Source organism: Xyrauchen texanus, chromosome 32 (assembly GCF_025860055.1).
Source record: "Xyrauchen texanus isolate HMW12.3.18 chromosome 32, RBS_HiC_50CHRs, whole genome shotgun sequence".
Taxonomy (NCBI): Eukaryota; Metazoa; Chordata; class Actinopteri; order Cypriniformes; family Catostomidae; genus Xyrauchen; species Xyrauchen texanus.
The window spans coordinates 16990742-17134920 of NC_068307.1; the positions used below are offsets into that span (position 1 = coordinate 16990742).

Below are 144179 nucleotides of genomic sequence, written 5' to 3' on the forward strand. Positions count from 1 at the left end.
GGTTCTCATTAGTAGAGGTACAGACAGTGGAGCCAAATAAATTTAGATAGGGACAAAAAACGAACTGTATTTTATCTGTTGCTTACTGAAGCCTAACCAAACTGTTTTCCAGATGTTTTGAAGTGTGCTCGTACTTCATTAATATTTATGAAGAATATGAATGCTGTTGATCTTTTTGGAAAGCTTTGGAGTAACCTTATTTTTGTTTATTGATACATTTATTGTATTTTATCTCAAAATATATTTGATTTTGTATTCTTCAATTTGAGAAGACACTTTTAGAACAACAGCAAAATGAAAGAAAACAATTGTATGCTATAGCCTAAATTCATACAGACCCTTTTCCGACAGATGATAGTCCTAACGCAGATCATATGGGCAGTATATGTTGAAGGGATACTTCACCCAAAAATGGAAATTCTCTCATCGTTTACTCTGTCATGACATCCCAGATGTGTATGACTTTCTTTCTTCTGCTCACCACAAACAAAGATTTTTAGAAGAATATCTCAGCTCTGTAGGTCCATACAATGCAAGTGAATGGTGACCAAAAAATAAATGCCCTTAAAGGCAGCCAGGTTTGGGGAGTAACAGAATATATGTAACAGGATTACGCATTTAAAATACAAAATATAAGTAACTGTATTCTACTACAGTTACAATTTAAATAATTGCTAATTAGATTAGCTACCTTAAAAAAATATTTTGATTACTGAAGAGGTTACTTTGCATTTTATTTTAATTTTTAATTTTTTCATTTAATATTTAGTCCTTTCAGATGGAAAACATTTATACATTTAAATTATGCGATCCAAAGTGCATTTGAACAGTGGTGAAACACTTTCTTATGATGCGTTACATTCATACGAGCAGACAGAGAAGTCCATTTGAAGTAAGTTTGAAGCAGAAGAAATAGAAATAAACCTTGAGTAAATTGTCAGCTTTACTCTAAGCTAAAATGCTATTTCTAACCATTTTACATGCACGTTACCAGGCACGATATTTTTTATCAAGAAAATTCACGATGTATCATAATTAAATTTTTCTAGAAAGACCTTTGAAAATCATATTCTTGATGATAATTTTTGTATTGTTTTCCTGTAAAAATATCTAAAAATCCTTAAAACAAGATCAATTAGATTTATCTTGTTTTAGATACAACACTGCATAAGAGCTTTAGGTTTTTAAGAGAATGTATTTTTAACATGTGTATTTTGTCTTCCTGTATTAGCAGAGTTTTTATAGTCAAAACAAGTGAAAAAAATCTACCAGTGCTGAAGAAGAAATCCAAAGTATTTAGAATACGTTACTGACCTTGTGCAATCTAACAGAATATGTTACAAAATATATTTTATAACATGCATTCTGTAATCTGTAGTGGAATACATTTCAAAAGTAACCCGCCCAACCCTGAAGCCAGCATAAAAGTTATCCAAACGACTCAGTGGTTAAATCCATGTCTTAATATGCGATAGAATAGGTGTGGATGAGAAACAGATAAATATTTAAGACCTTTTTTACTATAAATTGTCCTCCCTGCCCAGTAGGTGGTGATATGCATGAAGAATGCGAATCATCAAAAACAAAATGTGGAAGTGAAAAGAAAATTGGAGATTTGTGGTCAAAAAGACTTAAATATTGATCTGTTTCTCACCCACATCTATCATATCGCTTCTATTGAGTCATATGGATTAATTTTATGTTTTCATGTATGTGCTTCTTAGACACCATTCACTTGCATTGAATGGACCTGCAGAGTCTTTGTTTGTGTTCAGCAGAAGAAAGTAAGTCGTAAACTTCTCGGATGGCATGAGGGTAAGTAACTGATGAGAGAATTTTAATTTGTGGATGAACTATGCCTTTAACAAATGTTAACATACAAGGGCTCTTACTAAATCAATTGATCTTTTTGGAAGTAAAAACTTGCTTTTGAAGTGTGGCTGCATTAGGAACAAAAAAGAGGTCTTGTAATTATGCCAACTATGAGTCTCTAAATTGTGGGTAATTACTGTGTATATTTATCCCATACAACTCATTCATTCATTAACTAAATAATCTAACCTTTTTATTTAATATCGTGCAACATAATTTATGTCACTAATGTTTTGTGTATTTCCAGTGTTGATAATGCCTTACAATGGGTCAGCAAATTCTGGATGCTTGGTGTCGAGCGACGTGTGTAATGGGAGCTGTCCCAAAAGGGAAGTGACAGTGACCTCGACTGCCATCTCAATGACGGTGGGCATCGTGTCCAACACTCTGGCCCTCTTCACCTTAATCAAAGCCTACCGCAGGTTCAGATTAAAGTCTAAAGCAGCCTTTCTTCTCTTTGCTGGTGGTCTGGTGGTGACTGATTTCTTGGGACATCTGATCAATGGCTCTTTGGCTCTCTACGTTTATTCCTCCCAGAAAGACTGGGAAAGATTTGACCCTAACAAATCTCTATGTGACTTTTTTGGTGTTTGTATGGCTTTCTTTGGCTTGACTCCCCTGCTGCTCGGGAGCTTGATGGCAGTGGAACGCTGTATCGGAGTGACACGTCCTCTTTTCCACACCACAGCTATGGGGTCCTATCATGTTAAGAGGCTGCTGGTTATGACTTGGCTCCTGGGTCTGCTGGTGGCTCTGCTGCCCATCCTGATTCAGCGGCCATACCAGATGCAACGTTCCCGTAGCTGGTGCTTCTTCCGCCTGCATGGTCCGCGTGACTGGGTGGATGTGCTTCTCCCGATATTATTTTCTGTGCTGGGTTTGCTTGCTCTTCTGCTCTCACTAGTTTGCAATTCTGTGACTGGTCTCACACTCCTGCAGAGTCGGGTACAGCTTAACCGAGATCATCATCGCCATAGCCGTAACACATCACACCATTCTGAAATGATCTGCCAGCTTTTGGCCATTATGTTGGTTTCGTGTGTGTGTTGGGGCCCTATTCTGGTGAGAAAATCCTCCAGAATTTCTAACACTGGCTGATAGAATTACTAATAGAGTCATCTTAAAATACTCTTTTCATCTTGTCAAGAGTTAAATGATTACTTACTCGCCATTATGATATTCCAAACCCATTACTGTCATTTTTTCTATGGAACACTAAGTAAAAAATATTAAGAATCTTCATGCAGCTCTTTTACACGTGACAACAGTTTATAGTGACCATATCTTCCAAGCTCCAAAAAGGACCAAAAACACCATAAAAGTAGTTGATATGACAGATATTTAGAACAGAACAGAGATATGTTTATGTTATTAAATCATGTGATCTGCAAATCACATTCAACAATGACGGGGATGAACCAATGGTGTTTTGGAATCAATTATGCAGAGGAAATAAAACAGCATGTGGGTTTGGATCCATGAGGGTGAATAAATAATGACTTTTTTATTTGGGTGAACTATTCCTTTAATTCAAATATATTTAATTGTTTTTATATTTAATATATAATTTACACAGTGAGAAATAATTCCTTATGTTTAATAATAATTTTAGCAATAATGATTTCTGCTCAGGTCTACGCATACAGATTTATAAATTTAGTGTCAGATGCTTTATGCACTCTATGGTTTTGTCCCCAGATAACAAGCATCATCTTAAGCCTACAGGATCATGATGAGGATCAGACATACACACATATGCTGCTGGTTGTGCGCATGGCAACATGGAACCAGATTCTTGATCCATGGGTCTACATTCTCCTTCGGAAAGCTGTTTTGAAGAGGCTTTTCCAGGTGGCACTGAGACTTTGCAGTACTCATCCCAAACCCACGTTCTGGTGGCAGGACAGTACTCTGGGGAGTTACAGGGGGGCCAATAGCTCAGTGATCAGTAAACCAGACTTCATCTGCCTTGATGGACCTTTCTTACCAGACACAGCCATCCAATCAGCTCACCTCCCTTGAGCCTCAATGGGGGAAATGAGACCTCGATTCAAGGATATGAGGATAATAACTGGAAAAGACTGTTTCAGATGCCCATTCAATGTTGTTTTTAAAGTTCACTCTTAGGTTGCTTAAAAGTGAGTGAAGAGTATTCATTAGTGGAGTTAGTGGAGCCAAAGATATTAGATACAGGGGAAAAATTGGTCTTTTGCCTACCGAAGTCTAAATCAACCAAAGACATTTGTTTAAATGAAAAGCAGGAGAGAACTTGTTGACTTAAACAAGTGTTGTAAGACTTAATTTAAATACATTTTTCTAGCTATCAACACAATTAAAAAATGGTCATGGTTAAATGTGTATATATATATATATATATATATATATATATATATATATATATATATATATATATATATATACACATTACTGTATATGGCTACTGCTTGGATGTCCTATGAAATGCTTAAACACTCATGAATCAGCTTTTAAGATTTGTTTTTGTTGCAGCTTTTATTTTTTCTTACACAGACTTGAATACTTACATTGTGAAATAATGTCTTCCTGAAGGTCATAAATGTTGTATATTGAAATTGTTGTCCAGGACGCTATACGTACTGTATGTGGTAGTTTATATATTTTAAAATACAGCGTCTTAAAGTTTTAATGTATTTATTTAAACTTACCTATGGAGTTTAACATAGTTTTATGTTAAACATAGTCACAATAATAAACACTTTTCTTTTGCTGGAAAAATAGCCCATAACAGCTTAAGATGGCCAAGATGGCTTGTTGGACATACAGGTCTGTTGCTCTCTACTGGTTGAAATCTGGTCCACCAGCTTGGACCAGGTCATGACCACCCTCACAAAAAAGTTTAGCATACAGAAAAACATTGCCAGAAATTTGTAGCTCTTACTGGTGAATCTGGAGCAAACCTTTGGCAACAATGAAGAGTTTGGCACAAAGCTCATTTGCATTTAAGTCAAGTCAAGTGGTTTTTATTGTCGTTCATCCATATACAGTTAGTACAGTACACGGTGAAACGAGACAATGTTCCTCCAGGACCATGGTGCTACATAAAACAACACAGGACAAACACAGAACCACATGAGACTACACAGACTAAATAACATACCTATATAAAGTGCACGTGCAAACATGTGCAAAAAGTATGAGACAGTACAATAAATTACTAAATATTAACAGGACAATAGGCACAGTGAGAGACAGTACAGCGCCGACCAGTACACAGTGGTGCAAAAAGATGACAGTTTCTAAAAATGCCAAATGTAAACATAACATACTATGAGATAGTGTTCTATGGACATAGCAGTTATTGAGGTAGCAGCCAGGTATAAAGTGACAATAATTAAAGTGCAACTCATATGGCTTGGGGGAAGAAGCTGTTACACAGTCTGGCCGTGAGGGCCGAATGCTTCGGTACCTCTTGCCAGATGGCAGGAGGGTGAAGAGTTTGTGTGAGGGGTGTGTGGAGTCATCCACAATGCTGGTTGCTTTGCGGATGCAGTGTTTTTTGTAAATGTCTATGATGGAGGGAAGAGAGACCCTGATGATCTTCTCAGCTGTCCCCACTATCCTCTGCAGGGCTTTGCGGTCCGAAACCAGGCAGTGATGCAGCTGCTCAGGATACTCTCAATAGTCCCTCTATAGAATGTAGTGAAGATGGGTACTTCGGAGAAAGTAGAGACGCTGCTGGGCTTTCTTGGTGATAGAGCTGGTGTTGAGGGACCAAGTGAGGTTCTCCACCATGTGAACACAAAGGAATTTGGTGCTCTTGACGATCTCCACAGAGGAGCCATCGATGTTCAGCGGAGTCTTAATGTGCCTCATGACGAGCCTCTCGAAGCACTTCATGATGATTGTGTGAGTGCGACGGGACGGTAGTCGTTGAGGCAGGACACTGAAGACTTTTTTGGCATGGGGATGATGGTGGTGGCCTTGAAGCACGTTGGAACGACGGCGCTGCTCAGAGAGATGTTGAAGATGTCGGTAAGAACATCTGCCAGCTGGTCTGCACATCCTCTGAGCACTCTGCCAGGAATGTTGTCTGGTCCCAGCAGCCTTCTGTGGGTTGACTCTATGTAGAGTTTTCCTCACATCAGCCATGGTAAGACAGGGCACCTGGTCGTTGGGAGGAGGGGTGGTCTTCTTCGCCGCCACATCGTTCTGTGCTTCAAACCAAGCGTAGAAGTCGTTCAGCGCATCTGGAAGGGAGGCATCTTTGTCACAGGCAACTGATGTTGTCCTGTAGTTGGTGATAGCCTGGATGCCCTGCCACATGTGCCTTGTCGCCTGCTCTGAAGGCAGAGTCACCTTATGTTGCAGCCTCCCTGAACATGTGCCAGTCAGTACACTCAAAACAGTCCTGAAGAGCAGAGATGGATCCTGCTGGCCAGGTTTTGTGTGTCTGACGAGCGGTCTGTATGCTGGAATTAGCATAACAGAGATGTGGTCTGAGTAGCCGAGGTGGGGGGGGGGCTCCGCCCGGTACGCGCCTGGGATGTTTGTGTAAACAAGATCAAGTGTGTTCACCCCTCTCGTTGCAAAGTCCACATACTGATAGAATTTATGGAGCACTGTCTTGAGATTCGCAAGGTTGAAATCTCCGGCGACAATAAACAGCCCATCAGGGTGCGCGTTCTGCAGTTCGCTCATAGCCCCATACATTTTACAGAGCGCTTCCTTAGCGTTAGCGTTGGGGGGAATGTAAACTCTGGTTATAATAACAGTGGTGAATTCCCGAGGTAAATAAAAAGGTCTGCATCAGTCACAACAGTCACAAACTCCACCAGCGATGAGCAGTAACTAGAGACTAGCATAGAGTTATTGCACCATTCCATGTTGATATAAACACTCAAGCCACCACCGCGAGTCTTACCGCACAGAGCTGCATTTCTGTCTGCACGAAATGAGGCGAGCCCATCTAGCTGAATGACGGCATCCAGAACCCTGTCGCTGAGCCACGTCTCCGTGAAAACAAAGACGCAGCAGTCTCTAAGCTCATGTTGCGTAGTCTGCTGGAGTCGGATGTAGTCCAGTATTGTCCAGGGAGCAAACATTTGAGAGCAGGATAGACGGGAGAGCCGGCCGGCTAGGGTTTGTTTTTAGCCTAGCATGGGCCCCGCCCTCTTGCCGTGCTTTCGCTTCCTCGCACACTGCTTACGACGTCCCCTCCCCCAGGCACCGGCATCAAGCGACGCCGAGGACTGGAGGCCTGGTCTCCGCAACAAGCCGAGTTTGCATAGCAACTCCTGCAGATCATCATGCAGCTTGGTTGTTGCATGAATCTTATATTTGAACAGTGTCTGGCGATGGTAGACACGAACACTGGTTGCGCCGAAAGTTCGCTAAGTGACAAAAATTGCACCATTTTGGATCCGGAGTGGCCGCTGCGTGCTACCGCACTGCCATCTTGGATCAACTCCAAAAATAACGAGAGCCAATTTTGCAGCATGTTTGCCACAGTAGTTTGCCAGAACTCTCAATTTTTGTAAGGTCATAAATGGCCTCACTAGCTACCATAAAAAGCTGGCTTTTCCAGCAGGGTTGACATTAACTGAGTCTGTGTTTATCATAAGCTACTATCATTTTGTAGTATTTAATTTAAGATGTGTCTTTAACGGTAAAGTTTTGGGTCACTAAATAGTATTTAGTTCTCTTTCAGCCCTTAAAGGAATATTCCGGGTTCAGTTCAAGCTGTTCAGGAGGGGCAAGCCCATTTTTATTGTAGTAATCAACATTGTGTCACAAATGCTCTTGATTGAGCTTAATTTGTATTGAACCCGGGATATTCATTTAAAAACAATCAGACGAATTGACACGTTTTTGCATTTGTAGCCTACTCACAGAAATCTTGATTATTATTAGGCTATATACAAGTAGTACATTGACTTTTAACGTAACAAAACCAAGTTAATGTGATTTATAATGATGATTATTATTTTACATTTAGATATTTATATTTACTTACTAAACGTATCATGTTGGATGCGTAGCTGTGCATTTCCAATTTTACTGTCGAACCGCTAGGGGGAAGCATCGCAGTTTTGTGCCATAAGAACAACAAAACTATCGTATCTTTAGTCTGTCCCCTTCCGCTTTGTTCATTCAACGCATGCTTTTCTGAGCAGCTGTGTATTTATCAGGTCAGTAAGGAATATCGTTATGTGTTTTAAACTCAAATATAATTGAACCACGATGACTACATTATAAACGTCATATCTGGTATAGTTTTATAGTGTCGTGTTTATGTTATGAAGTGATTTTGAGATGTGTGCGTTGTTATGGTCGCAGTGATGTGATATGATCTCCAAAGCGGACGCTGCATTCACACTCACTCAGATTATGCACTGTCAGGATTTGGCTTTATTCCCCCAGCACTGTTAGCTGTCACCCTACCATGTGCTAATATGTGTGTGAGGGAGAGACATCTTATTCTTTGTAATGTACTGACTACCCGAGCTATTCAGGCAGGGCTCAGATAGGGCAAGCGCGTTATAAATGAAAATAACAGCACTGTAAACTTGAAACATTCCTCTAGCTTTGTTTTTCATCACCTTTTATGTGATGTTGTTGATAGGCGCATCAGCAGTAATTCACACGCAGTGCCGCCTACTTAACTAAATTCAGTAGATTGTGCTGGGCAATATATTGAAAATTCACTGTATTATCGAGATGAATTTGCTGACGATATAATATTAAGCAATATCTTATATGTATGCGCTTTTATTTGGCAATTAAGTTTCATAAAGAGCATCAGTAGAATAATTTCACGATCCTTCAGGTCTGCTCAATTAATCAAAATAACACGATTATGGCGATGTCCAATTAAAGGCCGATAAAGGGTCTGCGCATCAGAATAAACCGGTGACACACTTGGCTGTGCACGCGCGGGGCATTCCTCTGAGAGCAGTTCACGTGCATTGCGAAATCCAATAAATGCTGGTTCAAGCATTTACGCAATTCCAAACTTTAGTTACAGTTACAAGTTATTATACAAATCTACAAACGCTGAACAGTATAACAGAACAGGAAGAGATGACAGCGTTTCACTATATGCGGAATATTGTATTCGGTCAAATACACACTGCACTTTCTGTCAAAATAGAAGCTCCAGGTGAAGTAGGACAGAAATATATTACTTTTGTATAAAACTAATCTAATCCTCAATAATAATGACTAGGCATTATGTTATAATACTAATCTTGACTGGGTCCCACATTAATAATTTAGTACTTTTCAATATTCAACTAGGTTCCAGAAAATAATAAGTGAAATAGGCTAGTTTTGATCATTCGCAAAAACCAAAAAAAAGTTTAAGATATATAAATGGTTAATAATGCTTTTAATTAAGCCATTTTGTAAATTAAAGTGAATATCAATTAAATGATGTCCCTTGTGTTCATTTATTGAAACACTCTGGAAAACATCCCTTCATTCTTTTTATTTAATGCCTTTAAATTACTGAATCTACTTGGCTAAAATGGCTGTTTGGATGAAATTATGGTTCCTCTAAAAAAAATCACTTTTGAGACATTTTAGATTAAATGCATACTAATTGAGATATCAAATATTGCCAATATAGGCAGAAAAATATTGAGGTATCATTTTTGTATTGAGGTACCATATCGCCCTGCTCCCTGTTCAGTGTGGCGATTTTTTTGACGTGTAATATTTTTACCAATAAGGTGCAAGCCATATTTATAGGTAATTTAGTTTAGAAGCATAAAAAAAAATAGTTTTTTAACCTAGGTTATTAGGGCATTTTAAAATTATGATTTTATGGCCAGAACAAATTTTGTTTTGAAAAGTAATGGAAATTTCTGTAGTGACCATCAGGTTTTCTAGTTATACTCACCTATGAAATATTGTATCAGATAGAAATTGCGCTTTGTGATACACATATACACACACACACACACTAGGGCTACTTACTAATGATTATTTTGATAATCGGTTAATCTAACGATTATTAGAATGATTATTTTACTATTCGGCAATTATTGCAACGATTAATCATTAGCTCTTAACAGATTATTCTGCTTGTGTCCCGACTTAAAAGGCTGTATTAAACGTGCTTACGAACAATAAAGGAAAAAAATCATCTTATTAAATTCACCATTTCTAAATGACATTCACTGAATTAAAGTGGAAAAACTGCTTTTATAAGTTTACTTCAGTAAAGAAATTCACTGCAAAAAATTTCCACGACCTTTTCCGTATTATTTGAGCTTTAATAAAGCTGTAATGTCGGGGTGTTTCCTTTAAAGATGCTCATCACGCAAGTTTTGCTTCAGCTCCATTTATTCTACAATGAGAGTGCTTCTGTATTTACTTATTTTGTATTTTTGCATTATAATTCCCTCATACTTTGTGATCTACATCACCTGAAGCTGTTTGGAAAGTTCAGAGTGCATTTGAACTGTGAGCTGTGTAATTCTTCCTCTCCTCTGTCAGGCGAACTGCAGTGCTGCTCTCATCATTAGAGTTTAAAGTGATCTCATGTTACATTAAATTAGATCAAATGACTATTCGACAACGGAAATTGTCAACATTGTCGATAACGTAACTAGGGCTGTCGATTTAACGCATTAATTCAGTGCGATTAATTTGACAAAAATTAACGCCATCGCGATGCCCCTGGACCGTAATATGGAAGATTCCTGAGAAATGCAAGCTTGTAGTACCACCTGTTTACTCCAGAGGTCAGTAGGTGAAACTTACTTCAACACAGACATGCGTTATGTTCTTGCGTTCAAAACACTTGGAGCGCAAATCCGAACTAAGGGATCTCAATATGTGTTCTAAGTATTAAACTACATTTAACTTGACACAGTGACCTAAAAATTTTATGTTTATGACGCAACGCATCCAAGACGCTACACCAGCATGTCTGACGCAGGTGTTCATTGACGGGTCCTCAAGCAAGCCCTCATAATAAATCTCCAACTGATTGACAAATTCACTTGTGAAATGGATTGCTGTGAACTATATAACAATGATTGGTTTATGTTCAATAATATGGTAGTAAACAATACATTGTATTCTAAAGCTGCTTTTTGTATTGTCTTATTAATGATGAACTCTTCTGCCACAAGAATGTAATGCATTTAATTATCTGAATATATATATATATATATATATATATATATATATAAAATATTTAAAGATAACTATGTATATTTATTTCATCATTATAGATTGAATTATTGTTATATGAGGGGCTTTCTCAGCAAATATTTATATATGTGATTAATCACGATTAATTAATCGGGACACCATGTTATTAATTCGATTACAATTTTTAATCGATTGACAGCCCTAGTTGTAACTAATAATTTCAGCCCTAACACACACACACACACACACACACACACACACACACACACACACACTGAGCACTTTATTAGGAACACTATGGTCCTAATAAAGTGCTCGAAATGGTCTTCAGTGGTTGTAGCCCATCCTCCTCAAAGTTTGACATGTTATGCTTTCTGAGATACTATTCTGCTAACTACAATTGTACAGAGTGGTTATCTGACTTACCGTAGCCTTTCTATCAGCTTGAACAAGGGTTGCCATTCTCTGTATTCTCTCATCAACAAGGCATTTCCGTCTGCAGAACTGCTGCTCATTGGATGTTTTTTGGTTTTAGAACCATTCGTAGTAAACTCTAGATGCTGTTGTGTGTGAAAATCCCAGGAGAACAGCTGTTACAGAAATGCACAAACCAGCCCGTCTGGCACCAACAATCATGCCATGGTCAAAATCACTTAAGATAAAACAATTCACCATTCTGATGGTTGATGTGAATATTAACTGAAGCTCCTGACCCATATATGTAGGATTTTATGCCTTGCACTGCTGAACACAATTGGCTGATTGGATTGTACGTATGTGTGTATGTATGTATACTGTATAGTCTTGTGGAATATATGTAAATATCTGTTATATTAAATAGCTTCATCAGGGCTGTACTCAATAAAAAAACAAAGAGCAATTTTTATGATCCCTCTTATTTTTTTAAATGATAAACATCTTGCAGATTCTGCAAGGTGATGCAAACTTATGCACTCAATGGTATGTGTGTGTATATATATGTGTGTGTGTGTGTGTGTGTATGTATATTAGGGGTGTAAATTGGACGTTTCATCACGATACAATCTTATATCCATTCTCTTCGCCTGCGATCTGATATTTGCAGATACTTCAATGTCTGCCGCAATACGATTTTGATTCGATTCAGGGCCCTGTGATCAATATTCCGATATTATGTGCCTATTTTACACAATCAATTAATAATTATTTTTGCCCTCAATTGCAACCAAAATATAATATTTTATTGAGCTCTCTGAATAGTGCAAATTTAGTATCCACAATAGGACATCTACAACAATATAAGGTACTTAAGATATTGAAAAAAATTATACAGATAATATTATAAAAAATAAAGTTTGATTACAGCTTATTTTTCAGTGTAATCCAATTCATAGTACTTATCCATGACTTGTTTCCAACTATCTGTGCTATCCATGGTTTTCTGTTACAGTTATCTGAGATAAATGTTAGTAAGGGTGTTAGTAGATGTGTAAAGTCTTATAACTGATGCTGGAGCTGAGCAGGTGTTTCTCTTTCCCTCGATCCAGATCGATGAATCGTTACACCCCTAATATATATATATATATATTAGGGCTGTCAATCGATTAAAAATTAATCGAATTAATTACATGGTGTCCCGATTGATTAATTGCATATACAAATATTTGCTGAGAAAGCCCCTCATATGACAATAATTAAATATATAATGATGAAATTATTATACATAGTTATCTTTATATATATATATATAATACTTAAAGACATTCAGATAATTAAAATGCATTCTTGTGGCAGAATAGTTAATAATTTATAAGACGATACAAAAAGCGGCTTTAGAATACAATTTATTGTTTACTACCATATTATTATCATAAATCAATCATTGGCATACAGTTCACAGCAATCCATTTCACAAGTGAATTTGTCAATCAGTTGGAGATTTATTATGAGGGCTTGTTTAAGAGCCCGTCCATCTGCGTCAGACATTTATTTTTTATTTTTTTAGAAACAAGCCAGGGGTATCCATAGTACACAATACTACAGATATATTTTACAATAATGCCAAGACATTATATTCTTCATTACATCGTGCAATGGTTTTCAGAGCTTTGGAGTTGTTGAAGCCACAAAGAGTATTTAAATAATATTTCAAAACTTCACAAAAAAGTGCAAATAGGGCCTTTTATAGACATAAATTTACACTTATGTATAAAAAAAACTTGGCAAGAAAAATAAAACAGATTAATCAGAAAATATTAACTTATATTATCAAAACTGTGAAAACCGAATAAAACGTCTTTATAAAGCAAAGAAAAACTAGTTAAAATAGAGGTATGTACAAACAAACAAAATTTTATCCAAAATACTACAGCGTGAACACATTCCCAAAAAAGGTGAGGGGCAGATTTATCTACAGCATTACAGAATTAGCCAAGTGGATCTATTTCAGGGAGCATGTTTCTTAAAAAAAGATTGACTGCGTTAAAACGGTGTAACAGTTTAAAGACACCTCCTTAACCTTGTTGGTAATTAAATATGTGTGAGGTAAAGACCATACGACCTGCATCAGACATGCTTGTGTCGTGTCTCGGGTGTGTTGCGTCATAAAAGTAAAATGTTTAGGTCACTGTGTCAAGTTAAATATAGTTTAATACTCAATCTCGCAAATCTCAAGATTCACATTTGCGCTCCTTCAAGTGTTTTGAAAGCAAGAACATAACGCATGTGTCCACTGAAATGTTGTTAATGTCTTGATCACTGTAATAAACTGTGTGTTGCTCATACAGCTGAAATTTCACTTACTGCCCTCTGGAGTAAACAGATGGTACTACAAGCTTGCGTTGCAAACCATAGAGCATTGCGATTAAATGCGTTAATTTTAATAAAATAAAATTAATCGCACGTTAAATCGACAGCCCTAATATATATATATATATATGAGCTCTGGAATAAAAAAATATACAGTATCTCACAAAAGTGAGTACACCCCTCACATTTTTGTAAATATTTGATTATAACTTTTCATGTGACAACACTGAAGAAATGACACTTTGCTACAATTTAAAGTAGTGAGTGTAAAGCTTGTATAACAGTGTAAATTTGCTGTCCCCTCAAAATAACTCAGCACACAGCCATTAATGTCTAAACCGCTGGCAACAAAAGTGAGTCCTCCCTAAGTGAAAATGTCCAAATTTTCCCTCCCTGGTGTCATGTGACTCGTTAGTGTTACAAGGTCTCGGGTGTGAATGGGGAGCAGGTGTGTTAAATTTGGTGTCATCGCACTCACACTCAAACTGGTCACTGGAAGTTCAACATGGCTCCTCATGGCACAGAACTCTCTGAGGATCTGAAAAAAAAGAATTGTTGCTCTACATAAAGATGGCCTAGGCTAAAAGAAGATTGCCAAAGTAGATGTCCTAAATGACTTGCCAAAACTATAGTTTGCTAATATTAAATCTGTAACGTGTTTAAATTAATTTCAATGACTTCAACATAAGTGTATGTAAACTTCTGACTTTGTGTGTGCGTATAAAAACTTTTGAAACACTTGACTGAAATGTTTCTCATGATCTTAAAATCTTTTGATCTGAAGGCGTATGCTTGTATGACATTAGTTTTGTAGATAAAAATATAATTGTGCTGCCATATTAATTTAATTATAAAACTAAAATTTAATTAAAAAATAATAATAATAATTTAACTTTTGACTTGGACCAGATAATAAAGAAAAGCAGCCAATAATTGCCCAACATATATGGGAACTCCTTCAATACTGTTTAAAAAGCATTCCTGGGTGATACCTCAAGAAGTTGGTTAAGAAATTTTCAAGAGTACATGTCTGCAAATTCTATGCAAAGGATGTCTACTTTAAAGATGCTAAAATATAACACAGTTTTTATTTTATTTTGGATTTTGTTTAGTCACAACATAATTTACATAGTTCTATTTATGTTATTCCATAGTTTTGATGACTTTACTATTATTCTAAAATGTCACGAAGAAAAAATTATAATAAAGTGAGTGTTTCAAATCATTTGACCGGTAGTTTATATAAAACAGTCCTAATCCAGGTAACCATGAACAAGTGGAAAAGCTAGGGAATTTCATGATTTTTTATTTTTATTTTAACTGAAGGTAAAATTATATCAAAATAGTATGGTAATACCAAATAACCCAACATACAATTATGATTTTTCCTTAGGTGATTTAGTGAAGCATTCAGAAGTCAAAATGAACCAAGAGAAATTGGCTAAACTTCAAGCCCAGGTCCGAATAGGGGGCAAGGTAAGAAGTGCTGAACATTTTATTTTTTAAAAGCAATCTCATTGTTTTTTGTTTTTTAATATCATGTTGGACCTGACAATATTGTCCATGAACTGTTGACTGAACCCTACAATGCCAATTTTATTTATCTTCTTATTTTTCAGACTTATTTACTTGTAATTGTTTTTCAATAGGGCACAGCACGCAGAAAGAAGAAGGTGGTGCACAGAACAGCAACAGCTGATGACAAGAAACTCCAGAGTTCATTAAAAAAACTTGCAGTTAATAACATAGCTGGCATTGAAGAGGTAGATCATTAGGTCTCCACGCTTTCTTTTGCTGTATTCTCTCAGTCCTGTTTGAGAAGGCATTGAGAATGTGATCTTTTTACATTACAGGTGAATATGATTAAAGATGATGGAACAGTCATTCACTTCAATAACCCCAAAGTGCAGGCGTCTCTGTCTGCCAATACCTTCGCCATCACCGGTCATGCAGAGACCAAGCAGCTCACAGAAATGCTGCCAGGAATACTCAGTCAACTCGGTGCAGACAGTCTCACGAGTCTGCGCAAACTCGCCGAGCAGTTCCCCAGACAAGGTAAGTAAAGCAGTGGTTTTATTATGGTGGAGTTTATTGTATAGAGTCGTTGACGTTTACAAGGCTGTTTTTTTTTTTCTTGTTACATTTCAAGTTCTTGACAACAAAGCTCCAAAAGCTGAAGATATTGATGAAGAAGATGATGATGTCCCAGGTATGAAGTTTGATGTTGCCCTTTTCTTTTGTGAATAAGCATAAGATTGAAATACGTTAATTCTGGATGAGTCTTAATTAATTTTATCCTTTGCACAGATCTTGTAGAGAACTTTGATGAGGCATCAAAGAACGAGGCGAACTGATCATTTGACCTTCTGTAATTGCTGTTAAGGATGCAGACTTCTGCAGTATTTTAACTAGAGTGACTGACATATCATTTCAACACTATCCAGCAAACCAGAGACTTTTATATCATGAATTGGTTGTCCACATCCTTCCCAGACCATTCTCCTGCACTTATACAGAAAGATGGATGGTTACAAGCTTAATGGGTATAAGTCTTAACCACAATGCTAGTTGATATTTTGACTGCTGTGGCTATGAAAAATAGTCTTACTTATTTTTTTCCTGTTAATTAAAGATAATGAAAACTTAACTTTTCTGTGCGTTTTTTTTTTTTTTTTTTTTTTTTGGTTTACTGCAAATGCTTTGTCAAATAGGATTTGTCATGAGGTCAGTACAATCCTAATTAATTTAATTTATTTTTTTAATTTTAATTGATCAATTGTCACACATTATACATACATTTCTGCATATACATGGTGAAATTATTTATTTTTCACATATCCCAGCTAAGCTGGGGTCAGAGTGCAGGGTCAGCCATGATACGGCGCCCCTGGAGCAGATAGGTTCAAGGGCCCAACAGTGGTGTCTTGGTGGTGTTGGGGCTTGAACCCCTGACCTTCTGATCAGTAACCCAGAGCCTTAACCGCTGAGCCACCACTGCCCAATTAGTCTACATAATGAGGCCAATAAGAATACCATTTTTCTTTCCCTAAAAATATTTACTTGTAAATATAAACCACAGTTCACACCACAATACTGCAGCTACTTAGTTGTTTACTACTGTAAAACAATATTAATTAATAATAATTTAAAATGTGTTATTTCCATCCTGAAAAAGTAATGGAAATTTCTAAAGTTAATATGCAGATTGAGATTCAACTGTATTGTCATTGTGCAGAGTACAGGTACAGAGCCAATGAAATGCAGTTGTTTTCACATATCCCAACTAAGCTGGGGTCAGAGCGCAGTGTCAGCTATGAAACGGCGGCCCTGGAGCAGATAGGGTCAGATAGCAGATATTGCAGATAGCAGATATTCTAGTTATGTTCAGCTCTAAAATATTTAAAGGTAATTTACTCACCCTCATACCATCCCAGATGTGTATGACTTTCTTACTTCTGCAGAGCACAAAGGTTTTAGAAGAATATCTTAGCTCTGTTGGACATTACAATGCCAGTGAATGGTGACCAGAACTTTAAAGCCCCAGAAATCACAAAGGCTGCAATAAATTATTTAGAAAGAAAGTGAAAGTGGAGATAGTTAAAAAGGACTTAAATATTTATCTGTTTCTCATCCACACCTATCATATCGCTTCTGAAGATGCATTTTTTTAACCACTTGAGTCTTATTGACTACATTTATGCTGCCTTTATTTGCTTTTTGGAGTTTCAAAAAAAGTCACATTCACTGGCATTGTAAGGACCAGCAGAGCTGAGATATTCTTCTAAAAATCTTTGTGTTCTGCAGAAGAAAGTCACACACATATGAAGGTGAGTAAATGAGATCATTTTAATTTTGGTGTGAACTATCCCTTTAATTGGCTAGAATGCACTCACAGAGAGGTTATCTCCATAAATGATTTAAAACCAAATTACCACATTTATATTGTAGAAACAATAACTTTATTATCCATGGCAATTTTATTAAACTGATTACATAGATGACGCATGCTAAAACAATTTAGTCCCTGATTCTGTATTACTTTTCTTGAGTATGCATAACTGATTTACATATTTTGGGTGTTTCTTCAACTGTGAACTTTTAGAAAGTAAAGTCCAGCACTTACACTTTCTAGTTTACTTAATTTGTCTTTTAACAATGTTCAAAATTGCATGTACATGCACCACAGGAAAAGTAATACATCCTGCCACTGTTGTATTTTTATTTTTGTGAAAATTCCCACCAAATCTGTATTTGTTTAATAGGTTCTGTGGTGAAAATAGCAGTGATAAAAAAAATACATTTTTTACATTTTGAAATAAAAATAAAACATTTGTTTTGCTAAGACCAATTTTATAGGTAACCTCTGAAATACACAAAATTCAATAATATTTTCACATTCTTTGTGTAGTTTGACAAAATTTCATATTGATTGGACATAACACCCAATAAAAATATTGATATAATAAGTGATATTCACCTCGATTTTATTTTTCTTTAAACATCACTTGTCATCTGCATGCTCTTCACTGCCTTATTGCTTTAAAAGTACACTAACTCTTGAGCAAAATTATTTGGTGTGTTTGAAATGATGCCATAACTGTGGGACAGTCGTCATTTTTGAAAATTAATAAAAAATAAACATTTTCACACACTAAATTTTGAAATGGTTGGTTCAATAAAAAAACCCTGCGATATTAAAGTGCCCAAAGTTGAAGAAACACCCTGTTATGTAGACATGAAAATACTAATATCACAGTCGTCTTGCTGAGGACTGCAGAACATATATTGGTAGTTCTGCAGCCTCCACTCAGTGTGCGTTTATCAGAAGCGCCACTCTGCAGCCTCTAATGATGTGCTGAAGACAACGCTTACACTTAGGTGGCGATCGGATGCAGTGTCCTGGTAATTACTTCTGTTCAGTATTTTTCTTGCAATGTATTAATATTGCGCTCTCAATTATTTGCTTATTCATCAGAAAGTGGTCGAGGTTTTATACCGAAAGAGGTATTGGTTTAAAGGGGAAGTGTTAATTGGCTCTTGTTGATGGTACACTGTGTCGCATTGCTGTAGTTACCAGCAGCCACAGGCAAGACTGATGTGCGTTAGCCATATGTGAGCACATGCGTTTGCACCTCAGTTGTACTGATAACCAGTAATGATGCTACATTTTAACAAGACAGTGTTTTCATGAAAAATGCTTTAGACGTTTTGTCACGGATGAAGGTCGCGGGCGGCTCGCCTGCAATGCAGTGCTGTCCGGGGAGAATAACCGAACGCACATTCATTCATGTGTGCGTTAGCAGACGCTGTAATAACTTTTTGATTTATTATAAAAACAATTTCGGAATAGACAGAGGACAAAACTATAATGTTTTTATTTTATTACACAAGCGCGCTTCTGACGGAGCGACGCGCCGCGACAAACTGAAACGCTCCCGTCAAAATTGCAAGCGCGCGATATTTTCTGTTTGGCTGCCGATGTGCATGAGGAGATGGTGATGTGACTGCTTAGTAGTTTTTTGCGCTGTGTGTGTGCGTGGTTGCCTAACATTAGCCTAAATTGTCTTTAATGAACATAGTCACTTAAATGAAAAATGTTGAACAAAGTCTCTGCACAGTGTTGTTTCTGTGTCATTCTGGGATATATGTGCCATCTCCATTTAAAAAAATACGATTTTTAAAATAACAATAGTTTTAGTCCATTCAACAAATAAAATAAACCTAACAGAAAATACGGAATCAAATATAAAATTAAACTCTTCCCCCGGAGGCCCCCCAGTGTTCATAAATATTTAGAAACATAAAAAGTATATTTTCAAAAAATATTAAGAATGCACTCACACATTTAAAACTACAAATCCCTCTCCACCGAGAACCCTCCAAAAAGGGTCAAATCTTAAATTGCATAAGGTGCACTCTTGCATCTCCTCCAATAACAAGTTTAAATCTTTCTTAAATAATCTCTTGAGAGAACTTGAAGCTCTGTCCCCCAGACTCTGAATTAACATGGAGTAATACACTGATGCTTCATGACCTTTTCCTAAAGCAGTCATCACCAAATGCATAATAATAAAAAAAAATTTTGTGATGCCTAGCCCACTATTGTCAATCAGCCTTTGTAACTTACTGAAATGTAATCTGGGACGTTTACCATTCCAAATGAAGGACTTTGCTATACTATCAAATTGCTTGAAATAAGAGAGGAGGATATCTATAGAGAGAGACAGCAGGTAGTGGAATTTTGGAATACAATTCATCAATAAGATTAACCTTCCTAATAATAGATAAATGTAATGAAGCCCACATGCCCACATCGCTCGAAAACCTTTTTTATTAAGGGGTCAAAATGAACTAAATCACACACATTTGCTTGGAATAAAATACCCAAATACGTAATGCCCTGTTTGGGCCACTGGAAGATGCCTGGCTGAAAATGCATTGCCAGGCAGTATGCTGTCAAAGCCAAAACTTCAGATTTAGACCAGTTCACTCTATATCCTGAGAATTTAGAAAAGGAATAAATAGTTCTGTGGAGTCAAGGCATAGATCTAGTAGGTCAGAGACACATAATAAAATAAAGCAAAAGCTTATGCCCACCACCACCCCTGTAAAATCATCCTCTTTTCTTATCCCAGCTGCTAATGGTTCCAGGGTAAGACAGAACAATTAGGGGGAAAGAGGGAAACCCTGCTGGGTGCCCCTATCAAGAGTAAAAAAATCTGAAATTAATCCTTAAGTTTGAACCGCCGCTACCGGGTGTCTTTAAAGTAACATTTGTTTATGTATTTTTTCCCCTTTTTCTCCCAATTTGGCATGCCCAATTCCCAATGTGCTTTTAAGTCCTCGTGGTCACGTAGTGATTCGCCTCAATCCAGGTGGCGGAGGACGAATCACAGCTGCCTCCGCGTCTGAGATGTCAACCCCCTGCATCTTATCACGTGGCATGTTGAGCACATTGCACTCCTGAATCAATCACGTTTCTATATTGTCGAGTTCGCAAAGTCTGGGAACAAGAAAATGCTATGGTTCCAATAAAGCCTTTCTTTACCCCACGTAACACAAGATCTTTATCGGACGATCTCAGAAATTTGTCCAGAATTTATCCGCAGATAAATCCTGCAGATCGCGGAGCAGGAACCCTGTGAGCTCACTCGATTTCCAGCTTATAGCATGCTATATCGAACAGATTCTGAAAGAGTCCATCCAGGAATTTCACCATATCCTGTCCCTCTACTCCCTCTGGGACTCCTACGATACGGACGTTATTCCGCCGGCTACGGTTTTCCATGTCCTCCAACTTCTTCCAGACACACTCCAAATCCACCTTGTTTGCTAGCAGATTAGCAGATAATTCTTTCTCCAATGACTCCAGGTAATCAATCAGTTTCTCGACATCACCCACTCTTGTAACCACATCAGTGAACTTTGCTTCCATAGCGGTGATCGTTTGATGTATCACAGCAAGATCCTCCAAGTCAGCAATGACTTTCGTCAGCATTGCTGACATGTTCAGCAACAATGTAACAAATCATGTCAAAAGCATATTGACCTACACATAACACAGAGGCTATAAATAAGCTACACATATATATTTTCTAAATAGTCTAAATAGATGCCCAATTTAGATAATTTCAGTAGTACACACAAATGACATATCAGACTGTTCATGTGTTGTACTTGCTATAGTTTACTTCATTGTTTTTTCTTCATCAAATTACAATGTCAAATATAAATCAAGTCAATCACTGAAACAACAGTGCCACAATGACTAACAAATAGCATTTATAACATGTTTGTGTACACGCATATGGGATACTGATAATTCACCATTGTTGCACAGAAAATCTAAATATATTGTATTTATTTGTATAAATATATTGTACTCATTTGTCTTTGTAAACAAAGAAATAGATGTCCTGTGATAGTGAACTTATATAGATATGTAATAATCATAAAAATATAATTTATGGAAGTGCTAAAACCACAAAACTACACTGTTACAATTCTGGGGTGTCTAATGACCCTATGCGCTTTTAGTACTTAAGTGATATATATATATATATATATATATATATATATATATATATATATATATATACACACACACACACACATACAAAAGTTAGTTCCGGTCCTCAAATCTGATTGGACGAGAGACATTCCATGAGCGCTGATGGTCCACGCTTCACTGTGTGTGTATCACTCCTCTTGTGTTTTTGCCATTCTTAACTGAAGTGTAAGAGTAGTGCATATGTGTTAAGAGCTTCTGTTTGTCTTTTTTTACATTACATATGTTAGCCAGCAGGTGGAGGCAAAAGATAATTTTTGTGTGTAATATGAGCCAGTTGGGTGACGTGAAGTGAATTCGTGTCAGCTAGTGTTTACATAAGACAGCTCTTTGTGATCACTTGTATTACTACTACTGAAGCTAGGAAATAGCTTTAAATGGCTTTAAATGAACAGCTTCAGCATTAAGGCTCATCACAGCTGAGAGACTCAACAGACTGATTAATTACACAATGGGCACTGTTTAAAATGGCAGAGGACATTGCAGTTTCTATAGTGATCAACTCTTGTGCACCGGCTACTGCGAAATAGGGAGAAATATCCCTGCTTGGACGTTATTTTCCACTGAGAAACCTGATCTTCAGAAAGCACACAGCATTTCTGCTTGGGAGTGGCAACAATTGATTGCACACGCTCCATCTCTCTCTCTCTCTCTCTCTCTCTCTCTCTCTCTCTCTCTCTCTCTCTCTCTCTCTCACACACACACACACACACACACACACACACACACACATCCAATAACTTGTTAGAAACTGCACAAGCCGTGATACTATTTCTGAAGTAAAATGTTTGAATTACTAACGAAGGCTTGGACACATCATTTGGTTTGAACCAGCAATGGCAGATTATGATCCATCGCGTAATAAAGTAGTTCCATGAACAAATGCATTTTTATGACCGTACTCAAGTTTTTCCTAATTGATTAAAATGTACTTGTTCATTGAACTGTTTTATTGCTTAAATATATAGTGCTGGCAGTAACGTATTACATGTAATCTTGATTACGTAATCATATTTCAAAAATGAAGTACTTATAATTGGATTAAATTACATTTTGAAATATTTGTAATCGACTACAGTTACTTTTTATTACATGATTACGTATTAACAAGGCAATGGCAGTAAATTGTTAATAATGTATTGATCATTTACATATCAATATAATCATATTTTTATCCTGAAGTGCAATAGTCTCAGATGAACATTTTGAGCAAGTTCTCCTTTTATGTTACAACAGAAAGATATGCACCTCAGCTAAGGAATAGTTTATGGACTATTAGAAAGGATTAACAGTAAGTGTGTCAGAGCTCTGACCTAGCAATGTCATTTCTGTTGATTTCAGGTTCATTGCTGTTTGTTCATCTAATGTTTCTATTGTTTTATGCACTTGGATGAACTAGATATGATTTCATTATGATTTCTTACTACCTCACCAATGGTGTGCAGTTCACACACTGAACTTAATTGCTTCAAAGGATCTAGTGAATGTCATCACTAAGGGTCCTGGCACAGGGTAAACAATAGTTCAACTGCAAAATGTGCAACAATATGGAACAAAGCCCATCGCTCTACTGTTGCTGCTGATGCAGTGGAGTCCACTGCATGAAACTTGACATAAAACTTAACACAATTGTTCCTTGTGTGACACATTGGAACTCTGCTGTTTTAAAATATTCTGCTGTTTTAGAATATTCTTGCTGTTCAAAAGATACTATCTTGCACCTCATCTTCGGAACAGGTGATGGACTATCAGTAAACAGTAAGGGTTAAAAGTGTTTCAGTGTTTGTAGATGAAAGCTTTGACCTTTTCAACGCCATTGCTGTTGATTTTATGGTCATTAATTTCCGTTCATTTTATGATCATTTTATGGTCATCAATGTTCGGAATGGTTTTATCCACTTAAAATGAACATGATGTGTCAGTGTTTTGAATAATAAACTTTGGTTACTGCTGTTAGATTTAAAATTTATTTAATTCATGTAATTTTTAATGTACTTTTTATGAGGCTCTTTTTTTTTTGTAATAAAGAATGTAATACATTTTTGTCCTCTATACATTTATGTTAAAATGATTATCCTACTCAAATGCATGTGACAAAATAAAATAGAATTAGGTTGAAAGATTAGATTATCCCAAAAATGTAGTCTATGAGATTGCATTACTGATTGCATGTTTTTGTCATGTAATTTGTATCAGTACCTGATTATCATTATTATTGCAAATTATTATTATTATTTTTTTTGCGTGTTACACTAATTAAAGTATACTAAACAATACTAAAGAAGTGTGGGAATAACTCAAAAAAATGGATGAGGTACAGGTAGTGGAATAAGGTCCCTGATAACTAAAGACTCTAGATATGCATTTAAGAAATGTGTTAAGAAATTGTATTGCCATCTCAAGAAAATTAAAAACATTGAATAAATGTTGGGATATAGCTATGTATGTCTTTAAAAAAAAAAAAAAACAGTGTTGAGGTAACAAGTTTGAACGTTTTATAGTTCACTTAACCAGAACTATATTATGCTCAAGGTCATAACACTACAAAGTGTTTTTTAGAAAGAGTATTTAATGCTGATATTTCAACAAATATCCACTTTCTAATTATCAGTGATTTTCTACAAGAAGACGCTTGTAGAGTTCACATTCTAAGAGGATGATGTCATTATTACTGAGAGTTTTGTATTTAAGGAATTGTACATTATTTGAATAAAACATCATTATTTTAATGATATAGGGTTGACACAATTTTAAGTCTTTAAAAATATATATATATATAATGTTCACTAAAACATTACAGACAGAATAAATACTCAGTGTGTTACTATAATCCCTGGTCTCTCCTACCTTTTAAATGAGAGAACAATGGAGTCTTAAAAAATCCACCACCCTATTGGGAACTAACATATGACTCATCTTTTAGCAGGATTTTGTGTGGGCCATGTCATGCTGGTTTGAAGATAAATTAAAGCTACCACAACTGAGACTATGAGGCAAGCAGTAACTGCCACTCTGTCTGTGTGGGGTGAGCGCCGTTTTGGATACTCTGCGCTCAAGGACTCTAGTGAGTCTCTGTTGAATGAGCGTAAACTGAGGCCTGGACTGAAAGAGGACTCTGTCATTGAAGAGAAAGAACGGGCAGAGAATGAGCAGGAACAGCTAGAGGCTGTTTTGGGTCTTTCACCGTCCCCTGTGGATGACGCACACACTGCAGGAGACCACCACACTGGGAGCCCGGAGCACCCGGACCCCATGCTAGAGTCATGCCCAGACCGTAGGAGTGATGCAATGGAAGGGTCACTAGTGTCTGGCCCTAAGAACACTGACTCTGCTGGACGGAAGGGTTCTCTCAATGCTTTGCCCACGCAGCGTTGCAGTTCTCTGGGTACCACAGCCCCTCAATGGGTCCCTGATTCTCAGGCGCCATTATGCATGAAATGTGGCTCTAAATTCTCTTTCACCAGAAGACGTCATCACTGCAGGGCATGTGGGAAGGTGAGAGAAATGATAAATGGTGTTCTAAGATACTGTGTTAGTTGTGTGACTTATCTTAAAGGAATTGACATGTGTGTTTAGGTATAAGGAGATGGATTGAACAAAACAGCCTTGACATATGCCTGTGAAATTTTGACTTGCATTTAAGGAATAGTTCATCCAAAATGGAAAAATCTGTCATAATTTACTCACCCTCATGTCCTTCAAAGACTGTATGACTTTCTATTTATCATTGTCTGTGGAGCACAAAAGGAGTAATTTAGCTAAATGTTCAGGCTGCTCTTTTTCAAACAGCAAAAGTGAATAGTAACTAGAAGGGGCGGTTCTACGGTCAGTGGATATTCGGGGCTTAGCCCAGATTTCTGTATGGGGCCATCCTATGATGAAATATAATACCCTTTTTTTAACTTTAAATAGAAGTGCTTTTAACACTGTACCTTAAAATGTGTTTTTAAAAAAAAAAAAAAAACAGTTGACAGTATCTTAGCCTATTATTAATCTGTCAGGTATTTTGAGGTCATTTAGAAGATTGCAGGCTGTATATAGGCTACATTTGTTGCTTTTGAGAACAAAAATAATTGCTAGATTTGCCAAAGTTTGTGAGGTTCATTGCATTGTGTCTTTTGCAAGAAACGCAAATATCCTTGCTCATTACTTAAAGTTTGCAAATTCCTTGAGCACATATATTACTTATTGTTTTCACGGTTATATATATATTCTAAATATTTGGTACAGTAAGTATCAGTTATATGCTATGAAACTGCCAATTGTACACAATGTGTGTTGAACTACACAAGTACATGAAATACACAAGTTCTGAAAAGCATTCACCCAAGAAGACTTGGGTTCTTAATTAGATTCCTCCGTAAGGAGGGAATCTATTGTATTTGTCGGTTTTATTATTATTATTATTATTATTATTATTATTAGATTCCTCCGTAGGAGGGAATCTATTGTAATTGATGGTTTTATTATTATTATTATTATTATTATTATTATTAGATTCCTCCGTAAGGAGGGAATCTATTGTATTTGTCGGTTTTATTATTATTATTATTATTATTATTATTATTATTATTATTATTATTATTCTTCTTCTCCTTGAGCCCCAATAGCTCAAAAAGTCACTGGTCAAAAATTTTCTAAATTGGCACATTGATACTCCATGCCAACGGTACCCCCAAACCAAGAATGGTCAACATTCGCCCATAGGTGGCGCTACAGGCCACGCCCAAAAACAAAAATTCAAAGTGATATAATTTCCACCCCATTTGTCCAAATCTTCTGAAACTTTGTAAACATGCCTCATTTCTCATGGGGAACAAAAAAGCCTCAAGGACCCATACTTCTGCCATTATGGATTTTCCTGTACAGTGAAAATTTTGGAAAACCTACAAAACTCTTCTTCTCCTGAACCTCAGCTCCAATTGACTTGGAATTTGTCACACGTGTGTAGTATGTATGTCTTTCCAAGCGTTACTTAGCAAAAATGAATACAATACAAAATGGCTGAAATGGACGTGTTTATGTAAATGTACACACAAAAGATGATCAAAAATTTTTAAAATCCCATTGATTTACAATGGCTGAGCAAAAGTGCTCCCTCTACTGGACAAATATGGTCCACATGTAAAATCCCATTCACTTACATTGGCTGAGCAAAGAGGCTCCCTCTACTGGAGTAACTCTGTCTACCACATGCAGCTCTATCTGTAGCAATCTCTCTAATGAAGCATTTCGGTCTCCTAGTGGGTGGAGCTCCAGACTTAGACTACAGAAGACATTTTGCGTCTGCATGGAGGTATGTCAAATCAATTGTGTGTCTTAATGCTTTCCAGTTTGAACATTCAAGCGATTTTACACTATTCAACTCAACAAAGGCAAAACAACTCAAATAAATGTTTTCGAGCAGTTTGTGTGACACAGCGAGCGAGCAGCGTCGCGTCTAACGTTCGCACGCCGATGAGAGTTAAGCTTTCCCTTCTTAGCGTTTCAACGGACAATTTCATACACCAAAATACATGATATATTGGGGTGTCTGCTATATCTCAAGTGAACAAACAGTTGATAAAGAAATCGGGTATCAATATATTGAATTATGAATTATTGAAGGGGTCTAGTGATGCGGCTGTGATGTCCTGTTAGATGTTTCTCTATCGAGACAGCGTTAGCGTATCAAAACTTCCGAGTATGATGTTGTTTAATTGTCTCTGACAACACGCAATCCTCGGCGAGATCATTTTGCTTCGCATCTTCCACGAAGGTTTGTTGGTTGTGTACAATGGTTGCCTGCTTGAACATTCAAGCGATTTTACACTATTCAACTCAACAAAGGCAAAACAACTCAAATAAATGTTTTCGAGCAGTTTGTGTGACACAGCGGCGAGCAGCGTCGCGACTAGCGCTTCGCTGCGCCGATGAGAGTTAAGCTTTCACAGCTTCATGCGTTTGAGCGGACAATTTCATACACCAAAATACATGATATATTGGGGTGTCTGTTATGTATCAAGTGAACAAACAGTTGATAAAGAAATTGGGTATCAATATATTTAATTATGAATTATTGTGAACAACACGGATGCCGCTGTGGTGTCCTGTTAAGATTTTCTCTCGAAACAGCGTTAACAGCTTAAACAAAATACTGCGTTATTTTTGCACATACAGATACATTTAATACATCGTCACAAACTATGAAAGTTGTACTTTTATTTGTTGTAAAATAAAGAAAATAAACCGTGTGCTCTTTGTCTAAGCGAATATCTTTCTGAAACACGTCACAAAAACTTACACAAACATGAAACATATGTCTAAAGAAAGTAGGGATGGGCTGATCAATCCTAGCGTTATCAAAACTTCCGAGAATGATGTTGTTTAATTGTCTCTGACAACACGCATAAACCATGGCTGAGATCATTTTTGCTCGCATCATCATGAAGGTTTGTCGGTTGTATACAATGTTTGCCTGTTTGAACATTCAAGCGATTTTACACTATTCAACTCAACAAATGTCAAAACAACTCAAATACATGTTTGCGAGCTGTTTGTGTGACACAGCGAGCAGCGTCGCGTCTAACTCACGCACTCCGATGTCTTTCGCTGCTGCTTAGCGTCTGAGCGGACAATTTCATACAACAGAGTGTCAAAATACATGATATATTGAGGAGTCTGTTATGTCTCAAGTGAACAAACAGTTGAGAAAGAAATCTGGAATAATTATATTTTATTCTGGCATTATTCAGATGGCGTCCTGCTATATTTTTCTCTCGAAACAGCGGAAACAACTTAAACAAAATACTGCGTCATTTTTGCCCATACAGAAACATGCAAGACATCATTACGAACTATGAAATGTGTACTTTTATTTGTGTACACTTACAATAACAACAAAACCTTGTGCTTTTGTAAAATAAATAAACAGGGTGCTCAGTCTCTGTCTTAGCGATTATTTTTCTGAAACCGTCACAAAATTCAAGTGAACAAAATCAACCATTCCACGCAGTCTGTATTTTATCATCTCACAATGAATACAAATGCAACAAGCATGGCACAAAACGAAAATAATGATACTTCTCAGTTCTCAAAAGATTAAACTGAACTGTGCCTTAAGTATCGTATCATGCGATAAAAGCCTCTTAAAGAGACAGTAACAATTTAGCCTTAGGTCCTGAACATAGACATTCCCAAGTAATTGAGAAGTACAAATGGTATTATTTTAAGTTTTTTTATTTCTCTCTTACCTTGTAAAATGCCACGTTTTTGAATGGCATGTAAACACAATCACTCCATTTTTTCACTGGATCTGTTGCTATTTTAATGATTTAAAAATCAAAGCACTGACCATTTAAAGTGTGAGCTTGTAGGCTACATTTTGAAATAGTTATAAACAGTCACAGCTATACAGTGTTATTATGTGCCTAGATAGTCTTTCAAATAAAATTGCTTGTGATATGCTTATGTAAATCACACAAAAAAACAGAAAAAAAATCTTAAGAGAGAAGTGAAAGTGAAAGTAGAGATTTTCAAAGTGATTTTTCATTCAAAGTGATACAATTTCCACGCCATTTGTCTAAATCTTCTGAAACTTGGTGTACATGCCTCATTCCTCATGGGGAACAAAAAAGCCTTAAGGACCCATAACTTTCACCATGATGGATTTTCCCGTACGTTGAAAATTTGCGAAAACCTAAAAATACTCTTCTTCTCCTGAACCGTAGCTCCAATTGACTTGAAATTTGGTACACATTTGTAGAATGGACATCCTTGAAAACATTACTTAGGAAAAATGAATGTGATACAAAATGTCTGAAAGAGCGTGTTTATGTAAATGTCCAAATTTTAACAATATATACCTGTCAATAAATCAAATGTAATTTTGACTGATGGTTTTCAAACCTAACATGCTTCAAGATGACATCACTCTGAAGTACTGCATAAAGAATGGCCGACATTAAGCCCCTAGGGAGCTACAGGCCATGTCGAAATTCCCATTTTCTGGTCTAAAATGTTCTAATTTGGTACAATGGTACTACAGGCCAACAGGAACCCACAAACCAAGAATGGCCGACATTAAGCCACTAGGAAGCTAAAGGCCACGCCAAAATTCCGTTTTCTGGTCAAATTTTTTTTTAATTTGGTACATTGATACTACAGGCAGACAGGAACCCACAAACCAAGAATGGACAACATTCACCCCTAGAGGAGCTACAGGCCATGCCAAAATTCCCATTTTCTGGTCAAAAATGTTCTAATTTGGTACACTGATACTACATGCCAACAGGAACCCACAAACCACGAATGGCCAACATTAAGCCATTAGAGAAGCTACAGGTAATTCCAAAAATCCCATTTTCTGGTCAAACATTTTCTAATTTGGTGTATTGATTCTACAGGCCGACAGGAACCCACAAACCAAGAAAGGCCCACATTAAGCCCCTAGGAGCGCTACTGAGACCACTCCAAAATTCCCATTTTCTGGTCAAATATTTTCTAATTTTGTACATTTATACTACAGGCCAACAGGAACCCACAAACCAAGAATGACCAACATTTGCCCATAGGTGGCGCTACAGGCCACGCCCCAAATTTTTTTTTCAAAATGATATAATATCCACCCCATTTGTCCAATTCTTCTGAAACTTGGTGTACATGCGCATTTCTCATTGGGAACAAAAAAGCCTCAAGGATCCATAAGGTCCGGTATGGATTTTCCTGTACATTGAAAATGTTTTGTTTAGGAATCAGGCGAAGACATGTTTTTTGAATTCCTTAATTGGGAGGGTTTATCCCCAACCATCTACTGATCAATTTTAAATGATTTGCCATTTTGAGGAGGAATCCGCATTGCTGCTTGCAGCTATATTTATTATTATTATTATTATTCTTCTTCTCCTTGAGCCCCAATAGCTCAAAAGTCACTGGTCAAAAATTTTCTAAATTGGCACATTGATACTCCATGCCAGCGGGTACCCCCAAACCAAGAATGGCCCACATTCGCCCATAGGTGGCGCTACAGGCCACGCCCAAAAAACAAAATTCAAAGTGATACAATTTCCAGCCATTTGTCCAAATCTTCTGAAATTTGGTGTACATGCCTCATTCCTCATGGGGAACAAAAAGCCTCAAGAACCCATAACTTCCGCCATGATGGATTTTCCCGTACGTTGAAAATTTGCGAAAACCTACAAAACTCTTCTTCTCCTGAACCGTAGCTCAATTGACTTGAAATTTGGTACACATGTGTAGAATGGACATCCTTGAAAGCGTTACTTAGGAAAAATGAATCACGATACAAAATGGCTGAAAGAGTGTTTATGTAAATGTCCAAATTTTAACAATATATACGTGTCAATAAATCAAATGTAATTTTGACTGATGGTTTTCAAACCTAACATGCTTAAAGATGACATCACTCTGAAGTACCTGTGCAAAGAATGGCCATGCCAAAATTCCCATTTTCTGGTCAAAAATGTTCTAATTTGGTAAATTAATAGTACAGGCCAACAGGAATCCACAAACCAAGAATGACCGACATACGCCACTAGGGGGCACTACAGGACAAGCCAAAATTCCCATTTTCTGGTCTAAAATGTTCTAATTTGGTACAATGGTACTACAGGCCAACAGGAACCCACAAACCAAGAATGGCCGACATTAAGCCACTAGAGAGCTACAGGCCACGCCAAAATTCCGTTTTCTGGTCAAAAATGTTCTAATTTGGTACATTGATACTACAGGCCAACAGGAACCCACAAACCAAGAATGGCCAACATTCACCCTAGGAGCTACAGGCCATGCCGAAATTCCCATTTTCTGGTCAAAATGTTCTAATTTGGTACATTGATACTACAGGCCAACAGGAACCCACAAACCAAGAATGGCCAACATTAGCCATTAGAGCTACAGGCATTCCCAAAATCCATTTTCTGGTCAAACATTTTCTAATTTGGTACATTGATACTACAGGCCAACAGGAACCCACAAACCAAGAATGGCCCACATTAAGCCCCTAGGGAACTACAGGCCACTCCAAAATTCCCATTTTCTGGTCAAATATTTTCTAATTATGTACATTGATACTACAGGCCAACAGGAACCCACAAACCAAGAATGACCCACATTTGCCCATAGGTGGCGCTACAGGCCACGCCCCAAAAAATATTTTCAAAGTGATACCATTTCCACGCCATTTAACCAATTCTTCTGAATCTTGGTGTACATGCCTCATTTCTCATTGGGAACAAAAACGCCTCAAGGATCCATAAGGTATGTATGGATTTTCCTGTACACTGAAAATGTTTAGTTTAGGATTCAGACAGAAATACATGTTTTTGGATTCATCCATTGGGAGGTTTAACCCCAACCCTCTACTGATCAATTTGAAATGATTTGCCATTTTGAGGAGGAATCCGCATTGCTGCTTGCAGCTATATTTATTATTATTATTATTATTATTATTATTCTTCTCCTTGAGCCCCAATAGCTCAAAAGTCACTGGTCAAAAATTTTCTAAATTGGCACATTGATACTCCATGCCAGCGGGTACCCCCAAACCAAGAATGGTCAACATTCGCCCATAGGTGGCGCTACAGGCCACGCCCAAAAACAAAAATTCAAAGTGATATAATTTCCACCCCATTTGTCCAAATCTTCTGAAACTTTGTAAACATGCCTCATTTCTCATGGGGAACAAAAAAGCCTCAAGGACCCATACTTCTGCCATTATGGATTTTCCTGTACAGTGAAAATTTTGGAAAACCTACAAAACTCTTCTTCTCCTGAACCTCAGCTCCAATTGACTTGGAATTTGGCACACGTGTGTAGTATGTATGTCTTTCCAAGCGTTACTTAGCAAAAATGAATACAATACAAAATGGCTGAAATGGGCGTGTTTATGTAAATGTACACACAAAAGATGATCAAAAATTTTTAAAATCCCATTGATTTACAATGGCTGAGCAAAAGTGCTCCCTCTACTGGACAAATATGGTCCACATGTAAAATCCCATTCACTTACATTGGCTGAGCAAAGAGGCTCCCTCTACTGGAGTAACTCTGTCTACCACATGCAGCTCTTCTGTAGCAATCTCTCTAATGAAGCATTTAGGTCTCCTAGTGGGTGGAGCTCAGACTTAGACTACAGAAGACATTTTGCGTCTGCATGGAGGTATGTCAAATCAATTGTGTGTCTTAATGCTTTCCAGTTTGAACATTCAAGCGATTTTACACTATTCAACTCAACAAAGGCAAAACAACTCAAATAAATGTTTTCGAGCAGTTTGTGTGACACAGCGGCGAGCAGCGTCGGCGTCTAGCGTTCGCGCGCCGATGAGAGTTAAGCTTTCCCTTCTTGCGTTTCAGCGGACAATTTCATACACCAAAATACATGATATATTGGGGTGTCTGCTATATCTCAAGTGAACAAACAGTTGATAAAGAAATGGGGTATCAATATATTGAATTATGAATTATTGAAGGGGTCTAGTGATGCAGCTGTGATGTCCTGTTAGATTTTTCTCTATCGAGACAGCGTTAGCGTATCAAAACTTCCGAGTATGATGTTGTTTAATTGTCTCTGACAACACGCCAATCCTCGGCGAGATCATTTTTGCTTCGCATCTTCCACGAAGGTTTGTTGGTTGTGTACAATGGTTGCCTGCTTGAACATTCAAGCGATTTTACACTATTCAACTCAACAAAGGCAAAACAACTCAAATAAATGTTTTCGAGCAGTTTGTGTGACACAGCGGCGAGCAGCGTCGCGACTAGCGCTTCACTGCGCCGATGAGAGTTAAGCTTTCACAGCTTCATGCGTTTGAGCGGACAATTTCATACACCAAAATACATGATATATTGGGGTGTCTGTTATGTATCAAGTGAACAAACAGTTGATAAAGAAATTGGGTATCAATATATTTAATTATGAATTATTGTGAACAACACGGATGCAGCTGTGGTGTCCTGTTAAGATTTTCTCTCGAAACAGCGTTAACAGCTTAAACAAAATACTGCGTTATTTTTGCACATACAGATACATTTAATACATCAGTCACAAACTATGAAAGTTGTACTTTTATTTGTTGTAAAATAAAGAAAATAAACCGTGTGCTCTTTGTCTAAGCGAATATCTTTCTGAAACACGTCACAAAAACTTACACAAACATGAAACATATGTCTAAAGAAAGTAGGGATGGGCTGATCAATCCTAGCGTTATCAAAACTTCCGAGAATGATGTTGTTTAATTGTCTCTGACAACACGCTAAACCATGGCGAGATCATTTTTGCTCGCATCATCATGAAGGTTTGTCGGTTGTATACAATGTTTGCCTGTTTGAACATTCAAGCGATTTTACACTATTCAACTCAACAAATGTCAAAACAACTCAAATACATGTTTGCGAGCTGTTTGTTGTGACACAGCGAGCAGCGTCGCGTCTAACTCACGCACTCCGATGTCTTTACGCTGCTGCTAGCGTCTGAGCGGACAATTTCATACAACAGAGTGTCAAAATACATGATATATTGAGGAGTCTGTTATGTCTCAAGTGAACAAACAGTTGAGAAAGAAATCTGGAATAATTATATTTTATTCTGGCATTATTCCAGATGGCGTCCTGCTATATTTTTCTCTCGAAACAAGCGGAAACAACTTAAACAAAATACTGCGTCATTTTTGCCCATACAGAAACATGCAAGACATCATTACGAACTATGAAATGTGTACTTTTATTTGTGTACACTTACAATAACAACAAAACCTTGTGCTTTTGTAAAATAAATAAACAGGGTGCTCAGTCTCTGTCTTAGCGATTATTTTTCTGAAACCGTCACAAAATTCAAGTGAACAAAATCAACCATTCCACGCAGTCTGTATTTTATCATCTCACAATGAATACAAATGCAACAAGCATGGCACAAAACGAAAATAATGATACTTCTCAGTTCTCAAAAGATTAAACTGAACTGTGCCTTAAGTATCGTATCATGCGATAAAAGCCTCTTAAAGAGACAGTAACAATTTAGCCTTAGGTCCTGAACATAGACATTCCCAAGTAATTGAGAAGTACAAATGGTATTATTTTAAGTTTTTTTATTTCTCTCTTACCTTGTAAAATGCCACGTTTTTGAATGGCATGTAAACACAATCACTCCATTTTTTTCACTGGATCTGTTGCTATTTTAATGATTTAAAAATCAAAGCACTGACCATTTAAAGTGTGAGCTTGTAGGCTACATTTTGAAATAGTTATAAACAGTCACAGCTATACAGTGTTATTATGTGCCTAGATAGTCTTTCAAATAAAATTGCTTGTGATATGCTTATGTAAATCACACAAAAAAACAGAAAAAAATCTTAAGAGAGAAGTGAAAGTGAAAGTAGAGATTTTCAAAGTGATTTTTCATTCAAAGTGATACAATTTCCACGCCATTTGTCTAAATCTTCTGAAACTTGGTGTACATGCCTCATTCCTCATGGGGAACAAAAAAGCCTTAAGGACCCATAACTTTCACCATGATGGATTTTCCCGTACGTTGAAAATTTGCGAAAACCTAAAAATACTCTTCTTCTCCTGAACCGTAGCTCCAATTGACTTGAAATTTGGTACACATTTGTAGAATGGACATCCTTGAAAACATTACTTAGGAAAAATGAATGTGATACAAAATGTCTGAAAGGAGTGTTTATGTAAATGTCCAAATTTTAACAATATATACCTGTCAATAAATCAAATGTAATTTTGACTGATGGTTTTCAAACCTAACATGCTTCAAGATGACATCACTCTGAAGTACTGCATAAAGAATGGCCGACATTAAGCCCCTAGGGAGCTACAGGCCATGTCGAAATTCCCATTTTCTGGTCTAAAATGTTCTAATTTGGTACAATGGTACTACAGGCCAACAGGAACCCACAAACCAAGAATGGCCGACATTAAGCCACTAGGAGAGCTAAAGGCCACGCCAAAATTCCCGTTTTCTGGTCAAATTTTTTTTAATTTGGTACATTGATACTACAGGCAGACAGGAACCCACAAACCAAGAATGGACAACATTCACCCCTAGGGAGCACTACAGGCCATGCCAAAATTCCCATTTTCTGGTCAAAAATGTTCTAATTTGGTACACTGATACTACATGCCAACAGGAACCCACAAACCACGAATGGCCAACATTAAGCCATTAGAGAGCACTACAGGTAATTCCAAAAATCCCATTTTCTGGTCAAACATTTTCTAATTTGGTGCTATTGATTCTACAGGCCAACAGGAACCCACAAACCAAGAAAGGCCCACATTAAGCCCTTAGAGAGCTACAGACCACTCCAAAATTCCGTTTTCTGGTCAAAAATGTTCTAATTTGGTACATTGATACTGCAGGTCAACAGGAACCCTCAAACCAAGAATGGCCAACATTCAGCCCCTAGGGAGCACTACAGGCCATGCCGAAATTCCCATTTTCTGGTCAAAAATGTTCTAATTTGGTACATTAATAGTACAGGCCAAAAGGAATCCACAAACCAAGATTGACAGACATTCACCACTAGGTGGCGCTAGAGGCCAAGCCGAAATTCCCATTTTCTGGTCAAAAAAGTTATAATTTGGTACATTGATACTACAGGCCAACAGGAACCCACAAACCAAGTATGGCCCACATTCAGCCATTAGGGAGCTACAGGCCACTCCCAAAATTTCGTTTTCTGGTCAAAAATTTTCTAATATGGTACATTGATACTACTGGCCAACAGGAACCCACAAACAAAGAATGGCCAACATTAAGCCCCTAGGGAGCACTAGAGGCCACTTCGAAATTCCCATTTTATGGTCAAAAATGTTCTAATTTGGTACATTGATACTACAGGTCAACAGGAACCCTCAAACCAAGAATGGCCAACATTCACCCCTAGGGAGCTACAGGTAATTCCCAAAAGTCCCATTTTCTGGTCAAATATTTTCTAATTATGTACATTGATACTACAGGCCAACAGGAACCCACAAACCAAGAATGACCCACATTTGCCCATAGGAGGCGCTACAGGCCACGCCCCAAAAAATATTTTCAAAAGTGATACCATTTCCACGCCATTTAACCAATTCTTTTGAATCTTGGTGTACATGCCTCATTTCTCATTGGGAACAAAAACGCCTCAAGGATCCATAAGGTATGATGGATTTTCCTGTAGACTGAAAATGTTTTGTTTAGGATTCAGACAGAAATACATGTTTTTGGATTCATCCATTGAGAGGGTTTAACCCCAACCCTCTTCTGATCAATTTGAAATGATTTGCTATTTTGAGGAGGAATCCGCATTGCTGCTTGCAGCTATATTTTAGTCTGTATTTTGTATTATTGTAGAAAGACTGGTATTATTAATTTATAAGTATATTACTTAATAACTATATGTTTGTTTGGTTCCTAGGTTTTTTGTGTGGTATGTTGTGACCTAAGATTCAAATTGACTCATCTCGGTGGGAAAGAGGGGCGTGTCTGTGTCACCTGTCATTCAACCTTGATTAACCGTGAGTTGTGAAGGAATCCACTCTTAATATATAGTATTACATGTGCTTTCACTGGACAACATTGTTGTTGCACATTTATTATATTAGTAAAAATTATGTCATTTCTTTAGGGACGCTTCGCAAGGACCAAAAGAAAGTTTGGTTTGCTGATAATCTCCTTCCTCAGTCTGAAAGTAGAAGTGCCAACAGCACTCCCACTCACAGGAGTGTGTCCCACACACAGAGCGCTAAACTCGCTCAAGCGGTATGAAAAGAGATCTTTCTGATTATATCTTCACAAGTGTATCCTAAACAACACTCACAAAATACAGTACTAATTTATTGACATTTATTTTAATTATTAATTTTATTTTTACAGCAATTTAACAACAGACATTTACAAAAAACAATTTAATATATGGTGTGTGAGTATACTATATATATACTATATATACACTGCCGTTCAAAAGTTTGGGGTCACTTGACTGAAATGTTTCTTATGATCCTAAAAATCTTTTGATCTGAAGGCGTATGCTTAAATGTTTGAAATTATTTTTGTAGACAAAAATATTTATGCCAACATATTCATTTATTTCATTTCAAAATAAAAATTGTATTTAAAAAAAAAAGGTTTTGAAATGGATGACTTGGACCGAATAATAAAGAAAAGAAGCTAATAAGTGTCCAGCATATAGATGTGAACTACTTTAATCCTGTTTAAAAAGCATCCCAGAGTGATGTCTCAAGAAGTTGTTTGAGAAAATGTCAAGAGTAAGTTTCTGCAAATTCTAAGCAAATGAGTCAACTTTGAAGATGCTAAAATATAACATTTATTTTATTTATCACAACATGGTGAGTGGTGGTGGTGTAGTGGTCTAAAGCACATAACTGGTAATCTGGTAATCAAAAGATCGCTGGTTCGAGCCCCACAGCCACCACCATTGTGTCCTTGAGCAAGGCACTTAACTCCAGGTTGCTCTGGGGGGATTGTCCCTGTAATAAGTGCACTGTAAGTCGCTTTGGATAAAAGCGTCTGCCAAATGCATAAATGTCAAATGTCAACATAATTCCATTTCTGTTATTCCATAGTTTTGATGACTTCATTATTATTCTAAAATGTGAAGAAAATATAATAAAGAAGAATGAGTAATTGACCCCAAACCTTTGAACGACAGTGTATATACACTGAGGAGCCAAAACATTATGACCGAATGCCTAATATGCTGTTGGTCCTCCTCCTGCGCCGAGGCGTGGACGCTTCAAGAACCTGTGTCCTGTGGTATCTGTCAGCAAGACATTAGCAGCAGATCCTTCAAGTCCTGTAAGTTGCGAGTTGGAGCAGCTGTGGATCAGACACGTTGATCCAGGATAAGGGAGGGAAACAAAAAAAAAACTGTGGCACCTACACACAGTAACGGCGATCGTGCCAAATTAACAAAACATTTTAAAGAGAGGGAAAGGCCAACACAGCGCGGCAGTGGAAGAGAGAGAGGAAAAAAAAACACTTACTCGCCGGTTCTCCTTTATGCCGTAGCTTGGTCCTCGTTCACTACTCCACCCTCTAATGAATGAAAGCCACGCCTCCCCGAACGGATTGGAGGCAGACCTCGGTCCCTGATGGACAGAACGCCCCGCCGCGTTTTTGGTGGATGGACGGTGCATCCCTCCTTCTTCCCGGATTTTGGCACCAGTGTAAAGGGATTAATGGAAAGGAAGAGGCGAGAACCGTTAAATATAAAACTGAAATAAAACGACAACGGTGTCAGACAGCTGTCCGTAAATCTCTCCCTCTCGCACTGCAGCTTCCAGTCTGCCTTTATCCCTCTCTGAGGCTTGATTAGCCTGATTAGGGACCGGGTGTGCACCCGGCCCTGCCCTCCGCCCAGCCACAAACCAAAAATGAAAATGTATCCTCAAATTCATCAATATATTGTTCTTTTGAGAGAGGAAGTCTATTCCATGCAAATTCAATTTCTGTTTCTCTAATTTATAAACAGACTCCTCACAGGTCCTAAACTAGCAGCTTTAATTAACAGTATATGGTGAACATTTGCATTCACAAAACAAGAAACAAAAAGACATTACGTTATATGCAATTCCCCTGCATGCGGTAGTGACGTCACTCTGCTTACATTTAATATATAATTTAATGTCTATAAATGTTATTAATGTTAACAAATTATACATCTTTTCAAAGGTCTAAGGGTTCAACATTTATATCCGATCTCTGTTTTACAATAGCAATGCTCCAGAAACAACAATTTAGTTATTTGTGCCAGGAATACAAATTAAATCATGCAATATCAAAACAGGACTTCATACCTTTGTTATGAAAATGCGATGGCCATATAAATCCAGTTCGCCACACTTGGGTCAATCATCCATGACAAGTGTTCATTGAAAAACATCCAATAGCACTTTTTGTCCATAAAAGTGATAAATCTTGCCTAAAAGAATTACCCTTCATCATCGTACTTCAAGAAACCATGCAATCTGAGCAGCATTCATGTTGTAAAACTGTATATTTTCTTATATATTAGAGTCTCATCAATAAAACAAGCCTGTCTCCAAAGTCTATTTTTAAAAATGGGCCATAGTTTTATTCATAATAGCCAAGCAGTGTAGTCAGATTTTGTGTCATCTTGAAAGGTGGAGTCTTAATTTGACTCTTTCCCTGGGGAGGGGCTTGGTACTTTTATTATTGTTATTTTTAGATTATAAAAACATGTTCAGCACAAAATATTTCCATTACTATAAAGCTTCACTATCTTTAAAAAATAACAACATATATTAATTCTAAAACATGAAATAAAGCCCAAAGTGTATTCTTTCAAAAGATACTCCAACTGTGTCCATACTCCAAAGGGTCCAGTAAATACAACCATTTAAGTTCAGGTATGTCATTTCATGGTTTGTGCTCAAAAAGGGAGTGCGTATCAACAGGTTAATTGTGTACAATGTTTTTGTTTTGTTGAAATTATTGTGTGTTGAAGAGATATTCTGATTGAAAAAGTTGATTTATTGAATGTAAATTGTGATTCACAATTGTGATTTTTGAGCTGTGTTAACTTTCTTTAGACTTAATCGGGAACTAAAAATACAACACTAAACCAATAATGCATTAGAGCTGTACAATAGATTAATTCAACTTAAACTCAATTAGAGCGAGTCAAAAGCATTACCTGGTTTTCTTCGTTCTTTATTTTCTTTATTTTGTTAATTGTTCTGTATAATTGTATACATTTGAAAGTGCATAGTATTCATTTGTTTTTCCCCTGCCTGTGGAATAGAGGTCTGCACAGGTCTTAAAATGAAACCCAACCCGTACCCGAGATGTGTGGACGACCCTACCTGACACTACCTGGCCCGTCAGATTTTTAGCCTGAACACTACCCTAACCCGAATTCGCTTATCATCTAATATCTTCTTCTAGCAAGTAGTTGCAATAGGCTGTAGGCTTATGCAAGCATATAGACAACATTTGTAACATTACTGAATCAGTAAACATATACAGATTTAACATGGCACAGCAGCCTGTCGGTATACCAGAGCAGAAGGGCAAAAAAGCACTGCCTTACTGTTTATGTGCTGAAACTTCACTTGGTGCAGAACAATCTGGAATAAAAAAACAATGCAACAGTCCCTCTTCACAGCCAGAACATGTTCAGAACTTTGAATCTTTGTGACAGCTGCGCTAAAAACAATCTAGACTCAGCGCAAAGAATGAAACAGAGCACAGGTGTCTCAACATGTGTACAAGTACTTTTTAACTTGACGTGTTTAAAAGACCATGAAGTAAAAGCGAGACATGGTGTAAATTTCAAAGACATTCGTCCAGCATGTGTTTACATAGGAAAACAGAACATACGGCCCCTAACTCGTCCGTTCCTGCGTGTCTGTGGTTGCCTGTTTATTTTTTCATTCATTCAAACCCGAACGCAACCCGAAGTCCTACTTGAAAAACTGACCCAAACCCATTGGGTTCCATCGGGCCCGGGTCGGGTTGCAGACCTCTACTGTGGAAGAAAAGTTGTTAATTATCAAACAGAAAGAATATGCAACAGAAATAATAACAGCAAATTCAACTTACCATTATTTGTCTGTTTCATTTTAGTGTTTATACTACTGCTCCCACAAACCTAGATTACTGGTCCCAAACACCCTCAGTTCTACTTACCTGAAGCTGAACACTTTTAGTGCTGAGGGTGGCTGTTACAGGACCCATCGCACCAGACAACCTTCTTCCATTGCTCCAAGGTCCAGTTCCGACACTCACTTGCCCATTGTAGGTGCTTTCGACAGTGGACAGGGGTCATCACTTGACCAGTCTGCGGCTAAGCAGCCCCATACGCAGCAGGTTGCGATGCACTATGTGTTGTGACACATTCCTCCCATAACCATTATTAAAATTATCTGTTACTTGTGGCACAGTAGACCTTCTGTCATTTCGGACCAGATGGGATAGCCTTCATTACCGTCGCGTATCAATGAGCTTTGGGGTCCCAACAACCTATCACCGGTATGGGGTTTGTCCCTCTTTGGACCACTATCAGTAGGTACTCACAATTGCTGACTGGGAGCACCCCAAAAGCCTTGCCGTTTCAGAGATGCTCTGACCCTGTCGAGATGCCATAGCAATTTGGCCCTTGTCAAATTTGCTCAGATCTTTATTCCTGCCCATTTCTCCTGCATTCAACACGCTGCTATGAGAACTGATTGATCACTTACCATCTAATCTACCCAGACAGTGACATATGGCCTTGTTAGGAGATGATCAATGTTATTTGCTTCACCTATGAGTGGTCATAATGTTTTGGCTCATTTGGTATATATATATATATATATATATATATATATATATATATATATATATATATATATATATATATATATCATTTTTAATGCATAATATAATATTTTAATAATTTTTTTAATTGGATTAATTGATTATCTGCCTTTTGATCTGATTAAAATGTATTACATAATGAATAAAACCGAAAAAGTTATTATAAAAAGCAAAATAACGTCCATTGATTTTTCTGCTGTAGGAAGTATCTGACCTAAGAGCAGGAGATGAAGTCAGTGGTCTTAATGAAAATTACACAAAACCCACTAAACCAAAGGACCTTCCTCCTATTCTGACATCAACAGGAGTCAAAGGAGGTATGAAAGCATCTACACAAGCACTCTCCTACATATGCAGCAATCTGAATAGGGACTTTACCACAGGCTGACTAATTAGGCTTTAAGGAATAGTTCAGCAGTAGGTCTCTAACCTACCCATAATTAATTTATTAACAATCACTTTATGATAGTTTAAGAGTGACTGTAAGGCATTTTGGAGCCTTGTTATTGTGGTTTCTGCTCTGCAGACTACACTTTGGAGGAGAAGAGAACGGAGTCATCCCTCTTAGAAGAGCTGGAGAGAGGTCTTGCAGAGCCTTTGGTGTTTGTGCTCAACGCAAACTTGCTCGCCGTGGTGAAGATTGTCAGCTGTACGTTCCTAATGTCTCACTGCACAGTTGATGGATTTATGGTTTTGGTGATTTGACATGTGGAACCTGTGCGAATCGGTATGGTATATTATATTGCGATTAAAGCAGTTGTATAGTCTGTGTAGTCAATCGTTTCAAATCTGTTGTGTGTGTGTGTGCATGTGTGTTTGTCCTCTAGATGTAAGCAAGAATTATAAGTGTGCTGTTAGGGCTTGCACGACTACTTATTTTTACTAGTCGACTATTTTTTGCTGTTTGTGGCAAATCCAGCGATGTCCAGTGAGAAACAAAAGAGCCAGATATGTCCAACAAACCGATAGTTTTTGTCGGCTTCTGGATGACAGTTGATTAATTTCAAGGTGGTTTGTAAGAATTTTGCCTTGTATTTGAACACTCTGAATTAACTCAGATGTGCTTTGTAAAAGCAAAACTCTTCAGATTCACTTATATTTTTGTGTAATTCCAAATATATTTGCTTACAGTATATTCAAATATATGTGCTCACAAATACACTGGGAATTTTCATCCTGCTCTTGCCATATAGAATAAGCACAACTAATCACAGACCCATTGCATCAACTACTGGCAGAAGTAATTGACTAGTCAAGTTTCCAGTGCAACCTCTATCGTGTGCATGTTCTGTACTTTAAAAAAAAGAAAAATGGTGGCTTGTTCATGTGGATTGTTAAGGTGTGTGTGTGTGCCTTCCTGTAGATGTGAACCGCCGGTGCTGGTGTGTTAAGTCAAAGGGAATGCATGCTGTTGGGCAGCCAGAGGTGGTCATTTTGCTGCAATGTTTGCCTGAGGAGAAGAGATTCCCAACGGATATTTTTAACCATTTCATACAGATCTACTGGGATGCCCAGACAGGTGACATTTAAACCATCCACAATGAATCAAGCATAGAACTGAGATCAAAAACATGCAATGGCTTGATAAATCATAATCTTTCTGTTTCTTCATCAGCAGGAAAGCTTCTGAGTCACCTTAGTCACTCCTTGGTACCCCGTGGTTTTCTGGGTAATAATGAGCATGCTGGCTTTCTTTACGTGCATCCAACGTTCCAGTCCGTGGAGGGCCTGCCTTTACCTGCACCGCCATACCTGTTTGGGCTCCTCATGCACCGTGAGGAGACCCCATGGGCCAAAGCCTTTCCTCTGAGACTAATGCTACGTTTAGGAGCTGAGTATAGATGTAAGGATACATTTTACAATGATACTGTGGATAAAGCCTAGTGCCTGAATTTATAGTGTATAGAGTAAAGCTTCTGCGTACAGCTGTTCTTACACATCAGCACTCTTGGAACGTCTCTCATCCAATCATATTTGAGGACCAGAACTAACTGTTGTAAATGAACAAATATTAAGCAATTCAAGCTCTTTTTAAGAGTCTCAGTCAGCAGGGGGCAATAAGCGCAACTCCAACTAAACTGGCCACGCACAGCTGTACAGACAAAAAAAAACACAGCAGACAGCTCAAGATGAAGATGCATTCTTACTTTCAAGCACACCTGGATGGAGTGCAACTCCAAATGCAGGGGTCTTGAAATGTATTTTTCTAAGTTTAAACTGTGTTTAACTTGACACAGCGTCCTAACAATGTAGTGTTTATGATGCGATGCAACCAAAGTGAGACGTTCCAAAAGTTTCTGTCTGACATATGTGTACATAGACGTGCCCTTAGGAAAGCACTAATGATAACTTGAATGAATTTGCAAAATGGATTGCTGTGGACTGAAGGGTCTAATCAATGCTTTACTCCTATGCCACAGTAACGTAATGAACTGTATATACACACACACCATTGAAGTCAGAAGTTTTCATACACTTAGGTTGAAGTCATTCAAACACATTTTTTTAACCATGCCACAGATTTCATATCAGCAAACTATAGTTTGTCAAGTCGTTTAGGACATCTACTTTGTGCATAACACAAGTCATTTTTCCAAACAGTTGTTTAAAGACAGATTGTTTCACTTTTAATTGACTATATCGCAATTCCAGTGGGTCAGAGGTTTACATACATTAAGTTAATAAATATTATGGACCTCCACAAGTCTGGTTCATCTTTGGGAGCAATTTCCAAATGCCTGAAGATACCACGTTCATCTGTACAAACAATAGTATCCAAGTATAAATGGGACAACGCATAGCGCTCTGGAATGAGGAGCATTCTGTCTCCAAGATGTTAACCTAGTTTGGTGCGAAAAGTGCAAATAAATCCCAGAACAACAGCAAAGGACCTTGTGAAAATGCTGGAGGAAAGAGGTAGACAAGTATCTATATCCACAGTAAAACGAGTCCTATAGCATCATATCCTGAAAGGCTGCTCAGCAAGGAAGAAGCCAATGCTCCAAAACTGCCATAAAAAAACAGACTACAGTTTACAAGTGAACATGGGGACAAAGATCTTACTTTTTAGAGAACTGTCCTCTGGTATGTTCAAACAAAAATTATTGGCCATAATGACCATTGTTATAGTTGGAGGAAAAAGTATGAGGCTTGCAAGCCGAAGAACACCATCCCCTCCGTGAAGCATGGGAGTAGCAGGATCATGTTGCGGGGGTGCTTTTCTGCAGGGTGGACTGTGCACATCAAAAAATAGATGGCATCATGAGGAAGGAATATTATGTGGATATATTGAAGCAGCATCTCAAGACATCAGCCAGGAGGTTACAGCTCAGTCGCAAATGGGTCTTCCAAATGGACAATGACCACAAGCATATCTCCAAAGTTGCGGCAAAATGGCTTAAAGACAACAAAGTCAAAGTATTGGAGTGGCCATCACAAAGCCCTAACCTCAATCTGATAGAAAATTTGTGGGCGGAACTGAAAAAGCAAAGAGGCATACAAACCTGACTCAGTTACACCAGTACTGTCTGGAGGAATGGGCCAAAATTCCAACAACTTATTGTGAGAAGCTTGTGGAAGGCTCCCCAAAACATTTGACCCAAGTTAAACAATTTAAAGGGAATGCTACCAAATACTAACACAGTGTATGTAAACTTCTGACCCACTGGGAATGTGATAAAAGAAAGAAAAGCTGAAATAAAGCATTCTCTCCTACTATTATTTTGACATTTCACATTCTTAAAGCTTCACTATGTAACTGTTGGCCCTCTAGCGGTTAAAAAATAAAACTTCAAGTGTCTTGCGGAAGGACATTGTTTTGGTTGTGGTTCGGATCTGCTCCTCTGTGTAGATGAATGTGGTTTGAGGCACCAGGTGAACACAAATACAGGACATCTTATCAGAGCGAATGGACACATAAATACCGAAAGAAAAATACAGATATCCGATAACATGTCATCTGAGCAGATAAGTGGCATATTTTATGCTGTTGTTTTGGCTTATTGGAAACATTGATGTTTTGAAATAAATTATGTTACAAAAGTTAGGCAACGTTTGTTAACATTAGACATAACGATTGCCAGCACCAATTACCGTATACAGAGCATCCGGAAAGTATTCACAGCCCTCCACTTTTTCCACATTTTGTTATGTTACAGCCTTATTCCAAAATTTATTAAATTCATTATTTTCCTCAAAATTCTACAAACAATACCCCATAATGACAACTTGAAACAAGTCTGTTTGAAATCTTTGCGAATTTATTACAAATAAAAAACAACAAAAATCACATATTCACAGCCTTTGCCATGACACTCAAAATTGAGCTCAGGTGCATCCTGTTTCCACCGATCATCCTTGAGATGTTTCTACAACTTGATTGGAGTCCACCTGTGGTAAATTCAGTTGATTGGACATGATTTGGAAAGGCACACACCTGTCTATATAAGGTCCCACAGTTAACAGTGCATGTCAGAGCACAAACCAAGCCATGAAGTTCAAGGAATTGTCTCCAAGACAGGGTTGTATCGAGGCACAGATCTGGGACAGGGTACAGAAAATTTCTCCAGCATTGAAGGTCCCAATGAGCACAGTGGCCTCCATCATCCGTAAATGGAAGTTGGAACCACCAGGAGTCTTCCTAGAGCTGGCCGCCTGGCCAAACTGAGAGATCGGGGGAGAAGGGCCTTTGTCAGGGAGGTGACCAAGAACCCGATGGTCACTCTGACAGAGCTCCAGCATTTCTCTGAGGACAGAGGAGATCCTTCCAGAAGAACAACCATCTCTGCAGCACTCCACCAATCAGGCCTGTATGGTAGAGTGGTCAGACAGAAGCCACTCGTCAGTAAACACGACAGCCCGTCTGTCGTTTGCAAAAAGGCACCTGAAGGACTCCCAGACTATGAGAAACAAAATTCTCTGGTCTGATGAAACAAAGATTGATCTCTTTGGCCTGAATGGCAAGTGTCATGTCTGGAGGAAACCTCATCACCTGGCCAATACCATCCCTACAGTGAAGCATGGTGGTGGCAGCATCATGATGTAGGGATGTTTTTTAGCAGCAGGAACTGGGAGACTAGTCAGGATCGAGGGAAAGATGAATGCAGCAATGTACCGAGACATCCTTGATGAAAACCTGCTCCAGAGCACTCTGGAGCTCAGACTGGGGTGAAGGTTCATCTTCCAACAGAACAACGACCCTAAGTACACAGCCAAGATAACAAAGGAGTGGCTACGGGACAACTCTGTGAATGTCCTTGAGTGGCCCAGCCATGAATCCGATTGGACATCTCTGGAGAGATCTGAAAATGGCTGTGCACCAACGCTCCCCATCCAACCTGATGGAGCTTGAGAGGTCCACCAAAGAAGAATGTAGCATCAAACACAAAAAGACTTGAGGCTGTAATTGGTGCCAAAGGTGCTTCAACAAAGTATCGAGCAATTGTTAATACATTTGCAAAGATTTCAAACAAACTTGTTTCAAGTTGTCATTATGGGGTATTGTTTGTCGAATTTTTATGAAAATAATGAATTTAATAAATTTTGGAATAAGGCTGTCACATAACAAAATGTGGAAAAAGTGAAGCGCTGTGAATACTTTCCAGATACACTGTAATTACAGTTTAATATATATAATTACAGACGTTTGTGATTACACAACTATACATAAACCATATCAATAAAATATCTTACCTGTTGAGTAAGAAAAATCCATCTCTGGGTCGCTTTTAAATCCTTTCAGATCACGGAGTTGTCGCCACCTCTGAAAAGTCAATGTAGATTCATGTTTTATTATGGACTCTATTTCTTTCCCTTTTATTTCCTCCCACACACAAGCTACAGAAGCTGAATCTTATTTTCTCTGTGTATGGATATGATGGGTGAATGAAGTATGTATGCAATTTCCCGTGAAATCCGTCCAGACAGCTCTAAAATATTTATAATATAATTATTATAGGTTTATTAAAGTGTATTTGGGTAAAGACATGGTTTGGAAGATGGATTTGTGTTGCACTCTCTCATTAATAACATTTAGTTATGTTTTAATAAAAAAAGTTGCATAGTGTAGCTTTAAAATAAAGTAGTGATCCTAACTGACCTAAGACAGGGAATATTTTCTGCAATTAAATGTCAGGAAAAACTGAGTTCAAATGTATTTGGCTGGTGTATGTAAATTTATGACTTAAACTGTATATAGATATATATCTGGCAACAACAATCATGTCATGCTCCAATTCACTGAGATCCCATTGTCACCATTCTGATGGTTGATGTGAACATTAACTCTCCTGAACTGTTTCGGCATGATTTTATGCACTGCTGCCACACGATTGGCTGATTAGATAATCGCATAGATGATTTTTGCTGCCAGACGGGCTGGTTTGAGTATGTCTGTATCTCCTGGGATTTTCACACACAACAGTCTCTAGAATTTACTCCCAATGGTGGCAAAAACAAAAAACATCCAGTGAGCGGCAGTTGTGAAGACGGAAATGCTTTGTTGATGAGAGAGGTCAACAGAGAATGGCCAGACTGGTTCGAACTGACAAAGTATACGTTATATGTTATTCTGAGATGCGGGTTGGCACTGTTTTGGTGGCACGAGGGGGACCTTCACAATATGAAGCAGGTGGATTTAATGTTGTGGCTGATTTAATGTGTGTGTGTATATAATTAATCAATATACATGAATTTTTTTTTATTTTGGGGCCTTTCTCTGCAAATATTGATATATGCTATTAATTGCGATTAATTAGATTAAGCAATTTACATGTCATGTAATTCATTACACTGAAAATGTTAATCAATAGACAGCTATACTTCAAATTCAATATTAGTTTGCTTTTGGTTCTACACACATTTATAAACTGCAAAGGCAGCTTCTGCCTCACTTTCCTCGCAATTTTTTCAACAACTAAAAATATCAAAAGTGAACCATAACAGTGGTTGTGGGTAATATTAGCAGAAAAAGCATATATATTGCATGCTATTTAGGAAAAATAGTATACAAATTGGGATAAAGTATCAGTATGTCTCTATGATCTAAAAACTAATTCACAATCTCTGTACGATCAAAGAATTGAATAACTAATGACCTCTAACCATATAGGAAGCACACTAATTTAGTTTGTTTGTGTCTCCCACTGTCTTGTAGTTTATCCCTGTCCCTTGTTCAGTGTGCGCTTCAGAGAGCCTCTTTTCGGACCAGTCAACAACAGCATCATGAGGCTTTTAGTGGTGAGTCTATTAACCATTAACACTTTACAATAAGGTTTTCAGAATGTATTACTTTTATTTAATGTTAATTTCAACATAGTCAAATTATTTTTACATCAAATGTTGTATTATGTTTACATTAGTTAAAGCACTATGAACTAAATTGAACTAACAATGAAAATTTACTTTTTATTAAAAAGCATTAACAAAGATTAATAAATGCAGTATAAATTAAATATATTGTTCATTGTAAGTTCATGATACTTCTGTTTAGATGTTTTTGCTTGATTTCTGTTCTGTTTTGACTCTTCAAGGATTTCCGTTTTTACCGTTACACACTGCCATCAGTGCCGGGGCTGGTGGTTGATCTAGAGGCTAGAAGCACCTGCATAAGAATCCCCAAAACACGTCACCCTGAGGTAATACATATAACACCACACTATACTATCTCTAATGAAAATGGATCTTGAATGGGCCTTTCACTCTTAAAATTGTTGCTAAGTAACTTGTGGTAATATTCTTGCACCACAATTCAGGTTAAGTTCTGGAGAAGTGGCGCAAACCCTGCTCTGGAACTGGGCTTCATAACCCAGGGGTAAAAGTGGTGCCAAGCCTCTTTTGTAATCTGAAACCTATGGTTGAAAGTGATCTTAACATAGGGTTCAAAAATGGTAACATAGGGTAAAGTGTAGTATGAAAATCCCTCAAAATACGTCAAAGAATACCATGGAATTAACAAAAACGTGTCTTTTTCTCTGCTGGTATTTTAGCTGTTGAAAGCTCTGAATAAGTCTAATGAAAGGGTGCTGGCTCTGGGCGCCTGCTTTAATGAGCAGGCGGACTCTCATCTTATCTGCGTACAGACAGCAGATGGACAATACCAGACGCAGGCCATCAGCATCCATAGCCAGCCACGCAGGGGTGAGAGCATGCATTCTCTCTCTCACATACACACACAAATTAATTTTCACAAAGAAAATCCCATGGACACATAAAGAATATTACTATGGGGGCCTGTGTAGCTCAGCGAGTATTGACGCTGACTACCACTCCAGCCAGGTCTTCGAAGCAACCAAATTGGCCCGGTTGCTAGGGAGGGTAGAGTCACATGGGGTAAACTCCTCATGGTTGTGATTAGTGGTTCTCGCTCTCAATGGGGCACATGGTAAGGTGTGCGTGGATCGTGGAGAGTAGCATGAACCTCCACATGAGGAGTCTCCACGGTGTCATGCACAACGAGCCACGTGATACATGCATGGATTGACTTTCTCAGAAGCGGAGGCAACTGAGACTTGTCCTCCACCCCGGATTGATGTGAGTATCCGTGCCACTGCTAGGACCTTCTAAGTTGTGGGGAATTAGGCATTCCAAATTGGGAGAAAATTGATGATGTTTGATTGCCATATGAGGTATAATAATGTATTTAGTATTTTTTAATTGGTTAAATGTAACAAACAAAAAAGAAAATGCTACGAAAACCTATATGAAACATTCAAATGCATCAACAAAGCCTTTATACATCTTTTCTTAAGTTGTCACCTGAGGGCGCTAACGGACAGATGTGCAAAGTGTGTTACTTTAAAAAATGTCTTTCTTGTTTGTACTTGAATGGAATTCTCCAACATCTCACAGAATCTAAATCTGTTCCTGTTCGTCTTTCAGTTACTGGCTCGTGTTTCTTTGTGTTCAGTGGAGCACTGAGACCTTTGTCAGGATTCTTGGCCAAGTCAAGCATTGTGGAAGGTTACCGATTTGTTCATTTTAGCAACAAATCTCCATTGTTTCACATTTTACTCTCCAACACTGATTTAATGTTAATGCATGTACAGTGTGAGAGAAACTGTAAGAGTCTGTGTGTGCTGTGAGTGTGCATAGTTATACAAGTGCACACATGCTAAGATTCTGTATCTACTTGTCATTACAGATGGTTTGATGGTGCAGGTAACCATGGAGACCATGGCTGAGTTAAGACTATCTCTGCGGGACATGAAAGACTTCACAGTCACCTGTGGAAAACTCCACCCAGTAGAGAGACAGGAAAATGTGCACATTCAGTGGCAAGACGAAGAGCCATGCTTTAATAAAGGGTTAGAAATAGCTTTCAATTGCACATTTTGATCCCTCAGAGTCTGTCTGGTATTATACCCAAATTAATAATCAGTTAGTTTCTTCATCTGAGCAGATTAAAGTTAGCAACAGAGGTTTTTAAACTGGTCTCCTCTCTTCCCATCCTATATCTCACAGCATTATCAGCCCAGTTGATGGTAAATCTATGGAGTCTCTCACAAACATCAAGACCCATCAGCGATTAGAATACAAAGCCAACGGGAAGGTCATACGCTGGACGGAGGTAAACAGGTTCATGCATTTAGTTTCTTGTGTGGTGTTAGTGTTTTTAAGTGGTGCTTGTCTGGCACTGTTCATACTATGGACATGAATGATACCGAAGTCCGTTTCAAGGCAAGTCGGTCTACTCGACGGCCATATTTGGAGTGCTTCCGGGCAGCTATTTAATATGGATGCTACAGGCATACAAGTTCAGCTCCTATCTACTTGAATGGGAAAGACAGAAATTTCCAAAACCGTTGTTCAGGTGCCTCATCAAATAGACTCTAATGATACCTCAAACAATATGGCTTGTCTGATAACACTTTTTATAAATTTTCTTGGTGGACAGTAAAATGGGTGAAATAATTTGGCCAGTAAACAACCACACAAAACATCCAACCATCTTGCAATGCACTAGCAACTGCATGGCTATGCACTGAAAACTAGAACATGAACATGTTCAGAACATGTAAGCAACGTCATAACACCCTGGCCAGTATTGTGGCTGTGACTTTTATCCAAAGCGACTTACAAATGACCAAGCAATATCAATTTCTCATTCTGGAGCCAATAATAATAGTAATATTTAATACAGAATTAAAAAAAAATAAATCTTAAGACAAAAGCTAGAGCAGAAGATTGAGAAAGATAAAAGGAAAGTGCCTTAATATATGATAATGGATTAATTAAGTGCTAGTTGTCTATTCCAACATTAGCCCAAAGTGTACATCGGTTTTGATGCAAATGCTCAGTGTTTGCTAAACAGTCGAACACGAGCCTGTCGAAAAATACTCCATATTACTGTGCACGCATACACAGGCAGTTGATGCTATGAGACATGTGACTTTCTCAAAAATATGTCTTTATATTCCTTCAGACTTAAGTTATACTAATGCAGATATCTCCTGACCTCCTCACACACATGTAACAGGAGCCAGCTGGTACGTAATAGCTGTGCGGTGCCTCAATCCACTGGCCTCAAGAGGCACACTAGCGACTTACACTAGAGACTGTAGCCTTTAGCCTCCTCGTTAGCATGCCCACCTCCAATGCTAGAGACCCTGGTTCGAATCCCGCTCAGAGCAGGTCGAGCAGGATTGGTCACACATGTGTTTTTGACGTGCACATCCACTGTTGTCTCCACATTCGTCTCCTGTTGTTTAGTGGCGATTACATCCAGCACCTCTTCGTGACAGCAACGGCTCAAATCTGCGTGTTGAACCTTGTGGATTCTCTAATTAGTGCAAATAATTTGTCGCATGCGCATTCTGCATGTTCAAAGACACGCGGTTAGAAAAATCGGGCTGCACGTTCAATGCTCAAGCACTCTACTGATGAAATTAACATCAGCCGTTGAATTGATTGTGATCAAATTTCCTATCCTGAAACTCATTTGAAAACAACTTTCATTAAAAAAAAAATATTTTCCCCAGCTTGTAAAGCACGTATTTAATTGGTTAACTAACTTTTTAAATTCACAGTTGTTTTACTTGCTGAAAGACCAGCATTCAAATGGTCTTAACCACACCAGCCAAAACCGCCTCACAGAACGTCTTGCACGTGCATTCTGCCTGGCACTGTGCCAGTCTCTCTGTCTGCTTAAGGAGGATGGCATGACCAAACTGGCATTGAGAGTGACCCTGGATGGACAGAAGGTGAGATAGTGAGCACCTCCACAGCTGTGGCAACACAGAACAATTATAATTTTTAAAATGTTTGTATTTTATTGTATAAGACAAAGACAAAGGTTTCTTAAAGTCATTATTGTTTTTGTCATTTAGATGGAGTTCTTGGCTGGCAGTAATGGTCAGCGCTTACCAGCACCATACCAGGACTGTCTTAACCAATCACTAACAAGTGTGGTGCAGAGTAACTTTCAGTACCAGGGTCTTGCCACCTGCCAGCTTGAGCTCATCTTCTATATTCTTGAGGATACATCATAAAGACAGGCCACACAGACCACCCAATGTCACATGTGCCAATACTCCCTGAAACCTCATTACCATAACCTGACTTTTATTTGAGAGCTTTAAGGAATGTAGTAGACAATCCAATGTGGCATCTTATTTGAGTAATGTTTAGTCAATACTACTGCTCACTGTGAATGGGTCTGGGGTTACAAGAGCAAAACTATGAACATCACTCAGTCAAACCAGTAGTTTATTTAAATAGTCTAGTCTAGACCCTCAAAGTATGTAATCTGAAATCTGCAATCTTTGCTCACATTCATTTTTGCATCCAGGTTTTTTTATTTTTTATTTTTTTAGCCAATCACATGAGCCACAAGTGCTATGTAGGAAAATGACATTATGACAATTCTGATTGGCTGATGATGAACTCCCACAATCCCATGCTCTTCAATAGCGACTATCCTGAGCTGTGATATCAGAGGCAGCTGACAGGGAAAGTTGGGCACTGGTAAAACATTTACTATAAAATTATGAATATTTTTATTTATTCAGAATGCACTGCTACTCTTGAATGCGCTTCAAAGGAGAATTATGCTTTTTGGGCTCAGACCGTGTAGTTTCAGCATACACCAACAGGGGCTAACTAGGCCATCCTAACAAGCCAAACCCTGATCCCTCTAGACTTCCACAGACCTCAGCTTGGTCAGATGATCAAAGGATTTAAACCTAAACTTTTTAAGGCCAAACATCTCCTGAGCATTACAATATAAGGACCAAAGTGCAACAGACAACATGATGCTTGAGTGAATGACTTCAGTAGCATGATCTGATCTTGCAGGGTGAAATAACAGTAGTTTGTTTTTTGTTCAATCCTCAAGTCAAGTAGAACTATATGTAGCCATGGCGATTCTCTGTTTTACTTCCTAATAAAGGCGTGTGAATGACTTCCTCTTGAGTCACAAAGTACAAATCCCATGTTACGCACTATTCTCCCAGTTTGCTGTGAGGAGTGGCCTGACCTCTGCCCTACATTGAAGCACACCTGCTGGGAAAAAAGTGCTAGGAATTCAGCCAAACAAAGGCAATGCTTGGATAAACAGGAGTGCAAATTTTACACACACACAAACTCATGTGCACTGTGATCTTTAAGTAATTAATTTATTATACAACCTCATTGAACTTTGTTCTGGCCTTATTTCCGCTGTCACATGCACAAAGCGTAGGATGCTTTCTGGTCTCCCACTGTTGCTTTTTTTTTTTTCAGGAATAGAATGGGATTATTGTTTACATCCTACATGCTGAGCATACTTGAGATGACAAAGAATACAGATTATGCAGGAGAAATGCAGCACACATACTGCAAGTGTTCTTAATAAACGGCATAGTTTGGAAGCTCCCTGGCTGCCCTCGAAAGACTGACCAAACTCAAAAGAGAGTAAACACCCTACATTATTTCTGAATTCTTGTAGATGACTCAATGTTATAAAAAGTGATTTTAATGTGTCAACCATTTGGATTGAAGATGCCAAATAATGTCAGCTGGTACTGTACCAAATGAGAATCAAAAATACAACATGAAATAACACATGAAAGGTCAATTCTCACGAAGAATAAAATGGATATTAAGCAGGCTAAATTAAAAACAAATTCACTCTTGTACTTGAGTATGTGCACACTTTTCAGCTTAGGGTTGTCAACACTGATGTTTTGTTTGCTTTAGCAACAACAATGCACTGAATTGTGCAGCAGCAGTGGTGGTTCAGGAAACATGACCACAGACTCATATATAATTGGCAAGTCAAGTAAAACATTCACAAACAAATATTCAGTCTTGGTGGGAATTGGCCTTTTCTTCATGTTTTCTTCAAATTTGAAATATAATATGCCATAAATATTCATGCAAATCATAAAGCATCACTAACAGTACACAAAATAAACAGATACTGTATCTGTATTTTAAAATTGTATTTATTTTTTGTATTTCATTTAACATTTTTGAGTAACAATATTTTTTACCACATCAATCCCATTATTTATAAGGTAAAAATATTTACAGATGTATTTCAAGTTTACTGAAGTTGACTGTACAGTGTCTGCTAATGGGGGGTATGAAAGACACGTGTGTGTGTGTGTGTGTCTGTGAATTTAGTCTGCTTGGATAAACTATGACATCATGAGCAACATCAGCTGAGAATACCACCAGTCACTACACTTCCTCTTCATACATTGTGCTCAATAATTATTTTCTCTTTTTCTTATGACAAAAACAATATACAAACAGGGATCAAACTCATTCATATCCCTGTGTACTAATTAAATGTACATATTAAAACAAAAAACAACAAAGATCTGAAAAGAAAATCCTTGAAAATAAAAGTCCCAAAACACTCTTTGGACTCCATAGTGCTTCAAGCAGGTTCTCCTGGTCATCCGTTTTGGGTCTTCTCATCCTAAGCGCTCAAGATTTCTTCATCTTGCCATTGAAAGTGCTACCATTCTCATGGTGTTTCTTCCCATTGCTCAAGCCATTTTCATGGTGCGTGCTGTGGCCGTTTGAAACCACCATCGAGCCATTGGCCAGAGTTGTGCTTCCATTGGCCTTGCCGTTCTGGGCGAGCTGTTGGTTGTTCTTTGGTAGCCTCTTGCCTTTTACGTACGCCTGGTACCAGAAGTTAGAGAAGAGCACGAAGAAGAAGGTTCCATACATCCAGATGAGGTGGATGAACAGAGGAACCTGGTAGTCACAGCTCTTCATGAAGTACCACTGGGTTGCATGAAGGGAGACCAGTACAAACTGAGTCTGTGGAGGAGGATTAATAGGTCTGATTGCATTATGTGATTCTAATATGGTTTAAGAGACATCTTAAGATAGGGTGAGCACACTGAGATTTATTTTTAATGTCAAGTTTTATGAAGCTCTATAATGCACATACCAGCTGGATTGCAGTCATGTATTTTTTCCACCAGAGGAATTTCTGGAAGCGAGGTCCGGCGGCAGAGAGGCCGTAGTAGAAGTACATGATCACATGGACACAAGAGTTGACCATAGCATGGAAAGAGCCCATTCCACCTGGAAGTCACATTTAGATCATAATTAGATATACTGATCATTCACTGCAGTGAGTCTTTAAAGGAGTCATATCATACATTTAATGTATTAAATTATAAAAAGATCCATGCTGAAATGTGCCACATAAACATTTAGTATGGGACTGAAATGATCTTGTTGAAAACAACTTCGGCCACTCCCTATAGGTGTCAATGAAGTCTGTCTGGAATCAGAAAGCTGCAAAAGTTCAAAATTAGTTGTTTTTGCAGCTTGGTTTCAATAAATGCTATTTTTGGACTGGGGAGGAAGTTGAGTTCTAAAATTTACAGTATGTTTTCATAGTACAAGCAGCTCTTTATCTCAAAGATTAGGGAAAATTGGATTCCTCATATGACATGACCCCTGTAAAACAATCAACCAAGGAAAAGTATGGATCTTTTTTAATAACACTATATACCCTCACTGAGCACTTTATTAGGAACACTATGGTCCTAATAAAGTGCCTGTTGTGGTCTTCTGCTTTTATAGCCCATCTGTTTCATGGTTCGATGTGTTGTACATTCTGAGATGCTATTCTGCTCAATACAATGGTGCAAAGTGGTTATCTGAGTTTCTGTAGCATTTGTCAGCTCAAGCCATTTTGGCCATTCTCCGTTGACCTCTCTCATCAAGAAGGCCTTTCCGTAGGCAGAACTGCTGCTCACTGAATGTTTTTTTGACCATTCCGAGTAAATTCTAGAGACTTTTGTGCATGAAAATCCCAGGAGATCAACAGTTACAGAAATACTCAAACCAGCCATTCTGGCACCAACAATCATGCCACGGTCAAAATCAGTGAGATCAAATATTTTCCCCATACTGATAAACAAACTGAAGCTCCTGACCCGTATCTGCTTGATTTTATACACTGCTGCCACATGATTGGCTGATTAGATAATCACAATAAGTAGGTGTGCAAGTGTTCCTAATAAAGCGCTCAGTGAGTGTGTAACTTCTATTTAAAAGGCAAAAGACTGTGACACAGAGCTTAGCACCTTATTTACAAGAGTCATCAGTACATGCCTTGGCTTATGGAAAATTGTCAAAACCACATCCTACTGGTATCCAAGTTTATCAAGGTCCAGTAACGGGTCACATCACTGAAACTGTGCGTATCACCCATGTGAAAATCTGCCAGTTGGTAAACGTGACCCAGATAGCTCAGCAGATTGACCCACCTGGAGCATAGCTTACACCCCACCACCACGTCCAGGGCAAGAAGGAATGATGGAAGATGTGCAGGAAAGTGATCTGACTGTGTTTCTTACGCAGTACAAAAAACACCTGAACAAAAAAATTACAACAATAACTAAATGAACTGACTCACTAACACAATAAAAATTGTCCATTTTTGAGTAACACATTTAAATCTTACCGTGTCCATAAGTTCAATGAATTTTGTGAACAGGAATAACCAGGCAACATTCACCATCTGGGGGGGGAGAGGTGTCTTTAACACAAAGAATTTGAATATTCATTATAAAGAATTGCCTACATGGATCATAAATCTTACCCTGAGCCCATTAGGGCTGTCGGAATAATCACATGGGTCACATCTCCACGTGTATTCTGTGGCCCATCCTGCCATCAAGAACTAGAGATTACATTAAGCAAAAAAATACAATCCATTAAATTCTTACTTTGCTTTTGAGATTTTATACAGGGACAAAAACATGGGCTAGGATCAGTGTTATCCATCACTAATCCATTATGGATAAAAAAAAAACTGCAAGCACATTTATTCCATTTGGCTGTGTGATTATGTGCAAATATCTGCTCACACTCTCACCTCATATACAATGTATAGAGACAGGGCAACCAAGGACAGATTGTAGACTATCATAGCTTCTTTTAGCTGGAAAGGTTTGCGGTTGGCCATAAACTTAGGGCCAGCATACAATACAAAGAAAAGATAAGCAAGCAGAATAGCACTCATATTGACTGGACTATCCATGAGAAGATATTTCTGCAACCGGGGGTCTAAAAAAAGAGAAAAAAAACAATTAAGCTCTTTCAGCTCTTTCATGCATCAACAGCTTAAAGATTCCAAACTGATTCTAATGATTGTATTGATATATTAAAATTAGATCCAACATGTTGAGATTGTTTATCCAGACACAGATTTAATTGAGGTTTTAATAAGTTACAGACTGATATATCTGCAGATACTATACTTGATATTTTTGAATAACTTTCCAATTTGGCAGATTAAAGGGATAGTTCACCCAAAAATTAAAATTCTCTTGTCATTTGCTCATCCTCATGCCATCCCAGATGTGTGACATTTATTCTTCTGCTAAACACAAACAGAGGTTTTTAGAAGAATATTACAGCTCTGTAGGTGCATACAATGTCAACAGGGTCCAAAACTTTTAAGCTCAAAAAAGCACAAAGGCAGCATAAATGCAATTTATAAGATAGGTGTGATATAAATATATAAAATATATAAATGATAGGTGTGAGTGAGAAACCGCAACATTTTTAAGTAATTTTTTACTATATATTCTCCTTCCTGCCCAGTAGGTGGTGATATGCATAAACAATACGAATTGCCAAAAACAAAAGAAGAAAGTGAAAGTGGATATTGATAGGAGATCTTAAATATTGATCTGTTTCTCACCCACATTTATAATGCGTAAGATATGGATTACATCACTGGAGGCTTATGGAAAACTTTTGTTGCCTTTATGTGCTTTTTGACCTTCAAAGTTCTTGCATTATATAGACCTACAGAGCTGAGACATTCATCAAAAATCTTCAGTTGTGTTCAGCGGACGAAAGAAAGTCATACACATCTGGGATGCCATGAGGGTGAGTAAATGATGAGAGAATTTAGGGTGAACTACTCCTTCAAGCACATATGCTTCCACTTGTTTTCATCCAAAATACACTGACAGCCTTGTTAACTGATAATGAACAATATCTGTTTTTTAATTCTTTTATTGAATTTGAGTAAATATAGTGCAAAATTGAGGTTCATTTCAGCAACTGTAAGTACAATAAAACCTAAAATGCATTCTACATACAAGTATGTGAACACTAACACTTCTAACCATGCACGCTTTGACCTGCACACTGCCATCTTTGCTCATGGGCAATAAAAGTTCAACAAAATGTACCGTACGTCAACTACAGCAAACCGGGACAATTCAAGTCCATTTCATACTTTAAAGAGCCCTCTAAACAAATCTGCCATAAAGATTTATTTTAGATTTATTACCATTAGCCATATAATAAGCCATAAGACCACCATGTTTCTAGATCTCTGTATTGATGTCGGCCATTGAAATAAATAGCCATACAAGTCCACCACTATATGCTGAAAAGAGCATAACTTAATTCAGGACTATAGTTTTTCTGTGTCTAGGAAATCATCCATAATGTAAAATACATGCATTGTTCATTTTACCTCTTCCTGCTAATAGGCCATCATAAACCTCCAGTACTCTGTCTCTCAAGGTCTCCAGCATCTTCACTGACGTCAGTTTCACGTTTAGCTACACAATGGCACCTGTGAGGGGGACGAGAGAGATGTTGCCATCCATTAGTTATAGTCACGTGGTACAAAACAGGCTTGTGATTCCAAGTGGAAAAAAACAAACACTGGCTTATCTGTCAACAGTTGCCTCAAGTTAATGCCAGACAATAAATGCAGCTAGTGTTTGTAAGGGATGGCACAGATTCACTGGATCAGGTGACTGCAAGTGCCAAGCAAGTGAAAATAAAAGACCTTGAACTGCACACTGGAAACATGTGATGTTAAGTTTGTGTCCAGTTAACATCCTCTACCCAGATGCTTTCTCATCAATGTGACTTATTAGAAACTGCATGCATAGTGTTAGGGACTACAGTTGAAGTCAGAAGATTACATACACCTCAGCCAAATACATTTAAACTCAGTTATTCACAATTCCTGACAGTCGAAGAAAACATTCCCTGTCTTAGGTCAGTTAGGATCACTTTATTTTAAGAATGTAAAATGTCAAAATAGTAGTGAGAATGATTTATTTCAGCTTTTATTTCTTTCATCACATTCCCAGTGGGTCAGTAGTTTACATATATTTTGTTAGTATTTGGTAGCATTGCCTTTAAATTGGGTAACTTGGGTAAAATGTTTTTGGTAGCCTCAAGCTTCTCACAATAAGTTGCTGGAATTTTGGCCCATTCCTCCAGACAGAACTTGTGTAACGGAGTCAGGATTGTAGGACTTCTTGCTCGCACATGCTTTTACAGTTCTGCCCACAAATTTCGGATTGAGGTCAGGGCTTTGTGATGGCTACTCAAATCCCTTTGTTGTCCTTAAGCCATTTTCCACAACTTTGGGCAACTTAAGTATAATGATGGTCATTATAGCCAAACAGTTACATTTTTGTTTCATCAGATCAGAGGAGATTTCTCCAAAAAGTAAGATCTTTTTCCCCATGTGTACTTGCAAACTGTAGTCTGGCTTTTTTATGGCGGTTTTGGAGCAGTGGCTTCTCCCTTATGGAGCAGCCTTTCAGGTCATGTCGATATAGGACTCGTTTTACTGTGTATATATATATATATATATATATATATATATATATATATATATATATATATATATATAGATACTTTTCAATCCGTTTCCTCCAGCATCTTCACAAGGTCCTTTGATGTTGTTCTGTGATTGATTTGCATTTTTTGCACCAAACTACGTTCCTCTATAGGAGAGGGAATGAGTCTCCTTCCTGAGCGGTATGATGGCTGCATGGTCCCATGGTGTTAATACTTACATAATACATACTATTGTTTGTAAAGATGAACGTGGTGCCTTCGGGCATTTGGAAATTGCTCCCAAGGATGAACCAGACTTGTGGAAATCCACATTTTTTCTAGGAATTTTCTCTACTTAATGTATATAAAATTCTGACCCACTGGAATTGTGATATAGTCAATTAAACGTGAAACAATCCGTTTGTAAACAATCGTTGGAAAAATTACTCGTCTCATGGACAAAGTAGATATCCTAAACGATTTGCCAAAACTATAGTTTGCTAATATGAAATCTGTGGAGTGGTTCAAAAATGAGTTTAAATGACTTCAACCTAAGTGTATGTAAACTTCTGACTTCAACTGTAAATGACTGGCTTAGGGTCAACAAATAAATATTGAGAATGTATCATATATCACATGAGCATTGCTACGGAGGTATCTTCAGTTGCCTTTACCAAAGCAAGCATCACCATAAGGATTGCTCATCCTCAAAAATCGAAACCCTAAACTCAAAGTATTAAACATCACAATGTAACATGTCCTGCATAATTAGAAGCAATTCACAGTCTAGTCTTTTTATATTTATCCAACACATCCAACCATTTCTGCCATTACATTCCCTTGCACTGTATATAACAGATTTGTATTTAGATGTATGTATGTGTATGTCTTTTGTGTATTCTATATATACTTAATTTTCAATTAAATAATTTTTTTATATATTTTTTTTAATCGTTAATTATTTTCTATTATTATCTATGTCTTGTTGCTGTTTTGTATTGTTGTGCACTGGAAGCTTCTGTCACCAAGACACATTTCTTGTATGTGTAAACATACTTGGCAATAAAGCTGATTCTGATATATGTGCTACAGGCAGGAATGCTACCACAAATTGCGGAGTGGCTTGCCATTACAAAACTCTTATGACAAGTTGTAATACTAGAACGAGTTGGCGAAATCGCAAACATGTAACTAACTATGAATTAAATGAACAATGCTTTTAACAATTTTCCCTAAGTTTAACTCCAAACCAAAATCTAAACCATAAAGTCAAATCACTTATCCAAAGCCAAAAACTAAGCATGAGTAGAAAGTAGTGTTGTCAAAAGTACCGGTACTTCGGTACCAAGTCTGTACTGAAATAAAAAAAGATGTAACGATACCAGTGTTTCTGCAGTACCGGTAGTACATACTCGTGTCATGCACAAATTAGATGTCCTAAATGTGTTGCCAAAACTATAGTTTACTAGTATGAAGTCTGTGGAGTGGTTAAAATATTTGTTTTAATGACTTCAACCTAAGTGTACGTAAACTTCTGACTTCAGCTGTATGTACTGTACACTTATTCACTTCATGTGTACTGATTGATTGGACTGTTATCCGTTTCAATTACACTTGACCATTTAAAGTAAATGAGTCTCTGCAAAGCTGATACAGATCTGATCAAGTATATACAAATACAGCAGAATTTATTTTCTGTGATGAGGTTAATGTCATGCAGGGAAATTCTGCAATCATTTTAAAAGATACTTTTGTTTTTATAAGTTTGAGAGAGTTTCTGTCGAACACTTAATTGGTTCAAGTTTAAAAATGTGTGGCCGAACAACCGGATGTATTCATATAGTAGATGGTAAACAAATTAATTTCAGTAAATAAAAGTAGTTTTATCTCATGTGAGTGTATATGAATAGTACATCCGTTTAAAATAATTTCTTTAGGGGTAAAACTATTTTAAGAGTTAAATAAATGACATAATATCCCTCTTTCCCTCCCGAACATGTTTTGTTTTTCTAGGTCGATATGGTCTGATGTTTGGGGTGTGGCCACAGGAGGGAGTGGAACCGCAGATGTGAGGTAATCACCTTAACCTTTGTGAAACGCTCTGTCACCTTGAACAATATATTAAAGGTTGAGCTTCAACACTATAAATGTACTTATGATGTATACACCTACCGAGAGGAAGGAGAGTCAGCTCTTATCAAATATCTGTGTCCCTACAGAATGCTGGGTAAACACAGGAGGGGTTCAGGTGTGTCTCACACAACAGTGAGCTGGAAAAGAGAGGATTTCATGAGCCACCAGCATCTGAGTCTCTCCCCATCAAAGAGCACTTCAGTTTGAAAACGTTCTTTTGAATAAGACAAAATAACTACAGTGGGCTGTGGAGTGATTCTACAATGACAGTATAGAGACAGCTTCAGAATTCCCCCCACATTAACGGTTTATTCACTAACTGATATATATATTAACAAACACAGTGAAAAGTAAAATGTTGCGTTTGGTTAAGAGCTGCACTAAAAAAAACTATTTTGTGATTTAGTAAATATAGCAGAAAAGATTATGTACTTTCTACACTGAATATTTTAAAGCTTGAAAATGAAAATATTAAGTGAATTCTACATTCAAACATGTAAAAATAAATGCTCTAGCCTATAAGTAAATATTATTTATGATTGACAGTTATCTTTGGGAATGATACATGACACATTGTAAAGTAGAAAACCTTGTCATATGTATTTGCTAATTTGAGTAAATTTCATTGATAAATATAATAAGTACATTTTACTTAACTTATCGAAGCTGGTGTTCCCAGCATGCACTGGGCTTGAATAATTAATGCAATTGCATTGTTTCACTGTTTGTAAGTTTACTTAACTGTTTTTATAGTTCATTTTGTTGTTCCATTTGGTAACTTCTTATTTTGTAAAGTCTAAAGATAATTTTCTACTCAAAATTACCCGATCATGGTCAAAAAAGTTATATGTTGATTGTCACTCTCATCGTGTTTTGTGCACCAAGGGTTGAGGTCTCTGTATTCTGTTTCTATCACCAGTAATGCAAGGTACATAATTTATTGTGTTTGAAAGGGAAGATCTAAACATGACACGTTCATTGAAATATTACCAAGTTTATTTAAGTACCATGTCTATCATATTTGCAAGTAAAGGTTACTGTATTTACTAACATATTTAAGTTAAATTTACTCACTTTAATATTATGTCATGAAGTATAATAGATTTTAGTTAATTTTATACCATTAAGATTTACTTGCAAAATAAAAATTAAGTAAATCTTACTATAAGGTTTATTCAATGCATGCTCATCTGAGCCAACCAATTAAAACCTTTGATAAATTAACTTGAACCAGGAACATTTCAAATTAGGTATTCAAAATCTGATTTAAACCTGGAAATAGAAGTTTGGGGTTTTGAAAAATTACAAAAATATATTAATAACATAACATAAAAATGATGACATAAAATGTATACAAAATAACATTCTAGGTCCATAATAAAATTAGCCAATTTGTGACATTGACCATGTTAACCCCACTGTACAAAAGGTCAGATTTCCTTGCTTCTGTTCAAACACACAAGGTGCTCATTGGAACATTCTCAAATCACGCTGGGATAACATACCTCATCAGCTTTTGCTTAATATAGTTCATGCCAGCCCCAATGAATCCTTACATTAAAGAAAAAAATGGGACATACCAAGTTTTAAGATAGAAGCAAACAGATACAGGCTTTTGAACCATACTGTGTGTGTGTGTATACATACACACACATATACATATACAGTATATATACACATACATACACATATACAGTATATATACACATACATACACATACACAGTATATATACACATACATACACATATACATATACAGTATATATACACACACATATACATATACAGTATATATACACATACATACATATATATATATAAATTACACATACACATATATATATATATATACACACACACACACACACACACATACATATATATATATATATATACACACATACATTTACATATATATACACACACACACACCACCGGTCAAAAGTTTTGAAATGCTTGCTCATTCTTTGTTATAATTTTTTTCCACATTTTAGAATAATAGTAAAGTTAACAAAACTATGAAATAACATATATGGAACTATGGGAATTATTTTGTGACTAAACAAAATCCAAAATAAATAAATAAAAACTGTTATATTTTAGTATCTTCAAAGTAGTCACGCTTTACCTAGAATTTTCAGACATGTACTCTTGGCATTTTCTCAACCAACTTCTTGAGGTATCACCCAGGGATACTTTTTAAACAGCATTGAAGGAGTTCCCATCTATGTTGGGCACTTATTGGCTGCTTTTCTTAATTATTTGGTCCAAATCATCAATTTCAAAAACTTTTATAAAATGTTAATTGTGTGTACAAATCTATTTTCAAACATTTAAGTATACACCTTCAAATCAAAAGATTTTTAAGATTGTGAGATACATTTCAGTCAAGTGTTTCAAACCTTTTGACAGGTAGTGTATAGATATACTAAAATATAAGGGTAAAATTACTTTAGAGCTCAAATGTAGTTCACAGACCCATTCAGTAGTCACACACATAAGGATATTAATTTATAACCGTCCATTTAGATAATATAGCTGTAAATTGCTCATTTACAACCACCAGTAAATTATTTACCTGTATCAGCTGGAAAAACCTACCAACTCTACAACCGTTCTTGTGATAACATACAGCGAGAGACAGACTAACTGGTTCTCATTGGCCAAAATAATGACTTCATGCAAAGGGAACTATAGCAACAACAGGGGATATTATTTAAGGGATCAATAAATGTTGTCTTTATCTTCTGAAGGCTCAGTTAAAATAAACGGCTCTGCTTTCCAGCCGCCCAAAATCTGCTGTAAAGCTGCAGCTTAAACTCTCTTAAAAAGCACCAAACACATTCTAACAATTTCAGACTGGTTATCTCACATACAGTATTTTCTGTGTAGATCCCTGGATTGGGGCACACTTTTGTCATTTGAGATAGTTGTGACACAGGCAAAGCTGTAGGCCATCAGACATGTCTCACGGATTGGTTTCTACGGAGCCTGATTGGAATCATGGACCACGTTTCTTCCCACACGTTCATCAAGAATGTGAATGCGGCAATCAGGTTAAACTGCCTCTTGGCCGCTATCGCTTCCAGGAGTCAGATTTTGTAAAAAACCGTGATAAATTTCCTTTTCTTTGTGCGTAAAATCTAAGAATTGAAAATACTGCAACATATTGGCCAGCAAGGGGATGTTAGGAGACCTAAGATAAGATAAGTGATGCACAGAGTTTAGCAAACATCCGAAAGGAAATGTAGGTAACCCCTACATAAAAATGTGTGTGAATGGAGTGTACAATATCAGAACTATTCCATTGTTAGTTTAGTATTGACATTACATTAAATAGATAAAAGTTCCTTGAAGCTCCTACAAAAGTAAAAATCTGAGAGGAAGTAGATGAGCAGGTCTTTCTGATCTTAGAATGTGTGAACGTGCCTTCATTCAGCTAGGTGTGACAGATGTTGTACAATCAGACGGCAAGTAAATGTTTCTAATCCTGTTCTAAAGGAGATCAATTAAAATCAGATGCACAAGGTGAAAACTAAGGGAATGGTCTAAACTAGTTTTTGAACACCAAAAGCAAGGTCCTTCGAGTGGTAATGTCATGAGCCACCATTAGTAATGGTTTAACCATAAAAAGGTTTAACTCCAAAATGACCTCCACATGACTCAGTCGAGTGTTGCCCAAAACATTCAAATCAGACAATTAGATAAGTGGATCCTAAACACATAAACCCATTCTCATTTATTAGATATGAGGGCAAAAAACCTGAATGCAAGCAGTGTACTGTCTTATCAGTAATCTAACTGTGTAAGATATGAGAGGCATCTACAAGACGTCTCAGAATTTTCAAATATTCACTAGACTGTTTGGCATGCCTGATGGAACGCATGCCTTGAGAACTAAACACGCTCACAGTCCAAATGCATACTGATAAAAACCATACTGTGGAGGTGAGGGCCTGGTCGAGCATTCGTCTGGCGAAAGAGGAAGCGGTAAGGGTTTTCAACTGAGATGAATTGCTGGTAATTGCTGTTTCTACATTTGCAGTGAGAGACAGGGAAAATAAAAAGGGGCCAGACCTCAGAGTGAGAGAGAGAGAACTCAGCTGACAAGCTACATGTGTGTTGGACGCTGCCATTTCCATAAAAGAACATACTGAGTGATTTATCTGAAGTTGCACCATTGCGCATTCAAGCGAATGTGTTGTGTTATTAATACATTTTCCTTCGAGTATAATTCACCGCCTCCCGCTTCTTCATTCCTTAAACCGGTTACAATACAAAAGAGCTTTGGATTTACAAGGTCTAATGGCCTAATTCTTCACTAATGCTGTATCAATATGACAGTCAATCCAAAACAATTCACCCAGTTTTTGTGTAGCCCTGGCCACTGACGAATATCATTGGTTATTGGTAGTATTATCCCACAGACAAATTGTTTAGGAAACTCGAGTGACCACACCATTTCAGAGAATTTCAATGTTGTGAGTTTATGGAAGAAACTAAATCCATGAGTTTAAAGAGTTTTGTGTACAAGACGCCCATGTATGAATTCATAATTAGGGGAATCATACAGATTTATTTCAGCAAAATTAGAATAAAACCACATCTGCTAAGCTTCGTAATAAGCATGACAAAGTGATTCGGGATTTGACTGCAGTGTTTAACATAAACAAGTTTGTGTAAAAACATTCATTCAGTGACTCTATGAAAGCAAAACAGCACTTCCAGCCCTTTCAGCTCTATATAGAAATTACCACTGTCGGGAGTACAGTGGGAAAAGCACATATAAAATAAACTAGACCCAATTAAACACGCCAATGTCAAATGTCAAAAGTCCCTTATGTTCACGTATTTGTGCTCATTCACCGAGGGAATCCCAGAGTTTTACATACGAGGGAAAAAATCATAAGAAATAATATTATTTAATATATAGTGTAAACTGGAACACTGCTTTCTCAAAAAACACTGCTCTCTTGCAATAAGCTGATGTAGTCAATGACACTTAATAAAACAACAACAACAACAAAAACTAAACAAAACACCTAATTTAGTGAAAGTTCAGAGCAAGGACTAAAACGGTTCAAGGAATGAAAACGAACTAAATTTTTGGCAGAACATAACCGAAAATGCGAACAAAGTCCCTTTTTAATTGTTCCAGAGAAAAAGTAATTATTTTTAAATGCTGGTAACAGGTTAATAATCAGTTCATTTTTTTATTTCATTAAACCAAAGACCAATGGGTTTGTCACAGTACATTTTCAGAATTACCCCATTTACTGTTGCCCCCAAAAAATGGGGCTTCACTCTTTTTAGTAGAACATGATAAGCATGTGCTTTGATCTTGAAGGAAACAGCTGCATCACATCTGTGGATCTAGACTTCTTAGAGATGCTGAAGACCTTTTAGACAACTAATATATATAATTACATATACAGGTGAAACTCGAAAAATTAGAATATGGTGCAAAAGTTCATTAATTTCAGTAATTCAACTTAAAAGGTGAAACTAATATATTATATAGACTCATTACAAGCAAAGTAAGATATTTCAAGCCTTTATTTGATATAATTTTGATGATTATGGCTTACAGCTTATGAAAACCCCAAATTCAGAATCTCAGAAAATTAGAATATTACATGAAATCAATAAAAAAAAAAGGATTTTAAATACAGAAATGTCGGCCCTCTGAAAAGTATAATCATGCATATGTACTCAGTACTTGGTTTGGGCCCCTTTTGCATTAATTACTGCCTCAATGCGGCGTGGCATTGATGCTATCAGCCTGTGGCACTGCTGAGGTGTTATGGAAGACCAAGATGCTTCAATAGCGGCCTTCAGCTCTTCTGCATTGTTTGGTCTCATGTCTCTCATCTTTCTCTTGGCAATGCCCCATAGATTCTCTATGGGGTTCAGGTCAGGCGAGTTTGCTGGCCAATCAAGCTCAGTAATACCATGGTCATTGAACCAGGTTTTGGTACTTTTGGCAGTGTGGGCAGGTGCCAAGTCCTGCTGGAAAATGAAGTCAGCATCTCCATAAAGCTTGTCTGCTGAAGGAAGCATGAAGTGCTCTAAAATGTCCCGGTAGACGGCTGCGTTGACTCTGGACTTAATAAAGCACAGTGGACCAACACCAGCCGATGACATGGCTCCCCAAACCAACACAGACTGTGGAAACTTCACACTGGACTTCAAGCATCTTGGATTGTGTGCCTCTCCATTCTTCCTCCAGACTCTGGGACCTTGGTTTCCAAATGAGATGCAAAATTTGCTCTCATCAGAAAAGAGGACTTTGGACCACTGAGCAACAGACCAGTTCTTTTTTCTTTAGCCCAGGTAAGACGTTTGACATTTGAAGCCCATGTCCAGGACCCGTCTGTGTGTGGTGGCTCTTGATGCAGTAACTCCAGCCTCAGTCCACTCCTTGTGAAGCTCCCCACACATTTGAATGGCCTTTTCCTGACAATCCTCTCCAGGCTATGGTCATCCCTGCTGCTTGTGCACCATTTTCTTCCACACTTTTCCCTTCCACTTAACTTTCTATTAATGTGCTTTGATACAGCACTTTGAGAACATCCAACTTCTTTTGCAATTACCTTTTGAGGCTTTCCCTCCTTGTGGAGGGTGTCAATGATGGTTTTCTGCACAACTGTCAGGTCAGCAGTCTTCCCCATGATTGTGAATTCAACTGAACCAGACTGAGAGACCATTTAAAGGCTCAGGAACCCTTTGCAGGTGTTTAGCTGATTAGAGTGTGACACTTTGAGCCTACAATACTGAACCTTTTCACAATATTCTAATTTTCTGAGATTCTGAATTTGGGGTTTTCATAAGCTGTAAGCCATAATCATCAAAATTATATCAAATAAAGGTTTGAAATATCTTACTTTGCTTGTAATGAGTCTATATAATATATTAGTTTCACCTTTTAAGTTGAATTACTGAAATTAATGAACTTTTGCACGATATTCTAATTTTTCGAGTTTCACCTGTACATGCATAATTAATCCAATGCAAGGAAAAATACAGAGGTAAACATTACATTTCTCAGTCTTCACTGAAATATTGTTAGGTATGATTTGCTAAGAAGCAGATCTGTAATTAAAACAAACAATTAAAATGAAATAAATTAAACATGAATTAAATAAAATGAGTTGCATAAGATGACGTTTGTAAGCAGGAGAGAGATATTTTGGCTACTAATTGATTTTAGAGGCCAAATGTACATTTTCGGGGATATATTTAATATTTTATATAGGCTACTGTATACCATGCTTGCTATGATTTCTATGCCGTTAATTCCCACACATGGGAAAAACAATAACTGCTTATATTTTATATGATTTTGATTGAGGCTAGTCGCTTGATTCTCTTGTGAGATCTGCTAACACTGCAACTGTTATATCACCCACTTTTGCACAGAGTACTGTCATTTTAAAAAGAATGCCATTGAACATACTTTTATTTCATTGTCACCATTTACCAGTTGGAAAGGAGGATGCGGCACTCCAGAACCGGAACGAAAAAATACAGTTTCTGCTCAGAACTAACCAAACATTTTAAATATTTTGTTTTTAGTCTCTGGTTAAAAGTGAATATCACAATACACCAATGGTCTCAGAAGATTAAACAGGAAAAAAGACCAACACAATGACCATTTATGGTAACATTTTCCTTTAAAAGCCCTTCAAACAGAAAAATAAGTCAAGTTATTATTGTGCACTGGCTTTCAGGTTCATAGAGGTCTACTCCTTCCTTCCTCTCACTTCCTCCCCTCCCTCTTTCAATCTTTCAACATACGGAAAGCATAAGCCCATATCCGGCCCTTTAAGTGTGCTCTGTGAGAATTAGCGGGCAGGCGTAAAATGACACCATTGCTAGCAGAGGAACCACCCTGCTCTCAGCCCGCTAGTCATGTGATAAGAGCTCATCAGGTCAGAAGCCACAGGCAGAAAGACATTTAAAGCAAACAGAACAATCACTAGCTTAGCAACAACTACAACTCTTAAAGGGATAGTTTAAACAAAATGGGAAAATCTGGTCATCATTTACTCACCCTCATGTTATTCCAAACCCGTATGACTCTCTTTCGTAGAACGTGAAAGGAGATGTAAGGCAGAATGTTTGCCTCAGTCACCATTCACTTTCATTGCATGCGGAGAAAGATGCAATGAAAGGGAATGGTGAATGTGGCAAAAATTCTGCCTATCATGTCCCTTTGTGCTCAATAGAAGAAAGTCAAATGAGTTAGGAACAACATCAGGGTGAATAAATTATGACCCTATCTCTTTAACCAAAACACTTGCATTTGATCAAGAATAAGGGTGGGGTTACACGCAGGCTGTGGCAACAGACATCCTGTGCATGAATCATTCGTGAAAAGGGGAACATGTTTAGAGTTATTTAGAAACAAAGGAAGAGACCAATCACACCATAAAAACAGTTATAAGGCGAAGACTCCACTTTAACATACTTTCTCATTACCAAACCAACACAACAAAACAACTACAGTCCTATTGCTGCTCAGTAAAGCAGGGGAAGTACCGACAGAAAAGTCTAGAAGTACAAGTATCTAAAATCCAAATGGCTCACCTTTAAAACCCTGCCTCCTCTATAAGTCCTGATGAGTGCCAGCAACCCACCTATTCTATTCTCCTTTCGCGTCTGTCCTCTCAAGCTGTTCAGAGAAAGAAACCAGGACAGCGGCAGTGGAAAGAGGGACAGAGAGAGAGAGAGAGAGAGAGAGAGAGAGAGAGAGGGGGACCAGAAGTGGAAGGAAAGAGAGACAGAGTATCAGTGTGTGCGTGTGTGTGTTTGTGTTTTAGAGAAATGATGGTGTGACTGGTACGGCTGGCCTCCTGGTCCCTCCCACCCTGACTCACTATGTGGATAAATAACTGGCTCTGAAACAGCACACTGGAGGAGAGATTGAAACCGGTAGTGGAAAGACAATGGAAGTGAGAAGTTTAAAGCAGCCGTTTCTTCAACTATGAACACTTTTGGTCCTGTGAACTCTCTTAAAAACTATTGAGAGTGTGAAAATGTTATGTAATGTATCCACTACCAATGTCCAAAAGTATATGAACAAGCATCACAGGACAAATCTGTAGTTTCTTTTGAAACATCATGAACATTTCCACCACATCTCAAATTATAAATTGTTTGATATTATTATGTGGTGGAAATGACATTTTAAACATATTTGGAAAACTCCTTTGTCTTGAGGTTAAATTCATAGCTAGCATTAATGCATCCTAAACACCACATGTAACTATCAACACACCATACGGCTTGATTAATAATGAACCAAGATTTTCTGTTCTGATACCTTGATTTTTATTATGTTCTTCACCAAGCATGCTCTTCACTGAAACTTGTCTCAGCGGCAACCAAGTACACTTCCTTTAAGATTTATCAACTTTATTAGTGGGGTCATTCCACAAAAGCAGTTCCTTTTCCATTTTAAAAATGTGATTTATATATACACATATATCATTTTTTATTTATTTAGTGTTAAAAATTACACTGCCACCTCAAGCTAAATTTAAAATTGTAATATATGTTGGAATATAGCCATGCCTTTAAAATTAAGGGTTGACATGTTTACAGTTTATTTAGCCATAACTAGATTTATGATCGATGTCATGACACTTCAAGGTATTCATCAGAATGCGAATGTAATGCTGATATTTCTATAATATCAGTTGTTTTCTGTACAACATAATGGTAACAATGATGACAATTAACCCTCTACTGGCAAACCTAACAAAATATAAGATAAATAGATTTAAAAAAAATAAAGGACACACTTGTACTTGTAGAATTCCGATTCTGAGAGAATGAAGATGTCATTATGACAAAGTTATTTTTATTTATGGAATCGTACATTTCAATAAGGGGGAGTTATGATGGTAACAGGGTTGAAAACTTAATGGCAAAACTTTTACGTTTAAAAAAAAAAAAAAAGTGTATGTGCATTAATACATAAAAATATAAAATATATAGATAAATTAGAAAATAAATACAAGCTTTTATAACCATTAATTTTTTTAAAGGCATCCTTGTAAAAAAATAAATATGATTTAAAATACTTAAAATACAGTTATAGGATTTTTGTGGATGCATTAAGAAAATTACCTATAACAACAAGTAATAAAAGTTTGCATCATTTATTCATTGTTAAAATCATTGTTTACACACAAGTTAATGAGGAACACAAACGGCACCGATTTCATGGAATGAACCCAGATATCATAGATTTTAAAATGTATTTTCATTATTTTAAGATTTAAAGTCTGGTTCGTGTACAAGGATTAAATAATAACATTTCTAAAAGTCATTCACATAAATGCATGATTAAAAAGTGTCCGGGACAGTTTTAATGTGACTTTCATATGAAGAAAAGTTAAAATCCGCTAAAATAAATAAGACACTAGGGTGTAAAAAAGTGCTTATAGAAACACTGAAGGGCTGGTTAGTATCGGTGAACTTCGTACAACCTATTTTGCAATCCACCGAACCCTTTTTAAATGCGGAGAACTCAACTAAACTGCAAAGCGTGCCCATAATTTTATTCACAAGCTGAGGTGGGAAATCAGAGAGAGACTCTGTTATCATGAAGGGGGCTATTGTTGTACACCGCCCGCTCCAACCAAGACAACAGAGAAAAAGCCCTGCAACACAATGCCGGCATCTATAACATCCCAATCCCTCATATAAACCAAAAAAATGCCTCCAGACCAACAAGAGAATAGTTTTCGGCAACCATACACAGCCCATTTTTAAAAACACCTTGTATTAGTTTGGCATAAACCCTGTAATTTATCTAACTTAACTAAACTACACTGAATCAGTAAAATAATTCTACAAAATCTATCCGGATGGGTTAGAAACATTTCTGGCATCAATCTAAAATGTCCAGACACAAAGGTTTTCTTTTTTCGAATCATGCAAAAGTTTACAAACAGGTGGCACAGTAACATATCAACTTGGCAAATGTCAAGTCTCCATTTGAATACAAGCAAAACCGTGTATATCCATGTATATATATATATATATATATATATATATATATATATATATATAAAACAACAACAGCATACATCAATCTAGCTGGCATTCATGATATGGGGTGCATTCAACATAATGAATTTAAGATATTTCCCACTACGAATAAGTCATCATACAACTCAATTCTGTTTGTAGTCGGTGATCACCTGACACATGGCCTGTTGTTTAAAGAACTGACATAAACCTGTTTCACATCTATTTGGCAAAGTGAGTAACAATTAAAACTGATAACATTTTGATTAAAGATTAAATGCACGTGAACTACCATCAACACTTTGTTTTGGCCAGGAGTTCAAATACCAGATAAGACAGCATGATCTTATGAAGTTAAATATTACACACAATAAAACATAGCCGTCACTAAAAATCTTGTCATAGAGATTATAAAAATTACTTGAAGAATTACTTAAGCAAAGACAACAAACACAAAACAATCATGTTCAGAGCCAAACTTACACTTGAGAAATACATGCAAGTCAGTGACAAAAAGTCCTAAAACCTGGTCAGTTTAATGAAGTGTGAAGAGCAAATATTTAAAAGTCAGATTACTAATTTGATCCAAAACACATTTGTGCATCGTCACATTGTCATTTAGGGTGCGATACATTTTTGAGATTATATGAATAGAAACACTTTTATTAAATTTTCAGTGTTTTAAATTGTTATATGTAATCACCACTCTCACCTTTTTGTTCAATCTGATTTCATCACTCATTGATTGGACAATCAATCATTAAAATGGGATTTGAAAAACATCAGAATTGTCTTCATCAGTGAACACGTGAGGCAGAACAACCAACACCACACTGAATTTCCACACTGTCATCTAATTTGACAAAAGACAATACAAGGATAAAACAGACTTGTGATTCATTATTTAATTTTATAATTTTTTTAATTTTGTAATTGAGTACTCAGGCATGTGATCGGACATCGCATAGGACAAAAAAAAGCAAGAAAATGTACTGAGCCAAGACTGAGATACAACAAACACACTTTACCTTTTATAGTGTCCAGAAATGTCACAGACTATTAAATGGAATATATATATTATTTTGGTTTATTACATATTCCATTGAGTTCTTTATTTAATTTAATTATTTACAAACACATAGCTATGGATGAGCACAAAACCACCCAAATAGTGTGTAGAAGTTGGACATTAACTTAGGACTCTCCTTGGTGTTCCTGTTGAGTTGTGTAAAATGGCACCCGCTAGAGGGCGCCACTTTCTCACAGCAGTGGACGCAGTATGCACTGTTTTCAAACGCAGCATTTTGCGTTTAAGTAATCAAACAAGGTAATATCACGGTTTCATCTTAATTCTATCCATAATGCTGCCTTGATTGATATCGTACCGATGTCTGCAAGACTTGGTGCTTAATTCTGATTTATTGCTCAGATCTGATTTTTGTTGTTTTTCGGTTCACATTCTTTTTAAAATGTGGCCAGTATCAGATTCCATTGTGAACTGGTCACTGTCTTGAACTAACCCGCATGCACAAAATAACTAAAGAGATGTCACATGCAGCACGCTGTCATACGGAAGTAAACTTGGAGGCCACTAAAGTCAGTGTTTACACGTTAATTTATAAGGTGATGTGCAGCGGAAGCCAGCGACTTTGTGAGCAAGCGATAAGGATGACGAGGATGAGGAGAAAGATAGCAAAATTGTTCCTCACTGTCCCTCCACGAATAATCAAAATATCTAAACGAATAGAATTAACATTCAAAGAATGAAAAAAGGAATAAAATAATATAGGCCTAAATGCTCAAGCGCACACACATTCGATCTGACTGTCTGCTCAGAATAACAACCTCAACTGTTATTTCTGTCAATCAGACATGCAGTGTCAACCAATGAACCAAAGATGCGTGATGGAGGGCGGAGTCAACTTATGTTGTTCAGATTGTATTTGTTTTGAATTGTTACATTTATACGCACTTTATATATTCATTATAAAGTTATACTTTAAATGCACATGTGAAATAGCATCATTTTTTACATTTATCTCAATTTGTGGGATGCTGCAGTTTTGCAAATTGTTATTTATTTTTCTTTGATATGGTGCAATATTCTATTATCAGTACTGCCGCTCCCTACACACACATACTACACAGTCTATGTAGGGCACCAACTCCCTAGGAGGACACCAGAAAGTCCACCGGCTGCCCTTACTCGCACGTTATACTTTATTCAAGGACCGGAAAACAGTTGCGTAACACAGATGATCGCTTCACACTCATATCAAGCTCATGACAGTTGTGCTGATCACTCTGTTATGAAAAAAAAACAGATCTGAGGTCACATGAGCAAAAAAAAATCTGATTTGGGCCACTTTTGCCTGCAGTCTGAACGTAGCCTAGAGGTCAGAGTCTGCAGGGTTTAAACATTTTTGGATGGTTTACTCCCCATTTATGTGAAAACGACAACTAATAAAAAGTAAACATCACATATTCTTCTACATAACATGGCTTTTATTATTTCTGGTTTTCGCATTTCAATTTACAGAGTTTTACAATGTGTGGTCTTCCAAAAACACATGTCCATCACATCCCGATCTAAGCTGGAAAAAGAAACGTATTTCTGGTTTGATATCAAACCATTTTAACACTTATTTCTCTGGAATAATTCAAATAAAATAGAATAAAATCCTGATGGTGAAAATCAGCAGCCTCCACCTCACGCATTCTCAATGCACACGTGCATGACGCTGAAGCAGCAGTGGTGACATCCAAGGGAAGGCTGACTGACACTTTGTCATTGGGCATCACGGGTCAGAAGTTTACATATACTTTGTTAGTATTTGGTAGCATTGACTTTAAATTGTTTAACTTAAGTCAAACATTTTGGGGAGCCTTCCACAAGCTTTTCACAATAAGTTGCTGGAATTTTGGCCCATTCCTTCAGACAGAATAGGTGTAACGGAGTCAGGTTTGTAGGCCTCCTTGCTCACACACGCTTTTTCATTTCTCCCCACAAATTTTCTATCGGACTGGGGTTAGGGCTTTGTGATGGCCACTCCAATAACTTGACATCGTTGCCCTTAAGCCAATTTGCCACAACTTGAGGTATACTTGGGGTCATTGTCCATTTGGAAGAACAAGCTTTAACTTCCTGGCTGTCTTGATATGTTGCTTCAGTATATCCACATAATTTTCCTTCCTCATGATGCCATCTATTTTGTGAAGTGGACCAGTCCCTCCTGCAGCAAAGCAACCGCAAAACATGATGCTGCCACCCCCATGCTTCATGGTTGGGATGGTGTTCTTCAGCTTGCAAGCCTCACCCTTTTTCCTCCAAACATAACAAAGGTCATTATTGCCCAAATAGTTCACTTTGTTTCATTAAACCAGAGGACATTTCTCCAAAAAGTAAGATCTTTGTCCCCATGTGCACTTGCAAACTGTAGTCTGGCTTTTTTATGGCGGTTTTTGAGGAGTGGCTTCTTCCTTGCAGAGCAACCTTTCAGATTATATCGATATAGGACTTGTTTTAATGTGGATATAGATACTTGTCTACCTGTTTCCTCCAGCATCTTCACAAGGTCCTTTGCTGTTGTTCTGGGATTGATTTGCACTTTTAGCACCGAACTACGTTTATCTCTACTAGACAGAATGAGTCTCCTTCCTGAAAGGTATGATGGCTGCGTGGTCCCATGGTGTTTATACTTGCATACAATTTTTTTACAGATGAACATGGTACCTTCACGCATTTGGAAATTGCTGCAAAGAATGAACCAGACTTGTGGATGTACACAATCTTTTTTGAGTTCTCGGCTGATTTCTTTTGATTTCCCATGATGTCAAGCAAAAAGGCACAGAGTTTGAAGGAAGGCCTTAAAATACATCCACAGGTACACCTCCAGGTCAGTATAACTCCTATCAGAAGCTAATTGCCTAAAGGCATGACATCATTTTCTGTAATTTTCCAAGCTGCTTAAAGGCACAGTTAACTTAGTGTATGTAAACTTCTGACCCACTGGAATTGTGATAGTCAATTAAAAGTGAAACAATCTTTCTGTAAACAATTGTTGGAAAAATTACTTGTCACATACAAAGTAGATGTCCTAAATGAATTGCCAAAACTATAGTTTGCTAATGTCGAGAAAAAAAAAAAAAAAAATGTTTTAGAGAGTTTTAATGAAATAATTGTATGTAAACTTCCGACTTCAACTGTATTGTTGCATCCTTGCCTTTGAATCTTTGTTAAATAAACAACTTTATGGATATTAAGTGTTTTTCCATGCCAAGTATTGATAATATTAATACTATTACTCTGAGTGCATCGTGTACCTTTTAATGCTTTGAATGTTTCTCCACAAAATTATGTAATCTTTATTGCTGTGCTATCGTTAAAAGTCATTAACTGTAAAGTATCTAATAATAGGCCAGACTAAAGACAGGTTTTGTTGATTGGGATTTGTGTTTTATAGTTTGCATGAAACAGGCTCTTGGAGCATTTAGATGTTGTCACGTTTAATTCATAACATAAAACAATTGGCATATAATCAGTATTATTCCAATTTATATCATGTTTTAGCTGATATTATTATTATTATTATTATATCTATTCTTTCTAAATCACCCCTTAGACGGTGTATAAATTATAATACTGTCAGTCATCTTGTCCAGCAGGTGAGCAGCCGTTTCTTAAATGTTTCTTAAATCATTTAAGTTTCTTAAATGTTTTATTTCTCGTTGATCAAATCAACAACACAGTCATCATCACTGCTGCAGCTTGTAGGGAGATGCATTTTATTTTATTGATCATCTTGCTTGCTTGTCTTTTGGACTGTAATTCCATGGTTGTTTACTATTGAACTTGTCAAATAGATCTCAACAGTGATAGACAAAAAGCAGACCAGCTGAAAGGTCCTTTGCACCACCTACCCTACCGGTGTAAAGTTGCTTGTCAATTAGTACCACCTATTGTAAAGGTGTGAACTTGTTAACGGAAATCATTCACTTCACATTTAATGTGAAAGGACCATTTGTCTGCAATCTGTTTAGCATAACCATGTTGCATTTGGTGTGCAAAGACTTTAACCCAAAAATATTAGCAATTGATAAATTGTAAATAAAAAGGTCATTTAAAAATTTCAAGTATGACACTTACGTGAAACAGTTTATTTTTTGACATTTTATGAAATATTTTGTTTTATTCACAAGCATTACCAAGAATGGTTTCAAAAAAAGCTAACTTCAAAAAACTATTCTTTTGTACAAAAGTGGAATTAACAACATGCATTAATAGTAATAAAATATTTAAATAACAGTTAAAAATATTTGCATACACCCTAAGCTTACATATAAACCAATACTAATGTCATTTGGGTAATGCACATATATAAACGGCATTACATTTTTATAATTTCACATGTTATTTTTAAGAGGTGAAAGGCTTTCTATAAAATGTGCTCTGCCCGTGTTCAGATATTTAATGCGCATGTCTGATAATCTGCAGAGTTTCTTATCTGGCTTTGCATTTTCCTTCCACAATAACAACAGATCCCTGTCCATCTGTATGCATGACTCCAACAAGAACCAAATAACAACAAGTAAAATTCAATAAGAATCAAAATATTACAAGAATTGCCACACTTGGCTTTGCTTGAAAGCACACAATGACACCATGTCTCCCATTATTCAACACCTTGATGACACAAATCCACAGTGCCCCTCAGTGGACTTGACTGTAACTGTGAGATTTGAAGAGAGATCCAGGGAAAGTACAGGATAAATCAGCATTGCTGCTGGTGCAGAAGAGTACTCGATTAGTCGATTATTCGTGCACAATCCTTTTCACACAAATCATAGTTCATGAGATGGACTGTGGACCAAAAATATTTTTTATACACTTTGTATAAAATGTCTAAAAGTTTAGACTTGTTTCACAGGTGTAGGTCCTTGGAGCAAACATTAACAGATTAATGATGGTCTACAAGGAAAGCAATATTTTTTTTTTTACACATTAGCAAATGCACAAAGATTTTTTAGATTACATTTATATTCCCAGTGACCACAGAGTAAAAAGGGCACAGATTTCTCTGCAGGCCTCAAGGTTGATGAGTCTGTGAAAAGTAAGAATGCATGAGATCTCAGACTTAGGATATCTAGTGCTTTTATGTCGTACAGGTGAACTTGTCTCAGTATAAACAGGCAGTCTGTGTCTGAGACTGTTCAAACCTGTTGGCCCGGTCCATCTACCCCCTTAAGGATGAGCAGAGAATATGTTTGTGTATATTTTATATATATATATATATATGTGAAAAATTGTTCAAGAGAGTATTCGAGAAACAGTCTCTCATAAAATCTCGGCACCTCCTGCTGGCCAAACAAGTCACCCTGGAAATGTTCATCCATCCTTCCATCCACTCTCCTCCCTCCATCACAGCAAAATATAAAGAATGTGGACCTTCAAGCATTATATAATTAACATCAGCACCACACTTAAAACAAATGCTGATGAGTGAATTTTTAAACACCTGGGTGTGATGTTTCACTGCGAGTTAAACAAATTAATTTATCTCCTAAAAATAAGTTGTTTTAATTGCAGGTGCAGAGAGAGTGTAAACTCAAGCGTCTCTAAACAGAACTAGGCCACAAGCAGAATGTTCAAGTTAAAGCTTTTCATTCATACTCTCTTTTTTGGCTATGTCCTGATTACTTATTAACATATTTTTAAATTTTTTTTACATTTAATGTAACTGGCACACAAACACAAGCACACGTGACTGATGCATCCACAAAGAGACAAACTCCGAAAACAATTCTGTGGCAAGCAACTAATTGTTTTGGAACAACAGAAGTGTTATTTCCAACCTTGTGGAATTTCCAAAATCTACTGACAAATCTACCAATCTTCTTCATTTATTTGAGCAATTTTGGTAAACCAACACTCATTCCATTATATGGACACATTTTATAATGATAGTATGTAGTCTAAATCTTCAAAATAACAAACGAAACAGATGCTTTTTAAACAGTATCTATCCATGTATAAATTTGAAAAAAATCTCTATAGTAAACACACACCGACCACTTTATTAGGTATGCCTGTACACCTTATAATGTGATTATCTAATCAGCCAATCAAGTGGCAGCAGCACAATGCATAAAATCATCAGATACGGGTCAGGAGCTTCAGTTTGTTCACATCAACCATCAGAATGGGGGAAAAAAAATATTTCAGTGATTTCGACCATTGCATGATTTTTGGTGCCAGACGGGCTCGTTTTAGTATTTCTGTAACTGCTGATCTCCAGGGATTTTTATGCACAACAAGCTGCAGTGGGAAAAGGTTCACCAAAACTGGACAATTAAAGATGGAAAAACATAGCCAGGTCTGATGAATCTCGATATCTGTCGAGGTACACAGATGTTAGGCCCACCACAGCCTCAGTTTTCTGTTCTTGGCTGACAGAAGTGGAACTTGAGGTGGTCTTCTGCTGTTGTAGCCTATTGGCCTTGAGGTTTAAAATGTTGTGCATTCGGAGATGCTATTCTGCTAACTACAATTATACAGACTGGTAACCCCTGAGTTACCGTAGCCTTTGTCAGCTCGAACCAGACTGGCCATTCCCTGTTGACCTCTCTCATCAACAAGGCATTTCCATCCGCAGAACTGCCGCTCACTGGATGTTTTTTGTATGTCACCATTCGTAGTAAACTCTAGACACTGTTGTGCGCGAAAATCCCAGGAGAACAGCAGTTACAGAAATACTCAAACCAGCCCGTCTAGCATCAACAATCATGCCATGGTCGAGATCATTCTGATGGTTGATATGAAAATAACTGAAGCTATGACACTGCTGCCACACGATTGGCTTATTAGATAATCGCATTATATTGGTAGTGCCCATAGAAAAATCAGACCACTAGTAGTTGGTGTTAGTAACAACATAAAATTAAACAAATCGGTTATAGAAATTGATTTCTACAAGTTTCATTCTTTCGACAAAACAATCCATAAAACTACTATCAGATACTCGATCAGAAGAAATAAGACGTTAAAGCTCATCTTCAAACGAATGAAGCAAAAGCCACATAGTCACAGCACTGAAAATTTTAAATGACTCATTCTAGCAAGTCAACGCCAAAAACTTGACAAGCTTGACAGAAAAAGCAGCTAATTTCTAACACGTTTCTACCACCTTTGAGTTTTGGCTTATTTCTTTCAGTAAATGGATGTGCTGCAAGTTCCTTTTACAGCTCAACAAGTGACAATACATTTCCCTTTAAATAACACAAGACCATTGCAAAATGGTAGCAAAGAATATCTGTCTGTTTCTTACAGTTAGTTCCTCAGTCTACAGCGGACAGTAGGGCATCTTTGTAAAACTTCCAAAGGTCTGCAATGTCTTAAAATTATTTCAAATAAACAACATTGTGTTAAAATAATGAAATTAGCATATTAAAAAGCTAAAAGAAAAGATGTAGTGCAACATGTAAACTGACATAATATTTCTAAGGGCCAAAGTGTACTCTTAAAGAAGTTGTAGCTCAAAATCAATAGAGTATAATTTGAAAGGCTGCATCGCCCGAATCTGTGAGAGACATACCAGGAAATGGAAAAATAAAAGTATAGCCCTGGTGAACAAAATTGACATTAATTCAGCACTTCCACAATTTTCATTATTTTAGAGATATTTATTCAGATTAATTTTAAGTTACAAAAATGTACGCCGTAACCAATATTGCATCCAGTGAATTTCTGTGGCAAAAACAAACAGCCATGTTAAATAGTTTTTTTTTTCTTACCTCAGGAAAAAACCTAAAAGTCACATGTATTGATAGCCCTAGTTGATAGCTCTAGTAAAAAAAAAAAAAAAAAAGTATTATTTCAGCTAAAGTACAAGAGAAAAATCTATAAACAGTGTAGGGGTGGCCTTCGAACACTGACTTTGATAATGGGGGATCTTAGAGTAACAATGTTTGAAAACCACTGGTCTCCAGTCATCAAAGTGAAGTCAAACACTCCCAGCCTTCCACTCATTCACTCACTATACAAATAGAAATCTGGGACTATCCTTTACAAATGTCCAAATACATGCATGCTGGAGAGCTCTGCCTAGGTGAGGGTGCGGTTATAATTTAACTCACCATGACTGATTCTGACGCATGCAACATGGAACTACTGTGAGAGGTATAGAATGAATGCGATTATGTGTTGGCAGAGTGGTTTATAAACGGGAATATGTTGAGGTAGTTGCAAAGCAGTCTGACAGCACACGTGTAGGTCTACTGGGCACTGTATGGTTAGGAGGGGGTTGTTTTAGGAAACTGCCATTTTGAAATGAGTGTGGTGGACTAATTAGTGCTGCCCCTGTTGGCAGTCCCACTCTTACAGGTCTAACTGCTTATAAAGAAGAAAGCATGTGTGTACACAAAACTTCACCCAATCACTCACCCTCTCGCACATCCACGCAAATTACAGTCATAAATCCCCAGCCCGGGTCTCTGTAGCTCAGGTTTCTGGATTTTCCATAGAGTCGTTATTGACTAGGCAACAAGTCAGGCCTGAGCTGATGCAGATTGTGCTGCAGAACAAACAGTAGTTACTGCTGCACCGGACCATATATGGGACACACAGCAAATACCTACAGATACATCTTAGCCAAATACATGAGCCAAACTCAGTTTTTCACAAGTCCTGACATTTAATATTTAGGTCAGTTAGGATCACTACTTTAAGAATGTGAAATGTCAGGATAATAGTAGAGAAAATGATTTATTTCAGCTTTTATTTCTTTCATCACATTCCCAGTGGGTCAGTAGTTTACATACACTTTGTTAGTATTTGGTAGAATTGCCTTTAAATTGTTTAACTTGGGTCAAACGGGAGCCTTCCACAAGCTTCTCACAATAACTTGTTGGAATTTTGGCCCGTTCCTCAAGACTGGTGTAACTGTGTCAGGTTTGTGGGCCACATGCTTTTAAAATTCTGCCCACAAATTTCAATCAGATTGAGGTCAGGGGTTTGTGATGGCCACTCCAATACCATGACTTTGTACTCCTCAAGCCATTTTCCACAAATTTGGAGGTATGCTTGGGGTCACGGTCCATTTGGAAGACCCATTTGCGATCAAGCTTCAACTTCCTGGCTGATGTCTTGAGATTTTGCTTCAATATATCCAAACAATTTTGCTTCCTCGTGATTCCACCTATTTTGTGAAGTGCACCAGTCCCTCCCGCAGCAAAGAATAACCACATCATGATGCTGCCACCCTCCATGCTTCACAGTTGGGATGGTGTTGTTCAGCTTGCAAGCCTTACTCTTTTTCCTCCAAACATAACAATGGTTATTGTGGCCAAAAAGTTCAATTTTTGTTTCATTAGACCAGAGGAAATTTCTCCAAAAAGTAAGATCTTTGTTCCCATGTGCACTTGCAAACTGTTTTTGGAGCATTGGCTTCTTCCTTGTTGAGAAACCTTTGGGATATGTCGATATAGGACTTGTTTTACTGTGGATATAGATATTTGTCTACCTGTTTCCTCCAGCATCTTCACAAGGTCCTTAGCTGTTGTTCTGGGATTGATTTGCACATTTCGCACCAAACTACGTTCATCTCTAGGAGACAGAATGAGTCTCCTTCCTGAGCAGTATGATGGCTGCGTGGTCCCATGGGGTTTATACTTGCATACTATTGTTTGTACAGATGAATGTTGTACCTTCAGGCATTTGGAAATTGCTCCCAAGGAAGACCCAGTCTTGTGGAGGTCCACGTTTGTTGGTGTAAATTGACGGGCCCTTAAACAAGCCTTCATAATAAATCTCCAACTGATTGACAAATTCACTAGTGAAATGGATTGCTGAGAACAGTATGCCAATGATTAACTTATGATCAATAATATGGTAGTAAACAATACATTGTATTATAAAGCCGCTTTTTATATGGCCTTATCGAATGTAAAGCATTTTAATTATCAGAATATTTTATATATATAGTTGGAGATATATACAATTTTTAAATATTTAAAGCATTTTAATTATCAGAATATTTTATATATATAGTTGGAGATATATACAATTTTTAAATATTTAAAAGATAGCTATGTATAATTATATATTGATATAAATATGTATAATCATTGTATATTGAGCTTTTGTTATATATGAGGGGCTTTCTCAGCAAATATTTGTATATGCGATTAATTAATCGGGACACCATGTAATTAATTTGATTAAAAGCCCTACTTTAAAGTAAAATGTATTATTCACTGTAGTAATATTAATAAAATGTACAGTTGAAGTCAGAAATGTACATACAATTAGGTTGAAGTCTTTAAAATTTTAACAACTTCACAGCAAACTATAGTTTTGGCAAGTTGTTAAGGACATCTACTTTGTGCATAACACAAGTAATTTTTCCAACAATTGTTTACAGGCAGATTGTTTCACTTTTAATTGACCATCACAATTCCAGAGCACATACACTAAGTTAACTGTACCTTTAAGCAGCTTCGAAAATACCAGAAAATGATGTCAAGACAATTAACTTCTGATTGGAGGTGTACCTGTGGATGTATTTTAAGGCCTACTTTCAAACTCAGTGCCTCTTTGCTTGACATCATGGGAAAATAAAAAGAAATCAGCCAAAACCTAAAAAAAAAAAAAAAACAACTTGCATTATATTGTGGACCTCCACAAGTCTGGATCATCCTTTATCATATTTCCAAATGCCTGAAGGTACCACATTCATCTGTACAATCAATATAATGCAAGTATAAACACCATGGGACCACGCAGCTATCATACCTCTCAGGAAAGAAACCCATTCTGTCTCCTAGAGATGAACATAGTTTGGTGTGAAAAGTGCAAATCAATCCCAGAACAACAGCAAAGAACCATGTGAAGATGGAGGAAACAGGTAGTCCAGTATCTATATCCACAGTAAAACAAGTCCTATCTTGTTCTTAACAAGTTGTTGTCTTAAGTCCTACATAATCTTAAAGGCTGCTTAGCAAGGAAAAAGCCACTGCTCCAAAACCACCATAAAAAAGCCAGTGTTTGCAAGTGCACATGGGGACAAAGATCTTACTTTTTGGAGAAATGTCCTCTGGTCTAATGAAACAAAAAAATTTTACTGTTTGGCCGTAATGACCTTTGTTATGTTTGGAGGAAATAGAGTGAGGCTTGCAAGCTGAACAACACCATCCCAACTGTGAAGCATGGACGGTGGCAGCATCATGTTGTGGGGGTGCTTTGCTGCAGGAGGGACTGGTGCACTTCACAAAATAGATGGCATCATGAGGAAGGAAAATTATGTGGATACATTGAAGCAACATCTCAAGACATTAGCCTGGAAGTTAAAGCTCAGTCACAAATGGGACTTCCAAATGGGCAAATGACACCAAGCATACCTCCAAAGTTGTGGAAAATGGCTTAAGCACAAAAAATTCAAGGTATTGGAGTGGCCATCACAAAGCCTTGACCTCAGTCCAATAGAATATTTATGGGCAGAACTTAAAAAGCGTGTGCGAGCAAGGAGTCCAACAAACCTGACTCAGTTACACCTATTCTTTGGCCCATTATGGAGGAATGGGCCAAAATTCCGGCAACTTATTGTGAGAAGCTTGTGGAAGGCTCCCCAAAACGTTTGACCAAAGTTAAACAATTTAAAGGCAATGCTACAAAATACTAAGTGAATGTAAACTACTGACCCACTGGGAATGTGACGAAATAAATAATAGCTGAAATAAATCATTCTCTCTACTATTATTCTGACATTTCACATTCTTAAAATAAAGTAGTGATCCTAACTGACCTAAGACAGGGAATGATTTCTACAATAAATTGTCAAGAATTGTGAAAAACTGAGTTTAAATGTATTTGGCTAAGGTGTATGTAAACTTCTGACTTCAACTGTACATTCCAAGTCTTCTGAAGTGTTACAATCCCTTTAAATAATGGCAGCATTTTCTTTTTGGGGGGATTTAGGTGAGAGAAGCAAATCCCATGTTGCCCACAGAATACAAAGGCACAAATTAAAATCAAATTGTATTTTTTGAGTAATGTTTTTACCAGTCGAATATTTAAAGCTGAATGAATACTCTATTAATCGGGTACTTTTGCACATTCTTAACTTAAATCGAACCATGATTTTAATAGGAAAATAACTTTTGCATACCACAGAAAGAAAAAAAAAATACCAGGGTTAGCAACAAAACGAGGGAAGTGTATGACCGGTCATTTGTATACCATAAATAAATATGAAATGTGTTAACAGATTTGATCACAGTCGATTGTTTCCATCTCATATTAATCATTACAAGTTGTCATGAGACTATGTTGGCCCTTCTTTAAGCAATTAAATTTGTTAAAGTATGTTTGCATACAGGTATTTCTCCATTACTGAAGTACAAGAGGAAAATATTTTACTCAAACTTCATCACTGCCCCAGAATTACCCAAAGTTTAACCAGTCTGACACACAGCCCCATGCCTTAAGTATAAAGACAGATACTGGCTGAGGTCAGTGCAACCCAGTCCAAATTAAATTCAGTAGTACCAACCTGCCTTTAATCTTAGTGAATTAGTGATCGACCAATATATAGGTCAAGCAGATTAATCTGTAGGATTTTGAGAGATTATATTAATCGGCCGAAAATTTTGCCCAATTAACAGAAGAGGTCATTCCACCATGAGTAAGTTTGAAAGTCTACAAACAGCCTCATCAATGGAAAGTCCACATTTTCCATTTTCAAATAATATATATTTTTTTGTATATTAGTAGATTAACCAATATTTGGCAATTTTTATATTATCTGGGTCTGCTTGGCCAATTTACAGAAGTGTTAATTTCCCTTTATGTCAGTTACAAAACCTGCCAACAGCCTTGGCACTGAACTTTTTTTTGTGAATACCATTTCAAATAAAGTTTAATTGCATACAATGTGCATGCCACCATTACATTTTATTATAAATTGTGTAATATATAGGCATTATATCAGCAATTACAATACATATCAGTATCGACCATGTGAAATCTAATATTGGCTGACCAGTGATAATCAAAAGAAATAATTCACCTGGCTATTTTTAAACAGGTGCTTCCCCAAAGATCATTCAGATACAAGACAACTGGTGTAAAAAAAAAATAATAATAATTACAAAAAAAAAAAAAAAAGACCAGAGGGCTGTTTAGATAAGTGTCTTACTCAAGAGTTGTATTATGACAGGAATGTTTCCAAGAATGAATGGCATCATACTACAATGTTTGATTCAGCAAGGCCGAGCAACGTGTTTGGAGAGCAACAGTCAGCCATTCTTTACACCTTGCAAACTGAAAGACAATAACAATAACATATATATCACAATAACAAATGGCCCAAACATTCTCAAAGTAGTTATTCACCACAAAACATATAGACATATAGTCATATAGACTTTGTTCACTGGGGTTCAAATGGGGCTTTTCCACTGCACGGTACAACTCGACTCAACTCGCTTTTGGCGGTTTTCCACTGTGGATAGTACGTGGTACCTGGTACTTTTTTTAGTACAACCTCGGTTGAGGTTCCAAGCAAGCCGATACTAAATGTGACGTCAAAATCCTGCAGATCACTGATTGGTCAGAAAGAAGTCACTATCAGCGTCACTGGATTTGACAAGCGACATCAACCCACTAGTTTTAAAGTTAGTAACAGCAGAACAGTATAATTTGTTTACACGACTTTCAAATTGTGAAAAAAGAAATGGCTGTATGCAAAACCACGCCGTGGTCAATAAACGAAGTGCAGAGGGTCCACTCGTTAGCGATGAGCGAAACAAAAAAGTCCCAGGAAATGTCTCAGCTGTTGGCCACACATGACTTCCTACCAACAGTGTAGGGAAAAGTTAAAAACACTTAAAAGTGATTACAGAACCATCAAGGAAAAGTGGTTCGACCAAATGGACGCCATCTAAACCGGCGAGCAATGGGAGGGAGAGTGCCCTGGACTGGCATTGTTCCACGACAGAGGAAGGTATGTTTTATGTTAACTCTATACTCTGCTTGAAAGCTTCACTTTATTTAGTTGACCAGCTACTGAAAGCTTGCTTCTAAAACAACCAGGCCAATTTAACGGTTACACTTGTGTAAAATCACCATGCAACACACTGCTTTATGCCGCACAATGAGCTAGTAGCTAACAGCTAGCGGACGTGTTATTGTTTTGGTCAGTTTGTGTCATGTTTAAGATGATGTCACGGCAGTAGAGTTGGTGCAACTATGACGATCAGCCTATAATCCCACCCATGTTGAGATGGCACTTTAAACTGCAGTGGAAATGCAAGCTCCAAAAAGTAAAGAGAGTAGAGTTGAGGCGAGGCGAGTCGAACCGTAATGTGCAGTGGAAAAGTGCCAAAAGTGTCACATTAGCTTAATGGAATTAACTCTGCTGACAACTGTAAAACATTTGAACACTTAATCCTAACATACCTGCTACAAAATACCAAGCTAAAGAACAACTAGAAAATAAAAATAATCAAAATAGTCATAAATCTGACGCAAGTCATCTACCAAATATTTGAACTGTTACAAATTTTGAAATAGTATAATCCGAGAGTAGAATTGGAAAGCTCTCACCATGGGTAATGCTTACACCCATAAATTCCAAATGTTATTTTTATAAACACGTTTAGAAACACAAACTTTCTCATATTTAAGCCGTTCCACATCTCTCATCATTTGAGTTTGGTAGCATGCCATAAAGATGCAAGTTGTTGTTGTTTGTTTTTATCGCCATGTCAGCTTCTATGGCTATTTCCATTGCGAGAAATGTGTAAGCAATTCTATAAAAGGTTTTTAAAATCAATTTTTCCTAAAAACTCTAAAATTGCATTCGGTTTGATTGTTAAATTCTTCCAGAGTGCTCATAAAGATGCCAGCACATCATGTAAAGAGTCAAGTAGTATTGGCTATTGTCTTAACTCTGCACAAAGCATTTCACGTTTGAAGAGGTTTTGTGTGATGCCATATACATTGAAAAGATATTAAATCAACACAGCACACACTTTTACACACACAAAAAAAGTGTTACTGGATATTGTCAATCAGGGCTCTTAACATGACAAAACACAGATAGATCAGCACAAAATGCATTTGTTTTTCTCAAACGATTTTACAAATTTAAACAAACTAATGCAATTTCTCTCGAAGCAATTAACACAGCCAACTAAGCACTCTAAATTTAGCCAAACAATTCAATTTCACTGCATAATGAAGAACTGTACTTTTTTCTAATAATGCATTTATTAAAAGTAAATCCTAACATCAAAACTATAGCAGTGTCCTCCATTATCTACACACACAAACACACTAATGAAAATTTGTTTATTCTAAATAATGTTTTTCAATGAGATGTTATACAAGTTTCTCCCCCCCAAAAAATACATGTACACGACCGTTCAAAAGTTTAGGGTCACTTTATTTTTTTCACATCTTAGAATAATAGTATAGTAATTAGTGAAGACTTTCACCTACTGTTGCACTTGTGTACAGGGTAGTGTGACAAAGTGATTTGATTTTATTACAACTATGGGACAATAGAAATGGAGATATCGGAATTATGTTTTTTTTTTTAAAAATCCAAAATAAATCAAACCCATGTAATATTTTTGTTAAGTGGCCACACTTTGCCTAGATTTTGCAGTAATGTACTCTTGGTATTTAAGCATATGCCTTCAGATCAAAAGTTGTTTTTTTTTAAATCATGAGAAACATTTCAGGCAAGTGACCCCAAACTTTTGAACGGTAGTGTGTATCTACACACACAGTATATGAATACAAACACACATAACCATGCAACAAATGTGTACTGCAATGACTTGACTTTATTGATCACAGCTATTATTTACATCATACCAGAGAATTTCATCTACCTCACAGAATATATTCTTGCAAGCCATGCATTGTGGGGAAAAAAACTGTAAAATGTTGAATCCATGCTTGATCCAAGACTCTGCCTAAACATTTCACAGGCATCTTCCATTGCTTGAAGACTTGGTTGTAAGGTTGCGATCAAACATTTTCCGCCTCCAAGAGAAGAACTTCTCAAATGGTTTCAGGAAAGGAGAGTATGGTCACCCTGAAAGCACCAGCGCTAAATGATGAAATGGGACATTGTCCCAACAACTACAAAATTTTGCTAATCTTTCTCCTGGTCATCTTGTGGAAAGAGGATTTCATTGAGGCGGTTTTAAAAATGTAGGGTCCTTTCTGTATCAGCACTGTCTCTCACAACACCATTCATTGAAATTGGTGTAGCCTCCCCATTGTCCATGATCATCGACTGTTGCATGCTGGTCAATCACATTCCTCCCTATTCTCTTCTTTGTAAAGTTTGAACGTTTCAAACGGTCATCAAACTCCAAAATCCTCAAGAGTAAAAAGAACAAATTTACAATACAGTAAGTATTGTTAGTAAGTATTATTGATGCAGCACTAGGCATAGAGAGGCCTTTTTTTTCCCACTTACAGTGGAATGGTGTATACTGTAGTAGGGATGTGCATGGTTACAGTTTGTAATATTGTACCTCGAGGGTTAGTTGGGATTTGGGAAAAATATGTTTATTGCAGTGGATAAGTGTCAAACACTACTCAAAATAGTGGGGAATAAAGTGCACAGTGACGTATAAGCCTAAGAATATATATCTCAAATGATAAAATCATTAAAGTAAAATAAATAAACTCACGGAGCACTTTATTAGGAACACTATGGTTCTAATATAGTGCATGACGTGGTCTGCTGTTATAGCCTATCTGCCTCAAGGTTTGACGCGTTGTGTATTCTGAAATGCTATTCTGCTCACTACAATTGTACAGTTGGTTTCTGAGTTACCATAGCCTTTCCGTCTGCTCAAACCAGACTGGCAATTCTCTGTTGACCCCTCTCATCAACAAGGTGTTTCAGTCCGCAAAACTGCAGCTCACTGTGTATTTATTTTTTGGTACCATTCTGAGAAATCTCAAGAGATTGTTGCGTTGTGCGTGAAAAACCCAGGAGATCAGCAATTACAGAAATACCAGCCCGTCTGGCACCAACAATCATGCCATGGTCAAAATCACTGAGATCAAATTTTCTTTTACCCATTCTGATGGTTGAAGTGAATATTAACTGAAGCTTCTGACCAATAAATGCATGATTGCACTGTTGCCACATATTGGCTGATTAGATTATCACATCTATAAGTAGGTGTACAGGTGTTCATAATAAAGTACTCCGTGTATAATCAAACTGTCACTACCTGCAAACATTGTATTCTTAACCCATGGAAAATACATGTGATTGGCCCAGGCAGATTCACATTTCTGTGAGGCAATGAACACTAGCTAGTATTGTCATGTGCATGGTGTCTCAAAATGCTTTATAAATTTTTAACTTGACACAGTGCCTATAAAATATGGTGGTCCTGCACGAGATGCTGAAAAAAAGTGAGATCTGGCACAACGGTCAAAGACATCTGTACAGCACACGCACATAAACACTTATGAACAGCCCCTAACTCGCCCTATACTAAAGAAAATTGCCCAAACCTGGCCCAAAACCTGAAGTTTGTCAGGCACGTCAGGCTGGATCAGGTTGAAGACCTTGACTGAACATGCAGAATAACCAAATACTCATTTTGTTATTAGAACACTGGCGCATCGAACAATTAACTGAATGTTGACTATCCATGCACATCCCTAGTATATAAGTTCCAGGAATAGCTTTGTATTGTAAAGTACAGTAATTCTGTGTCTCTTTCACTCTGATAAAGTTCCTCTCAAAGGGTTTTTTGTATACCTGCTTCATCTGGATGGCATTTCTCATTACAACATGAACAATTGTGGCCAGACTGCATTATTGAATATTATGTAATAGATGATTGTTCTGTACTATTTTTTGCTAAATTTCTTTGAGGGAGATGGCATTGTTCTAGACCACTGTCAACAATGCCACACTATTATTCAATAGAAAAGAGCCTTGTTTGCCAGAATATTCTTGAAGTTCACGCATGAAAAGTTTTTTGGACAATTAGGTACATTTAGAGAACAATCATAGTATAGTACTACAACACCCATAAATATACAGTAGAAGTGGAATGCCAGAGTTACTTACCAACATTCCCTCTGAAATGTCCGATTAATTGAAGCCACTGTGGATCCGTTTATGTTGGGCTGAAATCTCTGCCCAGCTTCTGATTTATTACATGGTCAATTAGGGTGGCACCTGTTTCATTTGAAACCTGTCTGTACCCTTTCCCTCTATGTCTCCACCCTGCTGTCCCCTTCCTCTCTGTTCATGTCCTACAATTTCTCTTCTTGAACTTTTCACTACACCAGTGGTTCCCAATATTGTTCCTGGAGCACCCCCAACCCAACACATTCTGGATATCTCCCTAATCAAACACATCTGATTCAACTCATTAGCTCGTTAGTAACTCCATGACCTAAATTGGGTGTGTCAGATAAGGGATATATACAAAATGTGCAGTGTTGGGGGGCCTCCAGGAACAGTGTTGGGAACCACTGCTCTACACCAATGCAATCCACTCTACCCATCTTTTCTCCCTGTCCTCTACTCTTCCTACTCCTTTTCTTGCACCTTCTATTCTCCCCTCATCTCTTGCTACCTCTTCCAGTCTTCCTCTCACTCCACCCCTTCCTCTACCCACTCCACCACCTCTTACTCCTCTCCTTTTATCCTTCTCATTCTCATTCTTTTCTTGTTCTATATCCACTTTCCCTTTTTTTTTAATAGTTAATGCTAGTTTGTGTTAATGTTCATTCTGATAGCTGTGTAAATAACTTCGTAAATTGCATTTCCTGTGTGTATTACTAAACCTAACAGGTATCAATTGGGGGCTATAATATGCAATTGATAATATGACAAATTGAGTATTGTTTGCTGTGTTTGGAAAAATGGTACATAAATTTTTGTGATTTGTGTAAACCAATATGTTTTACTAGATATATTAAAGTTTTGGTTGGCTGTGTGAACTGTTGTGAAATTTATGCAGTGTTTTTTGTATGAAATTAATGAAAGCTTACAATTTGTTTAGGACAATTACAAAGTAATCAGATGGCTGTGTTAAAAGGAAAGTTTACTCAAAAAAATTTGAATTCTCTCATTTTTACTCACCCATTTGCTATCCCAGTTGTGTATGACTTACTTCTTCAGAACCCAAACAAAGACTTGTAGAAGATCTCAGCTCTGTGGGCCCTTTCAATGCAAGAATGTGAAAGTGGAGATTTATACTAAAAAAGGACTTAAACATTTATCTATTTCTCACCCACACCTATTATATTGCTTCTGAAAATACAGATTTTCTTTAATTTTTTAAATCACAAAGATTTAACCACTTGTGTCTTATGGATAACTTTTATGCAGCTTTTATGTGATTTATTGAGTTTAATCTTCATTTGTGTTCTACAGAAGACTGGGATGGCATGAGGGGTAGTAAATTATGTGAGAATTAAAATGTTTTGGGGTAAACTATCTAACTTTAATTGTTTTGAGAGCATTGACTTGAGTTAGGATGAAAAAGTAAAAGCGGTTGAGAAAAACTGTAATAGGTTAGTCTTAAGAGACTTGCAAAACACTTTATCTTTCAACACATTAACAACAGCGCTCAATCTCTTGTTGCAGGTTCGGTTAAACATTTATGTGACTCTAAGGATCCATGTATAACGTAGCACTGCATATTGACTGACATCTTATACATAAAGCAATTAATCTAACGCTGAGAAATGTGATCTCAACGTTTCATAAAATCAACCTGATAGAATGAATTGTTTGTGTTAGAGGTATGCAGAACTTTTCCAGGTAAAAGTTGTTCCATATAGTAAACACTTAAGTTTGAACTATAAACAAGTTAGTAGATGAGTTTCAAACATTACTATGAGGGAAGAGTCAACTTAAATTGTCTTTGAAAGAGGTCAAAGATTTGGGGGAAGATAAGAGCCAAGAATCTCCCAAGACAACAGTAAAATGTTGCCACCTGTTCATTTGCTGAATAAATCACCCATTATAACAATCTGCATCAAGTGAAGCTTAAAATTATCCATAAATTGTGAGGGCAGAACGGAATATGCCTATGAATTTGACAATAAATATCAGACTGATATATATAGGAAAATCCCATTTTAAGGAGAACTGCAAGGAGGCATGAGAGAGCTTGATGTATCCCTAATGAATGGACGGGTCTCAAGATGGTACATTATTGTGGACTCACCCGTGTTGAAGGGTCCAGTGCTTCTGCTCAGATATCAGATCGTTCTAACACTGCACGTTCCTCAGATCTCGACTTCTTGACAACTGAGCAGGAGTCAGGAATCAAAAGGCATATCATGAGTTGAGCTTTCCAGAGGCGGGGTGAACACAAAGTTTCTGGTAATACTTTACATTACAATAAGACGCCATTTGTTAACACTAGTTAATAACATTAGTTAAAAGAAACTAACAATGAACAATACTTTTACAGCAATTACTAATCTTAATGTTAGTTTCAGCCTATAGCCTTAATCTAAAAATGTAATCTAAAACTGTACATGTTAACATTAGTGAATGCACCATGGACTAACAATGAACAATTGTATTTTTATTATGTAACAATAACTAAAATTAATAAATGCTGTAAAAAAAAAAAAAATATATATATATATATATTTCATTGTTTGTTCTTAATACCTACTGCATTAACTAGGCTTATGTTAACGAATGGAACCTTATTATAAAGTGTTACAAACTTTCTGTACTTTATTTGAAAATATCACATTTCTGTGTGTGCTATATCAGCTGATTATGTTAGCTGGGATAGGCTCCAGCCCCCCGCGACCCTGTACACAGGATAAGCGGTTGACGATGGATGGATGGATGGACATTTCTGTGTAAAGCAACTTGTGAGGTACAACGTCATATAGTATACAAACAAGCACAAAGCGAACAAATAAATTTTTTTAAGCTAACCCTGCAGGAAGTCAAAGAATACTTATTTCACATTTTTTATAAAACATGCGGTCAACGATTAGAAATCTTTGTTCTTTTTACTGCAAATATGTCAACGCCTAAAAAAATTAAGGCTCCGTCGTGGATGAGTAAGAGCAACTAAAAAAAATACACGTTCATTTTCTAAACTCTAAACATAAATTCCTTTATTTTATAATATGCACCTCTCCGGAGGCTTACCAACCTTTATAATGATTAACAGCGCTCAGAGATGTTCAGGCGGGAAAGCGTTATGCAGGTGCTCTACCGTGCTCACGATAATCAATTGCGGTTTCGTGTTAACTTTCAGTTTTTAGTAGACTCGACTAATCCTTCCGACGCAGCGTGAGTAGGGCTGTTTCTCAAACCCTAGTATGCTGCCTTCCTGTACGGCATTTTTCGGCATCATAGACACGTACAGCAGTTTGGGGCATCATGGCGGTCTGATTGGGCGCTCTTCTGAAAATGCAGATATAGGTGAAGAGTGCTAATGTGACGTCATCGTGACGTTTTACCAGTGGTGAACGCAAAGCATTTTGGGAATCCGCGGCACAAACAGTAGGCGCCAGACTTGATTGCATGGAGGGAAGAACGCAGTGTTCAAGATGCCGTCTACCTGCTGTGTTATAAACTGCAATATTCGTTCTCACGATAGAAGTGGCATAAAGCTTAAGAACGGAAAATCCTTTTATCGTTTTCCAGCGTGGAAAAATAATAGTACAAGCCACGTTTCAGAGGTGACAAAAAGGCGAGGAATGGCATGGATAGCAGCAGTAAGGAGGCCCAAGATTACCTTCGATAACACTCCACCACACATGATGGTGTGTTCAAAGCATTTTCACAAAGGTAAGTTACAATTAGAGATGGGCAGATCGAGGCTTCGTGAAGCAATGAAACTGTCGAAGCAAATGTGCCATTTTGTTTCGAGGCTTCGAATCAATCCGAAACCCGTCTCCACGGTGACACCTAGTGGTCACTTGCAGGTGTTGATCTGAAACAACCTTTACAAAGAGCTAATAAAAAAATGTGTTGTTTTTTTTTTTTTTTTTATTGTATTTTTGTAATATATGAAGCTTGTAACCTGTAGTCTCTTCACATTGCATAATGTGATTTTGGTCATGAAAAATGAATATTAATAAAAATAAATCAAGCCACAATGTCTCCCTTTCTTATAGATTTTTATTCAAAAATATTAATTTCTCTGCTGTTGAAGGACTCAGCCTACTTCTTTTTTTACAGATAATTTCTCCAGCCTTTGAAAAAATTCTCTCACAAGGGACACTTGTTGCTGGCATACAAAGATATTTTTTAGCTAGGACATACAAATGAGGAAAGATTACTGCTCTCTCTTTCCAGTAAGTTAGAGGATCATGAGTTCTGGGCAAAAACGCATCGCTGAGGTATTTTTTCACTTCCACTGTGGCATCAGCTGTAGGATTGTGTATCATCTGGGTCTCACGGATACGATTGTCAAAATGTTCCCATAAACTGTCTTGTGTTTCAACTGGTGTTGATGATGGGCCTGATGTTGACATTTGTGGTTCTGAATTAAAAGAAAACGGCAATTAGTAACAAATCATAAACTGACAACACATATGAAGTATAAATTTCATGAATCACATTACATAAGATAACATAGACTGAAACTCACCAGGAGTTGTGTTTGAACGCATCAGTGAAGCACACTCCAGTGTGATGTGCTTTTCAGCATCCAGGGCTTTGGCAGGATTTCCAAAAGCCACATTTTTAAACCTTGGGTCCAGCAGTGTAGCCAGTGCCAAGGCTCTAAAAGTCTCGTACCCTCCACATCTGGAGTGCAGACCTTCTTGTAGATGTGAGCCTATGAGCCAACACAAGAGAAAACCATATTAATTAAAATAATGACAACAATATGAGAGTTATGGCCAATTACACGTATGGTCATAGTGTCCTACCTAATTGTACAGTTGATTCCTGCGTTGCATTTCCTTTTTCTGTGCAAGCTTGTGCTGCAACATCCTGTACAATGGTATGAGCTTTGAAGCAGACACTCTCTGTTCCTCTGACATCTCTGTTGTTGCTAGTTTGAATGGTTGAAGAAGTGTCAATGACTGTTGAATAATGTCATACTCAAGACTTGTCAGGGGAGCAGTATCACTGTTTAAATTGGCAAGTGCAGCAGCCACTGGCTCACGTTGCTCATACAAGCGTTGTAGCATGTCGAATGTGCTGTTCCATCTCGTTTCAACCTCCTGTATCATTTTCAGACTTGGTCTGCCCATCAAGCTCTGCATCTCCACAAGCTTGTCCTTTGCTTTGCAGCTGGATCTGAACAACCCCACTATCTTTCTGGCTTTCTGGCGAATTTCATTGATGACTGGGGTTTGATCCAGGGCCTTTTTCACTATCAAATTCAAATTATGAGCAAAACATGGGACATGGCGAAGGTTGAGTAGCTGGGCACTTAGGATCATGTTGGATGCATTGTCAGTCACCATGCAGTGAACTTTGGAGGTTATTCCCCACTCAGCCATTAGCAAGGCTTTAGCCTCCATGAGATGCTGGGCTGTGTGGGTTTGGTAAAACCTCCTTACACCCAGTAAAACAGTTGCCATTGTTGCCTCTGGTGTTATGTAATGGCATGTTACACCAAGATATCCATCCATATTAATGGAAGACCACATGTCAGCCGTAAGGCTAACAAATTCCGCCTTTTGTAGGTCCTCCATTGTCTTCTCCTTGGTTGTGTTGTACCTTTCGCTGACCATTGTTTTAAGCACCTTCCGGGATGGGAGGACATAGCTTGGATCAAGCTTGTTCACAAAGGCCCTGAAACCCTCATCCTCCACGATGGTGAAGGGCTGCAGATCCTTCACCACCATGTTCAGAAGAGCCTCATCCAATTCCCTCTGTCTGCCTTTTAAAAGAGAAGATAAAACATACTTTCAGACAAATATATTGGAAAAATAGTAGCCTACCGTGAAAGTAGTCTACTGGTTCATTTGGAAACCTTCCTAAACAAAGTTATGTTATGAATATTTATGCTCAGTGTGCAGAGAAAGATAAAGTGCATTATAGAAATACAACAATTACAAAAAACAAAATGATGTCTTGGCTGTAGATTGGGTACTCATATGTAGACATATAAAATGTATATTCACAAAGTATAATATTATATTGACAACATTTGTTTTTAAAGTGATTGGCAGTTGTGATTGGGATGTTAGGCATGTCTTAGTCCATGGCCTTTCTAAACAATGGCCCAACACTTAGTTATTATATTTCACTTATAATTAGCCTATATTTCAAACAATGCATACCTTGCTTAGATGGCCCAGCAGTGTCAGTAGCAGGCCTTGGTACAGGGGAACACTACCATCCTCTGCACCCTGCAGAATGGCAGGATGAATGCTCCTCAAATGGCGCATCATGGATGATGTATTGTTGCAGTAGGCTGAGCTGCCGATCACAATACACACATCTCACTTTATTTGGGGTTTCCAAATGGAAATGCTCCCACACCACAGATGTACGGCATCTCTTCTGTGGAGCCTCCATTTCTATCTATCTATCTATCTATCTATCTATCTATCTATCTATCTATCTATCTATCTATCTATCTATCTATCTATTTTATATGTAGCCTATCTATCTAATAATCTATATGTATCTGTAATATATGTATCTATCTATTAATCTATATATATATATATATATATATATATATATATATATATATATATATATATATATATATTTCTATCAATGCATCTATTCATGTGTCACTATATGTACTCTGTGTGTCTCTAAGTCAATCATGTGTAAATGTAAATTAAATCCTAAATATAACTAAACAAATCGCACTATAAATGTCACTATATCACCAAAAATCCACTATCTCAAAACCAAACTCCTCTCACAAAAACCCACGATATGAAAATGCGTTGACAAAACTTTTATACTGTGTGATTGTGTGATTTGTTCCCGAACCGACCAATCAATGAAACCCTGATTCGGCGGAGCACTCCACCTGATGAAACACTTAGACGCTTCATTTAGCCGTTGTCACGTGACGTGGGTGTTTTGAATCACGCTTCGGATCAGTGTTTCGAATCATCTTTGCTTCGGGATCTCGCAAAGCTTCGGAACGTCTGTTTCGCGCCAGCCATCCTTAGTTACAATTACTCTCTGTAAATGTTATGTTGTGGGCAAATAACCAGCGTGTTTTGTTTGATTTAACCAGACCATTAGATTTGACGTTAGGCCAATGTTAACTGTTAACTAGCATGAAATGGCTAGAAAATGTTGTACATCTAGGCTACATAGCAATTTATTTGGTGACTGTTTGCAGGCAAACCTGCCTATGAAATGTTGGAGTGTGATCCTGACTGGGCCCCTTCTCTATACCTCGGCCATACTGAGGTCAAAGCTACGAACACAGACCAGTTCAAGCGGTTTAGGAGAAGAGCGACGAGGTCACAACAACAGCATCGCCAGGCACTGACTACACTGGTCCTGAGGCTGAGTTGGAAGCTCACATGAATCAACCCCCATCGCCAGGCACTGACCACACTGGTCCTGAGGCTGAGTTGGATAATGCAGCACCTTTATACCCAGGAAAATAGTAAAATAATACAATATATGTTGCCCCCTGTGTATATCTAATCTGGATTACTTTGGATTAAAGGTTGTGATATGACACAATTTATTTTTATTGTTACTGTCAGACAACACTACACCTGCAACTGAGATGGAAGGTCCCGTGAATCCACCCCCATCGCCGGGCACTGATATTAAAGAAAGTGTTGCCCTTGTGGGTGCTACACTGAAAATACCTGCCTTCACCAGGGGCCACAGACCAGGAAGTTAGCTCATGTCAGGATCCACGTGGAGCGAGTGATCGGGTGTATGCGCTCTAAGTTTAACATATTAAATGACACAATATGTCTGGGATTTGGGGTGCCTTGAGAGGTGGAGGATAAGACTTAGCTGGATATAATTTTGGTTTGGGAGTGCTGTGCTTTGACCAATATGTGTCCAAGTATTGTTGTGAAGCCGTCGTGTTAGAATTATACACCATGCTCACATCTAATATGTAAATGTTTTTTTTTTTTTTCAAAAGATTTTGTAATGTCACTTCTCACATGTAATGATTTTTAGCCATCTCTGTAAATAAAATACACAAAGACTGAATGAAATTCTGCCTCCTTTGTCTGTATTAAGGAAGAATTGTTCAAAATCAGTGTTATTTGGTTGCAAACACAATTACATAACTTAAATAGTAGTAACAACCAACTTAATTTCAGTTTCTTTACATATGTAACATGTAAATAAATTTAGATGAATACATTTACATTATAAATAGACCATAGAAAAGATAACTGGAAATGTATGAGGTAGGTTGTGGGTGATAAGTCACAGACATGTGCATGTATGCACTAACACTTAATATCATGTAGTCGACTACATGATATTAAGTGTTAGTGCATACATGCACATGTCTGTGGGTATATATGGGTGCTGGAAGCTGGGCAACAGGTTGATGTCCCCTGACCAGTCACTATGCTCGTAAGGATCCAGTCCTTTGATTCCCTTTATTTTCTCGTCATACCTCGTCTTTGCATTAGGATTTAGTTTTAGGCGGTATGGTCCGACAATGTTTTCTTTAGACCGCTGCATTTTGTAGGATTATATTCTGTTTTTCACGCTAATTTTTTATTATTTTCATGCCAGAACAGCCTGCTATGCGATGCCAGCCCATGTAAACGGGCCAAACATACCCATAATCCTTTGCGTTCTGATGACGTTGCCGCCCATTTGGTCACATGTCTTAGCAATCTCTATAGGCAGCACTACAATTCACTAGTTTGTCGGTCTGTCTGTCTATCTATGTATCTATCTGTTCTCACAATCTGCTCTGTCTGTGTATGGAATTCTGTCTAAGTATGGAGATAGAATTGTTTCAAAATAGAAAGTTGGTTCCACAAATAAACATAAGGAGTTTTACAAAAATAAACTGAATTCATAAATAAATAAATTGAGATTTGCAAATAAAAAAATGATTTACAAATATATTTTTAACTCACATACACATCTCTGTCCAGCATTCATTTGTGAATCGCTAGCTGTGCATTTGTGAATGGCAGCTTGCATTTGTGAATTCTGAAAAATTTCTTGTCTACTATTTACTATTTCATCGTCTACTCAAGCCAATCAGATAACGGCCACATTACTCGGACCAATTGCAGCACGTTCTATCTTCAACCAATCACGCTTCTTTTTACTATCTGGGACCAGATTCACAGCTCTCATGAGCATGGAACCAAGCACCATCAGAGGAATACTGTAAAACTCTACATATCATAGGAAAACATCCTACAGGTTTATGTGATGAATGTTGGGAGGAGGACACATCTTTATGTCATGCAGGAGATATTCACAAGAAAGGGAAGAGATGAAGGAACAGCTAAGGAGAATGGATATAGGAGAGTACAATATAAAAAATATAATAAAATGTGGAAATATTTTTGTAATTTCTTAAGAAGGACTAGCCTGGAAAGACTAATCTAATTAACAATGACTAACCGTGCGTTCAGATCAGAGGCATCGAGAGCGTCAAATCGACCAGAAGTCATTAATTTTCTATGACTAGCCAGCATCTCTTGGTGGCGAGTCTTGGGCGGTGTGGGCATCAGAGGAAAGTTCAAGTGCAGCCAACATTATGGTAATGAGCTTTGACGCGGTTCGGCAGCAACCTATTGGAATATAGAAGTGCTCTGCTCTTGCGAAGTCTAGAGAACACAACCGTGTAAACTTTGGTTCCCATCAAATATTAGTTCTGTTGACAAAATGGAGGAGAAACTGATTATTGCTGTGGCGCCTTTTCCCGTAATATTTGATCTGTCCCTGTTTGCTTACAGGGATATATATATAAATAAAATTACAAAACTGATGAGTGGACAAAGGTGTCTGAAATTGTTAGTGTGCCAGGTGAGTTGATGAAGTGGATATTATGGTTTATATCATATTATATTAAAATATTTCATGAAGATATACGCTACTTGTGATATGTCGACATATATAGTTCACAAAACCAAGCATTCTAAACGAACATTGACGCCTATTCCAAATACATCAGAGCGTCCACAAATTTTCGATAGCGTTGTTGGCAGGGCAGCCAGAGCGAATTTTGACTCTTTCGCCGCCTCTGGTCTGAACGCACGGTAAGTTAAAGAAAGACAGTAGGTGGAAGTAATGCAACAATTTGTATGCCAACTGCCATAAAACACAAAGTAAGAAGAAGAAGAGGAATACTGTGACTTAAGCTGCGTTCACACTGCCAGCGATTTTGTCGCTGCAGGTCGCCAGTGGCTGGCGGTTAGGTCGCTAGTGGGCGTTCCCACTACTGGTTGCCTAGTAATGTTTATAAATGACATTCACGGATGCCATTCCATTGCTGTTGACAGCGAATCAGTTTTCTTGCAGCTAAAAACAAACATTTTGGAGGGAAAAGACTAAATATAAATGGAATCAGTACATAAAATGCTTTATATCAAAGATGAACGAGAAACAAGGCGTGCTCTTTGCCATAGCAACTGTTTATCTGCAGCGAAAACACAAATGCCGGTCTGGGTCCACAAAACCATTCAGTCTCGGAGTCAGCATGATGAGTACCACCGGCTGGTGCAGGAGCTGTGGCTGGATGAAGTCCGGTTCCAGCAGTACTTCAGGCTTGACAGGACCCAGTTTGATGAGCTGCTGCAGAGGGTGGGTCCCCTGATTACTGCAGGAGCTGAGAGAGAGAGAAGGATCACGTGAGCTCTACCGTCTTCTCTCGTATTGGCTGTTGCTCCCGTAAGTCGCTCTTCATTTGAATAAAGTTAAACTTGTCTCAACTTTGTTGCCTACATCTGGTCGCAAAAGGTTGTGTCGCTGGAAGTCGCCATCTCCGAAAATCTCTCATCATTGAAAATGAATGGGATGGTGTCGTTGTCTCGCGCGATGTCGCTGGCAGTGTGTACGCCGCTTTAAAAGGTACATATAATTTTCTCTCAGTTATTAACATTTGTCTTGTTAAATGTCGACAGCTGAAAATTGCCCATTAGAGTGTCCTGACATTAGCTTTATAGCTAATCTGGCTGATTGTTTGAGTCTGCTATTTTAATTTTAACCAAGTGTCTTGACTGAAACTCCTAGCTAATGGAAATGTATGTATGAGTCATCAAAACCTTTACTCTTAATGTTACATGGCAGATCCAAACAGACAAATAACTAGACATTACAAAATATCAGTAGTACAGATAGTGTCTTTATAAAACATGAATCATATTAGATGATCTTAGGCGCACAAACCATAAATTAATTAATACCCTATATTAATGCACAAAATCTGCTATGACATTATTTTGTTTCACATTCTGTTAATGTATTAAAAAAAAGAATTAATGTAATATTTCAAAGGATTTATATTTTTAGCCAATCCAATGTTACTCACAAGAAATAATTATGTCAACCCTGTAAAACAATGTGTTTCACGTATGTACTCCGGAAGTATGTCGGCTGTGAGATACAGGAGGACAATAATAATAAATAATAATAAAAGAGTTGCAAAGATACTGGAGAACTGGTGCTTTCTGCTTCAAATCACAAACAGTTGTGGGACGTTTGTGCTACTGGTGGTAAGACACCACAAAGCTCCATGGCCCAATCTTGTTTGTGTAACACTTTCTTTTCTATACAGTAAAGGACTTGTTTTTATGGTGTAACTGTTATTTTTTCCAATCATTTGTGCAAAATGTTCTGACTACCAGACTAGGAGTATTCGTCCCAGACAACTGATAAAACACTGTAGAACTTTCCACTAAGGAAGGGACAGGAAACAGTAAGTAAGGCTTCTTTAATCTTTTTTCCACTTTCACACAATAATATCACACAGTTCGTTTCTCTGGGCTTGGTGTCGGGCTCTCTCGCTCTCTCGAGGCTCTCCGTTTGCTGCTTTTTATGCCGCTCTCCTCATGCTACTGCAATTAGACACAGGTGTTAGACATAATTTAGCTCAGGTGTAAGCGCCCTTACCGCTTTTCTCTCCCAGACGGGCGCTTGACCACGCCCCCGCTGCCACAAACACCATGACATGGCAATGAGGATGTTCATGTACAACAAACTCAAGCAAAATGCAAGTAGTCCAGTTGTAATGTTCAATTCCAGTGTTTGTGTGCGTAAATACATGTACTCAAATGTATTGACTTTTGTAGGTACATGCATGACAACTTGCAATTTGCAACCAAAAAAATCATACCTTTTAGCCAACATACTTGCTTTAAAGTGTAAAAAAAAAAAAAAAAAAACAGACACTCTATAAAACCTATTTTCCTCAAAATGCCTTGATGGAACTCAATAAAAACATCTATGTTGTTCCAAACCAAAACGAATGACTCGGGAGATGTCAGGAATTATGATAGAGATTGACAGCGTCACTTTCATTTCAGCCTCATTAGCAGCATTTACGTTTTACAATGTATTCTCATATTCCTCAGAAGAAACGAAATAGTATATGTTTTAAAAACATGAGGCCGTGTAAATGACAGAATTTTAATTTAAGTATGTCAACCCAAAGACAATGTTATGGTTCATTTAAATTTTGTATTGCACTTTCATTTTAAGACTTGACATTGTAAATTAAAAGAAATCTGACATAACAGAAAAATAAAGAATCTCATATTACACATTTAAAAGGTGACCTGTATTGGAGCTGGAACTACTGAGTATTGGACCAGGTGAGTCAAGTGCTCAAAGTTAATGGGCAGTACACAGGGGAAATTGAAAAAAGATGGCAATAACCAGAGTCAGTTTTCACTGTCAGAACATGTATTTTATGAAGGGATCCTATAATAGAAATTCCTAAAACATTCACACAAAAGTGAACAAATGCAAAATTCTAAGAAACATTGTCTTACAACTGCTTTTATTAAATACATTAACATAATCTGAAACAAAATTAATGCCACAGCCGATCTTGTACACTGTGTAATATAGGGTATTAATTTATGGTTTGTGCTACTAAGAACATCTAATATGATCCATGTTTTATAAAGGCACTATCTGGACTACTTATCTTTTGTATTGTCTAGTAATGTGTCTGTTTGTATCCACCATGTAACACTAAGAGTAAAGGTTTTGACGACACCTATACTTTTCCATTATGTTGCTAGGAGTTTCAGTCAAGAAACATAGCAGAATCATACACTCAGCCAGGTTAGCTATAAAGCTAATGATCAGGACACTCTACAAATGGGCAATTTTCATCTGTCGACATTTAACAAGACTCTACATATGTTTATAACCGAGAGAAAATGATATGAAACTTAAGTCACAGTATCCCTCTGATGGCGTCTGTTTCTTTAAAAGTTTGTGGCCTCGGAGCTTATCTGTATGTGCTTGATTCCATGCTCATGAGAGCTGTGACTCTGGTCCCACCCTGATAGTAAAACGAAGCATGATTAGTTGAAGGTAGAATGTGCTACCATTAGTCTGAATAATGTGGATGTTATCTGATTGGCTTGAGTAGACGATGGGTGGAGTCCACCTAATTGTGGATTGCCCGCTGCTCTTGCACAAGAAATGTTTCAGAATTCACAAATGTGAGTTGCTATCGACAAATTTGTGAAGCGATCTACAAATAAATGTGCGCAATTCACAAATGAATGCTGGACAGAGATGTGTTTGGAGTTAAAAAAAATATATATAAAAATAATTTTATTTATTTCCAAATCTCATTTTATTTATTTGTGATTTCACTTTATTTTCGTGAAAATCCTAACATATATTTGTAACTCGTTTTTATTTGTGAATTTATTTCATTTTTGTGAAACAGCTTACTTGTGGATCTCATTCAATTTATTTGTGAAACAACTTTCAATTAGAAACAATTCTATCTCCATACTTAAAGGTGCTATATGTAATAGTTTTACTGTACTAAATCATAAAATGACCATAATATGTCATTAGAGAATTAGGAAACATGCTAAGTTGAAATACTTGCTTCTCCGATAACAATGCTACAGCCAGTATATTCTACTTTGAAGTTTCCATTCCGGCTGGAATTTATGTTTATGTTTTGACCTGTGTGATCCCGCCCACTGCCGACTCACCAATAGTATTCCGACACCGCCGGGTTGCCAGATTTGAACAAGTTTGCAGGCAAACAACAATGTGCTGCAGCCATGGAAGCCAGCAAACGAACTGGATCAGATTCCACCTGACCTAAAAAGCCTCGCCATCCATCTAAATACCACCATGACCAGGCGCAGTAAAACAAGGATACATATTGGAGTTGCCTTTGGAAGATGGAGACAGCTTAAAGCCCAAAAATCCTTTAAAACATTCTGGCAATCCACATGAGGTTCAAGTCTGGGGCGGGGCGGACAACTCTCCAATATTTTGAATTTGGACTGCAGTACCCATTTCAAATGCTTGTTGTCAATCTTATAGCACCTTTAAGGCTTGTTGCACATTCTTGAAAATTCCTGATTCGACTGCAAGCGGTGGTATGCCAAGGTCTGCTAGTTGATATGAAAGTGAAACATGAGGAATAATTAGATCAGTAATTGTTTCCTCAGGATTGTTGTTTATGGAAGTTTACACAAGGCACGTGTCTTTGCACATGCTATTGTGAAGCCGTCCAGAATTACAAATATTTAGACACTGGGAATTAGTTACACGTGGATGACAGGTAAGATAAGGCAAGATTGGTGTCAGGGCAATAGTTGAAATAGTTTAACAGCTCAGTTCAGAAAACAGACATAATTCAGGAGTAGGTCTGTTAAAATACGTGCTTCCTCTGAAATGTGATTCCTTTCTTAGTTTTTGTACTTGTGCAGGTTCAGTGGTGATACAGTTTTATAGATTCAGAATTAATGGTGCAAAGCAAGCCTTAAATTGTCCCACAAGTCTTGCTGAGAGCTACTGGGAGTACATTGTACATTTTGAACACACACACACACACACACACACACACACACACACACACACACACACACACACACACACACAAACTTTTCTCTGTGAGATGAATGTCCTTGCCTCTGTGTATTGCCTAGTAAATGAGCATGTTTGAACTTGATTTATTGGTGTTCTTTTAAGTGTTACAGTACAGTGTAACCAGTAATAATGTCAGCAGTTAAAGACATGTAATAGAAATCAGGGAAGTAAGGAAGATGAGAGGGAAGAAAATTGTGTTTGTGAACATTGTAAACAGATTTGCAAAGTTGTAGAAAATACAATTACTGGGTTAGAGAAAAACGGTCACACACATTAGAACAGTAGTTCTGCTACTTTGTTTCTGCCAGTTTGACTGAGAAATAGCTTATCCTAACCAACCTTATTTAGCTAGCAGACAATTTGGAAAACACTTTTAACAGGAAATTGGAAATGAAACACAGAGAATCTATTTATTTGTAGCCCATGACATATGGAAAGTCAATGATATCATCAACATGAAGCAGACTTGCAATTACTTCAGTTGATGGTTCCCAGTCAACAGAAGGAAATAAAATATTTCCATCTAGTGGTTAGTGATGGTAATCACATTAAAGCCAGGCGCACACACACATAAAAAAGTATTATTATTATTATTATTATTCTTTAAATATATGCATTTTTATTTCATAACACTATTCCATCAAATTGAATTGAGTACAATTATCTTTTACAAAATAATAATAATAATAATAATATAAAAAAATGGTTAAAAATCATACAATTCAATCTGATTTTCTTTTTAATTAAATAAAAATGCATAAATCTTAAAAATAGGCTTAAATATTTTTTTGTGAATATTGTGCTTGATGGAGCATTAATAGAATGTTTTTTTTTTATTATTTAATTGACAAAAATGATAAAAAAAAATCATACAATTAAATTTTATGTCATTTGTTAATGAAATACAAATTCGTAAATCTTAAATATAGGCTCAAACATTTTTTGAGTGCAGATCGTGCTTGGCGGAGCATTAATAGTTAAAAAAAATAATTTTACTCTTAATTGACAAAAATGTTTTTTGCACGTTGTCTCATGTACTCAAATATTTGGCAGGTCTGGGAGCTTGAAATAAACAATATATAATTTATTATAAGCAATTTTAATACTAAACGTTTAGTAAGTTTAATAATATATATTGTTAGCACACATGTTAAAGGGGAAAATATGCTTCAAATCTTCTAAATAGATATGTTTTGGTCTAAGAGAAGGGAAAGTATAATTGAGAAGGGGAAAAAAAGAGTTTGGAGTAATAGTTTCTTAACACAAAACTCCAGACACATAGAGGCAGAATCATTTTTATGAACTGAAGTCTACATTCATACTGAATCCTATGCACAATGGAGTTTAAGGAGGTGTGGTGCTGGGCGGGGCAAATAATGTGGCTTGGTGTGGGACTGGACTTCACAGACTGCTGCTCCTCCCACCACTAGTGAAATCTTCCTGCCGCTAAACACACACACACACACACACACACACATTCAAAAAAACAGACAACAGGGCCTACCAGACAAAATCAGGATATGACATCATTCACAGGAAAGCTTTGCTCTTTTCTGACTTTTGGTTGGGTTAGGTCGGCTGATGAGAGGGAAAGAGAAAGAATCTTCACAGGACCGTTTGGATTTGCTCTGTAACCTCTTGGAAAAAAAGAGTAGACAGAGGAATTCTTCTCTGGTTTCCCACAGATCCCCCAACATTCCAAGTGTCTACAGGGACAAAAGCGAGGTACCGTAGGGAACATCTCTTTGCTCCTAACCTCTTTTCTTTCATCTGCTCTCATTTATTAGATGGCACTTTTGTTTTCATATTGTACATTTTAAAGCTGTAACATTGGAGTTCATGTGCCGTGGGGGCCTAGAGAATGTGTGACAAGACATGTCAGTGTTTGATGTAATTGTTGGAGAATGTGGACAAAAAACTCCTGTCCCACAGCTTTACACATCTTGCTTGAATTTAACAGTTAAAACCCAACCTCACAATAGTCTCTGGTTTATAAGTAGTGTGTAATGTGTTGATTATAAAGTCTGTTCTTTATTCTAAATTCATAAGTGATATTATAGCACTTTAAAGTTACAGTTTTTAATGGGGTAAGATCATTTTGTGGTTTATGAATCCTGTTTGGTTCTCTGGTAATCACATCTTCTCCTGTAAATACATTTATGGGAGGAGAGAGAAAGAGAGATGGAAAGAAAAACAAGACATATCAAACAGAAAAAGAGAGGAAAGACTCAAACACAGATACACTGTCAGGACATTCAAATATTACAAAGAGGCAGACTTATCTAATTTCATCCTCTTAAAGTGCAGAACAAACAAAGGAAGTTATGAAATAAAGTGATGTGGATAAAATATATTGCATTAACGGTTTGTTTGAGGTGGTTTTTTGTCCAACTATGAATCAATGTCTGTTTTTCTTTTTCAATCAAACTAACCAAAAACCTTCTTATACATCACCTGTCTAGATCTTGGTGCATTCACATTTATTAATTAACATTATTAATCCCAATTGTCCTATTAAGTTTATCATGATCATTATCATAAATGTTTGGTACTGTAATATTTCTCTTAATGTCATTTGCTGTATATGATAATAGACCTCTCAACCTGTTGACATTTCCTGCCTGCAATGGAAAATGTCAAATCCATTTACAGGTTTTAATTGCACATAAAGCGATCTAATTATCCTCATACTATTCACTAAATGGATATCCAGATAGTTTTATTTGCAGGATGATCTAGTGACAAGATTGTGTCATATTATTTCACAGCATAAATAAACTCACCAGTGTTGCAACAGAAATGGGATATCAAAATATTAATGCAGAACCCAACACATGCCGAAAGCTTCTGAGGAGACCTATTTTTTATAAAAAAAATTTTCAAACAAAAAACCTTATGACCTTATTCACCGTAGCATCATATTTGATTTTTGACAGGAATATCAACGAGTCTGTATAGTGTATGTGTGTGTGTGTGTGTGTGTGTGTGTGTATATATATATATATATATATATATATATATATATATATATATATATATATATATATATATATTATTACACTCACCTAAAGGATTATTAGGAACACCTGTTCAATTTCTCATTAATACAATTATCTAATCAACCAATCACACGGCAGTTGCTTCAATGCATTTAGGGGTGTGGTTCTGGTCAAGACAATCTCCTGAACTCCAAACTGAATGTCAGAATGGGAAAGAAAGGTGATTTAAGCAATTTTGAGCGTGGCATGGTTGTTGGTGCCAGACGGGCCGGTCTGAGTATTTCACAATCTGCTCAGTTACTGGGATTTTCACGCACAACCATTTCTAGGGTTTACAAAGAATGGTGTGAAAAGGAAAAACATCCAGTATGCGGCAGTCCTGTGGGCTGAAAATGCCTTGTTGATGCTAGAGGTCAGAGGAGAATGGGCCGACTGATTCAAGCTGATAGAAGAGCAACTTTGCCTGAAATAACCACTCGTTACAACCGAGGTATGCAGCAAAGCATTTGTGAAGCCACAACATGCACAACCTTGAGGCGGATGGGCTACAACAGCAGAAGACCCCACCGGGTACCACTCATCTCCACTACAAATAGGAAAAAGAGGCTACAATTTGCAAGAGCTCACCAAAATTGGACAGTTGAAGACTGGAAAAATGTTGCCTGGTCTGATGAGTCTCGATTTCTGTTGAGACATTCAGATGGTAGAGTTAGAATTTGGCGTAAACAGAATGAGAACATGGATCCATCATGCCTTGTTACCACTGTGCAGGCTGGTGGTGGTGGTGTAATGGTGTGGGGGATGTTTTCTTGGCACACTTTAGGCCCCTTAGTGCCAATTGGGCATCGTTTAAATGCCACGGCCTACCTGAGCATTGTTTCTGACCATGTCCATCCCTTTATGGCCACCATGTACCCATCCTCTGATGGCTACTTCCAGCAGGATAATGCACCATGTCACAAAGCTCGAATCATTTCAAATTGGTTTCTTGAACATGACAATGAGTTCACTGTACTAAAATGGCCCCCACAGTCACCAGATCTCAACCCAATAGAGCATCTTTGGGATGTGGTAGAACGGGAGCTTCGTGCCCTGGATGTGCATCCCACAAATCTCCATCAACTGCAAGATGCTATCCTATCAATATGGGCCAACATTTCTAAAGAATGCTTTCGGCACCTTGTTGAATCAATGCCACGTAGAATTAAGGCAGTTCTGAAGGCGAAAGGGGGTCAAACACAGTATTAGTATGGTGTTCCTAATAATCCTTTAGGTGAGTGTATACATATAAGTTATAGATGTACTGTCTCTTCAATGGTTTGTACAGTTGTTTAAAGTGTTTTTGGATCATTCCACAGATGAAACATTGAAAATATACACTCACTGAGCTCTTTATTAGGAACAAGTGTACACCTACATATTCATGCAATTATCTAATCAGCCAGTCGTGTGGCAGCAGTGCAATGCATAAAATCATGCCGATATGGGTCAGGAGCTTCAGTTAATGTTCACATCAACCATCAGAATGGGGAAAAGAAAATGTAATCTCAGACGGGCTGGTTTGAGTATTTCTGTAACTGCTGATCTGCAGGAATGTTTATACTCAACAGTCTCTATAGTTTATTCAGAATGGTGCCAAAAACAAAAAATATCCAGTGAGTGGCAGTTCTGCGGAAGGAAATGCCTTGTTGATGAGAGAGGTCAACGGAGAATGGCCAGAGTGGTTCGAGCTGATGGAAAGCCTGCAGTAACTCAGGTAATCACTCTGTACAATTGTAGTGTGCAGAATAGTATCTCAGAATGCACAACACAGGCGGATGGGCTACAACCACAGAAAATGACGTCTGGCACTTTATAAGGACCATAGTGTTCCTTATAAAGTGCTCAGTGAGTGTATCAAAAAGCCCTCTGATGGTGCACGGCCGGCACTGAGTCAACTGATCAGCTGGAGAGCAAGACAAAGGGGAGCAGGAGACGCCTGTTCGAGAGAGAGAGAGGACCACTGCCATCCACCAGGAAGGGGAGGAGCCATTCCGTCCACCAGGGGTCAGAGGACTTGCTGCCATCCGCCTGGGGAGGAGGAGTGGTTGAGGACCAAGTGACCGCATATCCAGGAACTGGCGAGCAAGTTTTTCTCTCTCTCTCTCTCTGTGTGTCTCCTGCTCACCCTTTCCCTCTCCCTCCCCTCATCTCTCCCCTAGGTTCTCAGGAGGTGGGTTGGACTACCAGTTGGCAGAACAGCTGGAAGGGCAGCATATGGGGAGTAGGGGTAGTAGGTCAGTCCGGATGGTGCCCTGGCCTGAATCGGACGGGGGAGGAGTGTGACAAGGAGGAGGGCTAATTCAACTGATCAGCGGGAGAGTGAGATAAATGGGAGCCGGAGATGCCCGTTCAAGAGAGAGAGAGAGATGCACATGGTCGCTGTATTTGTGTGTCAAATGTTGTTTTAAGTTGGGTTTGTCATTAAAGTTTATGTTAACCGGTTCCCACCTCCTCCTTGCCCAACTGTTACCCATTACAATGAGTTTAAATTATATGTGATCTAAGAGCTTTTTGATTGCTTTATACAGAATGCTTTGTCATTGAAGAGTCTATACCTATGTCATTTTCATTCCTGTATAAAAAATCATAGATGGCGCTGTGAATAAGGTTTTTTAATTTGCCCTTTTTCTTACTATTTTTCTTGTGCTTAAATTTTTTCTTCAGATCACAGATTTAAGTAATCAATCTATTCTGGCAGTAATCTGCTGAGTTTCAAAGTCACATGGGTTTAATCATTTTGGCTAAATGTCAAAATCACATCTGGTTTTATTTTTGGGGATGGATGTAATAGTCCCTCAGTGTTGATCCAAGAGTCATGACTAGAATCTACAGATATTTAAGTGCTTACGTAAAAGACACATTCTTCATCCTTTTTCAATTCTCTCTTTTATTATGCACACTCATAGTGCCGAACAATACTTTAGAAGGTTAACTAAGCAAAATGTGCTGCACTAGTTTATTATCTTATGATCAATGTTCAATGAGGCATTGCTTTACGTTTTTCTGCCTTCTAGAAACTTCTCCATTTGATGGGACTGAGGCGCAGGTAATCATAAGTCTGAACAATCACAGCCATCCTGATCCTGACTGGTAGCTAACTCCTACATCAGCCTCCTCAGTTCAGCAATGGCTCTGTGCTTGGGGCAGGTTTTCAGCAAAGACAAGACATTCCGACCTCGAAAGCGATTTGAACCTGGTACACAACGCTTCGAGCTGTACAAAAGAGCCCAAGCCTCTTTAAAATCGGGCCTGGACCTTAGGAAAGTTGTGCAGCTGCCTGATGGAGAGAACATTAACGATTGGATAGCAGTGCATGTGGTGGATTTCTTCAATCGTATCAATCTCATCTATGGGACTGTAAGCGAGTTCTGTACTCAGAAGAGCTGCCCCATCATGTCTGGTGGGCCACGTTATGAATACAGATGGCAAGATGGGGATCAGTTCAAGAAGCCCACCAAGCTGCCTGCTCTTATATACATGAACCTTCTGATGAACTGGATTGAGTCACTCATCAACAATGAGGATATCTTTCCAACACGAGTAGGTGTGTGTGAAGTCCAAAATGTTTTCTTAGAAAGGTTAATCTTCTGGATAGAGCTGTTGTTGCCGCTCTATCAAGTTAAACTTCCTATATGAAGGGCGCAACCAGATGTCAACCGATGTTGGATTTTGCCGATGCCGATAACCAAGGTGTTGAAAAAATACGATAACAGATTTAATTGATTACTGAATGTGTCTTCTTTGTGACAGGCACAGAGATACATGCTACAAGAGTACAAAGTGAATGAAATCTTTGGTGCTACCAAAATCTCAATAATACATTTATGATTTGGTGTATAACACTAGACGTTTAACCATAGACAAGACCGAAATACAAAGGGGACTATAATTTTGGGGTACTTTTTTAACATTTTCTATTGAAGATATAAATCTATCAAAACCAACATTAACTGAACAATCAGTAATGGTTATGTGAAAAAGTGTTAAATAATTTCCATGCTTCAAATTTGAGTCTTTTCTATAATGTCATCTCGTATTAATAATAATGCATTATTTCATAAACAGTGACAGAGACTTGGCACTACAATTACAATGCACTACATTTAAGCATTAACCAGATGCAATTGTTGTATTTATAGCCTATTTATTCACCAGATGAAGGGAATTATTGGTGATAGATCAATATATCGGCCAGGCTGATTAATCGGCCAATATCTGTCCATTTTGTGATTATCGGCATCAGCCGAAAACCGTGTTTGTTTGGCTGATTAACTGAATTGTTAACATTCCCTTGTGTCAGTTCGAAAATATTGTGTACATCTGATTTGCTGTTGTTAAATTGTATAATGTCTATTGCCATTTATATCGGCCATCCTGCTCTCTACTTATCAATGTCGTTGTCAGCCATTGAAAAACCTATAAAGGTCGATCACTAGTTTTTATATACATTTAGACTCACCAGATGACTTTTTAAAATATTATTAATCACAACATATGAAGTTGGAGACGCAATGTATGTGCTGAGGGGGCATGTATACTGTTATGTATTGACTCTGATTGCAATACATAGATGTAGGCACTACTTTGTGGCGCGTTAGAACATTACGCTCCACTATGAGTGTGTGTGTTAAGTCAGCGGATTGATGCATGTTTGTTCTGTGTGCGATGATGGTTCAGTAAATACAATCGTCTCAACTGTGACTGCGAGTCTGTGTTTATTAAAGGTTATGTTAAGAGAAGAAACATAACAAAACTGGCGACGAGTCTTAAGAAGAACCCGCAAAATACATCAGATTGAATAAGACCGGTGTAAAGTTTTGAATGGACTTGGTTTTGTGGACGAAAGTTTCGTCTGCTCACCCCGCAGTTCTGCCGTGGACGAGCTAGCTGGAGGTGGGGACGTTTGTTCATCAAGACCAAGGTAAAAGTGATTAGACGCCAAGAAGCAAAAATGGCTGGAATATTGGGACATATGGACAGTTTTGATAGTTCGGTGGAGGACTGGACAACATATGTGGAAAGAGTTGAGCAGTACTGTCTAGCAAACGAGATACAGAACGAAAGACAAGTAGCAGTCCTACTAAGTGTTATGGGCGCGAAAACTTACAACCTACTCCGCAGCCTTGTTGCTCCAGCTAAACCGGCAGACAAAACATTTGATGAAATAACGCGAACGCTGAAAAGTCACCTAAACCCAGCGCCATTAGTGATCGCTGAGCGTTTTAGATTTCACAAGAGAAACCAGTCAAAAAGTGAGTCCGTGTCAGAATACATCGCTGAGCTGAGGAAACTAGCCGAGCATTGCCAGTTTAGAGATGGACTTTCTGACGCTTTGAGGGACCGGTTCGTGTGCGGGCTGATGCCCACGTTGATCTCTGCGGGCTGATGCCCACGTTGATCTGTTGATCTCATGGATCAACAGATATTATCCAAGGTGGACTGATCTGAATGGGCTACACCAATTGTGCCTGTGGCTAAAAAGTCTTCAGACAAGTTGCGCATTTGTGGTGATTTCAAAGTAACTGTTAATACTGTACTTCATGCAGATCAGTATCCACTACCTCGCATTGATGACATTTTTGCATCCTTAGCAAATGGTGAACATTTCACAAAGATTGACCTTGCACAAGCTTATCTACAAATGGAGATGGATGAAAGTTCACGCAAGTACCTCACCATTAACACCCACAAAGGTCTATACCAATACAATCGGCTTGTATTTGGCATTACTAGTGCTCCAGCAATCTGGCAACGTGCTATGGACCAGGTGCTACAAGGAATTTCAGGTACTCAATGTTACTTGGATGACATTATTGTGACAGGCTCAGACGAAAACTCACATTTGGTCAATTTGGATGCAGTTTTGACAAAACTGGAGGAATATGGGCTTAAGGCAAATAGGAAGAAATGCGAGTTCTTCAAGGAGTTCATTGAGTATTGTGGTCACAAAATAGATAAACAGGGACTTCACAAAACTCAGGACAAAATTGAGGCCGTTGTGAATTCTCCACAACCGGAAAACGTAAGTCAGTTACGTTCATTTCTTGGCCTCGTTAACTATTACCATAAGTTTTTGCCAAATCTTTCAATAACATATACGGTGTTGCACCCACTCAATGCGCTGTTGCATCAAAACACAAAGTGGGATTGGACTAGAGACTGTGAGCAGGCGTTTAAAAAGGCAAAGAAACTCATCATTTCAGACAAAGTGCTGACTCATTATGACCCAAAGTTGCCCTTGCGCCTAGCATGTGACGCTTCGCCTTACGGTATTGGTGCCGTTCTGTCACACAAAATGAGTGATGGCTCTGAACGCCCCGTAGCTTTTGCATCATGTTCTCTGTCACCAGCAGAGCGTAATTACGCACAGATAGACAGAGAAGCTTTAAGTTTAGTGTGGGGAGTGAAAAAGTTTAACCAGTATCTATATGGCAAGCATTTCACGCTGATTACAGACCATCAGCCACTAGTTTCTATTTTCAGTCCACACAAAGGTGTTCCGGCAATGGCTGCGGCTCGGTTACAGCGTTGGGCTCTTTTCTGGGAGCGCACACCTACACCATTGAATACAAAGGGACAAAACTACATGGAAATGCAGATGGACTGTCCCGTCTGCCTCAGTCACTGTCAGGAAGGGCTCTGATCCTGCTTTAAACCTTCACATGTTACAAATGGAAACGCTCCCTGTGACAAGTGCACAAATAAGCAAAGAAACAAGAAACGACCCATTGCTTTCCAGAGTGTATGATTTAACTGTGAATGGTTGGACAGCATGCACAGATACAGAACTTTCGGACTATTTCACCAGAAAAGACCAACTTACCGTGTGTCAAGGATGTGTCATGTGGGGGTCACGTGTAATTGTACCTCCCAAACTGCGACCCAAAGTTCTTAACTCACTGCATGATGGACACATGGGTGTGGTGAAAATGAAAAGTCTCGCTAGAAGTTATGTATGGTGGCCTGGCCTTGAAAACCAAATTGAAACTCTGGTCAAAACATGCACTGGTTGCCACCACACTCAGCGCCAACCTCAGATTGCACCCGTTCACACTTGGGAATGGCCAGTTGCCCCGTGGCAACGCCTTCATATCGACTACGCTGGACCTTTCTTGGATCACATGTTCCTTATTGTGGTCGACGCTCATTCCAAGTGGCCCGAAGTTTTCACTGTGAAGAAAGCAACTTCAAATGTAACAGTGAACCTATTACAGATGCTTTTTGCTTGCACTGGATACCCGCTACAACTTGTAAGTGACAATGGTACCCAGTTTACCAGTGAGGAGTTCCAAACTTTCCTGAAAATCAACGGGATTAAACACTTAACATCTGCTCCTCACCATCCGGCAACTAATGGACTAGCTGAACGGTTTGTACAAACCTTTAAACAGTCCATGAAAGCAAGTAGAAAGGAGGAAGTGCCACTGCAGCAGAAAATTGCCAACTTTCTGCTGGCGTACAGAAACACTCCACACACTACTACTGGACAGTCACCGTCAATGTTGTTTATGGGAAGAAACTTGAGATCTCGCTTGGATCTAGTGAAACCGGACATTCAAAAACAGGTGTCAAACAAACAATGTTCACCCATTCAACAACAAAGAAAACTGAGATCATTTGACGTTGGACAAAAAGTACTGGCAAGAGACTATCGCAGCCAGAGTGACAAATGGCAACAAGCAGAAATCTTGTCACAAACTGGACCGCTGTCATACACTGTGAGTGTGGAACCCAATGTCGTCTGGCGCAGACATGTTGATCAACTTCTTGATGCTTCACCTGGAAAGGTGACTGGTCAAACTGGGACATCTGCTGTTTTACCGAATCTAGGGGACAGTACTACAACACCGGACATGACAACTGTGGAAAATATGCTTACACCAGAGGCAGTGAACATACCTCAACCAAACCTGCCTGATCCATTGGAACGCAGATATCCGGAGAGGGTTCGCAAACCTCCAGACAGACTTGATTTATAACATTAAAAAACAAAGTAAAGGAAGAGAAAATGTTCTGTTAAACATATATATATATATATCCATCCATCCATCCATCCATCCATCGTCAACCGCTTATCCTGTGTACAGGGTCGCGGGGGGCTGGAGCCTATCCCAGCTAACATTGGGCGAAAGGCGGGGACACCCTGGACAGGTCGCCAGTCCATCACAGGGCATATATATATATATATATATATATATATATATATATATATAAAAAAAAAAAAAGAGTTATTGAAATTTTTAATCGTTTTCAAATTGGATATTGGTAAATCAATATAATTTTTGTTTGATGATTATAAGTGCATCAAAGCTGGAAGGGAGGAATTGTTATGTATTGACTCTGATTGCAATACATAGATGTAGGCACTACTTTGTGGCGCGTTAGAACATTACGCTCCACTATGAGTGTGTGTGTTAAGTCAGCGGATTGATGCATGTTTGTTCTGTGTGCGATGATGGTTCAGTAAATACAATCGTCTCAACTGTGACTGCGAGTCTGTGTTTATTAAAGGTTATGTTAAGAGAAGAAACATAACATATACCAAAATATTTCTCTGCATGCATGCCTTCGCTTCAAATTAGACTGTGGCAATGTTTAGCAAAGTTTGAAATAAGAACACTTGATGATTATCTAATCAAAACAACAAAATATGCATTAAAGTGAGGATATATATATATATATACACACACACACACACACAGTGCATTCGGAAAGTATTCACAGCGCTTCACTTTTTCCACATTTTGTTATGTTACAGCCTTATTCCAAAATTGATTAAATTCATTATTTTCTCAAAATTCGACAAACAATACCCCATAATGACAACATGAAAGAAGTTTGTTTGAAATGTGTGTAAATTTATAAAAAATAAAAAAACAAGTATTCACAGCCTTTGCTCAATACTTTATTGAAGCACCTTTGGCACTAATTACAGCCTCAAGTCTTTTTGTGTATTATGCTACAAGCTTGGCACACCTATTTTTGGGCAGTTTCTCCCATTCTTCTTTGCTGGACCTCTCAAGCTCCATCAGGTTGGATGGGGAGTGTCGGTGCACAGCCATTTTCAGATCTCTCCAGCGATGTTCAATCAGGGTGCAAGTCTGGGCTTTTTGTCAAGTCTGGGCAAGTTGCCCCATATCCTTTGTTATCTTGGCTGTGTACTTAGGGTCGTTGTCCTGTTGGAAGATGAACCTTCACTCCAGTCTGAGGTCCAGAGTGCTCTGAAGCAGGTTTTCATCAAGGATGTCTCTGTACATTGCTGCATTCATCCTTCCCTCAATCCTGTCTAGTCTCCCAGTTCCTGCTGCTGAAAAACATCCCCACAGCATGATGCTGCCACCACCATGCTTCACTGTAGGGATGGTATTGGCCAGGTGATGAGCGGTGCCTCGTTTCCTCCAGACATGACTCTTGCCATTTAGGCCAAAAAGTTCAATCTTTGTTTCATCAGACCAGAGAATTTTGTTTCTCATGGTCTGAGAGGCCTTTCAGGTGCCTTTTCTCAAACTCCAGGCGGGCTGTCATGTGCTTTTACTGAGGAGTGGCTTCCGTCTGGCCATTCTACCATACAGGCCTGATTTGGTGGAGTGCTGCAGAGATGGTTGTTCTTCTGGAAGGATCTCCTCTGTCCTCAGAGAAATGCTGGAGCTCTGTCAGAGTGACCATCGGATTCTTGGTCACCTCCCTGACTAAGGCCCTTCTCCCCCGATCGCTCAGTTTGGCCGGACGGCCAGCAATAGGAAGAGTCCCTGTGGTTCCAAACTTCCATTTACGGATGATGGAGGCCTTCCCCAGATCTGTGCCTCGATACAATCCTGTCTCGGAGGTCTACAGACAATTCCTTGGACTCCATGGCTCGGTTTGTGCTCTGACATGCACTGTTAACTGTGGGACCTTATATAGACAGTTGTGTGCCTTTCCAAATCATGTCCAATCAACTGAATTTACCACAGGTGGACTCCAATCAAGTTGTAGAAACATCTCAAGGATGATCGGTGGAAACAGGATGCATGTTCACAGGGGAAATTATGGCAATTGTGATTGCTTTAAGATGGATTAATGAAACAGGAGTGAAGGATGTAGTAGTATGTTCAAATTCCAGTGCAGCCCTCTCATGTATCGATGCCCAACAGTCTGACACAAGACAAGATTTAGTAATGGAGATTCTCCATGAATTATATTTGTTGCAACAAACAAGGGTGAGGGTACAGTTTTTGTGGGTTCCTGCACATGTGGGTGTGAAAGGGAATGAGGTAGCAGATAAGCTGGCAAAACAAGCAGTACAGGATACAAAAGTGGAAATAGATATACCATATAGTAGATCAGAAATCAAAGCAATTGTTATAAAGGAAATATATCAAAGATGGCAGCAGTATTGGGATACTGAAACTAAAGGTAGACATTTGCATGCAATACAGCCAAAAGTAGGGAAAGGAAGGGATAATAGCAGAAATAGAGAGAGGACAATATTGTATCAAGACTGGGGCATACAGGGCTAAATAAGACAATGCAATTAATATCCAAGCATCCAACAGGGCTTTGTGAATGGTGTGGAGTTAGTGAAACAGTAGAACACGTCATTATGCATTGTGGAAGATAGACAGAGGAGAGAGTAATTCTAGTAGAGGAGATAAGGAGAAATGGGGAACAAGATATTTCCTTAAAAAATATTTTAAATCCGAAGATAGGAGGGAATGCAATAACAATATTGTTCAAGTTTCTGGAGTGTACAGGCCTAATATATAGGATATAGGAGTGTGAGGGTATGTGGGGTGTGTGTGTGTGTGTGTGTGTGTGTGTGTGTGTGTGTGTGTGTGTATATATATATATATATATATATATATATATATATATATATATATATATATATATATACACTCACCTAAAGGATTATTAGGAACACCATACTAATACTGTGTTTGACCCCCTTTCGCCTTCAGGGCACATCCAGGGCACGAAGCTCCCATTCCACCACATCCCAAAGATGCTCTATTGGGTTGAGATCTGGTGACTGTGGGGGCCATTTTAGTACAATGGTGCATTATCCTGCTGGAAGTAGCCATTAGATGATGGGTACATGGTGGCCATAAAGGGATGGACATGGTCAGAAACAATGCTCAGGTAGGCCGTGGCATATAAACGATGCCCAATTGGCACTAAGGGGCCTAAAGTGTGCCAAGAAAACATCCCCCACACCATTACACCACCACCACCAGCCTGCACAGTGGTAACAAGGCATGATGGATCCATGTTCTCATTCTGTTTACGCCAAATTCTGACTCTACCATCTGAATGTCTCAACAGAAATCGAGACTCATCAGACCAGGCAACATTTTTCCAGTCTTCAACTGTCCAATTTTGGTGAGCTCTTGCAAATTGTAGCCTCTTTTTCCTATTTGTAGTGGAGATGAGTGGTACCCGGTGGGGTCTTCTGCTGTTGTAGCCCATCCACCTCAAGGTTGTGCATGTTGTGGCTTCACAAATGCTTTGCTGCATACCTCGGTTGTAACGAGTGGTTATTTCAGTCAAAGTTGCTCTTCTATCAGCTTGAATCAGTCGGCCCATTCTCCTCTGACCTCTAGCATCAACAAGGCATTTTCAGCCCACAGGACTGCCGCATACTGGATGTTTTTCCCTTTTCACACCATTCTTTGTAAACCCTAGAAATGGTTGTGCGTGAAAATCCCAGTAACTGAGCAGATTGTGAAATACTCAGACCGGCCCGTCTGGCACCAACAACCATGCCACGCTCAAAATTGCTTAAATCACCTTTCTTTCCCATTCTGACATTCAGTTTGGAGTTCAGGAGATTGTCTTGACCAGGACCACACCCCTAAATGCATTGAAGCAACTGCCATGTGATTGGTTGATTAGATAATTGCATTAATGAGAAATTGAACAGGTGTTCCTAATAATCCTTTAGGTGAGTGTATATATATATATATATATATATATATATATATATATATATATATATATATATATATATATATATATATATATATATATATAACATTTTTATTTAAAAAAATTCCCTCTCCCCCATCCCTCTGGTGTAGGAAGGGTTACGAGCGAAAGCTAGAGGAGCTGAACACGCAGCGCTGGCTAAAGCAATGACTATTGTTGGGCTGGAGGATGGGGGGAGGGGAGGTAGTGGTTAGAGTCTCTGGTTCATGATCACAGAGGGTGGCAGTACTGCACGATTTTTGTTGCGATCTGCCATAAAAAACTAGGAAGAAGAAGAAGAAACGGGATGCACCTGAGCTCAATTTTGAGTATCACGGCAAAGGCTGTGAATACTTATGTACATGTGATTTTTTTTTTTTTTTCTTTTTTTTTTTTTTATAAATTTGCAAAGATTTCAAACAAACTTCTTTCAAGTTGTCATTATGGGGTATTGTTTGTCGAATTTTGAGGAATATAATGAATTTAATCCATTTTGGAATAAGGCTGTAACATAACAAAATGTGGAAAAAGTGAAGCGCTGTGAATACTTTCCGGATGCCCTGTGTATGTATATATATATATATATATATATATATATATATATATATATATGGATGACTATTGTCAATGATAAGAGATTTAGACAAAGTAAAGAGGTGTCAGTGATTATTGTATTATCTGAAAACAATCATCTTTAATTACTGCCGATAACTGATATTTCCAAAAGTAGTAGACACATCGGTTGCAACTTTCGAAACTTTGCTGCTGTTATAGAGCTACAGTACTAGTGCAGTTTTTGTTGAAGCTGTTTCAGTTTGACAGTAACAGGCCTTACAAAAGCCAGTCTAGTAATATAAGAGCACAAGCATGCCATCTTGCAATTTATGAAAAGGTTCATGCACAACATTTACGGCATTAGAAATATGAATAAATGGAAGATAAATGGATTGGATACCGTATGATCCATTGGATCCATTAACAGAACCATTGGATATACAGTATAGTTCTGTCTGAAAATAATGTTACTGATAGAGATAAGTCAATCCTTAAGCACTACCAACAATTATTTTTTCCAGGCTAAATTATTCACAGAAACCTTTGAGAAATACTCAATAGACTTTTTCACTTTAAATAATATTTGAATTCTAACAAAAAAGCATAAAGCACAAGCCTGTCATTTTAAAATCTGTATTAATATCATGTGATACAAGGATGACACAATTGCTCTTCTATTTTTAGGAGTCCCTTTTCCTAAGAACTTTCAGCAGGTGTGCAAGAAGATTCTGAGCCGATTGTTTCGGGTGTTTGTCCATGTGTACATCCATCACTTTGACACTGTCTGTAGTATAGGGGCTGAAGCTCACATCAACACCTGCTACAAACACTACTATTACTTCATTTCTGAGTTCTGCCTCATCGACCACTCAGAGCTGGAGCCTCTGGTGAGAGCAATATCTTTTCATTACAGTTATGGATCAGAGTGGCATGTGTCAATGGGGATGGGGGTGGAGAGGGTAATACAAGGGGATTGCTACTAATTGACACTCAATCTGACTCTTAGACATAAAATAATGAACTATGATTGTGGCAATTAGTGTCCTTCAAACATATTCACATACTCAGGGTGTCTGTACAGCAACTTACCTAACTTTGTTTATGTGAACATCTAAATACTGACAGCACATTGCAAATGTATTATGCAATAAATAATTAGGTCTTTTCTTATCTCTACAGAAGGAAATGACAGAGAGGATCTGTCACTGAAAGGATGTGGATAATGTGCTCACAATGTGACCGAAAAAACTTGCCAGTGAACCAATCACTTTAAATATTCATGCTAAATGAATGTGTATTTGAGGTCTGATCTGAGATCAGACTGAGACACAAATGAGCTAAAAATTGCTATACAACTTTTGTTTGATTAGTAAGTATTTTTGTGTGCAATAATCCTATACATGTTCTACGGGAAGTAAACTATAAACCATAGATCTCTCGTATAGCTCAAAATTATAATACTTGTGCAAGAATGACCACATAGTGCAGTAATGATATGAAATGGTGCCTTGGTTGTATTGTATTCTGTATACTGTGTGAGCATTTCACAATGTGACTTTCAAAGATTCTTTAAAAAATATTTATCCCTCCAGGGAACTAGTCTTGAAATGGCATGCTTAAAATGTCTGTTGAGCCTAACGGATGAGATTCCAGAGAAAGTTGGAGTTGTTACACTCTTGCTCTTTCGTGACTGTGCCAAAGATAGCAGCCTTTGCAAGTACCTCTATTTAACCAGGAAATGTGCAGCAACAATGACCACAGTCAGTAACTGATAGTGATTATGATGATGATGATGATAGTTCAAAGTATTATTCTCACTTTAGATATTGGTTTGTTCTGACAATGTGCCACTTTTCCTGTTGTATTTTGCATACAAATAAGTTTGAAATACATTTTTCTTTTCTGGTTTTAAGATATTTGATCTCTGGATGGGAAACTATGTTTCTCATAACTGTGAAATGTTACTTTCTCTGTGTAATTATTTATACTTTGCCTTCCTTTGTTAACTGAAACTGTGGACGCAATTTTCACTCATGTTATCCTTATTAACACACTGTCCATAAAATCATTGTTTTGCTGGTTGATAGATATGAAAATTTATTTATATTAGGGATGGGCATTTTGAGAGATTTGGTAGTTGAGTACTCTAACACATAAGATAAAAAGAGTAATCGATTATTTGAAATTTAGAATTTAAGTTGTAAATACAGCTTATGACATACACCAACCCTATTTGGGTTTTAACCCATATAGTGGTTTCACAATAAGCTAATTTCAACATTTGAATCTTGTGAAAGTTGCATAATACATTGCATAATACATACAAATTTTGTTGTCCAAGTACCTGTTACTTTGTTCAATGACAATAGTTGAATCTAATCTAACCAATCTGATGACTGTTGATACAAAAGGAGGCACATGGAGTTAACGGTCAGGAAAAGCAGCTGGGTGAAGAAGGTTTTGTGTTTGTTACAGGGGGCTGTCTGTGTGAACTCACAATTAAGCTGGTGCTCTAAAAATTTAGAACTTAAGTTGTAAATACAGCTTATGACATACACCAACCCTATTTAGGTTTTAACCCATATAGTGGTTTCAAAATAAGCTAATTTCAACATTTGAATCTTGTGAAAGTTGCATAATACATTGGGATTTCTAAAGTGAAAGAAAAAAAAGGAAATAGCCTAATTAACATAAAATGAAAACGGTTAAAAAGAAACTAAACATTCATAATGTTTTAGAAGAGAATACAGGGAAATAATATTAACAACACCCCCTCATTGCATAAATATGTGGCTCTGAAAGAAGACTTTCTAATTCTGACTTTATGAAATTAAATTAAATGAATGAAAGCGGCTTCTCCTCCCCCTCCCGTATTTTATGGCGGGTGGACTACCTTTGTTGTACACCAATGAAATTGACAATCCAGAGCAAGGGCGATTCTAGCCCCTTTTTAGGGGTGCTTCAGCATCTTTGACAAGGTTAAATAATGTTCAAAACATACTCCGTAGTTTGTGGTTTAAAATGTATGTGTTAAGGATGAAAATGAAAACACCCCCGCTTAGCAAATGGTGTCATCCTCTTCTCTTCTTCTTCTTCTCCTCTGTACCTGCACCGCTCAGCACCACCGTCATCCAGCGCGAAACACTCGCAGAAGGAGAACCGTTATGTAGTGTTGTGAATCAACTAAGTTGCTCCAAAGCTGTGTCTCACACTTCTTTCCTTTTACCTAGAGTTGTTCCGATTCCGAAACCATATCGGTGAGTACTGGAGTCAGTATCCTGAATCACCATGGTACACCTATAATAAGTGTTTATTTTCGGACTATTTTAGTCCAGCGGGTCGCCGCCGCTGTGGAGTAGCACAGGACTTGGGTGACTCGTCCGTAGTCATAAACGGAGAGAAGTAGCGCCGGTTACAATGTTCTTCCGCGAGACGCATGCGGTTCTGTTTATTAACTGCTAGAGCGTGAAACAAAAACAGCAGCGCGACAAATAAACTGCGTACCCGTGTAGTGCGTACGTGTGTCTCTGTTGTTAAAGTTTATCGTTAATTTGATATTCATTTTAACAATCGGGAGTCATGTAAACATGACATCACGTGTGTCTTTTCTGGTCAGTCGTCATGGAAACATGAAGCCCTGGCGTTTGGACCAGAGTAAAACAAACATATCACTGTATACCACCAGCATGTGTGAAAACACTCACTGTGGCTTTTTAAATGAACTGTTATTAATTCCTAGATTTATATCTGTTATTTTTCAGTTGTGGCTGACTATCAAACTAGACAATAAAAGAAAGTTTAATGTTTTTCTTTTGCTGTATTTATTCATTCCTGACACACAGAGGATTTAAACTGAACCAGGCTTAACTCCTGAACTCCTAGCATTACTCTCTCTCTCTCTCTCTCTCTCTCTCTCTCTGTGCGTGTGTGTGTGTGTGTGTGTGTGTGTGTGTGTATTTATCACTTTGTAAGGATAGTAAAACCTGAAATTTTTGAGGAAAACAGCTTATAAATCATACTAAATTATGTTTTTTGAAAATGTAAAAATGCAGAAATTTTCTGTGAGGGTTAGGTTTAGGGGTAGGGTTAGGTTTAGGGGATAGAATATAAAGTTTGTACAGTATAAAACCATTATGTCTATGGAAAGTCCCCATAAAACATGGAAACACAACGTGTGTGTGTGTGTGTGTGTGTGTGTGTGTGTGTGTGTGTGTGTGTGTGTGTGTGGCCTGCCAGTGAGCAATGGACATACGACAGTTCTTTAAAAGAAAAAAGACAGATTCAGGTGAGAGACTAGGGACAGTCCATAATGACCTCTGTCTTGTTTTTTGTTTTTTTTTGTAACAAGTTACAGATAATGCAAACCAGCTATCTGTTGTTGTATCAAATTACTTATCTAGGCAATGGTCCTCTGCTTTTATTTTTTTTATTTATTTCAAACCCACAATGGAGAATACAGCTTCTCTTGTGAAAGGAATTTGTGATTTAAAAAGGTTCTAAGCCCAATAATAATAATAATAATAAAGACATTTAAAATGGCATGCCTCTGTGTGCCTTTTGATCATATCCTTAGAATCTGTAAATGGTCTCCATAACATTTTTGTGACATGACAAACTGACCTCAACTCTCCTGCCTACAATATATTTGTGTATGATTGTCAGTGCCAAGGGAAAGAGAGGGAGATGGAGAAGGGAGATTGTCAGGGAGATGGAGAAGGGAGATTGTCAGGGAGATGGAGAAGGAGAAAGGGAAAGGGAGAGCATGCAGGAAGAACCAAGTGAGGAAACAACAACAATAAATTGACATATAGTGAATAGTAGCAAGCAAAACAGTAACTACTCATACTCCTATACTAACTTATTGGCATTAAGTAGCCTATATTACATTTACTTTTTGTAACATTATTTTACACCACATTTTTTCATAATAAAGGAGAAGGAAAACAACAGGGAGAGTCCATAAGGGATGAGAGGGAATTACATTTTGTTGTCCAAGTACCTGTTACTTTGTTCAATGACAATAAAGTTGAATCTAATCTAACCAATCTGATGACTGTTGATACAAAAGGAGGCACATGGAGTTAATGGTCAGGAAAAGCAGCTGGGTGAAGAAGGTTTTGTGTTTGTTACAGGGGGCTGTCTGTGTGAACTCTCACAATTAAGCTGGTGCTCTAAAAAGGTCTAAAAAAAAAAAGAAAAAAATCTGGATTTTGGAGTTAGTTGAACCAATGTTAAAATGATAAAGTTATTTTTCAATAGACATATTTTTTGTTTTTGTGTGAAAAGAGGGTGGGTGGTGGCAGTGGGGCTCATTGGGTGCTCAGCACCCCTAAAGCTCTGACCCTAGAATTGCCCCTGATCCAGAGAGCGATGGAACTATTGTAATAGCTCATGAATATTAATTATGTTAAGCAACGTTACTTTGGAGACGTTCTCTTGCGTGCAGTCACGCAACCTAATTAATATTAATGAGCCAAGTCTTCTCCGTAGTAAGATTCCCCAGTAGGAGGAGATTATTGGGTAGGAGGGCATTTGGCGGGTTTCTGCTGTGTTTCTGGGCTTTCCTTTTCCTCACGCTGTTCGGCTGTCACGGCAAAGCTAGACACATTAGGCTGCAATATCCAGGTTTGTTTCTTTATATATATATATATATATATATATATATTCTTGGCTAGAATATATAATTTGTATTTGACATGCGCTTTAAGAGATCGCATGAGTATATACCAATTTTACCATCGGTATTATTTGATAAAGTGACTTCATTGGTCGCTCGATACGAGCCATTGATTTATTTAACATTCACTCTGTCTTTTTTCGTTATAAAAATAAACGCATTTGCACTCCCTGTTGAACGAGGTTATACATAGTCGTTTGTTTAACCTAAAGCAAGCCTTCGAGTTACCGCTGAATCGGCTAGTACTATATCACTTTATCTGCTGACAGTGTAACACTACATTAGTTATTACTTGTTGCTTGTCATTTTACAGTTCATGTGTTGGGTCAGTTTCCTCTTAACACCTAGTATTATGAACTTGTACTGTTGCTTTAAATGTTCAGTGTTCCAGCGACGCTGACCGATGTTCCTGCCATTGACCCATCAAAAACTGACTCATGTTTATTCTCCATATGTACTGCGATTCGAGTAATGTATACCAAATGAATTATACATGTATCTTATCTGTACAGTAATAATACATGTTTTGCGTGGGATTTCCCATCTCAGGTGATCACATGAAAAGCATGCAATGACAGTAAAATCTGCACTCTGAATGAAAACTGGAGCATTAAATAACCTCCTCAAGATTTCACTAAACCTACTTTGAAGGAAACCTGTTGTCATACTCCGAATAAGCTGTGGTGACTTTTGAAAGCTGATCTCTTGCCATTCATTCATTCATTCATTCACTCACTCATGCGTCTCGTGCGGATTCTGGAACGATCGTATCTGTTTTGTCTTTCAGCTCGCGGACCTTCAGGCGCTCCACAGCTCGCGCCAGGTACACAGTTGTCAGATGCATTTTGTGTTGCTATGGTGGATATGAGAAAGCAGTTTATAAACACAACATATTATACACACAGCTCGATCAGAAAGATAAATCTGATAAGTGCGCAGTGCATGCAAGCTGTACAGCTAGTGACGGATCAATTCAAACTTCCTCTTTCTCTAAAGGAATCCATGTTTTAAAACAGAACATTGATAGTGCTCTGCTAATTTCTGGTATGAAGATAATTTAGTAGTACAAAACAAGCCTTAAATAAAGTGCCATTGTTTGAAGTTGTTTGGTTGTTTTTTTTTTTAAAGATTTTGTACTTTATTAACCTCCTGTGTTTATCTAGAACATAGTTTATCATAGATAATGTATCTTCCTCTAGATTCGCTAGAACACTGCTTTTGTGATATTAACCCAAAACCTTTTTTCTGTTTAATTTTCTCTCTTTCTCTCAGATAACAAGTAGCACCCTGTCATCTGGCCAGGTGGAGAGCCGTGGTCTGCTTACGCATGCTCCCCACAGTGCCTCCCAAACGTCTGGTGGTACGTCTGCTTGGGGATGGGAACATTTCATAACACATCCTCCAAATCATGAAATCATTTCAAGCCCTAGATTCTGTTCATGTTATAGATTGAAACCAAATCAAAGTTTTAGTAAAGGCTTTATATGGAGACTTATTTAACATTTTACATGTGATCTAATTTTGTTTTTGAATTTGGTATTAGGAATGGAGAGCAGTCAGCCAGTCAACGTCGCAGATCCAGGTACACGTCGGAAGAAGAAACGCAGAACTCGGGCCGCAGACAGTTTTACTGGCAAATTTAGTGGTAATATTACATAGTAGTTCCACCTCATAATATGTTTCTTGTCTTTGTTTTGTTTACTCTCGTTATTATTCAGACTGTATGATCAGATCTTTTTCAAGGCTATTTTCTGAAAGCTGATGCAACAGTCTTTCAAAATGTTTGATTGCATTTTACTGATTACAAGGGTTGGGGAAATTGAGTAAACTCAGCTGTGTTTGTTGTAGATCTATACAGGCTGTCCGATGAGCTGCTGGGTCAGGGAGCTTATGCTACAGTCCAGAGTTGTGTGAGTTTACAGAATGAAAATGAGTATGCTGTAAAGGTGAGTTATTATTTCATAATATAGTGATAGTAATATCAAAATGGCTTATTTTTAATGGTCTAAATTTAAAGGGCACCAATTATGCCCCTTTTCACAAGATGTAATTTAAATCTTTGGGGTCCCCAGAATGTGTCTGTGAAGTTTCAGCTCAAAATACCCTACAGATCATTTATTATACCATGTTTAAAATACCAATTTTTGGTTGAGATTAAAAATGAGCTGTGATTGTGTAAAATGTGTCTTTAAATGCAAATGAGCTGGTGCTCCTCGCCCCATATCCAGAATAGGGCAGAGTTTTGACATCTCTTCTTCGGATAACTAGACATCATAAGCAATATGACTGACAGCAAAAATAGTGGTGTTCAGCCCTATATGTTTAAACCGGAGTCAGACACTGATGAGGGAGAGACTCCGTCAGAAGTAACAACTTTGAGAATGAACCAGGAAGTTTCCAAATGGTTATTTGATCAATTTATTTATTTGTTGTAGAGGTTTGCAACGATGGATGAGCAACACACACACACACACACACACAAGCATGTTGCTTAATGTTCACTTATTAACGGCAGTGTCTGTCAACAGTCATGGGCAGGGCCTTGCAAACGGCTTGTTCTGAGACCGTGCTTAGGATTAATGGGGATTAAAAAAAGGAATGGGTGGATTTTTATCATTATAGGGTGGTTGTGTACACACACTGCCAACACACATTTATGTTCAAACACCATGTAAAAGTGAATTTTGTATAATAGGTCCCCTTTAAGAACAGCTGCTCAGTATTATCAGTTCTTTGTCATATAAACAGAATAAATGTCTATGTAATGTGTGGTTATGTGTTTATTTAGATAATCGAGAAGAACGCTGGTCACAGTCGCAGTAGAGTTTTCAGAGAGGTGGAGACACTTTATCAGTGTCAAGGAAACAAGTAAGATCTTTTTTTAATCATTGTGCTTTAAAAACAGAATACACTGTAATTTATTGATGCACTTTTAACTGCATCTACCATTATGTGTTTTTCTGTAGGAACATTCTGGAACTCATTCAGTTTTTTGAAGATGACCGCTGTTTTTATCTGGTTTTTGAGAAGTTATGTGGAGGTACAGTACGTTTGTATGGAGACCTTATTTTGTCATAAGATCACTGTTTTAAGACTACAATATACTTCAGAAAGAAAGTTCTTCTTTGTTCTAGGATCATGGGTAAAAAGAAGTTCGAAAGAGTAGAGCAATGGTATATTGTTTGCCAACATTCAGACACCCGTCACACCGCTGTGGGAGGGGTTTTTAAGTACATTTAAATATGAGGATGCTCAGTTAAACCTTAAAGATGCTGCAAGTGTTTTAAGCCGTTCTAACTTACAAGAGACTGAGCCGTTGATTTAGTCATGTCCCCTCTTACAAAACACTGCACTGATACTGTTGAAACCGAAACAAAGCATGTTCCGATGGTTGTCAAACACGACAGTAGTGAAATAGCGTCCTCAACTGACAACTTATAAATTGGTATACTTTATTAACCCTCAATATTTAGCTGCAATGATAACACTATGAGAACGGGCAAAATGATTGACAGGCAGAAAGCGTCAGAGACCGTGGTTCACCAACATATTTTTGTTTGCTGTTTACAAAGTCTTTTGTTGTCACCGAGAATGTTGAGATATCTCATGACTCTTATTTCTGTGATATCTTTCAGGGATTAGGACAGTTTTTTTGCATACTTTTTTTTTAATGAAAAAATTGCTTACAGCCCCTTTAAGTAATGTGACATTAAAATGTGTTATCAACGAATGTGTCTTATTCTATGAGTAGAATTCACATTAGATCAGTAAAAAGCTGTTTTAATCAATTGATGATGATTTAAAATAATAAATGTGCAGTAGAAAATGCTCTATTTGCCTTGTTTACATTCTGAATTCATGAAACTAATGCACTAGCACGCTATACGCGGCCATAATATGCTGTTTACACAAAATTATGATGATACTGTCACAACTAGAAAGATTGGTGTTCAGAATACAGACGAATGATGAGAGGGGCAAACCTTACTTTGGACCAGTTGTCACACTTTTTACGAATAAACATTTTACGGCACACCACTATCCCACATAGGCTAACCATTATCAGTATTTTTCCTTTTCAAGAACTTGTCCATGTTTTCTGTCTGTCTTAGTAGTGTGTTTACTTGTAATGTTTGAAATTCTGCTATGTAAAAAAAAAAAAACTAGTCGCATAAGTAGGCTACGCTGTGTGAGGTCACAGGTGGCAAGCAGTCTAAACGGGTAATGAAAAAGCAACAAATTTGCTTCTTTTCTAATTTGTGGATTTGTTCTTGCAATGCCACAACAAATTACTGGGATGCAAACTCATAAGGGGCGAAACGGGTAAGATAATCACTGGTCCACGAAAATGTTTTCTGGGGATATTTATTTTTAAAAGAATAAGCTAAAAGCACCAATTCCAGCTATTTTAGTGATTCAAGTTTATTAAAGTTTACAATTTTGCAGAATTAGCTGCAAAATAAAGAGTATTTTGGTAAGGTTTACTTCTGTTTCACAAATTTGTTCAATTTTATTAACTGATTAGTTCAGTGACCCCATCTGGAAATGTCACTAGGTGGTGACAAATGAGTCTAATGTGCTATGAGTGAATCAGTGAATCATTTTGAGTTGTTCATGACCGAAATCTACCAAGAGACTTTATACTGTTTAAGCATTTCAAGAACAAAGCAGATCTATAGTCTTCCTTCAGTCAATATTAGTCTAATAATAGTGAGTTTCAATAACGTCCTTACCTTCTCCTTTATTAAAACTTGCATGGCTACAAATGTACTGACTTCAGTAGAAGAATTATAAACACAAAGCAGATCTACGGTATCATTTTCCTGCAGTAGCCTATTTAAACTGCTGAGCATTGCTTTTATCAGAAAAGACCACAATAATAGACAAATAATAATAATTTTGTGTTTCAATTATGTTCTTTGTCATTGTAAAGCGCATTTCACATGAGTTGAGTCGAGGCGTCAATGCTTCGTTCAATGTTAGCGTCAAGCGGCGCATTTCCCTCCACATGACAAGAGTTGCAGAAAGCATCACAGAGGGGCGATTTATGAGTTTGCCACGTTAAAAAGCAGGAGGTGTGCACAATAAACATTGAAAACATGTATTTGGAAGAGAGAAAAGGGCTTGCAGTTGCTTTGATAGCAGAAAGTAATAAAATGACTCCTTTATGTTTAGGTCGAAAAGGTTTCTTTAGTGAATTTAAATTAGTTCAATATCTGGGGTCTCTGATATTCATAAACAATAAGGTAATATTTAATTAAAAGAATTATGAGACATTCAATGTCTGTTCACAAATTTGGTCAGTTTTTAAATATTTCTTGTTGCTTAGTTCTCAACGACATTATGGTGAAGCAAAAACGTGTGAAAAATACTTCGGTGTAAAGTGACATCACTTCATAGACTTCAATGTATTCTGCAGCGCTGACGCAAGTCGTGTAAAAGACCCTTAAAACTTTAATCATTGCTCTTCAAAATCACAAAAGTGACCAATTATGGTTTCAAAATGGCAAATGTCTCCAAAAGCTGAGGAGTTTGGATCCCTGAAATATATATATATATTTTCATCCAATTATTTATTTTGTGGAATTTTATAATTTACCACAGCACACCTGACAATCTTTCTTTCACTGTGCCGTGACAGTGGTTGGGAAACACTGCTTTGGACAGATGTGTGAATGGTTTTCTCTGCAGAAGGCACATGAGTAAAGCAGCACATTAGACTGAGGGCATTAAGAGTATTTGAGTAGATTTGATTGCTTTTTGTCTAATTATACAAAAAAAGGCATTACATGTTGTTGGAAAGTTCTCTATGTGAATGATCATACAAATGAAGGTACATTTGCACCAGCTTGCTAAAAACTGTATGCCAATGTGTTCATGTTGACTGATCTTTACTTACTGAACAACGTAAACCGAATTAGCTGCAGGCCTCAAGGTAGGTGGAGCTCCAGGTCACACCTACCAATGATGTGGCTCAATGGCAGTAAGAAAGTGTTTAGCTGCCGGTAAGAATTTTTGCTAAAAGCAAAACGAACTGTTACGAACTACCGAAATGAACACAAAAACACCTTCTTTTTGGACAGATTTTGTTTTAATTGACGACATGCCCTTTCGTTCTTCAATTTCGTATGAAGTATATCAGTGCCTTTATTTAGGAATTTTGCTTTAAAAATGTCCTAAGCGGTTCAAAAGATTTTTTTATTGTTATAACTATAAATAATTTGATTGGTTGAACACATGCCAAGATTTTAAATAGTGCCACAATAAATTGAAAATAAAAAGATACAAAAAATAACTGAATATGATGGTTGATATGAATGATTATTTTAGGTTTTTTTGCGATTTCAGTCTTAATTCAATAAATCATGCAGCATTAATGGATATTATACGGATGTCTCCTAAGTTAAAGTCTGCTGGTTTCAAAGCATGTTGGTTTTTCTCATCTTGTAACTGTAACACGCACAAGAAGAGACAGTCACAATGTCGGGGTAAAACTGCTTTAATGGCAGAAAGGCAAAAGTACAAAGGGGCAAATCCAGAGAAGCGTAGTCAAGGGGGGCGTAAGGTCGAAGCCGGGAAATCAGTATATAACAAATGGGCAAATCCAAAGAAGCGTAAAACAGGGAAGCGTAAGGTTGAAGCCGGGAGATCAGAATATAACAAAGACAAACACGAGAGTAGTAGAAACAGGGGAAAGCTAGCGAAACACTAGAGCTGGCAAAGCGAAGGGGTAACTAAACAATAACCAACAAGTGTGGGGAGAAAGGGCAGAGTATATATAGAGGAAGTGAACCGTGCAGGTAAAACTAATATTCTGGTGATTGGGAGCGAGCGTGAGAGCTAGAGGGAGCGGGGTGAACTTGAGGATCTGAGTTCGTTACAGTAACATAACTCTCATAACCGTTTATTGCAGTTTTTCCACATTAACGTGAGAACGAGAGAGTTCATTTTTATTGCTACTTATTGTGGCTATGGACTCTTTTCACACATTTGCGTTCGCAGAGTGTAAGTTGTCATAGTTGGTTAAACTTGAATGGCGGACCACAGCAAATGTAATTTTTGCTTACCTCTTTGCTCGAACAGCAAAAGAAAAAAGTCAACGATTACGCTATCACAGCTTCGCAAAAATATACAAATGTACAGCGCTGGATAACCGCAGTTATCTAAGAAGAGAGAAACAGGCCATATTTTCTCTCACTGCCTCATCGCAGCTATGTTAACTGATTTTTTAAAAATGTATTCCAGGGTAATATAATACATAGTACAATGTTATAAATGTACACTAAATATTTTTCAAATTGGAAATATGAAAAAAGTTTGCTACATTTGTTAAAGGCGTAAATGCATCATAACAGGTCTTTGGAAAGGGTCTACTATTATTTCTGGATTGTGCATTTGAAGTCGAAGAGTTTTTAATAAGTGTGTTACTAATTATTATGATTAAAACAATATTTATTTTTTCATGCTGATAACCAATATGCCGACTAATTTGGTCAATAATTGGTCGATAAATATCGGCAGCCGATACATCAGTGCATCCCCTAGTTGTAATACAAATACTCTTATATATGATTATAAAAAAATCTCAGACTGTTTGATTTACTTTTATAGTGACTCTTTATTTATTTCTTTGTTTCTTGTATTCTTAATTTCTGAATCTTTTTCTTTCCTTCACAATCTCTTTAATCTACCAGGTTCCATTTTAACACACATTCAGAGACGGAAGTACTTTAATGAGAGAGAGGCTAGTCATGTGGTCAGGGATATAGCACATGCCTTGGACTTCCTGCACAACAAAGGTAAATACTCAAAATTTACTCTGCTGGCCACTGACAATGGCTCAGAGTAAGTTTACATAAATTCATCTCCCTCCCTCCACAGGTATCGCTCATCGGGACCTCAAGCCTGAAAATATCCTGTGTGAATATACCGATAAGGTAATGCATCTGTTATTGATAACACATGTATGTAAGGACGAGACCTTTAAGACTTAGTTAGTCCTAATCATAATGTAATGTGATGTGATGCGCTGGCATTCAGGTTTCTCCTGTCAAGATCTGCGATTTTGACCTTGGCAGTGGAGTGAAGCTGAACAGTGCCTGTACCCCTATAACTACCCCTGAGCTCACCACACCGGTAAACTCAACCTAAGACAATGCATTAGGCACACTCCTTAACTGGACGAATTAGCATTGTTTGAGAGGTGTGTTATGTATACTCTAGTGTGGCTCGGCAGAGTACATGGCTCCTGAGGTGGTAGAGGTCTTTTCAGATGAGGCTTCGTTCTATGATAAGCGTTGTGATCTCTGGAGCCTTGGGGTCATTCTCTACATCCTACTTAGTGGGAGCCCTCCCTTTACTGGCCACTGCGGCACCAACTGTGGCTGGGAACGAGGAGAGACTTGCCGTGCCTGCCAGGTAAGCCACACATTAATTCAAACATGCACCGAATTCAATTCATCCACTTAGAGAACTTAGCTGTGCTGACTTAAGCTTTTCTCTTCTGTTCAGAATAACCTGTTTGAGAGGATTCAAGAGGGAAAGTATGAATTAAGGGATGGAGTCTGGGCTCAGATATCAGATGATGCTAAAGATCTGATCTCACGGTTGCTTGTGCGAGATGCCACTCTACGAATGAGTGCAGCTCAAGTCCTAAAGCATCCCTGGGTGCAGGGGGTGAGTCTTGCTTTTATTTTTATTTTTTTTTACTTTTCTCTAAGCTTTTTTTTTTAAATCTTAAAATGATGTATTAATTTTCTTAATCCCAAACAATAAACACATTTATTATGCACAGGATATCCTGTATATGGTATATTACATCAAAAAGCCATGAGAGGCTGTGCATTATAGTGATTTTACTATAGTTAAGGGTTGTTCTTGTGCACAACAAGAAGCGGAGTGCTTTAACCTCCTGAGACCCTAGCGTGACTGCTGTGTGCATTTTCCATTTCCCTTTTTGACTTGTGACTAGTTGCACTTAATAAACATGATTCCACACACCCGGCCCCTAATCAGGCTAAATAAAGGCTGAACGGAGACAGCAGTGCGACAGAGAGAGAGAGAGTTACAGGCAGCTTTCCGACACCTGTGAAAAAGGTAAAAGTGAAAGGAGGTGGTGAGAACCGGCTTGGCAATATAAATAATATTTAATAATGGACTTAACCAAAAAGAAAAACACACACAGGTGTCGGACAGCTGCCCGAATCACGACCCAGCCCCGCCCTCCACCCTGCCACAACATGCAAAAAAAAGATTTTTTCTAGAGCAAATAGTTTTCCTAACAATTGATGTCCACATATGTGTTGTAATATTTTAAATAATACCAAGCTATGATATATTTGTATAACAATTGTTTATTATGTTTCTAGGTGTGATGTTTATTCACATATATAACAGAATTTTCATCCTAACTCCATATAAAGCTTCTGAAAGCAACAGTTTTTCCTCGGTTTGAAAATGCACAGTAAATATAGGATTACTAATGAAAACCTTGTGCTATTGTACACATTTGTGTACATTGTGTTTAGCAGTGTCGCGTTTCTTGAGAAATGTAAAAACATAATTACTGGTAGGTTTCTTACCAGATGTAGTTTTGTTGGCGTTTCTCCCAAAGACAAACTCTGCTGTGATCGGCACCATGCTTTTTTTGTCACATGACTCCGCCAAGTCCTAACTGTGGGAGTTTGGAATCAGAATTTAGAATATGAACAATACATTTTATAAATGTATGTATATATTTTTGTTTCAGAATGCACCTGAAAGAGTTCTTCCAACTCCTCGTGTTCTTCAAAGGTATTTGATGTTGGTTCAGTGGATGAAGTTGCATAATTGTCTTGGTTTCTGTAATGTATCTAACCATCTCTCTCGTTGAATCTGCAGAAACTGTAGCACTAAAGACCTGACACAGTTTGCAGCAGAAGCCATAGCATTCAACCGACAACTATCTCAGCAGGAGGAAGAGCAAGAGGACTTTGGGGCCATTGTTTGCTCTATGAGGCTCTCCCCTCCCTCTAACTCTAGATTAGCCCGACGCAGAGCACAGTCTCAGGCACTACGCACCAGTACTTGACACCTGCCTACTGCACAGAAACTGAGTGATACACATACACACCACATATGGTGTATTATAAAGATTCATACACACATACATTTTCTGCTGAACGGAATATCTTATTGAGCGTAATATCTATATCAAACACTTGCTTGCATACCACAAACTCAGTGGTTGCTAACCTTAAGTATGCATCAAAAAAAAATCTGATATTTTAAATTTGCATCAGGTTCATTTTCATCCTTATCCTGCTCTGTGAAATTGAGTTTTGTTTGTCTGTTTTATGCACCTGAAACTGATTTAATTTTTTTTAGATATTTAAATATTTATTGTGGCTGTTTCTCAGCAACAAAAGGGTGTTCAGCTCTGAGGAAGTTTTACAGAGCTATTGATTTTAATATCACAGCAGTCAGGCTTTTAATCTTTTGCATTTCCATTCTTGGAATTATTTACCTGAATACGTTTTAAACAGTTTAAAGTCACTAAACATTCTTTAAAGAAATAGTTCACCCAAAATGAGAATTGTCAATATTTACTTAGCCCAATGTCCCTCCAAACCTATATGATTTTATTTGTACCATACAACCCAAACAGAGAATAGTGGAAAGTCTGTACTTGTTTTTGTGCCATATAATGAAAGTGAATAGTGACTCTGGTCTGTAAATCTCCAAAAAGGAAAAATAAAACCATAAAACCCACAGTAAAAGTAATCAATACAACTCTTGATACAAAGCCATACGATCACTTTGTGAGATGAACAGACCTACTTTTAAGTTCTTATTCACTCTTAAATCAAAGCTTCGATAATCTTCTGACAGTACTGCCCAAATCAAATATGGCAACTGCTATAGGTTGGCAGTGTGAATATTTGGCATATATTTCCTTTTGTTTTCCACAGAAGAAAGAAAGGCATATGGGTAATTAAATTATGCCAGAATTGTCATTTTTGGGTGAGCTTTTCCTCAAAGGTATTTCAGTTACGGTCAACCTTTTGCATTTTATTTTTATATCATTTTTTTATGTGATGTAAACTTGGTAACCCACTTAGCCTTGATAAAACGTCTTAATGTACTTCGTTTTTGTTGAGTGAACAATGTCTTGGTTTATTTGGATTATGTAAGCCATGCAGCCTGACACTAATCTACCTTAGAATTTCATGACTGTCTATACAAATTTATATTGTGTGGCATGCTCCACGTAAAGTCAATAGGTATGTTGCTTTAACGAGGGGCTGAGGTAGTAGACCTTTGACCAAATTGCTGATTTTTTGATGCGTGTGTGTGTGATACCATTGCATTGAGTATTTGTCTATAAATCAGGGCAGTGAGCCTGTTCTGTTAACAGACTCAAGGTGCTGCAAGTAAATAAAAAAAAATTGCATTCCGCGAAAACTGCCATTTTTGGGGGGTGGATCTCCTAATGTGATGGTCAAATGCAAAAGTAGATTTTGTGTTAAGACTTCACATTTGCTTTTTGTATCATCAAATTATAAAACATTACCCCTTCCGCAAAGTTATTGTTTATCTTATCTCTTGCTCGAAATGAGAGGTAAGAGGAAAAGTTTTTTGACTGGCAATATATTATGCAAATTCATGAGGATGTGATGGGGAAATAATTAATGCACCAGGGATGACACTAGAGGGCACTACCTCATTTTAATGTCTGTTCTCTGTACTTGCGTGATAATAACGTTAATGAAGGAAAGTGTTTCTCAGTCTAAATTCAGGAATAAGAACACATTTTTTTACATCTTATGTGCTGTTTTTATTTTTTTTTATTTTGGTGAGACATACCGGAGACTGTCCATTTAACATCAAAATGGTTAACATGGAATATATCAGAGGTGCTAATTTGATCAATCCAATTATGAAATTGAAAAATGTAGTAAAATAAAAAAAAATAAAATAATAAAGCAGTTTGCACTGAAACAAAGTTAATGTTTGAGTAAATTCAAAATAGCGGATAAATAGCTAAATTACGATGATAACCTAGTTTACATATTTTATGTATTCACCTGCTTCTTTGAGTTGCCACAGATTATTTTATTTATTTAGATAACCACAGCGCTTTTACCATAGGCGAGAGCGTAACGGTCAACTAGCGTGTTACGACAGTAAGTCACCGTTTGAGGATCTCCTACAAAACAAATGGGCAGAGCCGTAAACTGACACCTACCTGTCGTACAAATGTCCGTGTCTTCTCTTATAAAACAGCAATTTTATCGTAGTAAACTGCACACATGGTTAATTCCAAAGTGTAGGCTTACATTGGTTAGAAGAGCTCCACCTCATTCCCATTGGCGACTAAACAGACTATCTCTGATGTGATCATAAAAGGTGGCTCGAGAAGTTTTATTTTTTTAGCTGTCAGGAAGAAAATAAATTATCTACGTTCTAGCTCTCTGAGATAATATATGAACAGAGATTAAGCAGAAAGAGATTAAGCATTTAAATACATTTAATAACCATTTGGCCATTTTTAACTTTCATAACAAGGTCAGAGAACAGTATAGTATCATTAATTATTTTCTAATTGTATTATTTATGTTTAGGCCTTGTAAAGACTTAAAGAAAATATTGTGTTTTGGCCATTTCTTTCTTTTGTTATGAGAACAACATTGTGAGTGGCCTTCCAGGGAGGGAAGCACAATCCAACAAAGAATAGGTCTAAGAGAGCAATCACAGATGAATTTGAAGAGTGGACTATTTTCAATTTTTTTTTTCTCAAGGTTTCCATGCACTTATTATAACTGGAGATTATTTAAACTGAGTATTTTATGCCTCACAGACCAGTGGGGGAGACTCACACAAGCCTCGTTCTTGTACTGAACGTGAGAGAGTCATGGGTGCTACAAGTTCTAACGTTTGATGTCAGGTAAATTCATTATTCTCATTTAACACGACAGTAATGTATGCTGTTTGCTTAGTTGGACTGACAGTCATTACTCGTTTCGAATTGAAAGTAACAGCGTCACCATGCGGTAATGAGGGGAATTTAAGTCTATTAAAGAGAATATCTGGTGGGAAGCGTTCAGTTCTGGACCAGTCGCTCCATCCTTTAACAGCCCAGAGCAATTTCATGTGCTCTTCCCGCTGAAGTTGAAGAAAATTCTCCTAAAATTTGACATTAATTATAACATAACACGGAATCAGTCAGCTCCTCGAAATATCATCTTAAGGTGAGTTAAAAGTCAGTCAAGCTCATTTTAAGTTTGAAATCGTTTAAATGCATGTTATTTATGGCTGTTCAATCAGAGTAAGATGCCACTCTCAAAAATATAAATGTATGATTTATTTCCGATATTTTATATTGAGGTAAGCTATCTCTTAATGATTACATAAAGAAAGAAAGTGCTGTGATGTATATATAAAGTTATATCTTTTCATGTACACTACCGGTCAAAAGATTTGAAACACACTCATTTTATTATCATTTATTTTCTTCACATTTTAGAATAATAGTAAAGTCATCAAAACTATGGAATAACATAAATGGAACTATGGGAATTATGTTGTGACTAAACAAAATCCAAAATAATATAAAACTGTGTTATATTTTAGCATCTTCATAGTAGTCACGCTTTGCCTACAATTTGCAGAAATGTACTCTTGACATTTTGTCAATAAACTTCTTGAGGTATCACCCAGGGATGCTTTTTAAACAGCATTGAAGGAGTTCCCATCTATGTTGGGCACTTATTGGCTACTTTTCTTAATTATTTGGACCAAGTCATCAATTTCAAAAACTTTGTATTTATTTTTTATAAATTTTTGTTTTATAATGAAATAAATTAATATGGTGGCACAATTATATTTTTTGTCTATAAAAATAATTTCAAACATTTAAGCATATGCCTTCAGATCAAAAGATTTGTTAAGATCATGAGAAACATTTCAGTCAAGTGTTTCAAAGCTTTTGACCGTTAGTGTATATATAAAGAGATTACTGATAGATAGATAGATAGATAGATAGATAGATAGATAGATAGATAGATAGATAGATAGATAGATAGATAGATAGATAGATAGATAGATAGATGTTAATTGTGAAATTCTGCTGTTAGAACAGAGCAATATTTAACATTAACAGAATATCCAGCTGAAATGTCTCACAACATATTCATATTTAAGTAATAGTTTGTCATTTACACACTCTCATGCCATCTCAGATGTGACTTTTTCCGCTGAACACAAATTATTTTTAGAAGAATATCTCAGCTCTGTAGGTCTGTACAATGCAAGTGAATGGTGACCAAAAATTTGAAGCTTCAAAATCAAATAAAGACAGCATAAAAGTAACCCATATAACTCCAGTGGTTAAACCCATGTCTTCAGTGATATAAGTATGGGTCAGAGACAGATCAATATTTAAATCCTTTTTTTACTGTCAATCTCCACTTTCACTTCTACATTTAGTTTTCCCAAATTTCATTCTTCATGTATATCGCCACCTACTGTGCAGAGAAGAGAATTAAT

General features: G+C 37.6%; 7 protein-coding genes and 1 long non-coding RNA gene across 16 annotated transcripts; 5 read left to right on the forward strand and 3 right to left on the reverse strand.

Annotated features, from left to right (window-relative positions):
* The first annotated feature begins 2127 nt into the window (after positions 1 to 2127).
* ptgfr (prostaglandin F receptor (FP)) lies at positions 2128 to 3894 on the forward strand. Its single transcript, XM_052101257.1, has 2 exons — positions 2128 to 2934; positions 3571 to 3894. The coding sequence occupies exons 1-2, from the start codon at positions 2128 to 2130 to the stop codon at positions 3892 to 3894; spliced, it is 1131 nt and encodes a 376-aa protein (XP_051957217.1).
* A 4068-nt stretch (positions 3895 to 7962) lies between these two features.
* Positions 7963 to 16440, forward strand: LOC127625852 (transcription factor BTF3 homolog 4). The gene is made up of 6 exons (XM_052101267.1): positions 7963 to 8039; positions 15194 to 15276; positions 15450 to 15563; positions 15654 to 15855; positions 15950 to 16009; positions 16108 to 16440. Exons 2-6 carry the CDS (start codon positions 15223 to 15225, stop codon positions 16152 to 16154), a joined length of 477 nt encoding a protein of 158 aa, XP_051957227.1. The 5' UTR covers positions 7963 to 8039; positions 15194 to 15222; the 3' UTR covers positions 16155 to 16440.
* A 2182-nt stretch (positions 16441 to 18622) lies between these two features.
* LOC127625833 (zinc finger FYVE domain-containing protein 9-like) lies at positions 18623 to 55495 on the forward strand. 3 transcript variants are annotated; one of them, XM_052101236.1, is made up of 16 exons: positions 18623 to 18702; positions 24792 to 25363; positions 37279 to 37378; positions 37489 to 37622; positions 42406 to 42520; positions 42730 to 42852; positions 43567 to 43722; positions 43819 to 44046; positions 49357 to 49439; positions 49733 to 49837; positions 50189 to 50339; positions 51081 to 51161; positions 51343 to 51505; positions 51663 to 51768; positions 53228 to 53401; positions 53528 to 55495. In XM_052101236.1, exons 2-16 carry the CDS (start codon positions 24857 to 24859, stop codon positions 53687 to 53689), a joined length of 2388 nt encoding a protein of 795 aa, XP_051957196.1. In that variant the 5' UTR covers positions 18623 to 18702; positions 24792 to 24856; the 3' UTR covers positions 53690 to 55495. The 3 variants fall into 3 exon arrangements, with proteins under 3 accessions (XP_051957196.1, XP_051957198.1, XP_051957197.1); XM_052101238.1 differs by having other exon boundaries at positions 43822 to 44046; XM_052101237.1 differs by having other exon boundaries at positions 24795 to 25363.
* A 109-nt stretch (positions 55496 to 55604) lies between these two features.
* Positions 55605 to 72225, reverse strand: LOC127625848 (elongation of very long chain fatty acids protein 1-like). 2 transcript variants are annotated; one of them, XM_052101260.1, is made up of 8 exons: positions 72036 to 72225; positions 60154 to 60255; positions 58534 to 58724; positions 58258 to 58338; positions 58120 to 58176; positions 57923 to 58028; positions 56590 to 56726; positions 55605 to 56456 (listed from the first exon to the last, which is right to left on the reverse strand). In XM_052101260.1, the coding sequence occupies exons 2-8, from the start codon at positions 60212 to 60214 to the stop codon at positions 56115 to 56117; spliced, it is 975 nt and encodes a 324-aa protein (XP_051957220.1). In that variant the 5' UTR covers positions 60215 to 60255; positions 72036 to 72225; the 3' UTR covers positions 55605 to 56114. The 2 variants fall into 2 exon arrangements, with proteins under 2 accessions (XP_051957220.1, XP_051957219.1); XM_052101259.1 differs by having other exon boundaries at positions 71986 to 72224.
* A 16243-nt stretch (positions 72226 to 88468) lies between these two features.
* On the reverse strand, positions 88469 to 96870 carry LOC127625854 (uncharacterized). Of its 3 annotated transcripts, none has more exons than XR_007968375.1 (3): positions 96622 to 96870; positions 95665 to 95747; positions 88469 to 88750 (listed from the first exon to the last, which is right to left on the reverse strand). It is a non-coding gene; the product is annotated as an uncharacterized LOC127625854 (long non-coding RNA). The 3 variants fall into 3 exon arrangements; XR_007968376.1 differs by lacking the exon at positions 88469 to 88750 and adding an exon at positions 91281 to 91825; XR_007968374.1 differs by lacking the exon at positions 88469 to 88750 and adding an exon at positions 94130 to 94652.
* Positions 96871 to 97264: 394 nt separating this feature from the next.
* Positions 97265 to 99755, reverse strand: LOC127625849 (zinc finger BED domain-containing protein 4-like). Its single transcript, XM_052101261.1, has 4 exons — positions 99716 to 99755; positions 98351 to 99312; positions 98068 to 98256; positions 97265 to 97959 (listed from the first exon to the last, which is right to left on the reverse strand). Exon 2 carries the CDS (start codon positions 99275 to 99277, stop codon positions 98351 to 98353), a length of 927 nt encoding a protein of 308 aa, XP_051957221.1. The 5' UTR covers positions 99278 to 99312; positions 99716 to 99755; the 3' UTR covers positions 97265 to 97959; positions 98068 to 98256.
* Positions 99756 to 109899: 10144 nt separating this feature from the next.
* Positions 109900 to 127755, forward strand: LOC127625851 (MOB kinase activator 3C-like). Of its 3 annotated transcripts, none has more exons than XM_052101265.1 (5): positions 109900 to 110159; positions 112792 to 113883; positions 114490 to 115019; positions 124661 to 124863; positions 125156 to 127755. In XM_052101265.1, exons 3-5 carry the CDS (start codon positions 114602 to 114604, stop codon positions 125183 to 125185), a joined length of 651 nt encoding a protein of 216 aa, XP_051957225.1. In that variant the 5' UTR covers positions 109900 to 110159; positions 112792 to 113883; positions 114490 to 114601; the 3' UTR covers positions 125186 to 127755. The 3 variants fall into 3 exon arrangements, with proteins under 3 accessions (XP_051957225.1, XP_051957226.1, XP_051957224.1); XM_052101266.1 differs by having other exon boundaries at positions 112792 to 113850; XM_052101264.1 differs by lacking the exon at positions 112792 to 113883.
* A 1770-nt stretch (positions 127756 to 129525) lies between these two features.
* LOC127625841 (MAP kinase-interacting serine/threonine-protein kinase 1-like) lies at positions 129526 to 141621 on the forward strand. Of its 2 annotated transcripts, XM_052101253.1 has the most exons (14): positions 129526 to 129601; positions 130441 to 130476; positions 130926 to 131013; positions 131197 to 131298; positions 131502 to 131599; positions 132442 to 132521; positions 132620 to 132693; positions 137348 to 137452; positions 137535 to 137590; positions 137694 to 137789; positions 137877 to 138071; positions 138165 to 138329; positions 139402 to 139445; positions 139533 to 141621. In XM_052101253.1, exons 4-14 carry the CDS (start codon positions 131199 to 131201, stop codon positions 139720 to 139722), a joined length of 1203 nt encoding a protein of 400 aa, XP_051957213.1. In that variant the 5' UTR covers positions 129526 to 129601; positions 130441 to 130476; positions 130926 to 131013; positions 131197 to 131198; the 3' UTR covers positions 139723 to 141621. The 2 variants fall into 2 exon arrangements, with proteins under 2 accessions (XP_051957213.1, XP_051957212.1); XM_052101252.1 differs by lacking the exon at positions 130441 to 130476 and having other exon boundaries at positions 129530 to 129601.
* Positions 141622 to 144179: the final 2558 nt, after the last annotated feature.

What these genes read in the sequence shown, in the direction of transcription:
- ptgfr (XM_052101257.1), top strand. Translation starts at nt 2,128, where the DNA reads ATGCCTTACAATGGGTCAGCAAATTCTGGATGCTTGGTGTCGAGCGAC. An exon ending in TGTGTTGGGGCCCTATTCTG is followed by an intron (nt 2,935 to 3,570) that starts GTGAGAAAATCC and finishes TTTTGTCCCCAG; the next exon opens with ATAACAAGCATCATCTTAAG.
- LOC127625852 (XM_052101267.1), top strand. Translation starts at nt 15,223, where the DNA reads ATGAACCAAGAGAAATTGGCTAAACTTCAAGCCCAGGTCCGAATAGGG. An exon ending in ACATAGCTGGCATTGAAGAG is followed by an intron (nt 15,564 to 15,653) that starts GTAGATCATTAG and finishes TTTACATTACAG; the next exon opens with GTGAATATGATTAAAGATGA. An exon ending in AGAAGATGATGATGTCCCAG is followed by an intron (nt 16,010 to 16,107) that starts GTATGAAGTTTG and finishes TCCTTTGCACAG; the next exon opens with ATCTTGTAGAGAACTTTGAT.
- LOC127625833 (XM_052101236.1), top strand. Translation starts at nt 24,857, where the DNA reads ATGAGGCAAGCAGTAACTGCCACTCTGTCTGTGTGGGGTGAGCGCCGT. An exon ending in ACTGCAGGGCATGTGGGAAG is followed by an intron (nt 25,364 to 37,278) that starts GTGAGAGAAATG and finishes TTTGGTTCCTAG; the next exon opens with GTTTTTTGTGTGGTATGTTG. An exon ending in TCATTCAACCTTGATTAACC is followed by an intron (nt 37,379 to 37,488) that starts GTGAGTTGTGAA and finishes TCATTTCTTTAG; the next exon opens with GGACGCTTCGCAAGGACCAA.
- LOC127625848 (XM_052101260.1), bottom strand. Translation starts at nt 60,214, where the DNA reads ATGCTGGAGACCTTGAGAGACAGAGTACTGGAGGTTTATGATGGCCTA. An exon ending in CTCTATACATTGTATATGAG is followed by an intron (nt 58,339 to 58,533) that starts GTGAGAGTGTGA and finishes TGTAATCTCTAG; the next exon opens with TTCTTGATGGCAGGATGGGC. An exon ending in GGGTGTAAGCTATGCTCCAG is followed by an intron (nt 56,727 to 57,922) that starts GTGGGTCAATCT and finishes TGTGACTTCCAG; the next exon opens with GTGGAATGGGCTCTTTCCAT.
- LOC127625849 (XM_052101261.1), bottom strand. Translation starts at nt 99,277, where the DNA reads ATGGTGGTGAAGGATCTGCAGCCCTTCACCATCGTGGAGGATGAGGGT.
- LOC127625851 (XM_052101265.1), top strand. Translation starts at nt 114,602, where the DNA reads ATGGCTCTGTGCTTGGGGCAGGTTTTCAGCAAAGACAAGACATTCCGA. An exon ending in TATCTTTCCAACACGAGTAG is followed by an intron (nt 115,020 to 124,660) that starts GTGTGTGTGAAG and finishes TTCTATTTTTAG; the next exon opens with GAGTCCCTTTTCCTAAGAAC. An exon ending in ACTCAGAGCTGGAGCCTCTG is followed by an intron (nt 124,864 to 125,155) that starts GTGAGAGCAATA and finishes TTATCTCTACAG; the next exon opens with AAGGAAATGACAGAGAGGAT.
- LOC127625841 (XM_052101253.1), top strand. Translation starts at nt 131,199, where the DNA reads ATGGAGAGCAGTCAGCCAGTCAACGTCGCAGATCCAGGTACACGTCGG. An exon ending in AAAATGAGTATGCTGTAAAG is followed by an intron (nt 131,600 to 132,441) that starts GTGAGTTATTAT and finishes GTGTTTATTTAG; the next exon opens with ATAATCGAGAAGAACGCTGG. An exon ending in ACTCCTCGTGTTCTTCAAAG is followed by an intron (nt 139,446 to 139,532) that starts GTATTTGATGTT and finishes TTGAATCTGCAG; the next exon opens with AAACTGTAGCACTAAAGACC.